At 33.1% G+C, this 107,460-nt stretch overlaps 12 protein-coding genes and 1 long non-coding RNA gene across 23 annotated transcripts; 5 read left to right on the forward strand and 8 right to left on the reverse strand.

Annotated features, from left to right (window-relative positions):
- Nucleotides 1-1,752: 1,752 nt before the first annotated feature.
- Nucleotides 1,753-6,510, reverse strand: LOC105332083 (zinc finger protein 616). The gene is made up of 4 exons (XM_011434525.4): nucleotides 6,376-6,510; nucleotides 5,666-5,845; nucleotides 5,495-5,559; nucleotides 1,753-4,882 (listed from the first exon to the last, which is right to left on the reverse strand). The coding sequence occupies exons 2-4, from the start codon at nucleotides 5,827-5,829 to the stop codon at nucleotides 1,890-1,892; spliced, it is 3,222 nt and encodes a 1,073-aa protein (XP_011432827.3). The 5' UTR covers nucleotides 5,830-5,845; nucleotides 6,376-6,510; the 3' UTR covers nucleotides 1,753-1,889.
- A 766-nt stretch (nucleotides 6,511-7,276) lies between these two features.
- Nucleotides 7,277-13,260, forward strand: LOC105332100 (uncharacterized). The gene is made up of 5 exons (XM_020068812.3): nucleotides 7,277-7,316; nucleotides 9,472-9,758; nucleotides 10,299-10,534; nucleotides 12,033-12,146; nucleotides 12,236-13,260. The coding sequence occupies exons 1-5, from the start codon at nucleotides 7,292-7,294 to the stop codon at nucleotides 12,333-12,335; spliced, it is 762 nt and encodes a 253-aa protein (XP_019924371.3). The 5' UTR covers nucleotides 7,277-7,291; the 3' UTR covers nucleotides 12,336-13,260.
- A 2,185-nt stretch (nucleotides 13,261-15,445) lies between these two features.
- Nucleotides 15,446-18,663, forward strand: LOC105332109 (B-cell CLL/lymphoma 7 protein family member A). Its single transcript, XM_011434554.3, has 7 exons — nucleotides 15,446-15,616; nucleotides 16,744-16,802; nucleotides 17,190-17,212; nucleotides 17,316-17,442; nucleotides 17,607-17,777; nucleotides 18,286-18,336; nucleotides 18,432-18,663. The coding sequence occupies exons 1-7, from the start codon at nucleotides 15,525-15,527 to the stop codon at nucleotides 18,506-18,508; spliced, it is 600 nt and encodes a 199-aa protein (XP_011432856.1). The 5' UTR covers nucleotides 15,446-15,524; the 3' UTR covers nucleotides 18,509-18,663.
- Nucleotides 18,664-20,335: 1,672 nt separating this feature from the next.
- LOC105332118 (nucleoside hydrolase) lies at nucleotides 20,336-30,587 on the forward strand. 6 transcript variants are annotated; one of them, XM_066080094.1, is made up of 7 exons: nucleotides 20,336-20,353; nucleotides 24,249-24,454; nucleotides 25,033-25,207; nucleotides 25,687-25,803; nucleotides 26,504-26,646; nucleotides 26,920-27,560; nucleotides 27,747-30,587. In XM_066080094.1, the coding sequence occupies exons 2-6, from the start codon at nucleotides 24,272-24,274 to the stop codon at nucleotides 27,247-27,249; spliced, it is 948 nt and encodes a 315-aa protein (XP_065936166.1). In that variant the 5' UTR covers nucleotides 20,336-20,353; nucleotides 24,249-24,271; the 3' UTR covers nucleotides 27,250-27,560; nucleotides 27,747-30,587. The 6 variants fall into 6 exon arrangements, with proteins under 6 accessions (XP_065936166.1, XP_065936165.1, XP_065936162.1 ...); XM_066080093.1 differs by having other exon boundaries at nucleotides 20,341-20,361; XM_066080090.1 differs by lacking the exon at nucleotides 20,336-20,353 and adding an exon at nucleotides 21,951-22,050.
- A 1,487-nt stretch (nucleotides 30,588-32,074) lies between these two features.
- LOC105332137 (neuroligin-2) lies at nucleotides 32,075-41,527 on the forward strand. Of its 2 annotated transcripts, XM_011434592.4 has the most exons (9): nucleotides 32,075-33,056; nucleotides 36,169-36,238; nucleotides 38,694-38,847; nucleotides 39,430-39,615; nucleotides 40,004-40,197; nucleotides 40,315-40,629; nucleotides 40,718-40,847; nucleotides 40,957-41,140; nucleotides 41,229-41,527. In XM_011434592.4, exons 1-9 carry the CDS (start codon nucleotides 32,782-32,784, stop codon nucleotides 41,440-41,442), a joined length of 1,722 nt encoding a protein of 573 aa, XP_011432894.4. In that variant the 5' UTR covers nucleotides 32,075-32,781; the 3' UTR covers nucleotides 41,443-41,527. The 2 variants fall into 2 exon arrangements, 1 of the variants encoding a protein (XP_011432894.4); XR_004604288.2 differs by lacking the exon at nucleotides 40,718-40,847 and having other exon boundaries at nucleotides 41,229-41,369.
- A 4,406-nt stretch (nucleotides 41,528-45,933) lies between these two features.
- LOC105332148 (uncharacterized) lies at nucleotides 45,934-47,649 on the reverse strand. Its single transcript, XR_010712315.1, has 3 exons — nucleotides 47,481-47,649; nucleotides 47,332-47,404; nucleotides 45,934-46,078 (listed from the first exon to the last, which is right to left on the reverse strand). It is a non-coding gene; the product is annotated as an uncharacterized lncRNA (long non-coding RNA).
- A 3,144-nt stretch (nucleotides 47,650-50,793) lies between these two features.
- LOC105332236 (uncharacterized) lies at nucleotides 50,794-54,617 on the reverse strand. Its single transcript, XM_034480227.2, has 4 exons — nucleotides 54,276-54,617; nucleotides 53,881-54,062; nucleotides 53,340-53,430; nucleotides 50,794-51,722 (listed from the first exon to the last, which is right to left on the reverse strand). Exons 1-4 carry the CDS (start codon nucleotides 54,337-54,339, stop codon nucleotides 51,676-51,678), a joined length of 384 nt encoding a protein of 127 aa, XP_034336118.2. The 5' UTR covers nucleotides 54,340-54,617; the 3' UTR covers nucleotides 50,794-51,675.
- A 583-nt stretch (nucleotides 54,618-55,200) lies between these two features.
- LOC105332160 (uncharacterized) lies at nucleotides 55,201-56,867 on the reverse strand. Of its 2 annotated transcripts, XM_011434617.4 has the most exons (5): nucleotides 56,795-56,867; nucleotides 56,600-56,675; nucleotides 56,021-56,193; nucleotides 55,695-55,770; nucleotides 55,201-55,578 (listed from the first exon to the last, which is right to left on the reverse strand). In XM_011434617.4, the coding sequence occupies exons 2-5, from the start codon at nucleotides 56,664-56,666 to the stop codon at nucleotides 55,370-55,372; spliced, it is 525 nt and encodes a 174-aa protein (XP_011432919.1). In that variant the 5' UTR covers nucleotides 56,667-56,675; nucleotides 56,795-56,867; the 3' UTR covers nucleotides 55,201-55,369. The 2 variants fall into 2 exon arrangements, with proteins under 2 accessions (XP_011432919.1, XP_011432929.1); XM_011434627.4 differs by lacking the exon at nucleotides 56,795-56,867 and having other exon boundaries at nucleotides 56,600-56,754.
- Nucleotides 56,868-64,876: 8,009 nt separating this feature from the next.
- On the reverse strand, nucleotides 64,877-69,202 carry LOC105345674 (toll-like receptor 6). 2 transcript variants are annotated; one of them, XM_011453894.4, is made up of 2 exons: nucleotides 68,839-69,201; nucleotides 64,877-68,643 (listed from the first exon to the last, which is right to left on the reverse strand). In XM_011453894.4, exon 2 carries the CDS (start codon nucleotides 68,638-68,640, stop codon nucleotides 66,526-66,528), a length of 2,115 nt encoding a protein of 704 aa, XP_011452196.3. In that variant the 5' UTR covers nucleotides 68,641-68,643; nucleotides 68,839-69,201; the 3' UTR covers nucleotides 64,877-66,525. The 2 variants fall into 2 exon arrangements, with proteins under 2 accessions (XP_011452196.3, XP_034338880.2); XM_034482989.2 differs by having other exon boundaries at nucleotides 64,878-68,643; nucleotides 68,951-69,202.
- A 2,461-nt stretch (nucleotides 69,203-71,663) lies between these two features.
- LOC105345720 (toll-like receptor 7) lies at nucleotides 71,664-74,713 on the reverse strand. Its single transcript, XM_066080097.1, has 2 exons — nucleotides 74,424-74,713; nucleotides 71,664-74,248 (listed from the first exon to the last, which is right to left on the reverse strand). The coding sequence occupies exon 2, from the start codon at nucleotides 74,243-74,245 to the stop codon at nucleotides 72,128-72,130; it is 2,118 nt and encodes a 705-aa protein (XP_065936169.1). The 5' UTR covers nucleotides 74,246-74,248; nucleotides 74,424-74,713; the 3' UTR covers nucleotides 71,664-72,127.
- Nucleotides 74,714-81,417: 6,704 nt separating this feature from the next.
- Nucleotides 81,418-85,501, reverse strand: LOC105345673 (toll-like receptor 7). Of its 2 annotated transcripts, none has more exons than XM_034482992.2 (2): nucleotides 84,983-85,501; nucleotides 81,418-83,973 (listed from the first exon to the last, which is right to left on the reverse strand). In XM_034482992.2, exon 2 carries the CDS (start codon nucleotides 83,968-83,970, stop codon nucleotides 81,859-81,861), a length of 2,112 nt encoding a protein of 703 aa, XP_034338883.2. In that variant the 5' UTR covers nucleotides 83,971-83,973; nucleotides 84,983-85,501; the 3' UTR covers nucleotides 81,418-81,858. The 2 variants fall into 2 exon arrangements, with proteins under 2 accessions (XP_034338883.2, XP_034338881.2); XM_034482990.2 differs by lacking the exon at nucleotides 84,983-85,501 and adding an exon at nucleotides 84,299-84,940.
- A 1,724-nt stretch (nucleotides 85,502-87,225) lies between these two features.
- On the reverse strand, nucleotides 87,226-96,103 carry LOC105332261 (ubiquitin-conjugating enzyme E2 Q2). Its single transcript, XM_011434802.3, has 9 exons — nucleotides 95,832-96,103; nucleotides 94,152-94,298; nucleotides 93,445-93,584; nucleotides 92,680-92,750; nucleotides 91,297-91,373; nucleotides 91,051-91,128; nucleotides 88,554-88,647; nucleotides 88,262-88,338; nucleotides 87,226-88,114 (listed from the first exon to the last, which is right to left on the reverse strand). The coding sequence occupies exons 1-9, from the start codon at nucleotides 95,994-95,996 to the stop codon at nucleotides 87,968-87,970; spliced, it is 996 nt and encodes a 331-aa protein (XP_011433104.3). The 5' UTR covers nucleotides 95,997-96,103; the 3' UTR covers nucleotides 87,226-87,967.
- Nucleotides 96,104-96,309: 206 nt separating this feature from the next.
- On the forward strand, nucleotides 96,310-105,185 carry LOC105332271 (uncharacterized). Of its 2 annotated transcripts, XM_034482993.2 has the most exons (11): nucleotides 96,310-96,399; nucleotides 100,099-101,448; nucleotides 101,563-101,623; nucleotides 101,832-102,007; nucleotides 102,136-102,250; nucleotides 102,358-102,513; nucleotides 102,804-102,999; nucleotides 103,200-103,327; nucleotides 103,587-103,762; nucleotides 104,964-105,023; nucleotides 105,103-105,185. In XM_034482993.2, the coding sequence occupies exons 1-10, from the start codon at nucleotides 96,339-96,341 to the stop codon at nucleotides 104,993-104,995; spliced, it is 2,451 nt and encodes an 816-aa protein (XP_034338884.2). In that variant the 5' UTR covers nucleotides 96,310-96,338; the 3' UTR covers nucleotides 104,996-105,023; nucleotides 105,103-105,185. The 2 variants fall into 2 exon arrangements, with proteins under 2 accessions (XP_034338884.2, XP_011433116.3); XM_011434814.4 differs by having other exon boundaries at nucleotides 104,964-105,185.
- The last annotated feature ends 2,275 nt before the right edge of the window (nucleotides 105,186-107,460 follow it).

Here is a 107,460-nt window from a genome sequence, read left to right on the forward strand (position 1 = left end):
TCAAGAATTAGAAATTAATTTATAGAGACCCCCCCCCCCCCCCCCAGAAAAAAAGAAAAAGAAAAAAAGAATCTAAATATGTTAATCTAAGAGCAATATTAATGCACAAGTCAACATGTTCGAGAACTGCCCAACTGTCATAGCCCCGCAGTGAAAGTACATCTCTATGCGATTGTATTTTATGTAAAACATCCCAATTTTTGGAATTTTGAGATTCTTTATTTCAAAAAGTAGCAAAATTCTGTATTAATTCTGGAATATCATTCAGGGTTAAGATTCCATGCAAAACTTAAAAGAAACTAATTTTTGATTTGCTCGATTATTTCTATATTATTAAGAACATCATTTTGCCTCGATCTAATACAATATGAAACAAAATGATCTGCACAATCATCATTGTTCTGTGTGGCATATGAAGACGAGGGCTGATTAAGATGCGTTTGGCTTGATTGTCGACAAGTTCATGCTCATGCGCGGACCTACATTGTAAAGGGGGGGGGGGGGAGGGGGGGTCGGATTTACGTAATAAAAAAATTGCCTCGGACCAAAAAATTTTTTTGGGGGATCCGCGCATGCTTTGCTTATCATTTTAAAACACGGTAGTGTTAAACTCATTCAGCTTGTCGTCATTAATTGTGAGCTGGATATAGTATAGGTATATTGAACCGATTCGAAATTCCCTATTGCACCCTTGTCCTAATGTCTGCATTGAGTATCTTATTAGATCATCATGATACAATAAATCTATCTTTTTTTTCAAGAATCTTGCAGAATTTTTCCAAAAATTATACTCAAAACTACGAGAGTTGTTAGAAAACTTCGCGGACAATTTCAATTGTGAGTAAACTATTCTATTCGCATAATACCAGTGAAACTTTTCAGATTTAAGCTTGACGTATTTTCTAAGAAATATGTAGTAAAGATTTGTATGTATTAAATGCACCATAAAAAATATACAGCATAATTATTTTGATAAGATAGGCTTCATGGAGCATGTCAGATTTTTTATTTTTGTATTTTGTACGCATTTGTACCGTTTAAGCGCACCTTATGAAGGTCATTTTGTGAAAGTTTCAAATAAATTGACGAATTCCTAACCATTTTATCCCCGGATTTGGCAAATAACTCAGAATCACACTTAGAATAAGGAAGAACTGATATTTTGAGTCTTGCGGCAGACCCCCCCCCCTTACAACCCGGGTCTTGCACCTATGGATTTCGCTTTTTTTCCCTTATACATCTAAAGTCGAAACTGCGTGGACAGAAAGACATTGTTAAAAAAACTGACAAATAATAATATGAACGTGCATTTTAAAAATAGGTTAAATGACTTGTGGAACTGAAAGGTGTTTACTTTGATAGAGTAACAGGTTTGATTTTCAGTGGTTTGACGTCACCTGACGTTGTCACTGGAAATATGAAATGATGCGCCGTAAATCTAATTCATGCAAAGTAACAATCGCTGCATCTTTTTTTAAAATTCAAATTCTATTGTTTTTTGCATACTTATTTTCAGTTGACAGTCATTTAATAAGTAAATTTATTTAAATTTGCTTAGTTATATAGAGAAAAAAATCGGGACCGTGATGTCACTTCGAGAGATCAAGAACTTCGAGAGATCGAAGTTCGAGCCATCGAGTGTCACCTGTAGTACCAACTGTATGAAATTCACACAGCGAAGATGGGCAGTATATTGTATTTCATTAGTTGAATGTAATTTATAACCACCGATTTTCATTATGATGAACTTAATTTGTAAAAACTTCTAAATTTTTATTGAATTAAATTAACATCAACACAGACGGAAATACAATGAAAACTAAAAAATAAACTCTACTGATACATGTATGGCACTAATAATTATCCGAAAAATTCTAACAGCAGCACGACTAAAAGTGTTTCAGATATTGGTCGCAATGTTTCTGGTGCGATCCCAGCGAACTCCGCCACTTGAACTTCATTCCACACGAGCACGAGTAGCGCGTAGCACTATGTTTCCCTAGTGTGTGTTCCCGTAGCGACGCCTTCCCGCGCAATTTCATCCCACAAATAGAGCACGTGTACACGGCCATGGACCGATTCTTGCATTTTAAGACATGCATTTCCAAGGACATCTTGTCCGAGAAAGACATCTTGCACGCGGGACAGAAGAGAGGTCCCCCAGTATGGGCTGCTGAGGATGGAGAGGGCTTTTTCTGTGAGCTGCCTAAGAACTCGATGTCACGTGGCTTGTTCGGAGCTTTATTTACATACTGTCCCGGAAAGTTTTCACGCGATGGTTTTTCTACATTCCTGTTCAAGCCTTTTTCATTGGTGTCACCCTTAATATTCTCTGAGGAAAATATCTTGGACAGTGACGCCGACATTTGATGATACAGCTGTTGCATGTTGAGAGCGTTAAATCCGAAATTCTGATATGGTATATACTGACTCAAATTGGCCATCGAATCTCCTACAGGGAAAACCATACCATACGGATTGCCAGAAGTGTGCATAAAGGCATTGTTCTCAGTTTGTGTAGAATTTAATGAATGATGACTTTTAGAGAAATTAGTTGCTGCTGAGGAAACTGCCATAGGTTTGGATGGATCATTTGCTGTTGTCACCGGCTGTGGAGTGTGCTGGTTAATCGTCTTAGGCTCAGGTTTTAAACTGCTTGATGGACTATTCTTATTAGCTGGCCATTTCACATTGGCTCGCTGTTTCAAGCTTTCGATTATTTTTTGGGTCGCTGGCGAGTTGAGATCTGTCTTTAGGGAATTAGATAAAGGCTTATTGTTCATTTTCTGTACAGTTAAATCTGCATGCGCTCTTGGGGGCAAAGGGGAAGGTTCTTTTGTTTTGAAATGTGAGACTGTGTCAGCAGCAGAAGGTTTGGGGTACCTGACTTTTAAGTCATTCAGTATGGTATGAACACCAGGAATTTTTCCAGTGCCATTGTCATTGGAGAATTGCTTTGGTTGCAATGGCTGTTCTCTCTCTTGTTTAGCCACTATAGGTGGTGGTACTATGTTACCACTGTTTGATGCCAGACTACCACTGTGGTTCAGCCCATGTCGCTTCCTGGTGTACCTACACATGGTGGTTGGATATGGTTTGTTGATGCACGATATTGTTCCACTACAGTTCCGTCTGTGTCCACTGAAAGAGCTCCTCCATTTGAAGGTCTTTCCACAAGTGCAAGCATACCGCCTTACACTGCTGTGCTTACCTTGAACATGTTCTCGAAGATAGGCTTCAGAAAGGAACTTCTGACCACATATCTTGCATGGTTTCACTTGTGAACTCTGTTTCAAATTGTAAATACCCTGAATTCCATGTCTCTCATACAAATGCTGGATGAAAGAGTAAAAGTTTTTCAAAGTTATATTGCATATTCGACATACTCTGTGCTGTGTGCCTTTTGCATTAGCTAAATCAAATACAAATCTACACTGAGAGTTCTGGATATGCTGAAGGAGGTCCTGTGATGACTTGTACGAGCCCAAACAATTAGGGCACTGTGAAAACATTTCAAAATTGTCTCCATATCTTTGCTCATAATGCCTCTGCATTTCAAGACTCTCCTCTCTGTAATCTGGTTTATTGCTGAGATTCAAAACCTTTTGTTCTTCTTTTTGACTTTCACTTTCTTCAGTCCTTAATGAATGAAGCTGATTTTCTTGTCTTACATTGCTAGACATGATAGGAGCCAACGTTTCTCCCTGCAAACTAGAGCAATTCATGGCTACATTCATTTTTGACAAATCGACAACTGCTACCTCATCCTCCATGTAGAAGGTCTCATGTTCTGAATTTTTATCTTTTTCCTGTGAAACCATATTCTTTCCCTCTGATATATTTTGCAATTCCATAACATCTTGCAAGGAACATCGCTCTTCCTTCACTTTGGTGCTATTCTCTTCTGCATAGTTTTCAGAAATGGCCATACTTTTGATTTTAGTGTGGTCTTCTCCAGATTTGGATATTGCTGCTGCAAGATTTTCAATATTTTCCATGGTTGACATGTTACTTTGACAATCTTTAGGATGCTCTTTTTCTTGAATATTACCTTCATTTTCCAAACTTTCCTTTTTTATTTTAAAATTCAAAGGCACAATATCATTTTTCTCAAGAATTGAAGTGTGATTACCCTTTGCAACTCTGTGATCAGTATTCTCGGATGATAAATTGTGCACATCATTAAGTTCTTGGGTCTCCTCTGAATGTGAAATTCCTTCCTTGATAAGATTCTCACGTAGTTTTGCCTCCATGCTGTTGTCTTTTAGTAAAGCTGTTGATTCAGTATCTATTGTTTTCTTTTCCTGTTCTTTTTTATGATTTTGATGGCTTTTCAGTTTTCTTATCTTCTTTAAACTGACTGATTCTTTCTGTGTCTTGCAGACTTTTTTGTGCTGAAAATAAAGGCTTTTCCAATGGAAGTATTGTCCACAAGTACAGCCATTCCCCAAAAAATTTTTCTTGATTTCATTCTGATGCAAGTTTCTCAAGGGATTGATGTGCAACCTATGACAATGATGATTATTGAATTTTCTCCATCTTGGTTTCAATTTTAGTAGTTTTGGAAAGCAGATATGTGTATGGAATTTTAAGGTCTTTGTGTTAAAAAACATTTTCCCACAAACAGGACATGAGGTTTCCACAGAATGACCAATTTCTTTTCCTGGTGGTGTTTTCCTTGAAGAGATCTGGTGCTTTATTGCAAGATGAAAGTGCAACTTTAATGTAGAATGAAACTGAGAAGTACATTTGGGACATTTGAACACTTTGGTAATAATGTCAGTGGAACCTGTAGGAGAAGTTGGCAAATCCTCAGGTTCGTCAAATTCTATTGGTTTAATTGTCCTGCTTTCACCACATTCCTGCTTACAACCTTCCAAATCTGCAAATAAAAAAAAATACATTTGTGGCTAAAATGCAAATTGAGAACTACGGTATGTAATCTATACTGAAAATGATCTAGTGTTACTAAATTAAACATGACAAAAGTGTTCTATTGTAAACAGTCATTTAATATATATTTACATCCACTAAGTATGATTCTCTCTATTTGTTACGGAAATTGAATGTAATTCATAGCTTTATTGAGACTAAAAAGACTGAAATATACACAATCTAGTTCTAACCAGTTTATCAATGGGTCGAAACCTTCAGCAACCTAAGGAAAATCACAGAGTGCAAGAAGTATAAATCTCAAATTCTAATGTAAGATGACTTGGAAACGTATAGGTAAAATGACTTGGGTCTATCTCAACGAGGTTTATATATTTTTTCTGCAATGTTGCTACCTTCATATCCAGCATACATTATCAAAGAAAGCATTTTATTGTATAGATTAATGTACAAATGCAAAATTCCAATGAAAAATAAACTCAAAAAGAATTTCTGTGCAAATTTCTAAATCACACTGTCAAATGTCAACATATCATGTTGGACAGCTTCTTATCAACATCTGCAACCATTATTGTTGTACATACACAATCCTAAATATTACCTGAAAATGAAATGGTGTCTGCTTCCGTGTCCAAACCAGCCTGTATGTCTTTAGCATCTTTGTACCTTAATAAAATAACAATATTAATAAAGAAGCAATCCAATTTCAAGATCATTTTTGTGTTCAAAAGAACAAAACATATTTGATTTTTGAATTATATAATGCATGTACCTATCATGAAGATCAAGAAGGTACTCCATCACTTGACAAGCTTGTGAGAAGTTGTTTTCCAAAGAGACAGCTTCCATACGCTGGAAGATACCAGGACAGACCATGAGAGGGCACAGATCTCCTTCTTCATGTCTATGACTACTGCCTATAAAATCCGCCATCATCAAAGGCTGCACTCACCTGAAAAAGAATATACCTTTGAATCACATCAGTTTACTATGATTTGAAAAGTAAAGTAATCCTTCACAAATTAGATTATATTTAAAATTTAATGCAGCAAAGACCCCTGAATTATGATGATTTTAAAAAAAAAATACTCCGCTACATAAATCGGACAGCAAAGCATTTCCATTTAAAATGTCATTATAACTTTTGGGCATAACTATACCCCTTGCAACTATATAAACAATATGCCATTTCATAAATTTTAAGTAAGAACGAATTATAATTTTGAATTCCCTCTCTGTGTTTGGCAATTATTACAAAAAACACAAATAAAGACATGCGCTCTTTTTGTATTCGGTTTTCTGTGTATGGAACCGAGATTACATGCATGTTGTACAACAAAGAATGTACATTTATTCAACATGGCGTACACGCTGCTTTCTGTACGCAAAACAAAACATTGCTGTGATTTTAAATTTTTTGCTCATGGCATATATTTTAGCATTTTGCTATTTATTAAACATAAGCTAAAATAACAGTCTTACCTTTTGTCGACATCTTTTGAGATCATGTTGCCATAAAATAAAACATTACCAGCAAAGTTCAGCAGCGCGTACAATTTCATGGGAAGCAACTCGTGATATAATAATATCTACAGGGTGTGCCGATAGTTCTATACCACAGAGTTGGAGTCTTCAACTGCTGATAATATTTTATACGTCAACAGTTGGAATTAGCTTTGACAGTGGCAGTTGTTGAAATAACTGAAATGGAGAGGACATCCACGGATGAACCAGAAATTTATCGGAGGGGGGAGGATAATTTTGTTGGCGGCAGGGGGTTGGGGGGGGGGGGGGTTTCCAACGCCTAGTTTAGGTAAGTTTACGTGCAGTTATTTTACAATGTGGATTTAACTGTTTAATAAGTCTGAATTTTCCAGGAAGAGGTATTTGCACTAAATAGATTGAAATTTCTGAGGAGGTCCGAGGGATAATTTTGTTCACGGGCAGCAGGGGGTTGGGGGGGGGGGGGTCCAACGCCCAGTTTAGGTAAGTTTACGTGCAGTTATTTTACAATGTGAATTTAACTGTTTAATAAGTCTGAATTTTCCAGGAAGGGGTATTTGCACTGAATAGACTGAAATTACTGAGGAGATATTATATTGACCAATTATTGGCATATACTGCTAGGATCCAGAAAATTTTTAAGGGGCGGGTGATTTTTCAAGAGGGCGGGGGGGGGGGGGGGGGGGTGTCTGAGAGCTATTTATTTGAATTTATTAAGGTTGTTTTTTGCATATTTGAAACCGGACGGAATTTAATAAACAAAAACAGAATCCAGTTTGAGGTGTAGAGTTATTTTGTGCGCGGCATCAAAACCCCCATAACAGTGACCACCCCCATCCTCACACGGGACGGCCGGACGGCCACGAGTGGACTCAGGACCCATGACATTGTGAGGATGGACCCTTTCATGAGGTGCGAAGGTCAGACTTCTAGAATGATAGTGTTGATTTGGTGGGATATGGGATTTCTGATATGTACACTTCAAAAATATAAAACGTCAAACTGGAAAATCATTACTATAAAAATATAGTATAGACAATGTCAGCATATGTCTGTCCACTCTGCATGACGACCAGTTCCAAAATCATGAACAAGAGCCTTTCTAACAAAAGAAATTTATACCTCTTAAACAAATCACATGACCAGACTCTATAAAAAAAACTATAAATAGGATAGTGACCACAGGTTAATACCTGAGTACTTGAGCAACGTTATTCCTCCTGTAACAAAAAATGACTCGATATATTACACTAGAAATAGCGAGATTTGTATTGTCCCAATCAGCAGATTAGAACTTTATAAAAAATCTTTTGTACCTGACACCATTTGGAAATGGAAATCTCAAATTAGAAGTTAGGGAAGCAACGTCTCTCAACATATTCAAGAAAAAAATAATAACTGAGGTATTCCTCAACCCCCGAAATATTTTTCATTTGGTAAACGCACTATTAATATTTTACATACGAAATATTGAGACACAGCACTAGCTGTATTTTGAATAATGATCTGTACCGATGAAACATTATTGAATCACCTATTAGATTTGTGGTCAAAAGGAGGATGTTTATCACTTCTTCTTTGTGTCCAAGAATTATGTAAATGCAAGAAACAATTTATTTGAATTACTTTTAATAGGCTTGAAGAAACAGTTTTAATTAATTCACATTTTCTTGTTTGGGGTAGTGACAATTTATCTTATAATACAAATGAACTGCTTATTTTTTTCAGCAGTTCAAAACTTTATTAAAGAGTGGAAGATTAAATAATTATTTTTTTGTTTTGTTTATTGCTATTTTTATACTGTATATCAACACTATTTACTATATATTCGCAAATATTTTGTAAATGCTAGAAGTAACATTTAATATCACTATGACAATTGACTTCAATATAACTACCAGGTATTATTAAATAATAATTCAAATCTGAATTATGATAAAATCTACTATATACACCTGATATAAGCACATTGATCTCACAAATGTGGCAACAAGATCATAATACCATGATAAGACGGGTTCAGTAACATAACACAGTCATACTCAAACACACCTGCCGACGCCTGCCTGTCGTTTACCTGATGGATAATTTTAATTTTTTTCTTTTAAATTTTATTTTACTTCACTAAATTAATGATCATAGAAATAAAAAGTTGACTCTTTATTCATTGATTAACACAAAACTACTAAAAATCAGGTATGTAGATAGCGCTTAACATAACATGCGGTGAATAAAAGAAATGGCTCTTCGAGAATATATATATAATCAAATATGACCCCTCATCACCACCCTGCACCCCCAAACATTATTATATATATTTAAATTTTTTGACACGATACAGTGCATGCGTCGGAAGCAAATTGAAAGTGGTGGGGGAAGGCTTGACTAATCATCAGAAATCTTGACAAACAAAAAAGAAAAAATCCGGGGGGGGGGGGGGTAGTTTACCTATAACTGCAATTTTCAATATCACTCCTTACATTCTACCGAAAATGTGAGGGCGCCAGCTTCAAATTCCTGATACTTCATTTTTTTGTATGCAAAATTAGGAAAAATTATGTTTGTTGCGAGAAAAGTGTGTGTGTGGGGGGGGGGGGGGGGGGGCTGGCGCCATTAACAACTCCTGATGCTATATGCTTGATGGTCATCTCTAATTAAGTTTGCAAAAAACTTAGCCCCCCCCCCCCCCCTGTTCCGACGCCTATGCGATATATTGTAATATGTATATATTTATTCACAAACCAAGGCTCATGGGGGAATATGCATTAAAACAATAAAACAACATGATTATAACAAAAAATGGATTGAATTTATATATAACTATTTTACTATAAGCTACGATGGGAGGTACATATCTGCCAAGTTGTCATACACATATGCAAGGGTAAAGATTTATTTGCTAGAAGTACAGAAATAAATTGAACACGATTTTATAATACGTATTGTGTAGATTTTTATCGTTTTATTTAGCCATCAATCCACAAATCGTGATGATTTATCAATTCTTTTCTCATCGGTGTAATTTTCCCCAAACAAACCATTGTCCGTTTTTATGCGTACTTCATTATTTTCCAGAGCTTCCGGTTCAACGTGGCCTTGACCTAATAGGGAAGTCGTACACTGCTGGCGGTTTGTTTGAATCGGGCGCAATGGAAACGTTAAAAAAGCTGCACCTTCCGTGGAATTTAGGGAAACGATATAATGTTATAAAGGGTAAAGAAAATTCATATTATAATACACCAAATCCCAAGATAGATGATACAATAGACGACTGTGTTCAAGAAGACATTCCTCCCAGAAGGCTTCGGCGCAACACAAGCCTAACTCGATCGGTTCGAGACGTAGTGGGGACATTACGACAGGTTTGTCACGACAAGTGTTTACGTACTTTATTAAACATTTTTCCTTAGTAAAGTTAAACTCCCTCTAAGTTAATTGTGTGTTTAATAAAAATTCAATCTATTTTTACTCACCATGCTCAGATATTCAGATATTTAATCTGAATAGCCATCTGGCAGTAATATTTTGATTAATCAAGTTATGTTACAATCTGAATCATCTCTTGATGAATTAAAAATTCAATGAAGATAAAGCCATCATTATGCGCTGATATAGAAATCATTTTTCCCAAGGACCCCCTTTCTACACATGGTCTTAGATGTGATTCAATCACTGATTGTAGTGATTTACAATATGGATTGTTTTTAGTGTTAAATCTGACCTATGATTCAATAAATGAATAACCCCTCTCCTCAGTAAGTGTCGTACTGTTGTAATACACGTAACAGAAATATAAAATGTATTTGTTTATAATAGATGTAAAATGTATAAAAATGTATATTCATTTATACATTTATATTGCAATTTTTGCAATCTGAATATTTAACCTATCATATCCACAGAAAATAAAATCATCTACAAAAAGACGAATGCGATTTAATGACCATGACGAGATTACTTCACCAACCCATTCAACTATAACAAAACAAAGAAAGAGCAAAAGGAAACCAACAACACCGAAACAGACGAAGAATTCAATTGCCTACAGAGAAGTCAAGTTGTACTCACCCTTCCAAATTGAAACACCACCAACAAAAACGCCACCTGGAATCAGAACATCAACCCGTTCGCGGATGCAGTAAGTGTTATTATGATCATTGTTGGAAACCCATTGCCAGTTTTTTTTAGGTTTACTCATTGTCATTGATATTGACTTAAGGTCAATCTCATTGTTGAACTTTTCTCATTTTTATGAATATATTTAATTCTCACTTCACCATTGAGAAAGCAACTTCTTTTCAAAGTTGTTGGGGATGTGAAAAAACAATCATAGTATGAATTTTAAAAACCTGCTGATGCTGTTTTTAATAATGGCATTTGTAAGCATTCAGATTAACATACTGGTAGTCTTATAAAAATCAAACCTCAATTTTGATTGGATTGTTTGGACATTTAAAATAACAGGAGCTTGCAAAGGTTTGAATTTAATCAGAATTGCCATCACTGACATTAACATCTTTCACAAATGTGTGAAGGAGCCAATCAAAATATAGCATGAATTAATACATCTTCGCTAGCCACTTTGCTCCCCATAAACCCTTGGCGGATTTCATTACGAAAACTCGGTGATGTGGTGGATCTATCTAGCGAGCAACTTGAGTTGTGCCCCTTGCATATTTACATTGTAATCGAATTAAACAATGGGTTATATACACACTACAGCATTAATACAACTTGAAAACATATTGATAACCGATATCGGAACATAATTAACAATGTTATTAAATATGAATAACGGTAAGTTATAACCCAGGGAAAGCATGGCATGTTTTATTCATAGTGTTTTGTAGGGACCTGTACTGGGAGTGAAAAAGTTGCCGATTTATATGAAAGCTTTCATGCCATAAAACCAGGTATCTTTGTCGTGAATATTGTGGACCAAAGAAATTAAACAAAACACAGCTCATTGAACCCTTAAAAGCAATAACCATAAGCAGGAACGTATATACTAACGGGATAGACAACTTTTACATTCGCCATGTTTACTTCCCATGCTATCATGCAAGCTTTGACAAGTTTGTAGAACTATGTGCATTCCCAGTAAAACATACAGGTTTTTTAAATCAATCTGGTTAGACCATCGTTGGGGAAGCACAGTACTCAAGAACTTGTGTCTCAACTTGTTAAAAGCACTGAATGTTTGACCAAAGATCACACTTGTGTTTTCTTTTAAAGTTTATATTTACCAGCACTGCGATTGGATCTGTTACTCGCAGCTGCAGCCAATCATAAAACGGAGCTTGTCACAGAGTTTTCGTAATGAAATCCGCCAAGGGTTTATGGGGAGCAAAGTGGACCAAAAACCCTTGGCTATCGAATGAATGAATAATTATTATTCATGAAAATGAGAAAAGTTCAAGGAGTTGACTAACATCCCACAATGACTTTTGATTTAGTGATAGGATTTTCACAAGATTGATTTATACTGGTTCTTTGCATGATTTTTATTAATTCCATGAATATTATATTACGCTTATGAGAGTGAGTTAAATCTATGAAAAAAAACAACAGCGTGGAATATTATACACATTTAAAAATTGTATAAATATTTTACATGACTGACATTGATACTGTAGGTTTCATCAAATGGAGACGCCAACTCGTTTAAGAAGGGAAGTAGAATCCTTAACAGCTAATATGCAGGCGCTGGCAACCCTGAGTCCCAATGATCTGAAGCAAAGAACAACCAGGTATAAAACTACTTTCACAGACTGAACCGGAAAAAAATTTATTATGAAATACAGAAATGCAATCAAAGTTGATTATTTATTGTTTTCAGACAGCGAGGTAAATCTCCCTTGACCAATGGTAGTTTTCAGAGAATGGGAATTAGAACAAGTCTGAGACTACAGCACAAGATAGAAACAAATCTCTTGTAATTGGCCTCGTTTTATACTTTGGAGGACAAAATCTCAATTACGAAGATCATATGCATGCTCTTTTAATATTATATTTATAATATTTTACTGTATTAAACAGTATTACATAATCATGATTATGCATGAGTTTTTGTATACATTGTATATATGTACTCTTATAAATTTTGTGATACAATGTACCATTTAAGCATACCAATACACATACCAAAGTCATATTTGTAATGTGAACATCAGTTTAAATTAAGTAAATCCTCATATTTGTTATCAAATACCTGGTACATGAATGTTGGCTGTGTAGTTTATCCTGGCATTGGTTTGTTTGCCATAATCACGTGTCCCTCTTGCTGGTGAGAATTAAAGAATTTCCAAACCCTGAAGTAAGTTTTGTTGCAGTGTAGTTTGAAATTGTAAATAGAAACAATTTTTAATTATTATGTTGAGATTTTTTTAACTTTTTACATCATTTTATGTTGAGATTTTTTTTCCTTTTTGTTAGTTTTGTAATAGTTGTAGCTGGGTTGTTTTAAATATTTCTAAAGCAGTGCTTTGCAATTGAGCTTTTAACTGGGTTATATATAGAATGACTCTTCTAGACAAATTTCCTTTTGCTCATTAGGAGTTAACAGTGTGTTCAACCTATAGATAAATGATTTGTCCTTGTCACATGTGGGCATTGTTATTTTTTGGTGCTTTTCATGTAAAACTGATGTTTGCATTTTAGCTGAACAGGTCTGTCCCATTCCTGTTTTTACTTTGTTTTGTTTTTTATTAGCAAATATTTGATTAGTCGTAAGTCCTACCTCAGGTAAATGATATACATGTACAAGTACATGCTGCTTATGGCATAGATTTCTGTTTGATTTTCTAAGTTTTTGCTGTCTTCTCTCACACTCTTTTTGTCGAATAAATGCAATGCAATATTGTATTTTCTGTTGTTGATTCTGTGTTGTTCTACGCATATTCAAGTATATCTCTATATTATAGAGGAAATAAAGTATGTTACAGAAGATCCCCAGGAAGTTTAACTTTTAAGAATGTTTGGAATATGTTTTATATTTAATCAATGTAGACTTTTCTTTTTAATATGGTCCAAGATAATGTTTTTTGTTCCTAACGGTTATGATTAATTGCTTGTGAAATGAAGGAGATCTTCATGTATGTTGGAAGTCCTTGGTTTTGACCGTTTCAGGCTACCAATCTAAATATTTTACGCATTTCCTCACTCGGACACCGGTTACCTGGTGAGTGTGCTACAGAGGACATAGCACCTCAAATCAGAGACATAGCGGCTAAACTAGCGGTCCGTTCAATTGACCTAGATATCTTCTACCTAGCGGCTACGATCTTAAATTTGAACGCAGCCAAATCATCAATGAGGATGACAACAACGAACAAAATTACACCACTAGTCTGAGACAGATCTCTCAATCTAATTAAAATTATACTTTTCACGTCCTCGTATAATATTGATTTGCAAATCTCTAGAAACAATTTCTTTGGTTTAACGTTGTATTATCATTCAAGACGCTGAAAGTTTTTGATTATATACACCATGCATTCTAGACTGACGTTATAAAATTGTTTAAAATTATAAAAATCAACAAATTTGTTTTTAACATTTCATGTAACAAATCTTCATTATAGTTTCCATAGTATGTCCCAGGTTTCCATCTCAATGACCTTAAAGGCAATGTTCCAATATTTCTACTTTCATATTTTCCCCTCTTTTTACCAATGAAAGAGAAATTTACACAGGTGGAAAAAATAATTGTGTGTGTGTTCCTTTTAAAACCTCCATACTGTGACCTACTTCCTATCGAAATAATAAAATCAAGTATACCCCCCCTAGTTGTCTAACATCGTGGACTAGTGCAATGGCTTTGAGCGTTAACTACGAATCTGCAAGTCAAGAGTTCGAGTTCGAATCTCGCTGGAGGTTTTGTTATTTTTACATATCAAAAAAATGTTAAAACATATTTTTTAGTCAAATCTTATAGGATTTGAAAATTCTAAACCGCTGAAACTATTATGATTTTAATGTACTTTTATCGACATGAATATCAACAGGTGTCCCATGCACTGTACCACCTTAATTAACTGTCTTGTTGCTCGGATTAAGAGGGGATCCGTCACTCCCATTGGAAAATCAAAAATTAAATTCACACAGCCAGTAAAGTTACCGAAAAAAGGCGATGGACTCCCTGGTAAACTCAATTATCTCCATCGGACCACCCTACCCTTTGGGGAAAAATCTGGATTGATCCACGTCGAGCATGTTTCCTATTTAATGTATAGAAAATAAATATGATCACAAATGAAAAGAAATATTTCAGTTAATTAAAAGCAAATTTCCAAAATTTCTAGCTTTAGATAATGAACAAAAATTTTTTTGGTTACTCAATATTGAATACAGGGAAATTCCTAATCCTGTGGGCAAATTTATAAATGATAACATGCTATAGTACTCCTTTTAAGTGAAATATGGTTGGAATGCTATAATTGTTATAATTTAATAGGCTAGTACGTCTTTCTCTTGTATTTATGATAATATGTCATGTACTTGTCTGTCCTGGACTCTGAATTGAAAATTAATGATCTGTTTCTGTATACCCTTATCCGCCCTGTGCAATAAACATGAAAACCAAAATTTCGCCTAACCACGTGTTAGGAAATTTGCTTTTGAATGACAGAAGTTACGAAGGAAAAACTAGCTACTAGATAATCTATTTTAACTTTTTGCGTATTCAATTAGATTTAATTTTAATTTAGCCATTTAACTAAACTGTGTCTTGCAACTCAGTAGTTTATTAAACATGGTAAAAAAAATTGAATCTTTTTACTTTTATAGTAATCTCTGATTAATTGTGCATCAAAGGAGCCAGTTTAAAAATTGGTTTAAAAAGAGGCTTTTGGTGGCGTTTCCCCAATTATAGCGGCTAAGGGACATTACTTTTGTAAAGTGTGGTCTATTTAAAAAATATTTACATATATTTTATACAAAAATCTTCTCTTAATAAATGAGATTAATATAGGCTAAAAATGACTAAGATCATTTAGCCCTTAATTCGGGATTTTTTATGTTGTTCGTGTTAGAGTTTCGTTTCGGAACGAAAAGTTACTTCCGGCTTTATTTTTGCCAGTTGTTTTGCTTTGTTCAGAGACTGATTTTACTCAAGGCCTTGTTTAATTATGCTGTCCAGGTCAGTTAGAGCAGAGACTCGCAGTAGGGCTAAAGAGGACATTAAAAGAGTTATAACTGCAATAGATAAAGTCAGAAAATGGTAAGTAAAGTAAGTCAAACATCTATGGCCTCACATGATCATGATTATTGAACTGTTGAAAAATACCAGTACATAGAATTATTGAAACTCTCCTAAATATAAGGATTTAAAAATGTATCAAACATGCATGTGGTTAAACTGATTATTGGCGAAAAAATTGAAAAAAGAAGAAGATTTACTAGCTGAATGATTCAAATATAATGCCTTATTCACCTTAAACGCTGTACATTTTTACAGGGTAGTAGAACCATTTTAATAAGACCTTGGACTTTCAGTAGGATGTAACGACATATGGGTTTTTTTTTCCGTCAAAACAAGTTAAAATGACGCTGGTTTCAAATGAAATATACACCGATTGCATAGTCTTTGCTCAAAAGCCAGATAAATCCTGTTGATTTCAAAGAGCCATGGCTGAGTGGCCTACAATGAAATAGACAGGCCTACGTCACATTGCCATTTGACTCAACTACCCAAAGTCAAAGCTCTTGCTAAAATGGTTCTATATCTCAGGTGAGGGTGGGGCCTAATTTCTCGAGGTGTTAAAGCCTCCAGAGATTGCAGTCTACCTGCAGTTGTGAACACAGCTTATCTCTATTAATATACAGACATCAGCAAATTTTACACAGGAAATCTTATTGTTCTAAATGTCTATATGAAACAATTGTATATAGAAATGACTCCAATTTAACAGTTGAATTGTTAAAAATCTGATTTCTATTTTCCCCTTTTACTTTGTCACAGAAGATATCAAAGATTATACACGTTGTTAATAGCTAGTAAGCAGAATTTGTCTTACCAGGTTAGATCATGCTTGGACTATACATCAATTAAACTGGGTGCTATTGTTTCACATTTGATTGCCAAGCAGCATCATTTTTAAGTTTGTTCAGGTAAAAAAGAGGTTTGCCCTGTAAAATGTTTTGCCTATAAGGTGCTTCTATATATATAAAAAAAAAGGCCTTAGAGTGAGAGTATGAACGAAACAGATGTTTATCTTTTCTAAATTTCTTTTGACTTTGGCTTTTGTAACAAGATCTACATGCATAGCCCCTGCTCTTCTTATAATAGAACAAACAAGTCAATGTAAAATGGCATAAGATTGTTTTTTTTTTCTCACAATTTAACAGGGAGAAAAGATGGGTTACAATTGGCGACACTACTATGAGAATATACAAATGGGTTCCAGGTAAAATCAGAATAATCACAAATTATTGAAAAAAACAAAATACTTGATTATTCCAGCAGCATAAACCCTTTTATTTGAAATATTGTATATCAATGGATTATTTTTGCTCACTGTTATTATGGACACAGATCTATCTGATCTCATTTGGAGTTGACCTTTATACAACATGTATATATGTAATGTAAATTTCCTTAAAGTAAGCTCCATTTTGAATATGTGCATTGACAGTGTGGAACAAAGGTTGAAATTAAAATGTATACAAAATTTTTATTAAGTTCTATATATATCATTTATGCTCTGTGCTTGTAACATTAAATAATTATATGCTTAAAGTTTGATATAATTAATATTTTAAATTTCATTTGCTTTAAAAATTTTATTTTACAGTTTCTGCATCAGAACCATTACCTGTAAGTTATTGACCAAAATATAACTAGTATTTCTTAATTTTTTCAAAAATTCAAATTCCACTTTTTTTGAAGAGATTGAACTAAGTGAATTTCCATTTCATAGCCAAATGCTGTCCGCAAAAGTTTAAAAGTGAGATCACATATCAAAAAGAAAACTCGTTCAAATCCTGACAATGAAGCATCTCAGGGAACAGATGTCAGTAAAGTCAATGTGAATGAAAATAGTTCCTGTAAGTATCATGCTTCTCAATGTGTATTCTTTATTTTGAGTATTGCTTACAATTAAGTTAAAAAAGAAAGGAACAGTTTGTTGTTTAGCCCACTAGTACGTTTAAAAGTGATACTCTTTCATTGTCATATTTGTACCTGATTATTTTGTTGTGACACTTTGTAGCCCAGCATGTCTACACAGATGAAAACACACAGCAGTCACAACCAGACTCGCTCTGCAGTGATCAAGTCAGCAACATGAACGAGGACTCGTACCAGTCCTATCCTGAAAACAGCAACACAGCCTTCTCCCAGTCACAGGACACGGACAGCAACCAGACAGACATGAGAATCGGTGAGCAATGATGGACCCACCACATCACCAAGGAATAGTTTGATTAGGCCAACATAAAAAAAATGACAATAATTTTTAAAACACCTTTTTATATCTGTACATGTAATTTTTTACCGAAAAGAGAGACAATTGTTGCAAGATTTTTTTTTTTTTGCTTTATGTACCAAATAATTGGGAACTGTTTTAATTGTCAAAAGGAGGGTTTAAAATGCAGTTTTAAAGTTCTCATATCAAGTACAAAACACACTACAACATGTACAAAAAATAAATTTCGATCTTTTTCTTTAGGTTTAGTCAAGTGAAATTTTTGCAGTAAAACTTCACGAGATTTGTTATGCAATTCATTACACAACAATAAATAGTAAAATTACTACAAGAAGCATGTCTTTAGGTTCATAAACTATATGATATACTTGTATTTGGTCACACTTTATCTGATGTAGAACCACTGTGGTGTTAATCCCCTCTCAATCAATTTTATTTTTAATAATTGTAATTTATTTTTTAGCCATGAGAATGATCAAAGATGATAGAAAAAAGATTTCAGAGGATACAAATGGTATGTCCATGACATTTTTTAAAGACAAAAAAAAAAATTATGGCAGCAACATAAAAAAACCAGACAGTTAATGTTTTGATGGATTTCTATTTTAGATTCAGAGCCACCCATGTTGGAGAGAGAACAAGAGGATCCACCCACCAAAAAATTAAAATCAGACACCAGTAACTGATTTTATATGAGAACAGATTCATTGTGAAATATTCAGTTCTTGTGTCTAACATAGTATGTTGTCTGCATTTTAGGTCAAGATTAGGAAGTAAAAAGCATTTCAGTCATACTTATTTGCATATAAAGATGTGTTCATAATAAATTGTGTCAAGTAAACTCTCTATTTGTTATTTTCTACACATAAAATACACTCCTAATTCATCATACAGAAATATGTTGCATAATTTGTGTATTCCAATGCAACACTATCAAAAATGGAAGGGTTATAAAGAAGATGGGGGAATAAGATGGCTCAAATGCCCATTCGGTTTAGTAGTGAAATACAATTTTGAACTTATTTTTTCCAATGAAATCTATTTAAATATATTATTATACGTATGCAAAAGCACAATTTCTAACTATATTCAGTTTATAATATTTTTAACAAAAGATAAGAACAAAAATGTTGCCAGAAATTGTTGTGGTATCGAACCTATAACATAAAAACCCTAGATATATAAGGTTAGCTTATATCAGGTACTCTAAACACTGAGCCATCTTTTATAGAGTGGGTCTGTGCTCCATACACAACCCACTTTAATGTGTCTAAAATGGCTCGGTGGTTAGAGTACCACTGTGCTTTTGGAAACTTTTATCATAATATATTTGAATAGATTTAATTGGGGAAAAAAATTCAAAATTGTATTTCACTACAAAACCGAATGGGCATTTGCACCATCTTATTCCCCCATCTTTTTAAATTCTGTTACTTTAAATTTTCATTATGCATGTACATACGTGTATCTGCAACAATTTTAGGGAAAATAGCGTGGGAACTGCATCACAATTTTCTTTTATTCAATCTAGAGTTGAATACATTAATCAGAGACATAAATAACATGTTATTTATGTCTCTGCATTAATCTTGAATTTTAAAACATACTGTGGCGATTTTAAGATGCAAATTATTTACATTTAGACATTCTCATTTATATAATACATTCCAAATGTATGATCTTCAATTTTCTGTTGGGCGAGAGAAAGATACAGCGAACTACGTAACTCCAAAAAAGTTTTTACGTAATGTTTTGACTGACGTACCTTTGTCCAATCAAATCGTAGTAGGCGGAATGGAGACATTACCGCTCATGACTATATATAGATAATGGATAATGGGATGAAGTAATGTCAAACATCGGTAACGAATATTTAAGCATCTAATTCATAACTGATCATTCGTTCGCATTTCAAAATATTTAATGCCAATATTATCGGACTCCATGTCAAGAAATTTAGTTGGTTAGTTACGTCATTCTTATACATGTACATGTATGAAGACACTGTTGTCGACGGCCAAAGAAATTTTCACAATCGTTATTTAAAACGCTAAAAAGTTTCACCAATGAAGGATATACATGTAATATATAAATCTTAATTAATTTGTTTGCCAGTTTATAACTAATGATGATTTCTTCTTCGGTATCGCCTATAATGTATGATCTCTCGATCTCTCTCTCTCTCTCTCTCTCTCTCATTCAAGTCACGAGCGGTAATGTCTTAACTCCGCCCAGCTATGATCTGATTGGACAAAGATGTCAGTTAAAACATTACGTAAAAACTTTTCTGGAGTTAACGCCTATTGAACGCTTCTACGTAGTTCGCTTTTAGAGAAAACAAATGACTTTGACATGTAACGTTAACAAATGCAAATACACGATGAGAGTGTGTACGTGAATTTCTTTTTTGTAATCTAGATGGTCACGTTACATGTAGTTTCCTAAACCGTGTAGATATCGCATGGCCTTGCATAAAGAAGAAAACTGTATTCTTTCTTTTTATGAGGATATTTAAGCTCGGCATAAATAAGGTTAAAAGGTATGTATTGCGCCAAACAAAAACAAAAACGTGCGCTAGTTTTGAACTGATTAACCTTATTTATACACAAATTCTGTGCAAACAATTAGTACCATTATATTCTTCATGCAATTTACTACTGATACAAATATATGTATGGTACGCCAAATTCACAAAATTGAGCTAATCATAGTTTCACAGTCGATAAACTAGGTTTAACGGTTGGAAACTATAGTTTACGGGCCAAAAACTATAGTTAACGACGATAATCTATATTTAACAATCTGACAACCATAGCCAATGCGATCATCCATGTTTCAGAAGTGTGAAACTATAACTAACACTGAAAACGACCATTTGCGATTGCAAAACATAGTATATCTGATAAATGTAGTTTTTTCAAGAGTGCGAGACTATGATTATCAACTCTTAACCATGATAGTTAACAAATGTAAATTATAGTTTACAGATGTGAATCTATATTAATCGGCAAAATCCATCGTTAACGTTTTTTGCAGTCAGATAAACTTAGATTATCATTCGTTAACTATAGTTTACAACCGTTAAATATGGTTTTGCAGATAAAAACTGTAGTAAACGGATCATTTATAATAGTCAATATCGTAGTTTCACAATCCTGAAACTATATTTATCGAATAAATCATGTTTTGCAATCGCAAATGGTTGTTTTCAATGTTAATTATAGTTTTACACATCTGAACAATAGATGATCGCGTTAACTATGGTTTACAGATGTGAAATATAGATTAAAGGCGTTAAATAAAGTTTCACAGATGATAAACTAGGTTTCACAGATGATAAACTAGGTTTATCAACTGTTAACTATAGTTTTTGGACGCTAAACTATAGTAAACAAAAGTTTATTAGTTAACTATAATTAACAATCCGTTTACCATAGTTTTCATCTGTAAAACTGTAATAAAAATTCCTTTGATTATGTAAATAAGGCAATCAGGGTCAATCAAATGTATTCAATCATAAGCTATTTATTGGGTGTGGTAAACTGTCTCTTGAAAAAATGTTTTAATGGATCTGCGATGAGTCAGCAGAATTGACGAAGGGTATAATTATTTGGCACGCCAAATTCACAGAAATGAGCTAAACATAGTTTCACAGTCGATAAACTAGGTTTATCGACTGTTAACTATAGTTTACGGATCGTAAACTATAGTTACCGACGTTAATCTATATTTCACATCTGTAAACTATAGTTAAAGCGATAATCTATTTTTCACATCTGTATACTATAGTTAACACTGAAAACAATCATTTGCGGTTGTTAAACATAGTTTATCTGATAAATAGGGTTTTATGATCAGTAAACTACGGTTTACAAATCTAAAGCACGCCAAATTCACATGAATTAGCAAAACATAGTTTCACAGTCGATAAACTAGGTTTATCGGCTGTTAACTATAGTTTACGGATCCTAAACTATAGTTACCGATTTTAATCTATATTTCACATCTGTAAACTGTAGTTTACGAATTCAAATCTATGTTTTTCTGTCTGGAAATACACGTTAACAATAGATTTTGCTGATAAATATAGATTCACATCTGTTAACTATAGTTTACATTCGTAAACTATAGTTGGCGTGCCATATAAATAGGAAGCGCGTCTGCGCATAGTTGTTAGTCTGCTAGTAGACGCAGAGGAGGACAGATCGCAAGGAAAGTAATACAACAGGTAGGGTTAATGTTTCATTTGCGGGACCCCAAAATACTGCGGGTGGACCATTGGAGACTTTAAATCACTTTATATAGTCCGGGAGCATATGCTCACAAATGAAAGAGTTCGGACTAGGTTTAGAACAGGGTCTGAAATGATGGTTTTAGACTAAGGACCGAGACTTGTTCAAGGATATACAGCTTGAGGAAAATTTTATTTCAAATCATCGTGTTTGATTCAATCTGATTATTAGTGTTTAAGAGTTAATTTCATTCCAATCATTAAGAAACGTAGGAAACGTGTAGAGAAAATTAATATCTGTGGATTGAACCGACATTACACGTTACACGTTACAAAACTATATTTAACGGTTGTAAACTATAGTAAACGAATGATAATATAAGTTTATCTTTCTGTGAGAAAAATAGATTCACATCTGTGAACTATAATTTACATTTGTTAACTATAATTTAGAGTTGTTAACGGTTGTAAACTATAGTTATCGAATGATAATATAAGTTTATCTTTCTGCAAATAACGTTAACAATAGAGTTTTTTGATAAAAGTAGATTCACATCTGTAAACTATAATTTACATTTGTTAACTATAATTTAGAGTTGTTAATCATAGTTTCATAATCGTGATATCATATTTATCGGATAAAGCGTGTTTTGTAATCGCAAGTGGTTGTTTGCTGTGTTAATTATAGTTTTACACTTCTGAAACATAGATGATCGCGTTAACTATGGTTTACGGATGTAAAATATAGATTATCGTTGTTAACTATAGTTTGAAGTCCGTAAACTATAGTTTCTAACCGTTAAACCTAGTTTATCGACTGTGAAACTATCTTTAGCTCATTTTTGTCAATTTGGCGTGCCATAGATATCGTCTCTTTACTTGGCGCGGACAATCTGCGGAACACGCTACCGACCTCGGAAATCAAGTACTAGTATATGTTAAATTTACATCGAGATCGAGAGTCGCCATTTTTACATGATAACAAACTGCACCACTAGGACTGGTGCCAGTGGTGGTGTTTAAACGACTCTCAAAGGCAAGTAAAAAGACGACATCAGAAGTAAATAAGAATTTAATGGTACTAATTGTTTTCATAGAATTGCTTATAAATAAGGTTAATCAGTCCATAACTAGCGCACGATTTGTGCGCAATAAATACACATTTTTTTTTACTGCATGTAGCACCTATAGGCCGTCCATCCGATTTTTTTTTCAGGCCGTGAGCAACAGACCTTCCAGCTAATATGAAAAAAAAAAACGCCTGCCACCGCCATATTTTTTAGAGGTCCGTGTTGCTCTGCTCTTAATTTGTATTTCAATTTATGGATTTTTGAGACACTTCAAGTTGTTATTTTCATATTTGTTTTTTCTTGCAACTTATAGAATTGACCCTGACTTTTGATAAATATAGAAATTCAACTGACGAATAAGCGTCCATCCCAAAAGAATGCATGAAAATATAGTGTTTACGAAACCACAGGCGCCTGGGTTCTTGTAATGAAAAAAAAATGTATTTTTTTTCCATTTCAAATCCCGTCAGATGCCTGTTGGTACAATTTTATTTTATTTTTTAAATATTCTTTTTGGGTTTTATCTTAAAAGAGGTATTCATTTCTGTATTGTAATTATCTAGTAATACTGGGATTTTTAAAACCTGAACTTCGCATTTCTCCAATAATTTTTCTAAAATTTATTCGATATTGGCGAATTATTCGCTACCGGTAAAACGATTGTACATCTATTTTACCCCCTTCTTTCTTACTTTTCCCTACATGACTGTCAGTATGCATTTGGCAATTTGTATCCATGTTTATTCTGTATATTTGTTGTTTTTGTATTGAAGTATTTGGTTCGAGCAAATAAATGAGTTGCAGTTTGAAGGGTTTTTTTTCTTTTACAACGGGGCGAAATGGTCATAAAATCATTTTACCATTTAATGGCTGTGAACATTAGAAAAGATGCATCAATATTTAGTTTGAATTGTTTGAATTCCTGAAAATATAGGTTGTGATGTCCAAATATAAAGTGTGTACTGTATATAACGTGACTTGTCTTGCGTACAACGTCTTTAATCGTAAAAACAGAGATTCTTGGCTTCAGCTATACTGTCCCTAATGCATGGAAGGAAAACACTGAATATAGAACAATGGATCATACCATGTCCGCAATGTTTTCAGCCATATTTTATTTTGCAGGCAGGAATACAGAATTTTGAATAATGACAAAACAGAAAATAATAATTGACTGCGATACTGGGGTGGACGACGCTCAAGCCATCATGATGGCGCTTTCCAGACCAGACACTGACGTCATCGGTATCACGTGTGTAAACGGAAACGTGGATATTGAAAACGTCTGCAGAAACACCCTGCGTGTTCTCAAGATATGCGACGCCCTACATGTATGTTAATGGTCCGAAATATCTGACGTTTTCCTGACTTTTTTTTTAACGATTTTGATATATTACTTGCCAGGAAATTTAACTTGCAAATATTTAAAATCGAGCCGGGAATGCCGCCTCCTGTTGAAAGCGGCGATTTTCCAGTTTTTTCGTAATGGCGCCGGTTCTGACGTTTTCCTGGTAAGTAAAATATCAAAATAGTTAACAAAAGTCAGGAAAACGTCAGATATTTCGGACTAAAGTGTGAATACAAAACTATAAATTGTTGATATTAATGAGTTACAAAGAGAGACCTTGTACAAGGTTTTTTAGCTTTATTTGAGAGAATCAGATTTTTTTAAAGTGCGTTTTACACTGAGACTTAAGATTTTCGACCAAATTTATTCATAAGCTATCAAATTTTTCACTGACATGCTGGTAAAAAATACTTCTAGCAACGAAACAAGATTGCCTTTTGCCTGAGGATTATTCTACCAGACTGTTAAGATTTACGACTTAGAAAGAAGCAACCCTGGTTTTCAAGCACATTTTAAATAACAGATTCCTACCCAGTGAAAGTGTTCCATCTTCTCCTTTAGATTCCTGTGTTTCGAGGATGTGGAAGACCCATCATACACCATGAAGAAAATGCTTCTTTTTACCACGGCGTGGACGGCATGGGAGACCACCCACACCCACCGGAAGTTGATTTATCTTGCATTCAAGAGGAACATGCCGTGAATGCATTGATCAGACTCACTAAAAAGTTTAACGGTAAAAATTAATGGTTTCTTTTGTAGATTTACAATATAAATACAAAAGTATGTACAGTAGCATCATTTCTTTGGCGACCAATGTTCAGAGATACTGAATATATACTACTCAGTACCAATATAATAAACATAGCATGGACTATTTGTAAAGAAAACTGTTACTACAACAGAAATTGTCTTTTCGAATATGTTCTAATAATATGTCTTAGACTATAATTTTTTTTTTAAGACCACATATATATGATAAAATTTTAAAAATGAGTTCCAATCTTTGTACGTATATAGCCTGGGTTCGTACAAACATGTAGCATAAAACGTTCTCGAGTCACAGAACGTGCTTCACGGAATGAAAGTGTTTAGTTTACCTATGATAATTTATTTTGTTATGCAGCAATGGTTTCCTACATTGAGAACAGTTTGGAAAAGTAATGTTTTGATAAATTTTGTTTCCTATGATAACGTTTCCTGTTTTGACATCAGGAGAGGTGAAGTTAGTGGCCATGGCTCCTTTGACAAATCTTGCCGTAGCTCTGCGCATGGACCCTGGGTTTGGGGCTCGCCTAAAGAGCTTGGTGGTCATGGGAGGAAACATGCACGGTATGTTTCTTGTTGAGGCATGCGCGTTTTGAGAAATAACTAAATACCGTTCGTAGACTTGGACGTTTCGGAACATGGCGTGTTAGTATTTTACCTGTAGTTAAGACCAAAAATACAGTTTAATTAACAAAACCTGTAGGTTTTGGGAAAATTTTGAAATAAGTTACAAATGTAAGTATAAAATTCAATTCAGGGCGATTAATTCAAAGATCGACCATCTCATATGTCGAGTCTATTATCCTAGAATTCACACAACAAATAATTGACTTTTGTACATCGAAACTTTCGTGGGAGTTATTTTGCGGAAATAAAAAAACCACACACTACATCATTTTTTATCGTTCATTAGGTCAAAGTGGTGCAAAGTTTTATTTATTGTAAAATTAAGAAATAGTTCCATAATATGGACATTTCCACATTTACATAAAAAGGAGCTTCCTTTCAGAATTTATTCTAGTCAAATTATTAAAAATTAATGTCTTCATTGAACTGAAAGTGTACAAGTGTTTCTATCGCAATATGCTAAACATCTTAATCAAAATTCCAAAACGCCTTTATGCTGAAACGATTTGGCAGATGCCATATGAGTAAAGATGCCATTATGGTAGGTACTAAATCGTATTCATTCCAAAATCATTGGAGTTTACCTATCCACTATTTTTAAGTAAGTCTGTTCTTCAATGTCATTGACGTATTTCAGGTAAGGGAAACAGATCTGCATCCATTGCTTCGGAGTTTAACTTTGGCACCGACCCGGAATCAGCATACATTGTTTTGCATGAAGTGACATGTCCAATTGTCATAGTTTCCTGGGAGCTGTGCGTAGATTATCTGTATCCTTGGGTAAATAAAAACATTATATGAACAATAGGAATTACAGTGTATACAAATGAGTTTATTTTGTTCAGTTAGACCTTCTTATTTCAATATGATCCCATCTACACGCGAATAAAATTTTATTTTTTTATATAACAATCGTAATTTAATCGATCGTTATTCATACCCCCCCCCCCCCCCCAAAAAAAAAAAACAACCGCTACGATGAAATTACATGTGTAAATACTAGAGAAGTTTTCTTCGGAAGTACGTTATTTCAATGGAAATGTTTTATTTCAGGAAATGGTCCATAAGTGTATTAATACAAATACACCAAAGGCAAATTTTCTTCAGTTTATAACTAAAGCATCAATAGAGGTACAGAAATCATCGGAACAGCCAGGATACCGCTCATGTGACGCCTTTGCAATGGCAGTAGCCATTGATAGTTCTATAGTGTTGGATAAAGTGGACATATATGCGTCCGTTGAACTAAATGGGACGTTGACTCGTGGAATGCTCGTCCCTGACTGGAGGAACAAGCTGCAAAAATCACCAAATGTTACCATAGTAACGAAAACTGACACCCAGAAATCATTGGGCCTTTGGATGAATATGGTTCATGTATAAGAAAAGCAGATCGATGTACTGTATCATAACGCATTGTATATTTCAAGAAGTTGATGTAAACAAATTACAATTTAAATACAAGAAATAGGGTGTCTTGAATATTGAGAAAGAAATAGAAGATCGATATTAATTCTAATGTTAATGTTAATTATTCAGTCTAACTTTGGTATTTATTATTCAGATAATTTATTATTCAGATACGTATTTTATTATGGTTTGCTCTCGGGATTCTTATAATTTTTATATTAGACATCATCGAGGATCAATTTCCCACACTTGATTTAGATGTACTGATTGTTTTGAAATAGCAGGTATTTCCTTTATACCCCAATTCGAAATTTAAAAAAAAACCATTTAATTTGCTCGTTGCATTAAGATTAATTCAAATGCTTCCGCGAACTATCAGTCCTTGTTAAACCCGAAATGGCGTTTTCTTCCTGTTTCGTGCAGTGTTGTAATTGAAGTCTTAATTTAGTCGCTTTATATTTGCGGTTTAGATAGCAAAATGGCGTCGAATGTGAGGTAAGTGTGAACCTGGTAGGATTGTACCACATTTCATTTGATATCCATCCATTTTTCGGAAATGAAATGAGTTTAAATTTGTTAGATTACTGATGGATAGGTCACAGACATATAATTAAGTCCCGATAAGATAGGAAATAGGCTGAGATTAACATTGTTTTAGTATGTTTGATAAAATTTTACTCGTAATAATGATGAATAAATAAATTCTATTAGGGTTAGTGTATGGTCCTTTGGAGAAAGGTTCTGATATGTTGTAATATTCGGGTTTTTCCACCTGCTTATTATGCTATATATTCCTTCAAACCCTATTTCACTTCGAACAGACGCATTTTTTCCAATAATAATCATATTTGGTCAATAATTTAACTTTTTAAAAGAAACATTTAAGTCTCAGAACTCTTGTTAACCCCGAGCAGGATATACCTTTTTCTATTAGTACTCCTGTGCAGAAAACCTAAACAAAATTAAATCATTACTTAGCCTACTTCCTTTAATTGGTAATTGATCTGAACATTTTCAATTTTTAAGTTAATGGGTGAATTACTTGCGGGATTATCATTTCTATCGACATTTATTTACAATTATAATTATCATATTTTTTTTATTTAGTTACACAATTTAACATTCTAAATATAGACCTACATATACTATTATCATAGAAAACCTTACAATCGCGCATGTACGTATAGTTTGCAATATGTAAAAGCTACTACTTTCTTTTTTTTTAAATTGGGACGTTGATATTTAAGAATGTACGATGTAATTTCTGTATGGGTTTTTACGTTTCAAACACTTACTTTATGGATGATACGTAATGAGCAAATTTATTTACGATCACGCGCTTGCACCATAATCGTTTTAATGACAGACATTGAAAATAGCTTTGTGGACATATGAAATATAAGTGCATGTAAACATGTCTTAGCCAAAGAATCGATAAAATCATTTTGGTCAAGCATTTCAAAGCTAAAAAATACTAGTATTCAGGTTGATGTTAACATGATTTTGATATGATGGCCCTTTATGCGTTATTTTTCTTTACACATCTGTATCATTTCAGCTAGTTCGTTTTAAAACATGGTGGCCTTAAAGGAACTCGTAAAAGCCCTCATCCTGCAACCTCTTTCTGTGGGGAATACCCGGCAGTCAGGTGGACGCAGGATAACTGATGCCAATGTGTCGTCTGCTGTTCTCTTTGCTTGTCTATTGGCCATTATATTAGTCATGGTAGGCGTCTTCGGACCACTGTCTACCACCTACAATTTTGCAAAACATTTAATGTGGGGCCTAGCAATTGGTCTAATATTACTGAGCCTTATTTGCATAGTGTTTCTGACTGTGATGATTTTTCGAAATAAGGAGGATTGGGTTGACATCCGCTCTGAAAGCCCCGATCCGGCAACAAAAGTGAAGACAAAATTTCTCTGGTTATTTGGTTGTGGGATGATATTGCAAACTTCTCTTGTTTTCGCTATCAATATAGAGTGTCTAAGCGATGACACTTTGGTTGCTTATCATGGATTTAGTTTGATATCGTCATTGCTGAAAGTGATATATGTAGTATGGCAAATGGGATTTGTGACATACCTTCAGAACTCGGTATTTGTCAGCAGGAAGATGGTGAACTATTCGGTAGCTGTGATGATTATCTGTAATTTGTCATTATGGGGCACTATCGTATCTCATGAAATCACCCATATAGTGTATAATGACACCAAACCGCAGACTTTTAACGATTCACTTGATCAGACGTGTTATTTGAATTCGGCAATTAACAAGTTCTCGGATAAAATCCAGCCATACCTGATTCCTGTTAGAATTGAATATCTGCTCCTATCATCCTTATTTGTGTTCAGAATGTGGCCAACATTTCGGGTTGCTGAGCCGCTCAATTCGGATGTTGCTTCATCTTTGTCCTACAATCACGAGAGAGAACGAATGACTTTCATTGGCGCGGCTGTGTCCGGATCAGTAACGAATCTTCCATTTTTTATTCAAACGTTGTTGTTGGCCACCGTATATCGGGGACAGCAGAGCTTCGGATTTGAAGTTTGGCAGATCATTGTCTCCATTCATAACATTATCAATCTGATTCTTATTTTCGTATGCTTTTATCTATTACGGAAAACAGCGCACGTGAAGACTTACATATGGCAACCGGGTGCTTCCGAATACATATTGCTTCTGACTAATACAGGTCAGGTTGCTGACGATGCCTTCGGTGTAATTGCTGCTAGCGGTTGCTACTGTAGCCCAGACAGAACTGTTCAAATGGCTGAAGTTTCATCCATTCTTCAAGCCTTCTTTCAGACAATTTTCATCTTGAATTCACTACGTTACGAACAAATAACAGTGAACTTGTCCTCACGGATCTTGCGATTTATTTTGATCTACCTCTTTATATCTAACCTTAGTTTCTGGTTCACAGCAACATTTATCGGGCTTGATGGAAAAGTCATTTCAGAGGGCCAAAATGTAATGTTCAAGGATAAAAAGACTTGGGGAGTTCTGCAAGTCATAGTGCATCCCCTGTTTATGTTCTTCCGTTTCCATTCAGCGATGTATTTATACACCCTTTTTCATAGATTTTCATAGATGAGTATCAAGTAATTTGAAAGAATTTTACCAAACCGATTTTCGTACAAGTACATGTAATTACTATCATGATGGGTTTTTTTTCAGGGAACAAATGAACAAAGATTTTTTCTATATCAAGGTATTGGGAAACTTGTTATTGTAGAGCTTAATATTAGTGTTTTATATCACTTTAAAACAATTAAAATGGATTTTCAATAAACTGCTTACTACTTATATATACGTGTATTTCATTTTCCTTTTGGTGTTTATATTCTGTACATTTCCTTGTGTAGACGAAAATTAATATGCGATCACATGGTCACATCCCGAACTACTACAAGAAGGAAATAAATAATTGATTCGAAAATATGTTATGAATGGCTTTTGGAAAGTCGGGGGTGTGCAGAAAAACATGTGTTATTGTATATTATCTTGTACTGTACGGGGATTTTGATAATGCAGTAAAACATTGAGAATATACCGACATTACTAGGAATATCACCAAAGAGGGTTTGTAAAACTTTTTTTAAATTATGTTACTATACTTTGTCCCAAGATAACTTGATATTTATAAAGACCTTAGGGTTCAAATGATGCTCATATTCTAAAGTTCAATTCAATTCAATGTCTACGGGGATTTTGTATCGCGGCAAGCCCGGATGATAACGTTGAAAAGTTAAGCGAGGTATTCCGAATGGAGAAAAGATGTAAACATTCCCCATTATAAATGTCCTGCATAAATGTCTTGGTACAGACTATAACAGATGTATTGGACAACAGGCAGAGGCCATGTTAGCCATCTCCCTACATGCAGTGTACGATGTCATATTAATTAGAAATACTTTTAATGACACTCTCTAATGAAGATATAATTAGGAGGCTGTTTAATTTTACTACATAGTATTTTTTGTTAAAAAGTCCGATTTGTTTTTTGTTTTTTTTTTGCGTAAAAACTACAATACCAAAACTCTTTGATTTTTTAAGAATATGTAATTTACACTAACTCTACTGCATTAGTATATTTGCGTAGTTTCAAGAAAATCTACCATCTGGTTCTTTTTAGGGGCTATCTCAAAATATAGGCACATTTACTATAGGGATTTATAGATAATCGACATTTTTGGCACTTCGAAGCAAGTTAAAAAATATTACAATAGCGATTTTACTCAAATTGTAATACATGTATGTGAATAGTAATATCATTTTACCGGTATGTAAAAAATACTAAATTTTATTGTCTGGTAAAGGGGGTCATATCAAAATATCAAAATACACGAAATGTTGACCTATTTTTGGAGTTTAACAAGTGAAGATTGAAATAATGGAATCATGTTAAAAATTTAAAAAAATGTTCTGAGGATATTATTTTGTGTGCAAAATTTTAAAGGCGTAATTTTTTTTACTTATTTTTATTTTATTTCTTATAACGTAAACTTACAAAGCTTCTTTTGAATATCATAACGTCATAAAAGCACAATGGCAACGCTCACCTACCAAACAATGAAAAAAATCCTTTAAAATCAAAATGTTCCTTTAAAAATGTACATATATGTATTTGTATTTTGTTTATTGTGATAATTTAATAATGGAATCAAAACAAGTCATGCTCTGTATTTTACCAGAATGCGCAAAAACATGCCTAATGACTACTAAAGTCGGTCTCTTTAAGTGTTTTCAAAGTTTGAACCTTCTGAATAAAGGGGGTGGGGGTGGGGGGGGGGGGGGGGGGGTTACCCACTTTTCTTAAAATTTGAAAAGCGTCCTGTTTCTTAATGTATAAGAATTGCTTGATTAGTCCTGTACACCATTGATATACCATTCACGTTTTGAATCATAAAAGTTTATCTATTTTTTACAATCTTCTTGGAGGTTCCATTAGGCTAGCCTTGAAAATTATATCATGCGCAGTTCCCCTATAAAGGGAACACTTTGATGCTTATTTTAGTGATGTGGAACACGTACACACACTATGTACTTGTTTTATTTATTTATTCATTTATCTATTATTTGTTTTCATTAGTTAATTCTTTAAGGGTAATTTAACGATAAGTTAATGAGACATATATAGCAATAATATAAATTTTTTTCGAGATAAATGCGATTTGTTGATGTTGGAATGATTTTTATTTTGACATTGTACACCAATAATTTGATAAATTGTTTTAATTTCAAAAAATGTCGTGATGATGCATGTCTAAAATCATTATCCCTCAAGGTGTTTGAAGTTATTTGGTGTCCTTTGTTTGAAATGGTTTTACCGAGTTCCTCAAATGAATGACCTCCAGACTATACGTAGATCGTTCATTTCAGTTCGGTTGTGTGAGTTTGATAAGAGGGATAAAAATAGACAGTTAACATATTTTATTAAGTCATATTGTACGCTTTATTTATTTATTTTTTGTTGTTGATAGTGTTGATAAACAAAGAATAATGATTGTGTATTTTGTGTTTATGTTACTTGCAATTTGCTTTTCGAACGGGACTTTTGTGACAACCGACATTGAAACCGGTCAAGTCCGTGGATACCGCATCCCTACAAGTTCTGGAGGTGACCTGGACATCTTTATTGGCATTCCTTTTGCTGAACCTCCGCTTGGGAATTTGCGTTTTGCCCCACCCCAGGAGAAAAAGAGTTGGAGAGGAAGTGTTTTTAATGCTACAACATATGGACCTGCTTGTCAGCAACCTTTACATTTCTTGCAAAAGTAAGTCATGATTTCATTCAAAATCTTTGTTACAAACTACATTAAATTTTCATTCAATTTCCCGGCTTTGTGTAGATCCTTTTTATTCATCTTTTTTTAAAATAAAAGAAAAATGTGAAAGAGGAGATAAAAACACCATTTATGCTATTAGAAGGTTGTTTTGTATGGTGGCATTTCTCTGCCCCTTGTGTGCATGTTATTTTTCTATCAAATAAGTCAACATGCAAGATAAATATGTTGACATGCAAGATAGTTATGTCGACATGCAACATAACTATGCTGATATGCAAGAAAATTGCAATCAGATAAGAATTATAAAAAATCATAACTATCTTGCATGTCAACATATTTATCTTGCATGTCGACTTATTTGATAGAAAAATAACTTGCACACAAGGGGCAGAGATATGCCACCATAGTTTAGACCTAAATCGAATTACTGTATTATTTGACGTTAGAAAACGTTAAGCGGGAAACCTTGAGATTTCTCCTTTATGACGTCATAAACAAATGTGCACAAAACAGCCAGTCGAGTTGTCTAAATTGAGTACAGAATTTGATAGCGAAAGCAAACTCGCAACTCACAGAGATCAAACTTAACGTAGCTCGCGGGTTTGCTGACGTCACAATAGGAATCGACGTAAAGAGTTGACCGTCATAGTAAACTCATTATTTTATTTCAATATGACAAATGAGATATTTAGAAGTATAAAAGAAAATATTTCAAAAAGCTTATATATATGCGGTTTATGACTGTTTATACAAAGATTTATAATATCAAGTGCTGAAAATTTAAAGATGTCACATACATTATCACATTTTGTTCTATAAAGATAAAGAATGAGTGTGCGTTGGAACTCTTCCATTTAAAGTCATGTTTTAAAATAGAATGTATGCATTAACTTCGCTTTTTTTTTACAATTATAACTTCCGTAATCTGTACTACCGATTAAATTCTTAAATTTCTTTTGGCTTTATTCGATTACTTACTTATAATGTCAGTAGTTGCCTGGCATTTTATTTTTGCATTGATTGACTCAGAGTTTCATAAAAACAAAAATAGCAATTTTCTGTATCTTTACAGCCTTACATTAATTGCATTTTTAAATAACATTCACAATAATGCCTAATAAGCATTACCATGTTCTAAAATGAGTTAAACAGCTAGTGTTGTCAATAAATGCATTTCAATTTTGGTGTTCTAAGAAGTAAGGAAAAGATGACGTCAGGCTAACGTCGTAATGAAAATATAAGGTTTTGAGAAATCTTTTAAATCTTTAAAGTTTTTTTGCCAAAAATTGGCCGAGAACACATACTGATATTTTTTTATGAATTGATTCATAATTATCTCCTCTGTTTTTGTGTTGAGTATGATTAATTTCGTCTGAATCGTTTAAAAGTTTGGAGCATAGTTTTGTAATGCGTTTCTCGGATAAAATGTGCATTTTACTATATATTTCATTGAAATAGCGTTGCTTGATTTTATTAATGACACTGTATTTGAAACACGATAACATTATTACCGCGCAGACGAATCTTAAATAAATTTCAGAAATAAAACTATGTAACCTATGGACCACGTGGACAAATTTTCAAGGTAGGTTTTCTCACAAGCAGGTAAACCCGCGAGCTACCTTAAGGGTGTTATTTACTCAGGGTTTGAGTTCTCAAATTCCGATTGTTAAAAAGTTCAATGTAATGAGTGAAATTTGTTCTAAACACAAAAAATGTTTATGAAATGAATTATTATTGACAAAAAATTCAACAGTTATACTTTATTATAGAATTATGCTCAAACAAAAATTGACTTTTAGCCAAACAGAGGAAATTCGGACTAAATTTTGCAGATTTTGTTTTCTGCTAAAAGTTTTTTGGCAGTAGTCTAATATTAAAAGTTAGGAGTTTATATTTAAGTCTACGTAATTTTGCATATTTTCCGTTGGTTTTACCTAACTTAGTCATTAAAATAATCTTATGGCACAAATAATAAAAATATTGAAAATAACTTAAAAACGATAAAAGACATCGTATCTCAAAATTTTGATCATTGACCTCATATAAATTTTATGCCAACAGAATAAGGTCAATATAAGTAGTTCAATATCATAAATGTTTTCGTATTATCATCATTCAATTTTTTGTAAAATTGAATCAAAAATGGGTAGAGATTTGAAAATTCATAGAGGAAATTCGAGCTGAATTATTTTTTAAAATTGATGCTGAAATCTTAATGTTGTGTACTTATTTAGTGCCACTACCATTCATAAACTATATCTTATTTTTTAAAGTGTTTAATTATTTGTAATATTTTTATAATTAAGAAAATCTCAATCGTAGTGTTAAATTTTACGGGATTTTTCTTGATTTTTCAATAAATATTCAATGGCCATTAACTCAAAAAGTAGGTCATTGACCTACTTTTCTGAAAGTGAAAAATAACAATACAAGCAAAGGTCTATAACACACAATAGATGGTTTTTCATTATCATCAGTGGATTTTCTTTTCATTCTGAGTAAACGTCATCCTTAAGACTTAATAATTTGTTTACAGTAATATATATATATATATATATATATATATATATATATATATATATATATATATATATATATATATATATATATATATATATATATATAAATACAAAAATACAACTTACATTAAGACTCCTAACATAAGAGTGTCTGTTACAATCTGCTGAATAGATCTCACAAATCACAAGTCCCAGTAAGTAGGTAACTGTTCACAGTTTTGAAATTTCTTCGAACAAAAGTCAAATGAGAGTATACCTTTTTTATGAGCACTGTTTACAGGTTTTTTTATGCTAATATAAAAATCTAGCAAATTCTAGAAATTGTGTATACAAGAAGTTACGAATAGCATGGACACTCAAGAATGTTCTAGAAAGAATAACTGACCACCTTAGAATATTCTATTATACATACCTACAACATATACATGTATAACAATCAGCATCAAATGTTGCAAACCGATTATGGTTCATATTTTTTAAAGAACTGACATCACTGAAATATATACGACCCAGTTCTAACTAGTTTATCAATTACTACTGATAAAGTAAGCAGGATTTTTATTATTTCATTATTTTAGGTACAGTTTCGGGAAATCTTTCTCGGGTGTGAGCGAGGATTGTCTTTATCTCAATGTTTATGCCCCAAAGGTATTTACACAGAAGTTTGTACGTACAGTCCCAAGTCTTTTATCCTTGTCTTCTAATTGTTTGTTTCAAAGTTCTATTCGAATGTTCGCCACCATTTTTAACGTTTGAATTGCACTCAAAGATCAAGTTTGTCACACTAACGAACGCACTGTTTGTGACAATGATGACGAACGGTAAACAGATTTAAAAAAAAACACCATAACGCAATCCGATGTTTGGACTTAAGTTATCCCCACCTGTAGTTTGGTTTCTTGAAACAAATCGAAAACAAACGGCCGGTTATAGTAAATATTCTGTACAAACATCGTACTGCAACTGTTGTCAATACACTATCACCTTCATTTATAGCTAAGAATCGAGGTACAGCGTATTTTGACTATCACGAAACCTACATTTGTTTGTCAAATATGATGACATATTTTAGGATATTTATCAGTTTTTACCTTTATCAAATATTTTAAACCCCCATCTAAAACCCACGGTCACATTTTTCAACAATTTGATATAGATAATTATAGGGCCATGATAGTCATACTGTTAAATTTTATTCTAATTTGAATTGTACAATTTCTTTCAAGAGACCTCTAAGTATAGGAAAAGATAATTTAAAAGCGCTACTATAGTATTCGTACATACTGTTAGAACTTATACATACTAAACTAAATAATATTATTATTATCAAATCCCTCGCCCGCCCCTACTTTTTTTAGGTCATTTGTCCGAAGAACAAGAAATCATATTCGTGTGGCCCAACTCAATATTTTCATAAATACTAGTATCAACAAAAGAAAGAGACATTTGATTGAAACTTAAACCAATACTAAACATATGTAAAAATGACAATATTCGAGCTTTGTTTACATAACAAAGAATAATGAACTCTGTATCTTGCTTATAACTGGATATTTGAGTTTCAAATTGACATAGCATTATAAACTTCTATATTTATCATTATTAATAAACATTGAAAATGGAAAATAAAATTTGAAAAATTTAAGTCAAATCGTCTCTATGTCCCTTTAAAGCTACCAAACAAAATTATTTATGTGTCCTTAAGTAACTAAAACGTCTCTTGTGTAAATAGAAGTACAAGCATTTATAATGCATGAAACAGTAACTAACTGACAGTGCAAGTGCTAAAAATTACTATTTCATTTTACACTCCCCTGACAGGAAATTGACTGGTTAGGTTTGAGGCAATGTCATGTTGTAAATTTTGAATTTACCGAGTGGCAGTAAATACAAAATTTACACCCGGTAAATTCAAAATTTACAACATGAAATGTAAATTATTTACTGCCACCCGGTAAATTGAAAATTTACAACATAACAGCAATGTGATGCAAAAATTGTAAGTCAGATTTCTCTCATATTTTAAATGTACTACTTTAGCTAACCTACGACTCTATTTAGTGCTTTCTTATCAAATAAATATTGAGCATTTATTATGTCAAGTTTGTGTCTTTAGGGAGGGCGTAATTTTTGAAATGAGGTCAGTGGGAATTAACGATAGACTTGGGAAATGAGGATGGACATGCATATGTCGAGTATTTCATTGTAAAGTATTTCACCCACTTTTGTTTATGTTTCATATTTGAAAGAAAATAGTAGAACCCAAGACACGGTTTTAAGAAATTATCAATTTTTATTAAGGTCTTCCGTTTCCAACGGAAGACCTTATTGTTTTCGTACTGTTTCTTCTTATTATTTTTTTCCACAAATTTTGTGCACGCAATTTCTCAGAAACTATTCGGCCGATTTTGACCAATTTTTCACAGATGATTGCCAGAGGTCATAATTTTAGATGTTTTCTAAAATTTTAAAATCGTCACTTCCGGTACAGAGTTACGGCGGATTTTCTATTTTTTTACGACCTATTTTGTGCAGAGCTGATCTCAGAAACTATAAGAGATATGAATACGAAATTTTCAGGATAGGTAGTCTATAGTTTGAAATTATGCACTATTATATTGTTTTACGCCAGTGGCGCCATTTCTTGGAGCTTGCCTAGGCATGAAAATTGGGTCCGAATTTTCGTTCCAAATTTTCGTACGTTTTGATTTGTATCCTTTTATTAGTTGATATTTTGTTAAATAATATATAACAAAAGTGGTAAAAAATCAAAAGTTCTTTCCAATAAAATCAAGAAAAAGGGGCTGGCCCCTTGAATTAGTCTACTACGAATAACTTGAAAACGATAAATATTTTGTTATGCATTATAGAATCAAAGTTGTTGAACACTACATTATCGGTTTGAAAAAAGTCATCGTCAGGCCAATGTTAGACGTAATTAGGGATTTTTATTCATTATCTTAAAATTTAAGGGGGGTGTTTTATTTTTAAAATTGTATCGATATTTCATGGTATAATTGAAAATAAATTAAAAATTGGACGGAAGACCTACTCGTTACTCGTAACGAGGTCGTATCTAGTTATTAATATTATTTTATAACAGAACGTGAGCTCTCCGGATCAACGTCTTCCCGTCATGGTGTGGATTCATGGTGGATCTTTTCGGTATGGGTCGGGATCGGAATACGATGGTAGAATTTTGGCTGCAAAGGGAGAAGTCGTTGTAGTTACCATTAACTACAGACTAGGAGCATTAGGTATAACGTTGATTAAATAAGATCGAGTCTAATTTTTATACTTTTTAAAAAGAAAACACATTTTATCTGAAAACGACACAATGAAAGAATATCAAATATAAGTATTTATGAAGTTATCAACCTATGTGATTTTCAATAAATGCACTCTTTTCAATATTGGCATTCATATTATATTAAGGAATCAATAGCTTTGTGCTAAAAAAATGACATAAGACGAATCAAAACAATTGATTTTTTGTTTTGTTTCTTTTTTTTCCCCTTTTTTTGAGGTATATCATATTTGCAATCTGTAATTCTGGCGTGATTTCTCAATTTTAACGTGCTGAAAATAGATCCGTGCAATGATTTTATTAAGCTGATATTAAGGGATTTTACTGTTTATGCATAAATCAACCAATTGTTGAAAAAATTGCATTTGCACTTTGACAAAAAAAATTAAACAAATTAAAGTAGATTCGAACTCATGATTTAGAAATTTTCAATAAAATAACCATAAACCGTTTATCTGTATATTTGATTTATTTATAGCATTTTATTTATAAGTCACATACCAGAAGTATCTAACTTTTTTGATAACGAAAGGATTTCTTTCAACGGACGATTCTGTAACTAGTGGCAACCAGGGACTTTTAGATCAAGTGATGGCTCTAAAATGGGTCAATAGGAACATCCAGCATTTTGGCGGGAACCCTAGCCAGGTGACCTTGTTCGGTCAGAGTGCAGGGGGGTCGGCTGTGTCACTACACATTTTCTCTCGTCTCTCTGAAGGTAAGAAAAGTCTTTGTATTTCAATTATTAAACTTTAGTTCTAATTTACCAACGATGTGCTTGATAAAGAAATACCGAAAATATGAAATACCGGTATTATATGAATATCAATTCATTTCAAAGATATTTAGTGTAATTAGAACGCACAATATTTTACTGTTGACATTACCTTTACAACAATTCGATTTTAACAGCTCAAGCAACGAGAAAACATACATATAAGAAGAAAAATTGAAAAACGGACTTCTTGTTGCCAGCAACAAGTCATATGTTTTGTATATGAATTTATCATTTTAAACATAAGCATTCTTTGATTATTTAAACGTTCGAGCGGTGCAAATGGTAGGCTATCCCAATTTACTAAATCTAACGACCCACCTTATTTTAGGTCTATTTCAGGCTGTAGTAGCACAGAGTGGTTGTGCACTCAGTCCGTTCTCTGTGTATAGACCTCCACATTCTATTAGGACGACGACCAGAAATTTAGCTCTCATGTTACAGTGTCCCGTCAATTCGTCCCAATCAATCATTGATTGTCTGCGACAAAAATCTGCAACAGAAATATCTATAACATATCCACAGGTAATGTATAAGGAGTTATTTGCTTTTTCCTAATGGTGAAGATTTAAATCATCTTTATAGTAAATTACCAGTTTATATAATTTACCTTTGACATTGAAGAAAAGACTTATCATTTAGCATCCAGATATGATCGCTGCATTTGCACCTCGAGTGGATGGCTATTTCCTACACGACACACCCGAAAAGCTGCTGCAGAGAGGTGAATTCAACCACAACGTTAATGTTATGACAGGGTTCGTTCCAAACGAGTCGGCAGATGAGATTCCAGATGATTTTAATGCAAAGGGTGGATATGACGTCACCCAGTACAACTCCTTAGTAACTTCCTGGAGCAGACGATTTCTCAATAGCGATCACGTTAGATCTGCAGTCACGTGCTTCTACACACCGTCCGAGAGTGACGACCAAAAGAATGTGCAGACTTATATGCAAGTAATACACCTACACTTATATCTTAAAGAAGATGCGTACTTTTGAAAAATAGAAATCAATTTGTATATAAGAAAGTTACAACTTGTAGTTGAAATCCGATTACGGGTACATCATACCTCACATACAAATGGCCACTCAACTTAATCACAGAGGGACAAATACATGGCTTTACGCTTTCAATTACCACTCTCAAAATTATCCCGAACCTAGTTGGATGGGTAAGAATGTCGTAGTGACTATTTATTTATTCTATGCAAATTATAATGCAATGAAGTTACATTTTGTATCATATATAGAACAATAAATGTTTGTATGTTGTGGTTCTAGGTATCATTCATGCATCTGAGCTCTACTACTTGTTCGGGACACCTCTGTTTCATTCGGAAGCATGCCCCGGCGATCAAAATGTCACCTGCCCCCAAATCTGGACGTCATATCAACACTGGGACGACCTAGATAGGGAGATCAGCGAAAAAGTTATCCTGCTCTGGAGTAGCTTTGCCAAGATGGCGTAAGTTCTCAGTTTTAAACTTATCTTTCGTGTTACTTAAACTGCTTAACACATATTCTTTCTGCACACTACTGTTCTCTTTACACAGGGGCAGCAACCAGACTACAATATCACTACCTATTTGTGACCATTGGAACGTTTTTGGTTCAAACAAACAATATTTAGAAATCGGGAATCGTGTGAAGATACAAAATTACCCAAAGCATCGGGAGCTATCTCTTTGGAACAGATTTGATTATCTAGACTTTTATGCTAATCCCAGCGGTAACTGCCATACATCGCAAGAACCGGTAGTCGGGTAGAAAGAGCTAGGTCACAAAACAAATTTGACATATATCTTTATCATGGTCTTCAACAAACTTTGATTTTCATTAGGTATTGTTGTCTATATATATATATATATATATATATATATATATATATATATATATATATATATATATATATATTCGAGTGAGAAAATGCACATAAAAAAATTAATAAATTACTTAAACTTTGATTTGTTTTGATAATTACATGTACCAAAAACATCAACAACAAAACTTTTTTAAAAAGCCCTTTTTGTGTTTTGATATTAAAAAAGATTAAGATACTTTGTAATTTTACAGTAATCAAAACCAGTTTAGATTTTTCATTCCTGCCTGCTCCTCTTAATATCCATTCAATTGCCTTTTGATTCCAATTTTTAAAAATAGGTGAGAAAAACAATTCAGAAAAAATTCGAGCACAGTATATATATAAAAAAAGAACAGACAAAAAAATCTGGTTCATATACAGAGCCCAGTAACGTGTCACGTGTAATTCCCCACGCTTCATCAAATAGTTATAATTACACGCCAAAGCGCGTTTACCACCATACTCCCATTTTTGCTATTCAGGGCTGGTTTTTCGAAAAAGAAAGTGAGTTTTTAATTAATTTCACAGTAATTACTAATCAAGTAAAATCAACTACAGTTTAAGGAAATCATCTCCCATGTTTTGAAATACCAAAGAAGTAAGCAGTTAATTTGGTTAATTTCGTATGTGCAGATCTAGAGGGGGTGGGGAAGGGTCCGGAAAGGTTTCCTTAAATAATTAAAATATTTTTAATTAACATAGTAAATTTACATAGTAAGATTACCGCATATATGCCTCGGACCGCCTTTTTGAAAATTTAGATATCCCTGGGAACACCACCCCTCCCCAATGGATCCGCAAAATCTTGTGGCGACAACATCTCTTTTATTTTAGATCAAGACATGGAATACTCACTACTAGTAGTTAGTATTTATAGTCTTATTTCACTTTAAATGTCCGTTCTACAAATTTGAATGCCTTTCAACCCATCGACCCCCTCGAATTCACACCATTAGTGGTGCTGGCGGATGGGGGTGTTTTGGTTATGAATGAGACGTAAGCTATATAAAAGAAGAACCATAACATGTGGGAGTTATAGCTTGTAATTATTTGCATTGAAATTCTTTAACTTTTTTTCCAGGATAATATTTATCATAATTTAATATACATTGGGTTGTTCCGTATTTAAAAAAAAATAAAGATAGGCATAACAGGTATTTTCTCTGACTAGCAGCAGGGTTGGTTTGATTCTACTTTTGTATTTTAAAAGATGACAGATTTAGCTTAATTATCAAATGAATGACAGGCTTTGATAAAAATAATGTTTCCCTCTCAATATTTTTGATGCCTTTTGGACATTACCTTGTATTCTTATATCAAATTATAAATTGTCCAATGCAGAAAAAGAAAGGAACTCGAGGTCACAATAGATTGATTATGACAGAAAGAATGACAAATATGAAATAGAAAATATGCAAACTTAACGACGTCAAAAACTCGTTCTCACTCCATTATGATGAGACAAGGAGATAAAACGGTCTAAAACACCATATAAACAGAGTAAATGTAGAATCGACTTTTTACAGCCTGTGTATGAACCATTATTGACATGTTTGAGTGTAATGGGTAAGATACTTGTTTGTCTTACAATAAAAGTGAAAACTTACCTAAAAACGGAAGGACGAGCTATGAACATAACTATCTTAGTCGACTACTGACTAGAGACGTGCTATGACGTAATGTGACAATGCGTCAATTTGGTCTACTTGTACATACCTACTGATTTCAGGAAACATCAGCTACATGTATCTACAAACAAAACGAATTGTATGTAATCTGGTCAGTAAAAACGCGTTTTTACACTTTTCTTATGGTTTGCAGTTTGTTTTCAGTCCTAGGTTTGGTTTTTGCGTTATAAACTTTAATACTGATACATTTTATGCATGCAATACCTTGATAAGATAAAACAAAACCCAAAACAATTCTACCGTTTTAAATAAAAAAAAAAGTAATACATTAAAAATAAGCAACTATTTTCAATTCGCAATATAACACTTTTAAAAAATGATACTATACTAGATACAAGTATGTTTGTATAGTTTGTATAACTCACCCTTTGGATTCAGTAAAAAGCCCACCGAAACCGATTGGATAGACTCTGAATGAACGTTTTGTACATTCTGGTCTGACTGAGTTTATTCTTTTCTTTTTGCTCGAAAAGCAGTTGTATCTCTTTCTCTTCTCTTATATTTTATGACAGCATATTGATTCATTTAAAGTTTGTGTTATCAAAAAATAAAGGGTTATACGCACGTCCGCCTCTTATTTTTTAAAGAAGAATGGAGAAAAAGGAATGGTCTCTCAAAAATCAAAAGCAATTGTTTTTTAAACACCCTTAAGCTTGCATTAAAGATTGTATGAAATATAAAAAAGGTAAATAAAATCAATTTTAGCAAAATCTTTTTTAATATTTGGTGATTTCGTCTCAAAAGTGTCGTTCTGCTTTAAATACATATAATGAATGCTAATTATGTACAGAATACAATATGAAATAACCAAAAACATTATATTTACATATATAAACTTTAAATTAGGATCAACAAGCCAAGCTTACATGTTAGAAAACCATCGCAAGTTTTTTTCATAGCGCATGCGTAAACAGCCGATAGCAGAATGCGTAACGTCGATGTTGTAATGAGGTGATAGTGAACTAAAGAAACTAAATATTGAATAAAAGAACACTTGTCAAGACGATGAAGCATGTTTAGGTTAATAATTTTTATTATAATCCCCGCAAACAAAGTTTGGGGGGGGGGGGGTATATAGGAATCACTTTGTCCGTCCGTCTGTCTGTGCAATCGTGTCCGGTCCATATCTTTCTTATGGAGAAACATTGGAAGTTCTTACTTCACACAATGATTGCTTATGACATAAGGAAGTGTCATGACCTTGACCCAAGGTCATTCGGGCAAGGTCAAGGTCACTGGCAGAAAAAATACAAAAATCGTGTCCGGTCCATATCTTTCTTATAAAGAATTATTTGAAGTTCTAACTTCACACAAAGATTGCTTATGACCTAAGGGTGTGTCATGATCTTGACCCAAGGTCATTCAGGCAAGGTCAAGGTCACTGGTAGAAAAAATACAAAATTCGTGTCCGGTCCATATCTTTGTTATGGAGAAACATTGGAAGTTCTTAATTCACACAAAGATTGCTTATGACCGAAGTGTGTGTCATGACCTTGATCCAAAGTCATTTGGGCAAGGTCAAGGTCGTTGGGAAAAAATAATGCAAAATTCGTGTCCGGTCCATATCTTTCTTATGGAGAAGCATTGAATGTTCTTACTTCACACAAATATAGCTTATGACCAACAGTTTTAAAAAAAATAGAGCAGTTGTTATTTATAGAAAAATGGACGGTGAAATTGATTCATCCAATATTTTCTATAATTGGAAAAATACACGCATTATGATTTTTATCTTAGCGGGGGGTATCAATTGTGAGCTTGCTCACAGTACCTCTAGTTTTGCATTGGTCCTTTTAGTCCACATTACGACAAAAAAGCATGCGCAAAGACATAGTTCGAAATCCCCGCACATTTGCCGTTTTGCACAAACAACAGTAGAAGATGGTGTTATTCTGTAGGATTGAACTTAAATTAAACTCTGTTTAGAATACTACCTGTACGTTGTAATCGCGGCATATTGGTTCGCTTTGTTCTATTTTGGTAAAAAGCAACTCTATGGTTGTAACAAAATTGTTGATTTTAGTTCTGTTATTAAAAAAGGTGCATTTTAAATTTTTCAAAACAAAACCTTTAAAATTCTAATTATTGAATTGTTCCGGAATTTTTTTCTAATAAAAAAGGTTCTGTCGCCGGGAAAGACTCAATCTTACACCGACAACGCTTCCCTATCTATACTACTATATTAAAATACTAGTAATAGACTCGAATTTTTGGGCTTTAATACCGAGAAATCGGAAGAGTACTGTCTTTTGTTTTATATATATTTTAATATCATTGGTATTTGGAGATTACCAATTAGTTTTTATTTTTTCTCAATCAGGCTACGCTAATCAATAATCAACAAAATACCTGTAAAAAATCCGAAAATCGTCTTAATGTTTTGGATTTTACAATCTTGCGCATGCGCATTACATTCACACGTCATCACGGGATGCTCTTTAGTTTAATATGTTTTCACAATATCACATTTGCATGGATAAACTAAAATCCATAATACAAATTCGTGAAAATTTTCATTACAAATTTGCTATATATTCTGTTTATGAAAGAAAATACGGGAGATTACTCTAACTCAGTGCGTTTAATATGAAAAATTCCGAGAGTTCTGAATGTCAACATGGTGTGCAAATTTGATGTATCTATTTCGTAAATCCCCGACATAATATGCAATGTCAACCCGTGCACGCACGGGTCAAAGTCTAGTTATTTTAAATAAAGTATTCAAGATGTGGAATATGCATAATTAGTGTATTTAGATTTTAATTTCACTTTTGAAAGGCCGTTTTATCTTGATTTTTGTCCATCCACTTCCCCCATTCTGACTCTTCAGTGGTGCTGGTAGGTGCGGCGTAAACTGTATAAAAGAAGAAACATACTACATTGTATGTGGGAGTCGTAGCTTGAAATCACTTTCATTATTTGTTAAATTTCTTTAATATTCTTCTTTAAAAAATTGTTTTATTTTTCTCCTTAAAAAATAGAAGATATACGTAATAGGGAAAATTTGACTTGAAGCAGGTTGATTTGGTTACTCCTATTGCACATTAAAGATGACGGATTTTCCTTTATCATTAAAACGACGATATGCTTTGATATAAATATGTTTCCCCCAGGATATGTTGAAACCCGTTGGGCATATCTTTGTATTCTCAAATCAGATAATGAATTGTCCAATGAAGAACTTGTGAGATGAAATTAACTGAGACAGCAATAGGTTTATTGTGACAGAAAGAAGGACAACTATGAAACAGATAATATGCAAACTTTACCTCATATGTCAAGATATCGTTCAAAATTCATTCTGATGAGACAATGAAATAAAACGGTCTAAAACACCATATAAACAGAGAAGATGTCGAATCAACCTTCTACATTCTGTGTGTGTATTAACCATTATATTTGAAAGTAAACAATGCTTCAGTTTCCGAAATTGGTGGGAGACTTATTTGTTCTGCACTTGTCTTAAACAAGAAGGACGAGCTATGAACATAACCATCTTACTCAACTTCTGACTAGAAACGTTCTATGACGTAATGTGATCACGTTTCAATGCGATGTACTTGTACATACCGACTGATTTCAGTATATATCAGCTATCTAGCAGCACACCCGATCTTTATGAGATCTGGTCAGAGCACTTTTGCACTGTTCCTATGCTTTTCAGCAAAATGAAATAAGATAATGGTCTTTGGAATGTTGGTTGTAATCTGGTCTTGATATACAAAGACTACAGACGCGACAAAGACGAGATTGACAAATCGAGAACTTTTTTGAAACTGATTTACATAAAGGAATAGAGGCCGGCCAAAGGAGACTTGGCGAAGAACTGCCCTGAAAGACCTTGAAAGCAGAGGCCTGACCATTGAGACAGCACCTGGAGTAGCTGCAGACCGAGCCAGGTGGAAATCCCTTGTAGATGCCTCAAGCACCTGACGGCGCAGAGAGGATTGAACATGAACATGAACACTTGACATGAAGCTTACACCATGATAGACGATGCCGATCTTAGCTACATATATATTATTTGACCCATGACGTTTTACATTGATTGAAAAAGGTACTAATTTCTAAGTTCGCATGGTGTATATACATCGAAATAAAACTCACAGTTGCTTCGATAATACTGTGAACCATCGTCTTCACGAAACGATTCAATTGTGCTGGAGATTTCAGAATAACCCTACAATATATTCATTACATTTATGTTAACATAATATGAGAGAGAGAGAGAGAGAGTGAGAGAGTAAGAGTAATACCTGACAGTTTCCCGAGATCCAGTTATATGTAAACGACAGACAGGAGAAGGCTGTACACTCTTTAGCACACTCTCCAAGATCAGCCAGTCTTTCGTCAAACAAAACGTCGTCAGTGCCGTTATTTGTTATCACGGAAAGTCCTACGTATTCAGGGGATGACGAGAAATGCAACATTGAGTATTCAGTTATACTTTATACTTGTGATCTACCCGAAAATGGCCTTCAGTATTAATACTACGCCATTGATTGAGGTCAGGAAACGAAGGTAGCCATATATTTGGTTGAAATATCAAGGCATAAATATTTTTAACCATAAAAAATGAATACCCTTTCCTTGAGATTTTTAAAAGTTTACTTCATTGATAAAAGTAAATCATTAATTGTCAGACTCATGATAAATGACTGCCGTAGGTTGTTGATACTTAAACAATAAATAAAGGAAAAGCAAGAGTGAAAGGAATCTTAATTGACATTATTTTTCTAATTATACAGACAGTAAATTATACATAATTGTCAAAAGTATTTCTCGAGATACTGTTCATTTATTCATTCTTTATTTCTTAAAAGAGGCATGGTCACAATTTTGGTCAAGAATTATTTTTCCGAATTTAATGTTACAAGCGAGTTACAGAGCTCACATTTCTTTACTGTGTAAACAATGCTTTTGTTTACATTTTGAATGTGGAAGTGAAAAGTCCAATTTTAGACCTTAAATGTTTATTTATGTTCAAGATAATAAGAAGATAGACAAATCAGCTTGAAAAAGATTTTTTACTGGTATATTGAACCTAGGGCACGAGCCTTGTTACATAACAAAAAATTGTGAGCTCTGTATCTTGCATATAAATTAATGACTGACTCTCAAATTTCATTCATTAGAAATTTATAACTAATGCATTGTAAATGATAAAAACAGAAAAATAGAATTTGACCAAAATCGTGACCATGCCGTTTTAAGCTTTGCGGCTCATCAGATTATACAAATTAAACATAGTTAAGTACAAGTGAGTGTTTTACAGGAGACCATAGTACATACATAAATATGAAAAATGACATTAGTAAAGAGAAAAAGAATCAAAGGAAGCTCATTTTTGATGAGAACTTATAAATCAATGGTACGTATATAAATCAAAGCTTTTTCGACAGAGGATGCTTTTATCATCATTTTAAAAAAAAATTCATCAAATTTTATTATTAATTGTATTAATTAAAGGCCCTTTGATATAAAATCCTTATGTTAACAATACATTTGAGTCTGTAAAAGACGAATTATAAGCATGATTTTCTTACAAAACATAAACAAAAAAAAATATAATTCTTTAAAACCAAGAGAATTTACATTAATACTTTCAAATATTTAAGTATGGATTTTTGAAATTCAATGTGAATTCAATTTTGGCAAATGAGAAGAGAAATATTATTTAGAAACATATTACTTTAATGTTTATTCTATTGAAAGTTAAAATCAGATTAATTTGATTTTTTTTACAGCTTATCACAAAATCGGCATACCGCAAACACTCGATTTTAACAATAATGATGAGAAAATATGCAAAAATTTGGCATAAAATTCCTAGATTAAAATTGTTGGTAATTCATTTCGTTTTATGGTAAGAAATAATCATGTTCAAGTATAAACCATCTCCAATAGTCATGCTAATGGTTTTCCAACCAAAATATATCTGAAAACCTAAGAATTTACCTGGGTGTTTATAAAAAGAGAAGAAACAATATAGGAAAGAATGTTTGTCTGTAAGTGAAATTGAAAAAAAACCTGAAATTGCTTACTTGTGTCATATAAGCAGCTAATTTAATTCTTAAATAAAAAGGGGCGTGCGATGTTTACTACATCTCTTTATAATGTTGTTCTATCGCAAACTAAATAACAAAAGTACAGAAAAGTAGATCGTGTTTGATATCTAATTTAAATTAGATAAAAAAATATTTCAAAATATTAGAATAAAGATAAAACAATACATTTGAGAATATGTACTTACTTTGTTTAAACAAGAATTTAAGACTATTTCAACGAATTGGAAAGGAAATTTTTAAAAAGATTCTGCTATTCTTAAATCATAATTTTACAAATCTCAGTGAAACCTGTTTATATAGTTTGTATAGCTCACCAGTCGGATCAAGTAAGATCCCCAACAAAACCAACATGAATGGACTATGGAGGAACATTTTGTACACCGTAGTCAACCTGTAGTTTATCCTTTTCTTTGCTCGAAAGGCAGTTGTATCTCTTTATTTATATGACAGCATAGTGATTCATCAAAAGTTTAAGTATTGAAAAAATAAAGGGTTACGCAAGCCTGCCTCTTAGTTTTAAAGAAGAATAGACAAGAAAGAGTGGCCGTACTGTGATCAAATGTATTTGCTCATTAAACACCCTAGCTTAAATGTTCGTGCAAAGATGGTCGATTACATATTATGAAACAATAATAGGGTTAAAATCCATTTTAACTAAAGCTACTTTTATATTTGATGATTAAGTTCAGAAGCATCGTTTTGACTTAAATACATTTGATGAATGCTAATCATGCACAGAATAAAAATAAAATCACCCAAACCTTATACGTTCATAAGCCCAAACTTGCTTGTTAGAAAACTTGGGGTTTCAGAAAATATGAGAGAAAACAATAAGTATGAGGATACAGGAAATCATCAAATTCTCCATCTTATTATCAACTTTCTTAAATTTGAGTAGTGTATGGGAGATTTCAATTAACTGTATATTACTGAATATTCATAATTATTATCCTTGCAAAGTTGAGGAACTTATGGTATTTTATTCACAGACAGATGACATTTCCATGAGCATAATGGTATTTCATTCAAATTGATTGACGTATAAAACATATTTTAAAAAAAACCAGTTGGTTTTGTAGTCGTTCTTTTGATTGTTTTTTACTATAAAAAGCTTAATAGCAGATTATTGATTTTAGATATTAAAAAAACTTGATATTTGAAAATTGTGGAATCAATAAATCCATGATTTAGTTGATCAAGTTCAAATACTTATATAAATGTAAAGAAAATATATAGTAAACATGATCGAGAACTTCAAGAATAATAATTAGTCTCAATATAGAATTAGAGGTACAGACAAAATCAATTTTACAATAAACAAAAATCAATTTTACAGGTACCAACCCACCTGACAATTTTCACAGAGAATAAATGTACACAATCATTATGTACAACCATCTTTCAATCTAACAGCATATATAGATTATCAATAAATACGTACATACATTCACTATCAAAGATTTTATTTATAGACAATACGAAAAAATATAATAAAGTCATGTCATGTAAATAAATAAATATATTAAAACTATATTCTTTACGGAGTGAATGTGATTTACTTAGAAAAGAGTAAAGCAGTACAATAAAAAAGATTTCAATAACTATTATATACAACACTTAAAGTGGCAATTTTATAATTTGAGAAGTACAATTCGGATTCTAATTATCACATGAATTTCAATTCACATAAATATAAATGTTACGTAAATTTCACGTTAATTCAGAAGGATTACATGCGTACAAGTCTGTTATTTATTATATCTTTTAAAAATATAGTTTTGAACCTTTGTTGAATGGACCGAATAAATGTGCCCCTTTTTATATTGATCAAGTTTAGACAAAATGGTTCTTAAAAAAAAAAAAGATTCAATGTCGTGCTATTATGATCTATAAAAAAATCAGTTCTTTTACATAGAGTATATACATGTAATTAATATAAACTTAGATTTAATCATAATGTGCAAATGTAAGGTTAGCCATTATGCGTACTATAACTGCCAGTATTGTTGATTATGCTACGTAGAAAATCATGCATTTTAAAAATCTATTGGTTGTTCTCTACATGTAATTTGTTTCTCAAAATAATCATCTAATTGGTATATATTTTATAAACATTGATTATGGTAAACAATTTTCGTATTGTGGCAATTAATAGTATATGAATCAAGGAGTGTATCGATGTGAAAAAGAATAATTATAGCCGAAATATCATATTTTTAAAAATTAAAGTATTTTTTCACCATCTATTGAATTTTATCCAGGTGCTGTTCAGAGTTCCTAGTAAAATTTTCCGTTTACGTATTTATTTCTAATCAGAATTAAATGAACAATCCTGTAAAAATGAGACGCTTGCAAGTTTTTCACCATTGCTGCAAAGAAGTGGTTAACGATCTTTCAATCTTTTCGATCTCTTTGTGGTAGCGGGTGTAGCTAAAAGTGAAGAAAAAAAGAAGAAATTATTATTTTAAAAATATGAAAAAAAAATGAAATGGTCTTTTGCCTGCAAATTTAATAAAAGTATTTTGATCGTAATATTTCAGCATTCGATTTTATGTGCCTTGGATATGGAAAGTGTTATAAAGTAAACGTAGGTACCTTGGACTACATTTTATTACGAGAAGAAAATACGACTACAATCTCTTCACAAAAATAGGAACGGTTATACCTTTCTGTACATCGGTTAATTCAACGTCCCCAAAAAACGGAGAGTTAACTCAATAAATTCAACACAGTGTGACACAACTTTTAATAGGTTGTGAGGTAAAGGTGAGGTATTTTTCCCTTTTTGATGCCGAATATAAGTATAATATCCGTAATTTATTGATTGTGCGCATTAAGAACGACAAAATTTCAATAAATGAACATTATAGATAACACTCTGAATAAATATATATTTCTCCCTTAACCTTTTTAGCAAGACTCATTGCATAAACAATGGTCAGGTTATGGTTACCATGTTAAATCAACAACCGTTAAAATCGTTCTCCGCACAAAAATGTAGTTCCAATTTGAAAGAAAACGTAGAATGTGCATTATGCCATTTGGTCATTTTGAGTTTACATCTGCTATATTTAAACATTACACATTCTTCTCTTCCGACGTATTCTTAATACTTCGAGAGTGCCGCTATGTAAAGTTGCTGAGCGGAAAAGGTTGTTAACAATTGTAGCCAATCCAATAAATTGTTGCGGGAGTTGTTTTAGAAGCGTTACTTTACAAAAGCTAAGCTTAGCTGACCCTCGCACGATTTTTTAAATTTACGATTAAATTAAATTAAATTCATTATAGTGTCTCAATGTGACTATCCAGTTTGTAATAATGCCAGTCTATATCATGAATACGTTTTCAATACATATCAAATGAGCACGGATATTTTTGCTTTATGTTCTTTGATTTATGATATTGATAATGACGATTACGGTAATATTAAATGAGTGAAAGAGCTTCTGTTAAGAGTTGTTTAAGAGAATGATTAAGTTATACTGTGTGCAGTTTGTAATGAGAGAGAATTATTAAAATAGAGTACATGTCAAGTGTTAGTTTATGGCCTTTGTTTCAATGACGTTCATACATGTATCTCCCCACCCGCCGTCAAACATACAAAACTCTCACAATTTTTTGAGATTGTTATAATTGTTGTGATCAAAACTCCGCAGCCTAATAAATCGTCACCATATGCCCAAGTAAAGCTTAGATAAATGGAAGAGAGAATTTAAATCTATTGGGTCATATTTGGAGTAAATGCTCAAAGTATTATAGAACACCATTTTAAGTAAAATAAAAAAAATAATGAAATTAATAATCAAAGGTGATATGTCACTAGTATTTAACCCCGCAGTTTAATTCTGAACTTTGTAGCATTCTCCCTCTCTCTCGTATCACTGAAATTACATCTTATCAAAAAGACCATCAATTAATTTTCTAAGAATATCAATAGAATATCACTAATTTAAACTGAGGTCTATAATTTGAATATAGTTTATATTAAATTTCAGATTTCCTTGACTCCGCCTTATCTAGTTTCGTGGTTGTGTAAAAAAAACTTACTAGTCACGGGCGGGCGAGGTTTATAAAAATACTGAGCTCCAATAACGTCCTCCAGATTAGGGTCATGTTTATCCAATATTAAAATGTGTCCCTAAAGAATACAAAATATAAATATTGTTATACAACTGTTAACACTTTGCTTTATTCATAATTAAATTATTTATCATACTAACCAATAATTTTTCAATTGTAGTTTGGGCAATAATCTCCTTTTATTTACATTTTCAAAAATAGTTACAGGCTATTTATATACATTTTTTTTTTCAAATAAAAGATTTGGAAAGCCTACACATTCCAGTACATGTACATATATATTCATTAAAAAAAATTATATAAATACATGTAGTCCTCTCTCTCTCTCTCTCTCTCTCTCTCTCTCTCTCTCTCTCTCTCTCTCTCTCTCTCTCTCTCTCTCTCTCTCTCTCTCTCTCGTCACACAGAAGTTTATCGAGCCCATTCCAAAATATTTCAGAAGAAAATAAATGTATTATTATCATGACGACAAACTTTTATTTAGAATTGTTATTGCAGATGTACCTACCGTGCACTGATTTAGGTCCAGATTAATCGTAAAGGATAAACAGTCGGGCTCTAGATGACACAGTTTCGCACACTCTCCCACATTTTCTGCATATTTTGGAGCAACCCAGGTGTTCAGCGATGACTCTGTAACCCCGCGGCCTACCAGATCTTCAGAGGATTCGAACACGTCTCTAGCAAAAACTACTCACCCAACGAATGGTGAAATTAATACAATGTTTATTTATTTATGATATTGCATTTAAAACGATATATTTAAGACTTAATCTGCTGAATTTCGGGGTTTATTTTGTGGCTTTTTGTTTTGTTTTTGTTATTTTGGGTATTTTAATAAAAAAAATACCAATGATGAAGAAATGCTCAAAAGGGAATAGGAATACTTTTAACTTGAATTACCATTGGCGTACAAGATAAAAAAGGAGAAAGAAATCCTAATCCAGAGATTCATTGTAACTCCCATGAACACTGAGAATCTTATGACTCAATTCAAAGGCCTATCGTTCTTTTGCACTTATTATTTTAGTTTCCGTTTACACATGCGTACATAGAGATATTAACAATTTATAGTTGCACATAACTTATGTCAAAGAATTGTTTGCTTATATCGATGCATTATTTAAAACTGTTTACAAGATTTACAAATAAAAGTAATTATTGCATAGATTTTCCTTGTCTCGGAAATTGATTATCCTTTATCAAACAAACCTTTTATTATTCCTTTTAATTAATTTTTTTTTCTTCAAACACCAAGTGGGATTGGGATGATGTATCCACAGAGAGAGAGAGAGAGAGAGAGAGAGAGAGAGAGAGAGAGAGAGAGAGAGAGAGAGATTTACAATAAAATTAATATATTTATTCGAGTTAATTTGACGCTACCTTTAATGTTATTGGCGATAATTAAGACATTTTTCATGTTGTTGTTTTGATGTCAAATAAAGTATTTTTCCTTATTAATATATCAAATAAATCCATTCACAAGGTATCAAACCCTTTATTCATACTGCTATATTTATTTTTGTGATAATTATTTGTGTTAATTATGATGTTATCAAAATCCGTTTAAAGATCAGTATTACTGCTAGCATATCAATATAACTCCTAAATATCCTAAGCAATCAAATGCTGAAACAACTGTTTTTCAAGTCTCTTTATTCTAAAATACCTCTATTGTCTTGTTTATCTTCAAAATACACTTCTGATGAAGCAATATGCCATTTCAAAGTATTTGCTATTCTTTTAATCCCTCTTATTGATAGTAATAATGTACATAGTGATATACAAGTAAATAACAATAAGTTAAATACCTTGAATAACGAGAAAGCGTTTTGCTTGGTGATTTATTCATTATAATGTTTTGACACACTCTCTTATAAACAAAAGCTGAGACAGGTAATTCAAATATATCATTATATGTTTGCTTCAAAATAGGATTATTTAATTCATCATGGAGTGACCTGTCCGCCACTAGTGGTAGTGGTTTCTTGGGTGACCTATCCGCCACCGGTGGTAGTGGTTTCCAGGGTAACCTGGCCGCCAACAGTGGTAGTAGTGGTTTCTTGGGTGACCTGTCCGCCACCAATGGTAGAAGTGGTTTCCTGAGTAACTTGTTCGCCGCCACGAGCCTCTTTTTGAGGACCCCCTCCTTTCTTTGTCGTTGTGGTGGATGGTATGGGTGTTGTTGGCGGTGTTGGACTGTACGCTGAATGACACGATTGTAATCAATAATCATATGTTTGATAAAAATGATTGCTTACGGGTCAAAGTGACTTGTATATAATAAAAATGTTAATTGAACTTCTTTTGACTTAAACCTACTTATGCTGTAGTAATACTGTGATCCTAAATCTTCGTTGAAAGATCCTGTTTGACGGTCGAAAATCTCAGGATGGCCCTGCATATAAACCAAAAGACATCATCGTTAACCAACATTAATTCAAAGTTTAAAGTTTTACCATGAATAATTTTTATTGTGATTTGTACGAATAATTCGTCTCATTTTCTGTTAGCAGTCTAAATTCAGTTTATACTTGTATGACGTTAGTTATTTAGTTATTTCTATAGTAACGCATTATTAATTCATAGGGAAACTGTAGTAAAACTTTGGTAATGAGTAGAGGATAAGAGAGACGATCAATAGATACCCGGCAATTCCTGGTTATCCAGTTGTAAGTGAATGACAAACAGTCTTTGTTCAGTTTACACGTTTTGGCACACATTCCCATGTCATCAGCGGTGACCACAGACCACAGGTCATTTTTACGGACAGACAAACCGTGAAAGTCAAGAGAGGACTCGTAAACATCCCAGCAGTCAACTGCAATTGTGAACATAGATCAAGTGTGAAACCACTCAACAACACAAATGATTTCAACATAACTGTTTTGCTGCTATTTTGTAGAGTAAAATCAATTTGATGAGATGGATAAAATGCAATTAATCTTTGGTAAAGAATTATGTTAAAACATGATATATTTTAATGTATTATACTCAGAATTGATATTATAATTCAAACATATTTCTCTTTTATAAGCAAAATCTAAGTATATGCTCAATAACTAAAATATGCAACATTGATTGAATCCTTCCAAGGTCTTTAACCTAGCCATTTTGACTGCTTGCACTTTTAACATAGGTATATATAAATTGACATCTATTTGTAAAAGAAAATCAAAATTTAAACATACAATGCAAAACTGTGCTAAAACGTTTTTTATGCTTACCAGACGGATTGCATAAAATCAACAGAAAAAAGCCCAGATAAGTGGACATGTGCAGCATCTTCTTCATGGCACAAGACTGAAAAATCGACTCTACTTTCGATACATGCTAGTTAAACAAACATATTTTAGAAATCATTAAGTTAATACACTTACAGCTACCATATTGATTTAAAATAAAAGCATCATCATACATACAACAATAACTTGTATCAATGCCGACAGAATCCAAGTGTTTAAAATTCAATAGCTTTGACTATGCCTTGGTTCGACAAATACTTTTATCTTCGGCTGATGTATGTTTTAATCGATGTACACATAGTTTTTTTTTATGGTAAACTATTTTGTTTAGAATCACAATCATCAGATTGGCGTACATTTAATATGGTTTAGTTCCTTAAAATACTCCATTTTGTTCATGTTTCTTTTATTCGCCATTCCGAATTGTTAACAGTACTGTTTGGCTAATTTCATGTCATTTTTAGTTGTTGTTAATATCTTTTGATACCTTTTTTTAAAACAACATCGATATCTTTTAGAATTAAATACAAATACCTTCCTTCTGCATTTCTTAATAACATTATGAGTGGATATATTGATCTGTGTGTATTTTTAACAATTATGCCTTTTGGCAATCTTGGGTTTTTTTCGTAACGAATAATACTTGATAATTCACTGCACAGATGCTTGTGAAATTGCAGCTAGTTTGATTGTCACATTTATGTTGCGTCGTAATTTTTATTATCAGATAATACTTTGTCGTATGTATGCCAATATTTCGTAATGTGATACTTCTTTCAATATATGCTAATATATTATTGCAGGATGACATTTCGCCATTTTATACTAAAAATTTAATATTTTATTTCCTTATGCTTTCATGTTAAATACTGAAATCTGATTGGTTTAGACGCAGTTAATAATCCGTTTTATTACCCTCAGCGGTAGCAGCTTACTTGGCAACAGGTAACATAACGAATTGTTATATGCGCGTAAATTATGCGCCTTCGGTTCGACGTAGAAGTCATTTCTATAAAAAAAAAACCAGTATTTTTTTTAAATCAAGACATTCAGTTTAATAAAATAAATAGTACCTGTTTGGGAGGATAACAGTTGAAATGGACACTCTTCGAAAACCGTTGTCAACCTCCGATTCGCGTCGGTTGACAGTGGTGTTCTCGGGGTGTCAATTTCAACTGTTTCCCTCGAAAACAAGCACTATTTATATAATACAACATTATATGACTATACGTTTTTGTGACTATTTGTTAATCATTCATTATGATGGTACTTTGACTTATATGACGATTCTTCATTATTCGATGATACTTTAGCATTATATGCTAAGAGTATGTCTTCGTACGCTGATACTTCATTCTGTGATAGCATTTTGGCATTTTGTGATGATACATTAATTAAGTATAATGGTTTTTTGTGAAACTTTTACGCCATATACTAATAATTTTTTTAATTTTTAAAACCAACAAATTCATATTGTAGGACACAGGCTCCCTTTCTTAACGAGACCAAGTGTAATCATTTTTATCTTAGATATATTGATAAAATACCTTGCATGAAATTTACTACTTTATCAATTACTTATGGATTGAAAGACTACGGGTTTGATAATGAAGTGCTAATTGGGATAAGTATTTATTCTTGAATAATATTCCAAAGTTTTAAAACGCATTTGTCGTTTCACTACATTGACATAATCATTTTCTGATTTATCAGGAATATATAAAGGTATATGGATTTTTTTTTCATATGATACATGAGACATTATTTAAACGACTCTTCAGTGATTACGTTCGGTGTTTTCCATCAGTTCTGGGCTTGTATAATTGATTCTTAATTGATTATTGCATAAACGTCATAATTATTATTTATCCATAGCAAATAAATCCATCAACTCTCAAATAAAAGGACCGGGGTTCAGGGGTTTCTAAGGGGTGCGCTAAATATATCTTCGACTTTATTGAACATGATTCCGGTAGATTGCACGAACTTTTTGTTTTCTGTTACCCATGGCGACCACAAATGAAAGTTTTATGATCGTTTGATATGCTGTTGTATTACTGATACTTTTTAGGCCGAGACTAATTATTTTTATCAAACATATTTTGAAAAACATTTTGATAAAACTTTTTTAATACTACATCAATTATTTAAAGATATGAAAAGCTATGTATTGACCATACCGATTTTAAGGAATCGTCTTAAAGATTATGCATTCTAATGAATTTGTTGGAGAACACCTCATTTTAAAAAATGTTTCCGTACTTTTTCGTTTTTCTGCTATTTGGATTTCGTTTTCTTTCGAATTAATGAAAACTCTTGCGAAATGTCACTGAATGAAATTGGTCCAAGAGAATCATATTAAAGATATTGGAGAAGGAAAACTAATTAGAGAAATTATATACAATTCTTTATATAAAATTCGTTTGATGCAAGGTGGAAACTGTATTAGGAAATAATTCGTGACATTCCCATGTGTGCTAGGTAGTCATATTTTCTCTTTAGTATGCGCAAAGTGATGCACAAAAATGCACTAAATCATGATGTGTAGCCATTTGTGCAGAAATCGATTGATAAGAGAATTGAGCACAATAGTTTTTAACAAATTCATATGACAAATCAGTCGACTTTTTATATGATGATAACATGCCATTATTGTACAATTTTTGTTGCCAGCTCACATGCACGTGTGTTACGTAAACATTAAATAAAATATTAGGTAAAACAAAAAGAGAGATTCTAACACTCTTCATTTTAATTCAGGTGTCGCTCCCAACTTTGCATTTATAGTGTCTGCGTGTCTGAAGATACATGTGATAACTGTGAGAAGAGGTATATTTATCAAACGTAAAATGCAATGCGCACAAAAATCATGGTTGTGGTTTTAACGATATTTATTGATATTTTACAATAGCAGGTACATGTATTTGGCATTAAGTACAATAAGATTGGGAAACAAGCCAAAAGGCTTTTACAAATCCCTCTCTTAGATAAGAAAAAATATGAGAGGTGCAAATTACATATAAGTGTTACGAAATTTATTTCTCACATCCCAATACACATTCCCTATTGCAACAAAAGTCCACATACACCATATCAAGAAGTGAATTTCCGTTTAATACATCGCATGATGATCATTCGCTGTGTACTAAGATATTTTATTCATGTATTCTTTGTTTACAATTACCAATCAATGTCGAAATTATCGGCGAGAAATTATCCCGAGTTTCCTCGACGATTCATTTGGTTTTATTTATATTTCCATGCATCATTTAAACCCTTTCGTTTCATTAATTCCTCAATCACAACTCCCTCTATTGCCTTTCGATAATACATATCGTCAAAACGCCGTTATTCACGTGTTTCAGTTCTCCCATCTTGTTTACTGCTTTCCCCATAACGGCGGGTTTGTATAGCATGCGGTATGACGTCATAAAGGCCGAGCCCGATGCCTTAAATAACGAGCTCAGCTGTTTGCACGGCAGTTGGTTTGATCTGCCACGGCAGATCAGACGGTCGAGTCCACATCTGGACAACATCCACACACTGGAAATGACCGTGGAAATTTCCCGTTGGGTAAATGCTCAATAATTTAGCAGTGGGAGCTGATGCAATAACCTTTTATTAATCAATTTATTATATTTAAGTATATAGGCTACAGGGGAAAGATTGTATAGGAACGGGACTCCCGCACGGTTAAGTGGGATATTTAGAGCTATATTTATTAAGGGTTTTGGCTATTTGTAATATTTGTATTTTAATCCCATCAAGTTGGGAATTAATTTATGTTATATTTACACTCCCAGAGTCTTGGGACTATCCTCGTTTAATAAACTGAAATATCTATATTTTATTTGAATCCTGACTTTGAGTTTTCTTTGGTACCAATATACAGATTTGGGAGACCCACAAGTTGCGTTTCACAACATCCCGGGTTATATATAAAACCCAAGTTCAATAAATTATAATTTATAAGCGGGACAGTTTTAAAAACGCAACATTGGTGTCAGAAGTGGGATAGTTTAAAAACGCAACATTGGTGTCAGAAGTGGGATAGTTTAAAAACGCAACATAAGTATGATTAAATAAAGAATCAGAAAGCTCATATAAAAGAGGAGAAAAAGACATCCAATATATATATATATATATCAATCACAAGTAGACATTTTGACATATGCATTAGTTTGAGAGTTGGAATTACAAGTGCATTTATTTTTAAACTAGTGAGCTTCCCAACCCACGAACGTATAACTACATGTTACACTATAAGGAAAACTATACAATTATGTTCAGAACAATTTGAAGTAAAACACCAAAGGAAATACATGTATGAAATACATCCCTGTATAAATATATCCTAGATGCTTTTACATATTTAGAGAATATAATTAAGTAGAAATAGTGTCGAGGTTACACTAGGTACCCTGAAATCGTTTACTGTCGATGATAAATTTTTGAACCATATAAAAAATGTATTTATTATCATTATCGCTAAGATTGGGAGACCCAAAGAGTAATAGGTTGCCATTTGTTGAATATCGAAGTTTGTTAATCTTGGTTGTGTTTAGAATGATCTCTTTAATTGTTTCCTATATTTTTAGATCGTGTCAGCTAAATGATTTTAGAAATAGAAAACTGGCTAGTGGTTACAAGAGTGGTCAAGACGTAGAGAGACCTACCAGTAAATTGAAGTTTTAACACATCCATGCATATAGAACTTCAAAATTGGTTAAAATCGTAACATCTGTTTCTTCTAGCCACAATCTTAAGTATATAACATTTTTTGTTTTTCGCAGATTAAGTGGATGTTTGTTAACCAAAAGTAATGATAAGCTTTGAATTGTCAAAGATTTTCTTTCTTACCATAATCCCCAGAAATGGTGAGAAAAAAAAACCCTAATTCCCAAAATCATGAAAATGGTGAGATAAAAAAACCTAATTCCCAAAATCATGAAAATCCTATTCCGTGGGGGGGGGGGGGGGGGGGGGATCTCCTACTCTTCCAAACCAAAAAATCTTTCCGGCCATAACATTTTTTTCCCCAAGTCATGAACATCCTAATCCGTCGGGAGGGGGGGGGGGGGAGTATACCTATAGTTCCAATAAACCAAAAAATCTTTCCTACCAAATTCTCTTTCTTTCATAAATAACGAAATTCCTAATCCGTGGAAGGGGGGGGGGGGGGGGGGAGCTAGTATGCCTTGACTCCAACTTCTCAATATTTCAAACGTACATTAAGGAACAATTTTGTTTCCTGCGAAAAAAAGTTTGCGGGGGGGGGGGGGGGGGGGGGGGGCTGAACCCTCTATTCTGCTATGTGCCAAATGGTTAGGTCTAAATTAGCAAAAAAAGTGGGGGGGGGGGCTAAGCCCCCTAGCCCCCAAGGTTCCTGACGCCTATGATAATAGTTCCCTGAACAAAAAATAAATCACAAACACGTCTACTCGAAAAAGAAGTTGGTACTTATAAAGCTTTCAAAGTATTGCATTTCCTCGTATAAACTATATACATTTAAAGGCCGAACATTTTTACCGGGTGGTAAATCTCAGGTGAGGGCGGGGCTTAATTATTAGAGAGGTGAAAGCCTCCGGGGCTTGCAGTCTACCGTGGTCGTAAACGCTGCTAATCGCTATACACAGGAAGCAAATTAATACACAGGAAATAAAGAATTAGTCAGAATTGGTCTTAGTTTAAATATCTTATTGTTCTAATGACCATACGAAGCGATTTTATACGGAAATGGTATGTGTTGTCCGAATTTTCTCTAAGCACACGTGTGTAATGCACAATTGAAAAAATGCAGTAAATTAATTCTGCTATAAAAGCATAACTCAGTACATTGTGTTTAGCGCTTGACATTGTTTAAAAACTTAATTTTAACAATTATAATAGTATAAGAAAACCATACGATCAGTATTAAAGAATGTGGAATATAAAGACAGCCATTATACGATCGACAATTAATGGAGTTCGTTTTCCATGGAGTGACGTTTACATGCACCAACTTCCAACTGAGTGAATTACCAGTAAATATAGCTTTAGTAGCACTAGCACAGTGTACGTTTGTTGTAAAAAGAAAATTTTATGTTTTGGAGCTGTCCATGCATTTTCGCGGAATTTATTCGGTCACACACATTCATTGACAAAATAATTCAAATATAAATTGTGCGTATTTTCAATCACTGAATAATTATTTTTCATAATCAGTTTTAATACTGGTAATGTTTAAAAATCAATTTTCAATTTTAATACATGACGGAAGATATCAAAGATAACGTTGTTAATTGCTAGTCAACAGAAATCAGCGGACCTGGCAAGATCACGCTCGGACGATCACGTCAATCAATTTGGGTGCTATTGTTTCAAACTTGATTGACAAGCGGCATCATTTTGAAGTTTGTACAGGTAAAAAAGGGGGCGTTTGTAAAATGTTCGGCCTTTAACCTTTCTGTAACCCAGCGACTGTCAGTCCGAACACCAAAGTAAAAATTCATGACAACTTTTCTTTTCTCAAATTTGGTAAAAATATCAATAGAATGAAGTAGCAAAATATATGTATAATTTACAGGAAACACCCGGTTGGAAATAAGTTCATTAGATATACTTAATTAGATAGCACAGAACACCGGGGGTTCTGTACACAAGGCTGAAGCTACCAACCACTAACAGCAGCCACTAACCCCGTAGAACCTAGCAGCCAATAAGGAAATTCATCAAGGTACTGAGAATTCTCGAACAGAAAATTATATTTTACTTTATTATGAATTAATATCGAGACGATTTATTCATGAATAATTTCTCTGAGCATTGACAGCTTCGGAGGCAGTAGAGCTAACCTAGATAAAATCAACAATGCGTTTGTGTCTAATGATTTCTGTTCAATATCGGTATTTGTCTATACATTGATCTAAATTTTGTCTAAAAATTGATCCCCATGTCTGATCACTCTTCTCCAAAATTAACATGCATCGATAATCATAAAACTCCTCGTATTGTTACGAAAATGGGAGAGTCAGACATCTTTCATTGTGATTTTATTCTCATCCAAAAATCAGCATCAATCGCACAGAAAAAGGTTAGAAATCTGAAGATGAATTAAGGAATATTTTGTGTCAGCCATATTTTGAAGTGAACCTTCAAGAAAATTTACAAGAGACTAACTAGCTCACCCGAACATTGACATTTTTTAGCACTACACAATGATATAGGGGTGAAAAGTCGTTCCAGGGCAGTGTAGGGGACCTATTGGGCACTATTTCCCGCTCTCATTTGGGCTGAAGAAGTACCACCAAGTGGTTTCCAGGGGTTCGGGCTCATTTCAGGGCTTCATATCTGACTTGAGTTTGATCACAAGAACTTGGAAACACTAGGATTAGGTAGAGGACCTCAGGAGGTGGTCATAATATGCGTTAGAGGGCATGAAATGCTCATTTTTTCATAACAAGAGGCCAATTGGCCTTAACGGTCACCAGAGTAGCATATATCCAATACACAAACTTGTCATGGAGTCTCATATATGCATCTAATTAATTAGGTTTCATACTGGAGTAGAAAAATTATAAATTTGTAATGACAACCACATTTAATTCAAAAAGAACTGTGAAACCTATAATTTTGGTGAAAAACTAAAAGATCTGGTCTACAAAATAATGAATTTAGTTTTCCTTTCAGGTGTGTGGGGGTAAAGAAGATAATGTTTTAACGTTATATGCAATAGCATCTATACATCCATTTTGGCCCTGCCCTATAGTCAAAACCCATACCCCAGGGGACATGAAAATTAAAATTTCAGTAGAGGACTTCCTGGTAAACATAATTATTAGTCGGTTTTTTTATACAGATGTGTGAGAATAGAGAAGAAGATTTTTAAACATTATATGCATTAACACTTTATTGCCATATTGCCCCCCCCCCCTCATGTCCTGAACCCCTGACCCAGGGGCCATGAATTTCACAATTTAGGTAAAGGAGATTGTGGATATCATAACCATGTATTCAGTTTTTTGCCCACATGTGTGGGAGTAGAGAAGAAGATTTTTTAAGATTTAAATCATTTTTACTATATGGCCATATTGGCCCCACCCTAGAGCATGAACACCTAACAAAGGGGTCATGAATTTCACAATTTTAGTAGAGAGCCTCATGGACATCATAATCATGCATTTAGTTTTTAACAAATATATATGGGAGTAGAGAAGAAGATTTTCCAAGATTTAATACATTTTGACTATTTGGACATTTCGACCCCACCCTAGAGCCTGAACCCCTGACCGAGGGGTCATGAATTTCACAATTAAAGTAGAGGGCTTCATGGACATCATAACCATGCATTTAGTTTTTAACAAATATATATGGGAGTAGAGAAGAAGATTTTCTGAGATTTAATACATTTTTACTATTTGGCCATATTGGCCCCACCCTAAAGCCTGAACCCCTGACCCAGTGGTCATGAATTTCACAATTTAGGTAGAGGGCTTCATGGACATCATAATCATGCATTTAGTATTTAACAAATATATATGAGAGTAGAGAAGAAGATTTTCTAAGATTTAATACATTTTTACTACATGGCCATATTGGCCCCACCCTAAAGCCTGAACCCCTGACCGAGGGGTCATGAATTTCACAATTAAGGTAGAGGGCTTCATGGACATCATAACCATGCATTTAGTTTTTAACAAATATATATGGGAGTAGAGAAGAAGATTTTCTAAGATTTAATACATTTTTACTATATGGCCATATTGGCCCCACCCTAGAGCCAGAACCCCTGACCCAGGGGCCATAAATTTCACAATTTTGGTAGAGGGCTTCATGGACATCATAACCATGCATTCAGTTTTTTCCTCACTTGTGTGGAAGTAGAGAAGAAGATTTTTGAAAATTTGGCTTTTTTTGTATATTGGGCCCCGCCCGTGGCACCCCAGGGGTGGTAGAGCCATAAATTTCACAATTTAGATTCTTCTTACCATAGAGATGCTTCACACCAAAAATGGTAACGATTGGCCTGGTAGTTTTCAAGAAGAAGTTAAAAATGTAAAATTGTTAACGCACGACGCACGACGCACGACGACGGACGAAGACCAATTGCAATAGGTCACCTGAGTGACTCAGGTGACCTAAAAACGAGTCAGTGTGCAAAGAAGGATATCTACTATATGATCTTATAACATCAAAATATTTAACTTAAAAAACTATTTCCTTGTAATTGTGTCTTGTGTCAATGGCAGAAATCTTCCTATCGACACGGAAATGTACATACAATGTAAATGGTTTGACATATATGTTATATACCACAGAGAATTTTCTTTTTTCTAAGATTGAAACATTTAGGGAATTTTGCTGAATTTTAATTCTACCAATATTTCTCATGCTCAAAACTAACAGTTATACAAAAGATAAACCAAAATATGTTAATGTTGGCATCAATTGACGCCCGATAAATATATAAATCAAATAGAAATCTGTTCATTTTATTAGAATAGAATGTACATAAATGTTGAAATTGATATGATTGTAAAATGATTGATAAAATACGGGTATTGTGTGACAATACTGGATGCGAAAAGAGGTGACATTTTTTGAATAGTTTTAATTCATAGAAGAGACATTCATTATCTTAAAAATAAGATTGTGATTTCCAAAGTTCTAATTTGACCCAACAATCAAGAAACTAAACAAATGGGCATCATTGGCAATAAAGCTGCTAAGATCAACCTTATTCGACTGACGATCTATAGTAATTTGCTCAGAACCTATCTGGTAAAGAAAAGTTCATGATCTCTTAAATCATTTTTGGTCACGTGTACCAAGAGTTCAAAAATCAGCAACAAACAAAAAACAAAACCTACATTCTAAAAATTCTTCTGAAAAGTAAAAGTATTTGGTATACAACATTCGTCAAAACCTATTCATTTACGCATGAATAATACCAGTCTCTTCCAAAATAATTTGTTCCCGTTAGCATTTGTAGTCCATTCGACACTTTCAGCTTCTTTTAACAATGTTTTAAGAGCTATTGTGAAATGTTTGGAATCTATATCATTCAAAAGAATGAGAAGAATGTTGTCTTTATTTCCATCGGCTAATTGGTGGTTTGCTATTATAGTTTCAAATTGACACCACTGATCTTCCATGAAATTATTCGAAAGAACTAAAATAAGCTTACGACTAGATTCTATGTTGTCAAAAATATTATCCACATGAGAACCTATCGGTAGAAAGTTTCTTTCGTGAAGACACAACTTGTAGTTTTCTTTTTTCTCCAAAATGTCGACGAGCTCTGACATTATCCACTTCCGGTCATGCGTATTATATGCAACAAAACCATCATATTCTTTAGTACCTCTGTCCACAAGTCTCTGATATCCCCTTCGTCTTCCATGGGTACAGTTATGTATATAATATAATATGTCCCATCGGAATTTTCTAATAAGTACGAAAATAAACAAGAAAACAAACACAAATGACCCAATCGTCGCGCCTATAACAATAGTACGATTCAACACATGACATTTCATTTCTAGGGAATGCAAATTATCTCCAATAAATCTACTTTTCCATTCTTTTGGTGAATCGCATTGGTTATCTTTGTACTTTTGAACGTGTTTTCTATTTCTTTTTGACCACTTAATGAACCATTCAAGGTCGCAATCGCAGGCAAAAGGGTTAAACGAGACGTCTATGGAAAGATTTGGGTTATTCCAGATTTCATCTGTAAATGATTCCTCTCGCAAAGAGGTGAGTTGATTTTTACGAAGAATTATTTCACTGATGACTGAATTGTTTTCAAACAAATCCTGATGAATATGACGTATAAAATTTCCATTTAAATTCAGAGACTTGAGATGGGGAAGATGCGAAATAAAAGGAGCAAAGTTTAAGGAACAATGCCGTAACATAAGTTCTCGAAGATCTTGCAGAGGTAGTAACATTCTATAAAAATCCTCCTTGTCAAAATTTGAAAAGTCAAAATTCGACATATCTAATGTTCGAAGATTTGGACAATTTTTGAAAATAGTTTCATATCGCAGCAATTCTTTTGTAACTCGTTTTGGACTGCCAAAGAACAATGCAGTGAGAGACATTGACCGAAAAGCCTCCTCTTCAATCAACAGATCGTAAGTTAACATATTTTCTAATCGTAATTTCTCCAGACTTCTTATTGTTGAAAAAGCATTACTTTTAATGATACTGATGGCATTGAAAGATAAATTTAGATATTTTAACTCTGGTAAACAATGACCTTGGCGATAGAATTCAAGCGAGTCTGAAATGTGATTTATTGCTAGCCACATTTTCTTTAGTCTTGGAACTAACGATTTGTTTTTTGCATCACACATATTTGGAATGCCGGAAAGTTCGTTTAACGTTAGGTTCAAACGGGAGATGTTGTGAAGTCCCTCCATATTCATTGCAAGTATCTTGTTATTACTTAAATCTAAAGTACGTAAATTGTTGAGATTCTGGAAAGAGAATCCACTAACATTGACCAAGTTCCAGTTTTGGAGTTGGAGAGAATTGAGAGAACTGTTTCTTTCTAAACTCTCGAACGCATTTACAGGAAGTGTAGACGGTGCTTGTTTGACGTCCGATATGTTTAGGGCTTCTATACATGAGCTGTTCAACTTCTCTAAAACCAGACGAGTATTTTTGTAAGAAATGTTATTTTTAGAGAGATCAAGCTGTCTGATATTTTGGACAGAAAGGAAAGCCTCAGGTGATATATATTTCACTTGGCATCTGCTAAGACTTAACCTCTCTATTTTCAGTGACTCGATGGGTTTTAAAAAGGCTGTCCTGATATTCATAAAAGTGTTTCCCGACAGGATTAAATTTGTAGTTGTTATTGGAAGCTGATTTTCGAGACGATGCAAAGACTCCAAGTTCCTGTCAGAACAGTCGGTAGTTGTATTTGTGCACAAACAAGGTGTATTGGGACAAAGGTTGACTGAGGAACATTTGGTGTGGAAAACGACGACAATCACTGCTAGTATCCATGACGCATTTGCATTATTTAAAGCCATAACCTGAAAGAGGATGTAAATTTCTCTAAAATAATTTTGTATAAGAAATACAATCTTAGTCAAACGTACTAGAAACTTGATTTTGGTTACTTATCAACTAAAAGCACAATGGAAAATAGTACATGACAGAAACGTGTATTTTCGAAGGAATTGTAAAAGTAATGAAATTTTCTAGAACAAAAATCAATAACTTTGTACTTATTGTTGTAGAAGTCCTCTTTTGAATGTTATTATTGTAATCTCCAATAAAAGCTGACACACTATAAATGTTTTACACGTATTAGAACATGGACCCTAATCGAGTTTATACCATCATTTCCGCCTATTCATTCGAGTAAAGCGACAAAACAATCCGATCATATTCTTTTCGTGACTTCCATGAGGTTGGTCACACCAAGATCCTTCCTAACCTCACATTGCCTTGTTTGCTTCACCTAGCGAATGAATGATTTTGTGTCCTCCTTACATCTACTTGTTCATGTTGCAACATAAAAGGAAGGAAGAAACTAATTAAAATATTTACCAGCTCTTCGAAAGCCAGTCAATGAGTCAATATATTTCCCATGTTGCTAGGAAAAAATAAAATTTATCATGATTCTAAAGGCTGATTAGACATATCATATCTACAAGATTGAATCCAGCCGTGGCAAAATGTGCGGTTTTTTTCCCTTTCTCTGCGACTAAGAATTACCTTCTATACAAATTAAGTTATTTTTAACATAATAATTATGCACGTATATTTCTAAATGCAAGCTTTTTTAGAGTATGGCAATTTGACTAACATTCGTCAAAACTGAATATGTTCACTCAAGTTTACACAAGTGTGTAAATGGACATACTTATGTGCTAACTTTTATGAGAACATTAAAATAGATATATATATATATATATATATATATATATATATATATATATATATATATATATATGTAAACGGAAATTTGATTTACAGTCAACTCCGTTTCTCTCGATTAAAGCATTAACAAATAATTATAGGATCATGTTGTGTTCTGATATGCTAACAATTATCTTCCGGGTAACTTTTTATATCAGCCTTTCAGTCTCCACATTATCTGTGATTTTTCCTGCTCGATCAACGACAATTTAGATGAAATTTGCACACGTAGGAACAACAGGCCATCAGGCAAAATAAATATTTGCAACATCCGAACACTGTCATTGATTAACAGATAATATGGACTGTAGATAGTGTTGAATAAATTATTTTTAAAAACAGATAGACGGCCGACGATTTTTAAGGCAAAATTTGGCGACAGTCGGCAGTTCATTGGGTGTTGTATTGGCCAATATCGACTTCTATTTTCAGTGGCCGACCATTTTTTCGTTCGTTGGGCCAAGTTATATTTTTTTCTGCGCCGGTGGCCGATTTTTCAGTTTTAGTAGACGCAGACACCGAATGACGACCGAATATCGACAAGTCGACTAATCTTTCGATAACTAAATGAGTATATCCATACTTGTTTAGCATTAGCAGGCGGACAACGCTATGCTTTTTTTGGACTATTGTAGCGATATTTACGTGGTTACACATTCAGCAGTAGGGGACCTGTTTATGTAACTGGCTGACTGTGACAATCCCACTGTGGACTAGCGCTCGATTATCGACTCTATTGAACGGTGTTCATAGAAATTGACTGCTCCGCTCTCAGCGATCATGTTTCTTCAACCGACGATACGAGAAAAACTTGTTCGTCTTCCTACCGAAAAAAATGTCCTAAACATACCTTTACATCATCTCAAATAGTATTTGTAATTTTAAAAATCTTTTAAAAACTCGTTTTTGTAAAAACATGCTTATTTGATTCCTGAAAGATACCAAAAATCTGCATGGACCTAAATGTTTGTATTGACCTGCTCTACAAATTTCTTTTTTCATATTTGGTGAAAAATTTAATGCTTTGAAATCCTTGCATTGAGCTTCTAGTGGCTGTTTGTTTTATACAGTTATAGTTCTAGTTTTCACAAGACTATTCCATAATTATCATGTACGAAATGGGGTCAGATAATCAGTAAAGTTATACACTTATATTGTATTCAATCTTCTGAAACGGGGGGCTAAATGGTAAAAAGTTTTTAACCATTTCGCAATCAAGAGCCAGGGTGTAAAGGCCTTTTCCTTTCTTTCGATTGCAACAGAAGTTCAGTGTATCATGATATGAAAAGACAAATAACAAAAAACAACCATTATTGCAATTAATAATTATAACGATCAAAGTAAGTATATTACCTGAATCAGAGTAGTTTAACAAAACAAAATAATGCTTTGATTACATGATAAAAAGCTAGTTGCATCTCGATTAAGGGTTTTCTTCAATGTATTTAAAGGGGCATGATCACGATTTGGTCAAATTCTTTTTTTCTTTTTTAATAAGTTACAATGCTTTAGAAATGCATTTTAATGATAAAATGAAATTTGAGTGTCAGTCGTAGATTTAATAGCAAGATACAGGATTCACAATTCACAAGTCTCGTGCCCTGTGTTTGTTTACATAGGTTCAATATACCAGAAAAAATCTTTTTCAAACTGATTTGTCCATCTTCTTACTCATTTTAAAGCATAAAAAGAGTTTCTAATTAATGTTAAGCACATTCATTTTAAGTCAAAAAGCAGATTTTTCATTTCGACATTTAAAATGTAAACAAAAGCTTTGTTTACATAGCAAAGAATTGTAAGCTCTGTAACTCGCATATAACTCAACGAACGACACTCCATTTTTGGTTGCCTATTTCAAATGCCTTAGTGAAGCAATGTAAACATTTAAATCGGAAAATAAATTTTGACCTAAATCGTGACCATGCCCCTTTAATCGAAAAAGTTGTTTTTATCTGTTTAAGTTAAAAGAACAACCTTCTTCGTTGCTGCAAAAAGATATTTAAAGCATGATGTGTAGGTTATATTTAAAAAAATTTAAACGAAAAGGTTGAGGAACTGATGAGTTTCGATTCAGGTGCATAACATGAGAGCTAAATTTACGAAACCATTTAATAGAATAAAGTTTTAATTTTTATTTTGTTTTACTTCTGTTTACTTCAATTGTAAGCTAAATGAAAAATTACAGAACATATATACATTCTACAAAAAAATATTATGTAACAGCAATCAAATGAATAGGATTTTTTAAATAGCTCCTCTACGATACAGTATACAAAATACATCTTTGTATAATACAGCATCGACTTAAAAAAAAACAACTTGCTGGTGTCAATTGCAAATGAAACAAAATAGGATTTTTCAGTATGTACTATCAATCATGTTACAGCATCCCAGATTTATTTTCAAAATGTCTTCAAGAAACAAAAGCATAAGCATTATTTACAATTTAGAGGGTAAAATACACACATGCCATAGTTATCCTCTTTCTTTTTTTTAAATCACTTAATTTTTAGAATTGCCTTTCGTATCAAAACGTTACTTATAAATTTAAAAAACCGATGAAAAAAAAAACGAGGATATTGGCAGCAAAAGTTAATATTTCTGCATAAAAGAATTTATTTTTTTCCAAAATAATTTGATCCCATTATCGTTTGTTGTCCATTCGACACTTTTAGCTTCTTTTAATAACGTTTTCAAAGCGATGGTGAAATGTTCGGAATCTATATCATTCAAAAGAATAAGTAAAATTTTGTCTTTATTTCCGTCGGCTAATTGGTGGTTTGCAATTACAGTTTCAAACTGACACCACTGATCTTCCATGAAATTATTCGAAAGAACTAATATAAACTTACGACTAGATTCTATGTTGTCAAAAATATTATCCACATGAGAACCTATCGGTAAAAAGTTTCTTTCGTGAAGACACAACTTGTAGTTTTCTTTTTTCTCCAAAATGTCGACAAGTTCCGACATAATCCATTTTCGGTCATGCGTATTATATGCAACAAAACCGTCATATTCTTTAGTATTTGTGTCCAAAAGTCTCTGATATCCCCTTCGTCTTCCATGAGTAAAGTTATGTAAATAATATAATATATCCCATCGGAATTTTCTGATAAGTACAAAAGCAAATAAGAAAATAAACACAAATGACCCCGTCATCAAGCCTATTACAATGGCACGATTCAAAACATGGCACGTCATTTTAAGAGAATTCAGATGACCCCCTATGTGGCTAGTTTTCCATTCCTTTGGTGAATCACACTGGTTTTCTTCGTATTTATTCACGTGATTGATATTTTTGCTTGACCACTGAATGAACCATTCGAGATCACAGTCGCATGCAAATGGATTATATGAAACATCTATGGATAGATTTGGGTTGTTCCAGATGGTCTCTGTAAACGAGTCCTGTTTAATAGTTGTGAGATGGTTTTTTCGAAGAATTATTTCACCAAGTTCAGAATTGTTTTGAAACAAATCCCGGTCGATGTAACGTATGAAATTTCCTTTTAAATTAATAGACTTCAGATTGGAAAGGTGCGAAGTGGGAGGAACAAAATTCAAAGAACAGTGACGCAACATAAGATTTTCCAGATTCTTCAATGGTAGTAACATGTTATAAAAATCATCCCTGTCAAAACTTAAGAAATCAAAATGCGATACATCTAAAGTTTTGAGCTTTGGGCAATTGTTGAAAATGGTCTTATGTTTCAGCAACTGCTTTGTATCTCTTTTGGGCATGCTTATAAAAAGTTCAATCAAAGATATCGACCGAAAAGCATCTTCCTCAATCAACAAATCGTAAGTTAACATATTTTCCAGTCCTAATTTCTCCAGTTTTGATATGGTAGAAAAAGCGTTATTTTTTATAATACTTATTGCATTAAAGGATAGATTAAGATATCTTAATTCTGGTAAACAATGGCCTTGGCGACAGAATTCTGACGAGTCCGATATATGATTAATTGCGAGCCACAAATACATCAGTTTCGGAACCAACGATTCATTGTTTGCATTACACATTTTTGGTAGCCAGGGTAGTTCGTTTAAAGTTAGATTAAGATGAGTAACTTTATCAAGTCCGTTCATGTTTAAGGCAAGTATCTTGTTATTACTCAGATCCAACGTATTTAAGTTGGTCAGATTTTGAAATGCCGCTCCATCAACTTGCACCAAATTCCAGTTTTGGAGTTGAAGAGATTTGAGAGAACTGTTCCCTTCAAAACTCTCGAACGCATTTACAGGAAGTGTAGACGGTGCGTGTTTGACGTCCGATATGTTTAAGGCTTGTATACATGAACTATTCAACATCTCCAAAACCAAAAATATGTTACTGTAATTCAGATTATTTCTTGAGAGGTCCAACTGTTTTATATGTGGGAAGAAACGAAATGCTTTAGGTGATATATATTTCACTTGACATCTACAGAGACTTATCTTCTCTATTTTCAATGACTCAATGGGTTTGAAAAAGAATTGACTGACATTCATAAAAACGTTTCCTGACAGGATTATATTTGTAGTTGTTTTCGGAAGTTGATTTTCGAGAAGTTGCAACGACTCCAAGTTCCTGTCAGAACAGTCGGTAGTTGTATTTGTGCACAAACATGGTGTGTTGGGACAAAAGTTGATTGAAGAGCATTTGGTATTGAAAACGACGGCGGTCAGCGCTATTATCCATGACACATTTGCGTTATTTAAAGCCATGACCTAAGGATGAGGAAATATTCTTACAAATGATTCGTAATAAAAAAAAAACAATCTTAGCCAAAAGTTACTTGATTTTGGTTACTTGTTAATTAAAGTACAGTCGAAAATGGTAAATGACAGAAAACATGTTTTTCAAAGGAATTGTAAAAGTAATGAAATCGTATTAAGATGCTACCTTTTAAAATTTCCTGAAAAACAATTCAAACTTGTACTTAATGTTGTAGAAGCCCACGTTTTAGATGTTCCACCTTTTTGTAAACTCCAATAAAAGATTATACACTCCAACTTTTATTACACGTTGCGTATTAAAACATGGGGCACAGTCAAGTTTAAATTAACATTTCCGTCTTTTCATTCAAATAAAGCGATAAAACCATTTGCTTATATAAATACTTTTCATGACTTTCATAAGATTGGGCACACCAATCTCCTTCCTACCTATAAGTCATTTTGTTTGATTTACAAAGCGAATGAATGCTTTTATATCCCTCAAGTACCTACTTGTTCATGTTACAATATAAAAGGAAGGAAGAAAGTAATGGAATATTTAGAAGCTTTTCGAAAGCCAGTCAATGAGTCAAATTTTTTCACGTCGTTGCTAGGAAAATTTAAATTCATCATAATTCGTAAGGCTGATTAGTTATATCACATCTACAAGATTGAATCAAGCCATGCCAAAATGTATGTTCCTGCCTTTCTTTGCGAGTAAGGAATTTTATTTAAAGTGCATTCAGGTTTTTAATATGATACCGATTATCCATTTTCTATACAGTGGGTCATTTTCGCTCCCTCTTATTTTCGCCCTTCTACACTTGCAAACGGTTTCACTCCGTTAATTTGTAACATTGGAAATCGCACAGTCTTAAATTCGCCTACAGACAACGAGAGTGAAAGGGGTGAAAATAAAATGGAGGAGTATACCTTTCTGAAAACAGAATATTTTCATATGCATAGCTAAGCTTTTTCAAGTCTCGTGATTACGATAAATAGTATTTACAATTAAAAGACATAAAAGCACTTTTGCAAAATTAAGGCCCGAGGTGGTTCAATTTGCCCACCTCCAGTTTGAAATGATCAACATCTGGAAGTGCGACAACATCCGGCAGTACTCTTCTCTCATATTCTTACCGGTTCATGTTTACGTATGTATTGTAGTTTAACATATTAAACTCATCCATTACTTACATGCATCAAGAATCAGACAGAAGAGTAAAAGACGTATAATCTTCAGCATTTCTCAACATAGCCGTATAAGCACTTGTTTATGACGTCATGTAAGACGTCATTTTGTTTTATTGGCATACCTACCCCGAGCTTATTATAGAAGAATAACAAAACACAACACTGTTTTTCAACAGCACTAGAATTGAATTGAATCTGACAGTCATTTTGTTTTGTTGGAATACCGATCCTGAGCCTATTATAGAAAAATTATAAAATACCGTGTTTCCACAGCATTAGAATTTGACAGAGAAATGTTTTTGTATTGACCGAAATACCTGGCAGTGACCAGACACGAATTCAGTCCCATAGTACTTTCGCATGTAACAAAGGTTTGTTTCCCATGGGAACAAAATTTTAAATGTCTTTTATGAAGTAAAACAGCATAAACATGAGTGTTGATATAGAGAATGTCAAGTTATAAAGCCGTGAGATTATATCAAATCGGGGAAAAATCCTACATGTTTACAAAAAACACTATTTTGATAGGTATTATTGCTTCTAAATTCAATTTAAAACTTCATCACTTTAAAAATGGAATCTTTATTATCCTAAAACAAGAGGCCAATACGCCTTAACGGTCCCCTGAGTACCATAGCCATGCATAACAAAAGTTTTCGATTAGTCTCATATATGCATTTAATTAAGTTTCATTCTGGAGTAGAAAATATATAATATTGTAATGACGACCTCTTTCTATGAAACGTATAATTTTAGCTAAGATCATATTATTGTTCATGACCTGACATTGAAAAGGTGCAGGGTTCTGATTGAAAATAATTTACCCTTATTTGTTAATATCAAGATAGGTTTTACGTGTATATGTTTTCATAGATTAACTAAAACAAGGTGGCTAGTATACCAGTAAATACTTTACTATTAACAAGTTTACTTGTCAATATAAAAAATTTAAAAGCTATTTTTGTTTCAAATAATAAATATATTTGCATAACTCTTTTGATCATACAATTTCTTAATTACATTATATTCAACGATTAATTACTTAATATGAACAAGCAAAGGAAGATAACTCCATTATGAAAAAGCAAGGAAAGATAACTCCATTAACTGATACATCCTCCCCAAAACTCTTTCCATATGCTTCCGAAATATCTTAACTTTGATAGACAGCTTCATTCTTTCTCTTTTCAAAATATGTGAATTAACTCAATTTTTTTTCATTGAAATTCCTGAGCAGAATAAAATAATAAGAAAAATATATACCCCCACCCCTCCCAGCCACATATTCCTTGCATTACATGTAGGCGACATGAAATATTATTAAAGATGACAGCTTCATGTTTTTTTTTTCTAAATATGCAGTTAGTTTTTATTCCGTGTTAGTAGACGTTTTTAAACATTTTATATACATTAACACTGGCCACACCTTGCGTTAAGAAGCCCTACCCAATACACTATATCAGTGTTTTGGCCCCGCCCTAGATTCAAATCCTTACATTGGGAAACATGAAATTTAAAGATTTGATAGATGGCTTTATTTTCTTTCTTTTTATGCAGTCAGTTTATATTCAGTTTCAGCAGATGTTAAGAAGACAGTTTTTTAAACATTAAATGCATTAACATTATATGACTATTTTTGCCCCGCCCTAGAGTTAGAACATATGAAATTAGAGATATGAAATTAATAATCTTTGTAAAGGGATTCTTGATCTACAAAATTATGAATTCAGTTTTCCTTCGAGGTGTGTGGGAGTAGAGAAGATAATTCTAAACATTATATAAACACTATATACATCCATTTTGGCCCCGCCCTAGACTCAAAAATCATACCCCAGGGGACATGAAATTTACAATTTTAAAGGACTTTCTGGTTAACATAATTATGAAGTCAGATTTTCTTACGGATGTGTGAAAGTAGAGAAGAAGATTTTAAACACTATATGCATTAACACTATATGACCATATTGTCCCCCTCCTCCCATGGACAGAACCCCTGACCCAGGGGCCAAGAATTTTACAATTTAGGTAGAGAAGTTCATGGAAATCATAACCATACATTTAGTTTCTTCCCCATATGAGTGGGAGTCAAATATAAGATTTTTCTAAGATTTAATATATGTTCACTATATGGTTATAATGACCCCACCTATTAGGACCTGAAACCCTGTCCCAGCAGTCATGAATTTCACAATTTAGGTAGAACTCTTCATGGACATCATAACCATGCATTTAGGTTTTTTTTAAATATGTATGGGAGTAGAGAAAAAGATTTTTTAAAGATTTAATACATTTTTATTATATGCCCGCTCGAGAGCCTGAACCCCTGACGCACAATTTTGGTAGAGGGCTTCATGGACAGCATAACCATGTGATCAGTTTTTTCCTCACATGTGTGGGGGTAGAGAAGCTTTTATTTTACATTTTTTTTTTTTTTACATATTTTTCTGTTTTACTTTGGAGACCCGGGGTGGCAGAGCCATGAACTTCACAAATTAGATTCCTCTTATCATAGAGATACTTCACATTAAAATGCTATGTAGTTTTCAAGAAGAGGTTAAAAATGTAAAATTGTTAACGCACGACGGACAATGGACGATGGACGACGGAAGACGACGGACGAAGAACAATTGCAATAAGTGACCTAAAAATCTGTTATGAAAGAGCATCGCCATCGAATTCGTAAACGTTAATGAGACACCCCTGCGAATGTGTTCGGAATGGTTTTTTTATCGTTGCTAAGTATGTAATAAATCCAGAGGTGCTCGAATGAAAGTTCACGAGACTTCACCGAGATTTGTTCAGTTCTTGTGAAATTTCGAGCGGAAGTATAAGTGTTCGGATTATATTCTCAAAATACGTAAGTACTGGTCGTTTTTCATATCATATCCTACTTGGATTTATATTAAAACATGAAAACCTTTTAAGATGTAAGTCTTTTTTCACCATCTAGCGGTTATTTACAGTAAACGATAATATTCAGAACAGAATTATCGTTCGTGTTCAACCACGTGTAGAGTGGTTGAAAATATAAACATTGGGTTGCTTAATAAAATCATAGCCATGTTTGATGCTTGTGGTGTGCAATACCATGTTTTTAGAAAAATAATGAGTGTCTGTTTTGCATAAAAACTTAGTATATCGAGCCATTTCAAGGAACATTCTGCATAAAATAGTATAGTCTGTTTCACTATTGATGCTATTACTAGGTCAGGCGCGGATCAAAAATTAATCCTCAGGGGGATCTCTACAAGAATGTTAATTGTTGCAACAGCAGACAAAAACTATTTTTGTATTGTCACATTTTATCCACCAATTAATAAAGATAAAGTTTAAAATCAATAAACCTCTACATTTAATATTTGATTCGTTGATTCTATGAAATACACTATAAACACGAGGCATGATTTTTACTGCGAAACTGAAAGGGTCAAATAAAATCACGTGGTCTAAAGTTTAAATGACAATAACATTCGCAGGGGTGTGAGAGAGCATATGAAATGTTTGTTTGGTTGAGCTTTATGACTTAAAGGGGCATGGTTACGATTTTGGTCAAATTTTATTTTTATGTTTTTATTATTTACAATGCTTTAGAAATGCATTTCTACTGATCAAATTAAATTTGAGAGTCATTCGTAGAGTAATAAGCAAGAAACAGGGCTTAAAATTCTTTGTTATGTAAACAAGGCTCGTGCCCTGTTTTTGTTTACATAGATTCCATATACCAGTATACAATCTTTTTCCAGCTTATTTGTCTATCTTTTTATTTATTTTAAGCATAGATATACAGATCCTAACGTTTAGCACATTCGTTTTAGGTTTTACTTCAAAGTTCAAAATGTAAACAAACGCTTTGTTTACATAGCGAATAATTTCAAGCTCTGTAATTCAACAAATGAGACTCAAATTTCGGTTGCTTATTAAAAATGCCTTTCTGAAGCATTTTAAATATTTAAATCGGAAAAATAACTTTTGACCAAAATCGTGACCATGCCCCTTTAAAAGCATTATTCGAGTTTTCGAACGCCGACGTCCTATTCATTTTAAACCTGCGCAAATATCTGGAGAAGTATTAGGGACGCTGTAAGCTGTAGAAAGTGTGAGGACAGGTATATCTTGTTGTGAGAATGGTTAGGCTGACAGTTATTGGAAATCTTGAGATTGTCTTTATAACGATTTTTAAAAGATCGTGACAAAATATGGTTTTGATGAACAAAGGAGCCTCTACTATATTCACGACCTCAGAATCAGAGGGTTCTGATGTTAGACAGGGCTCTATTTGTCTTATAGTGACTTGTTATGAATTGCTTTAAACATATCTTCAGTTATGGTGGACAAACATTTGTCAGACATGGTCATCACCATTAAATTTGTTTTAATGAGTGGCTCCTGGTTATGACTATTGGTGAAAGTGTAAGGCTCTATATATTAACCTATTGCATTTGGGAACTCCAAAAATGCACAAACTTATGCCGAGTGTCCCATTTTACGTTTTTCTTACAAGCTTTGTATGGGTGAAATCTTTCCTTATTAAATATAAAGGGAATTTGCAGCTGAATTCAAAATTAACAATTTCCAAATATTGTATGTATGGGGGAAAATTTGGCGAGGTGTACTATGAGATTAACTTATAACTCTATCACATAGGATTGAGAAACTTTATTAAGCCAGTCCTATCCCGAAAATTTGATTAAGTATATGTTTTTCTGCCATGCTCTAATCATTTCTTATTTTCTTTAATTAGACTAACCTGTCGCATTTGTGGAAGTGTTCAGGAAATAAGTAAAGGTAGACATATATCTACTCATCTTCTTTTCATCTTCAAAGAATTGGAAGTGTCTTGTGGTCAAGTTTAAAATACCGTTGGGTAAACATTGCGCATGCAGTATTTCTGTTAAGACCCCTGAATTTCTATGTAAGGGGGGGGGCCTAAAGATTTGTCAATGGCATGTAGCAATTAAAAGGCAGGTTGTATAAGATATGCAGATTGCATTCTTAGCCACCATGCTTGTCAGGTATAGAGTCACATGGTTTCCGCATCTTTACTTGCTATATAATAATTATGTGATACATTGTGTAAATTTTAGATCGAAATTGATTAGTTGCATAAGGTAAAAATGGTGTTTTCTTTTTCGAGTGCCCGGTGTAGTGATATGATTTAAAAAGAAAATAACTAGAGCAACCATTAGTTGTGATTAGTTATAATTTAATTTACACATAGCTAAATCAATATAAACGATGCCTAAATTACACTACAAAATAAGCAGTTCCTTTCATTGGGAAACTGTCTTCAATATGTTAAAACCTATGAGATGTGTCTTAAATTGTTGCAACTGCAATTATAAAAATCAATTATATATTTTATTGAGTATGTGTATATACTACAAGGACACTATACAGTAATGATGAATTATGTATAATGCCTATGATATGTATATTACACTTTAAAAAACCTTTTTATAAACGAAATATAAATAAAGAGGGTATGACGAGTTCAATGTAGAGAAATCGTAAACTTGATGTTCTTTGAATATGAGTTATTGTGTCCTGGGTCTCGTTTCTCAAAAGGATTTACATCCAGGGGTACGCTTAGACCGAACTAAATCAGGGACAAAACCTCCAAACCCGACTTAGTTGCGTTTCACAAAAAGGCAAAAACTTATTTTGGACTAATTTAGGGTTTAAATCTACGCCTGTTCATAGGTAGGCGTATGTCCATTAAAATTTGTACACAAAATTTGCGAAAATGTGTTAATTTTAAAGTAGTTTGCTGGTAAAGTTAATAGATAATACTAAATTAAATTGTATGTCAGTATGTTTAAGAAAAAAAGCATTACAATATATTTGAATATACATGTATATATATATATATATATATATATATATATATATATATATATATATATATATATATATATATATATATTTATTTTTCCTATTTCTAGATACATTTGAAAAAATCAATTTAATAAAAATGAAATAAAGGCTTAACTCCATAAACGTTGATGGTATACATTAGTACTCGTAAATGAAGATTAAATGAAGTATTTAATATAAACTTATTGATTATAGAGATGCTATATTCAAAAATGTACATCATTACAACACCGAGTACATACAATGTGCATCATATAAATGTTTATAGGTACTTATTATTCGATTTTGAATTCAACAAAACAATTGCTATGGTGACATTGTTAAATAAGCCATTATTTATATTCATATTTGAAGATTTTCTTGAATTAGTACTAAATGTATATGGAACATGTTAAACGGAGACTGAGATTGATACAATGTGTCGATACTAAATGTGATCCTCTATTTTAATTATTTAAATTATTTAATTATATGGATCGACTTTAAAACAACGAGTACATGTTAATAAAATAAAACAAAAATAAGTAATCCCATGCTAATGGAAACAAAAGTAACTATTTCCGCATAAATGAGATTATTTTCTTCCGGAATAATTTGATTCCGTTAGCATTTGTTGTCCATTCGACACTTTCGGCCTCTTTTAACAATGTTTTCAATGCTATAGTGAAATGTTTGGAATCTACGTCATTCAAAATAATGAGTAAAATTTTGTCTTTATTACCGTCGGCTAATTGGTGGTTTGCTATTACAGTTTCAAACTGACACCACTGATCTTTCATGAAATTGTTCGAAAGAACTAAAATAAGCTTACGACTAGATTCTATGTTGTCAAAAATATTATCCACATGAGAACCTATTGGTAGAAAGTTTCTTTCGTGAAGACACAACTTGTAGTTTTCTTTTTTCTCCAAAATGTCGACGAGCTCTGACATAATCCACTTCCGGTCATGCGTATCATAAGCAACAAAACCATCGTATTCTGTAGCTCTGTCTACAAGTCTCTGGTATCCCTTTTGTCTTCCATGAGTACAGTTATGTAAATAATACAATATGTCCCATCGGAATTTTCTGATAAGTACAAAAGCAAATAAGAAAATGAACACAAATGATCCTGTTATCAAGCCTATAACAATACCACGATTCAAAACATGGCATGTCATTTTAAGAGAATTCAGATGACCTCCTATGTGGCTAGTTTTCCATTCCTTTGGTGAATCACACTGGTTTTCTTCGTATTTGTTCACGTGTTTGATATTTTTGTTTGACCACTGAATGAACCATTCAAGATCACAGTCGCATGCAAATGGATTATATGAAACATCTATGGATAGATTTGGGTTGTTCCAGATGGTCTCTGTAAACGAGTCCTGTTTAATAGTTGTGAGATGGTTTTTCCGAAGAATTATTTCACCGAGTACAGAATTGTTTTGAAACAAATCCCCGTGAATGTGACGTATGAAATTTCCTTGCAGATTGATTGACTTGAGATTGGAAAGGTGCGAAGTGGGAGGAACAAAATTCAAGGAACAGTGACGCAACATTAGAATTTCCAAATTCTTCAATGGTAGTAACATGTTATAAAAATCATCCCTGTCAAAACTTAAAAAATCAAAATGCGACACATCTAAAGTTTTGAGCTTTGGACAATTGTTGAAAATAGTTTTATGTTTCAGCAACTGCTTTGTATCTCTTTTAGGCATGCTTATAAAAAGTTCAATCAAAAGTTTCGATCGAAAAGCATCTTCCTCAATCAACAAATCGTAAGTTAACATATTTTCCAGTCCTAATTTCTCCAGTTTTGATATGGTAGAAAAAGCGTTATTTTTTAGGATACTTATTGCATTAAAGGATAGATTAAGATATCTTAATTGTGGTAAATAATGGCCTTGGCGATAAAATTCTGACGAGTCCGATATATGATTAATTGCGAGCCACAAATACATCAGTTTCGGAACCAACGATTCATTGTTTGCATTACACATTTTTGGAAGCCCGGGAAGTTCGTTTAAAGTTAGATTAAGATGAGTAACTTTATCAAGTCCCGTCATGTTTAAGGCAAGTATCTTGTTATTACTCAGATCCAACGTATTTAAGTTGGTCAGATTTTGAAATGCTGCTCCATTAACCTGCACCAAATTCCAGTTTTGGAGTTGAAGAGAATTGAGAGAACTGTTTCCTTCAAAACTCTCGAACGCATCTTCAGGAAGTGTAGACGGTGCCTGTTTGACATCGGATATTTTAAGGGTTTCTATACGTGAACTGTTCAAATTCTCCAAAACCAAAAGTATGTTTCTGTAAGTGAGATTATTTCTGGAGAGGTCCAACTGTTTTATATATGGGAGGGAAACAAATGCTTCTGCTGAAATATTTTTAACTTGACAATTTCTCAGACTTAGGTTCTCTATTTTCAATGACTTAATTGGATCAAAGAAGAGAGTACCAATGTACCCGAAGTTGTTTCCAAACAAATTAAGATTTATTATTGTCTCTGGAAGTTGATTTGCAAGAATTTGCAGGGACTCCAGAGTCCTATTGGAACAATCAGCTGTTATATTTGTGCACAAGCAAGGTGTATAAGGACAAAAGTTCAAGGATGACTTTTTCTTTTCGAAAATTGCTATGGTCAGCGCTAACATCCGTATCACAAGAATTTGTTTTAAAACCATGACCTGAAAGATGTATCTAGCATCAAAATGCCTGGCGTAAGAACGTCATATCTAAATAATCATTATCATATTCATTCATTGGATCAACTATTCCAATTGAAAATTCAAACATGCCAAAGAAAACATTATATAACTTCTTAAAAGTGATTTTCGATCCACATGAAGTCGAATGAAATTACTCAAGTGTAAAATTTTATCCAAACAAAATAAAATGGAACAAATAATAACTTCGTTGATGTTCAGGTTTTGGAAGATTAAGTAACAACAGTTGACTACTACATTATGATAATTCAATAAAAAGTTTTATCTAAAAAGCATGCTATATTACCATTCAGGTTTCATTTAAATTGGCTGTTTTGTAGTTACTTGATATTTCCGCAAATGACAACACTTTTTTTCTCCTTTAAATAAAAATGTCCTACTAGTGTTGTGAATTGACAGTAAGGCAATAATTGGAGAACGCTATGATGTGTAAAATAAAATCAATAAAATGTTTTTTCCTCATTATTAAAGCTGAATGCAGTTTGTAAGAGGAACAATTTTTCATGATGTATTTTAAATTGAATCTGTATTTCCCGTGTAGCTGATCTCTCTGAAATTTTTTTAGACCGTTCAAAACGTATCGGTTTCAAGATTTCACCTGTTTGGATGTATGTACTAGTACATGAGAAAAACGCTTATTTCGGTATACAGGAACAGATCGCTTTAAAACTGTTTCTAAATGAATCATAATTGATTTCAATTGAGAGAGAGAGAGAGAGAGAGAGAGAGAGAGAGAGAGAGAGAGAGAGAATGTATAGTGGATGTAAATTTTTGTCAATGATCTTGGAACGGCGTGTTTGATGTAAAAGAATGAATAAGAGTATGTCAAAAATCAAGTGAACTTAAATCTTCCGTAGTTCTTCTTGTTTGTTGAATCACTTTGTCTTTTTTACCCATCTATTTTATATATTGTTCATCCTCGTTATATAAAATACAAATTATCATGATAAATTCAAGGAAAATAACTTACTTTCTTAACTTCCGAGAATTGTCACTTGCTAACTTTTCATCCTTGGACCACACAGTTACCGAGTGCGCTTAACATTTTACACAAGCACTTGTATCCCCATCACTTCTTTAGGAAGCTTTCATGTCACAAGAAGGAAGGGAGTTGATAAATTTAAAGGTTTTTCAACAACTCATTGAGTTCTACTTTGTTGCTAGGACCAACAAAAATCTGCTCAGGATAGTAAGGGCAACTATGCCAAGTATATTTTCAACATTTATATTTATAGGGATTTGTATTATATTTACCTAATGCAGATATGGGCGGGTTTCACTGATGTTTCGCTTTTTTTTCATAACAAATGGAAGATTTAAAAAAAACCTGTAGATATATATTTTACTTCACCAGAAATAATTTTATTTACAGCGAAGCTTTTTGTGAAAAGTAACTTCAAAATTGTTAAAACCACAATTAACTCCCACCAACAGTGGGTCCCGATGAATTTTGCATTAAAGGAATATTTGAGGAGTTAGAAAACGCCTTTAGCGTTTTCTCGAGGGCAACTGTTAATGTAGACACATTCACATAAAAATGAGCTAAACATAGTTTTGTTGTTTATAACCTAGGTTTATCGACCGTTAACTATAGTTTACGAACCGTAATCTATAGTAAACGATTCGTTTACTGTAGTTTTCATATGTAAAATCATACTCAATAGTTAACGATTCTAAACTATAGTTGACAAATGCTAAGTTTTTGTGCTTTAAATAAACAAGCACTAGTTTTCTGTCGTAAACTAATGTTTACAACCGATAAACATAGTTTATCACTATGAAACTCTGTTTAGCTAATTTTTGTAAATTTGGCGTGCCATAAATTTATTCTTATATATCACAGACTCTTGACTTTTTCAACTGTGACCCATTCCTACAAGTTCACCAAAAGTAAAGAGGGGATTTAGATGTCAGTAAAGGAAATAAAAAATATATAGTCCTTATTTGATTCTGAAGGCTTTAGTTTCCTGACATCTAGATTTAATGAACATTGAATCAATGTATTTTTTTAACATGTCAAAAACCAGACATCAGAAACCAGAAAACAATACTATTTCCTTAAAGTAGAGATTTTTTTATGCCCCCTCCCCAATAACTACCAATAAGATTCTACTAAATATTTCACTTGGGTCACTGAGACATATATAAAAGTATTAAGCCCTCCCTAGGTGGGATGGGTGGTTTTTTTGTTTTGTTTTTTTGGTTTGTTTTTTGGGGTTTTTTTTATAGCTAGAGTTTTTAGGCAAGATAATTCTCACAGTAATAGAATTCATGACCAATTATGCCCAAAAATCTACAGAGAATTCGTAGTTATTGATATAGATAAATTTTGCCAATAAATGCATTACTAAGTACATGTGTATGCGACAAATATTGCTGGTATAATACACTTCCTGTATTTTGATGTCCGGGAGAACGGAAACGCACCTCGAGTTACTCAACTGAGCAGCTGTTTTTCCAATTATAAATGTACATCTCTCTGTCAAATGTTAATATTTGAATTTTTAAAAATGTCGTAAATCTCCATTCTCTATGTAAAGAGGTTTTTTTTTTTTTACCTAGACAGTTCTTCTAAATTAATGGCCTTTTAAAATGAAATTCTGTTGAGAACGATGAACAAATAAAAATTGTTTTTTTTAAATATTGAAACCTCTGGATGCATTTGAATTTATCGCATAATGCAGGTGTTCTGTAGTTCTGTTGGATTGGACCGAGAAAAATAACCTGGAGGTTTTTGAGATATGGCCCAAAAAATAATGTGTTCTTGACTAAGCTGTAATATCTAGAACACTAAAATATCCTTACATTTTGGAATAATAAATCAGTTTCAATGAATCTGAAAAACTAAAACTGGTGATATCAAATGCGGCCCCCATTACATGAATTGGAATCAATATCAATTTTGAGAATTTGTTTCAGTGCAAAGCCATACAAAGATATATGGAATAAAAAAGAGCCAAGAAACCTTGTAAACCATGGCAAACGCCGCAATGTAAAGCCTTGCAGTAAAACATTATGTGAACTTCGTTTATTTTACAACGATTGACAAAGAAGTCCTACAACTTATATTAATATTTCTCATTGGCACGGATGTTATCGCGTGGGGTCATTGATGTGAGAGGAAGCCGGAGGGCCCGTAATAGTAGATACTTGCAATATAAACACGTAGTACTACAGTCTTCAAATAAAACAAAATATATCAATGAATTCTCATACATACAAAAGAGATAATTTTATTGCTTGAAATTGTTCTTTTCATGTAGTTAGTTATGAAATATACAAAAATAATAGTCTAATATCCAAAGTATTTACAAATTTACATGTGCCCTTTCTTCCCAAATTTAACATTGAAAAAAAAATTGCAAAAATTTATTACATCTTGAATCAAACAATACAAAGGGCTAGTGCAGTGAATAAGATGAATTATCTACAATTTACAATAACATCAATGGATTTTTTAGCTGCTTCAAGATGCTATAAACCTTACAGAAGTCATACAGACTCACACTATATATATATACATCCATCAAAATAGTACAGAATTTTTTAAGGTGGTATGGGGCACCTGCCAATATTAACATGGACGATAGAAAATTATAATCGAAATACTTTAACCTTTTTCAAATTTTCAAATTTTACAATATTTGACCAAAAAATAAATAGAAAAAGTAGAAATTGTAAAATCCCTAATGGGATTCGAACTCATGACATACAGATTAGTAGATCACACTTTCATCCATTGCGCTATGCTGATAGATAACAATTTTGGTGTAGAAAACATTTATAAAATCATACTTTATTTTATTGTTTATTTTGATGGGAAGTATGTCACAATGTGGAGGTGTCCCATACCAGCTTAAGAAATGTCAGTGATAGAAAAACCCTCCATACTGCATGACTGTCCAATCCCTGTCTTTTGTGATACGTTGACTGCAGCACATAATATAACTGGTTCCTAGGACTTGTCCCAGCCATATCTCTGGACCATCCTTTGAAATGCTGCTCGGGCTTCAGACTGGGTGTATGCTGTGTTTGCATTGTTCAGGTCCAGCTGAGCGTTGGGGTCACTAAGAATCTCACATCTGATCTGTACTAAAATGTTCTGTACAAAAAAAAATGCACTGCCTGAGTTACTCCAAAAACAGCATATTCCAATGAAAATAGCAGAGAATTATAAATCCCTTTAATATTAATAAAAAGACAATTGCAATCTATAGACCTATAGTTGAATATTTAAACATGGAATTACTTCTATATCGTTTGTTGGCGTCCATCCAGATTTTGTCAGCATTTCCATACAGATGGAACCTCCAATAGTCACATGACCTAATAGGTACAGAAGACGTAAATACTATTAACGTGTAAATTTCAATTGTTTCAAACAAATATACAATATGCCAAGAAAAATGTTTTCTGATACTAGCATATATTTGTTTTCTACACTACGTTTTACACAGTTTTTATGTGTTAATTTAGTTAAAAAGTTACCCAATGTATGGAGATTAATAAAAAACTTAAACTACTAATGAAAGACAATTTACCTGTAAGAAATTTAAATCGTGGAGTTGTAACCCTCACAAATGGTGGAGACATCGGATAATCTGGTGGAAACATCATCTCTAAGTTAATGCAGGGCTGTAACAGACAGACAACATATCTATCAAACTGTAGTTTTAAAAGTTCTCGGTAATAACAGAAAACAGGGCTGTAATAGACCATCATTAGTTAATACAGGGCTGTAATAGACCATCATTAGTTAATGCAGGGCTGTAACAGACAGATAACATATCTACTTGTAGGTAAGTACCCAGTCATAACAGAGAACAGGGCTGTAATAGACCATCATTAGTTAATACAGGGCTGTAATAGACCATCATTAGTTAATGCAGAGCTGTAACAGACAAACAACATATCTATTTGTAGGTAAGTACCCAGTAATAACAGAGAACAGGGCTGTAATAGACCATCATTAGTTAATACAGGGCTGTAATAGACCATCATTAGTTAATAAGGGCTGTAACAGACAGCAAACACATCTACATATAGCTAAGTACTCGGTAATAAGAGAGAAAAAGGCTGATATAGACCATCATCAGTAAATATAGGGCCGTAATAGACCATCATTAGTTAATACAGGGCTGTAACAGACAGACAACTTATCTACATGTAGGTAAGTATCCGGTCATAACAGAGAACAAGGCTTTAAATGACCATCATTAGTTAATACAGGGCTGTAATAGACCATCATTAGTTAATACAGGGCTGTTATAGACCATCATTAGTTAAAACAGGGCTGTAACAGACAGACAACATATCTACTTGTAGGTAAGTACCCAGTCATAACAGAGAACAGGGCTGTAATAGACTATCATTAGTTAATACAGGGCTGTAATAGACCATCATTAGTTAATGCAGGGCTGTAACAGACAGACAACATATCTACTTGTAGGTAAGTATCCAGTCATAACAGAGAACAGAGCTGTAATAGACCATCATTAGTTAATGCAGGGCTGTAACAGACAGAAAATATATCTATTTGTAGGTAAGTACCCAGTCATAACAAAGAACAGGGCTGTAATAGACCATCATTAGTTAATACAGGGCTGTTATAGACCATCATTAGTTAATGCAGGGCTGTAACAGACAGAAAATATATCTATTTGTAGGTAAGTACCCAGTCATAACAGAGAACAGGGCTGTAATAGACTATCATTAGTTAATACAGGGCTGTAATAGACCATCATTAGTTAAAGCAGGGCTGTAACAGACAGACAACATATCTACTTGTAGGTAAGTACCCAGTCATAACAGAGAACAGGGCTGTAATAGACTATCATTAGTTAATACAGGGCTGTAATAGACCATCATTAGTTAATGCAGGGCTGTAACAGACAGATAACATATCTATTTGTAGGTAAGTATCCGGTCATTGCAGAGAACAAGGCTGTAAAAGACCATCATTAGTTAATACATGGCTGTAACAAGTAGAATAACATGTTCTCTTATAGAACAACATTTTCTAAGTAAAAAGTAATAGAAAGCTGTAACATATAGTATTACAACTGAATGTTATTATGTTCCACACTGTATCAGGCAGCACATGTAATTTCACTGTAGCCATAAATGAATCATGTAACGAAAGGCTGTAATGAACATTAAATCAGTGCTAGATTTTCACAGATCTTGCATCATCTTATTTAATCTTATAGGACAACAACAAACACCAATATACCTAAAGATTTCTCTAGTTTTAAAACGCTGTAACTGACTGTACAACATCCTAAAGTACAGCTGTAACTGACTGTACAACACCCTAAAGTACAGCTGTAACTGACTGTACAACATTCTAAAGTACAGGTGTAACTGACTGTACAACATCCTAAAGTACAGCTGTAACTGACTGTACAACATTCTAAAGTACAGGTGTAACTGACTGTACAACATCCTAAAGTACAGGTGTAACTGACTGTACAACATCCTAAAGTACAGGTGTAACTGACTGTACAACATCTTAAAGTACAGCTGTAACTGACTATACAACATCCTAAAGTACATGTCTGTATTAGAGAGAAAAATTCTCTAGAGACAACATGCATACATGTATCTAGGTACAACATGTCAAGTTCTGTACTAGAAAGAAACAACATACATGTATTTATATATTTATGATTATGCGTATCAGAAAGAACAACATTTCAAGATTCATACAAGGCTATGGCACAGTGCCTCATCTTAGTACAATAACAGCAAGAACAATGTATGTTGGTTGGTACAGGCCTCATACAGACAGATTTGTATCACCTTATTAATATGAAGCAAAAATACAAAATAATAGAGAACATTTCTGACACAAGCTATCAATGCTTAAAAAACACTCAGAAATTTTTTTTTATGCCTGGTACTCTAATTATTTAAAAAGAAATGAGAGAGGAAGTTCTTTACTGTTAAACCACAATATCAACATAAATAAAGTTTAACATTAATTATGTGGAAAATTATATCCATTATTTATCATAACATGATAAATCCTAAATTTACCTCTGTGTTATGTCTCTTTGCAAATGTTTCAAGATCTTTTGAGAGTTTTGATTCTGGAATGTCTATAAGTTTTATATCCTGCAAGAAAAAAAAGTATTTTATAAATAATATTACACTTCTGCTATGTAGCAATGGTTCATATTCCCTGGTAATAAAGTTACTTCAATATTTCCCCAATATTATACAACTTCTTATATATCTACTAAAGTCATTAATGGTGGAAATAATTATGGTCTCATAACATACCCAGAGAAATAAATTATCATTTCTAGGTCCTCCATCTAATCCAAACTTTTTCCCATCTTTTCTGAATGCTTTCAAATCTGCAATAAGTCACACCAAATTGTAACATTATTGGTTATATATTTAGAATTAATGGACATATCTTGCATGTTATGAAAGTATACATGTATAGTATGGTTATTTAAGCACTAAACTCTTTTGTGTTGAAGGTACGTGTTCATCATACAAGAACATATATTAAAATGAGTACCGGGTACATTCGTACTTGTATTTTAATTCTTTTGATGACTGATGCTACTGTAGTGTGTATATACATATATGAAGAATCTCTAATTACGTCTGCAACATTTTATGCTGCTTTATTGATGTCTGTAGTAACGAGATTTGTTAAAAAAAATAAAATATCCACAGGACCTATGCCTTGAACTTCCAAAAAACATATCCAATTAACAAAAATTCTAACACAAGTGAATTAATAAGGAATCAAATGTGATTATTTGATTGAAAAAAAACAAAACATCAGTGTCTAGGGCTATCAGGTTATTTATCTTTTATAAGGTTTGAATTTGATTGTCTTGATAAAGAATCTAAGGGCCCTAAGTGTTTGTAACACAATGTTTTTCTTTCACTAATAATTATTACCACAATTTTAAAATATACATGAAATGGATGTCATATTGAATTATCATGTCCCTACCATTAATGATCAAGGCAAGAGAAGACCAATGTGCATTGATAAACTGCTTAATAAAACTCAGAAATAGCACACACTGATAGAGCAACTAACGGTTTGAAAAACTACTTTGTAATTCCCTCGAACACTATTTCTATATTCAATGATACTAGCGTTTGTAACAAACACTGATAAAATTCATATAAGGCTAAGGGAAAAAATATAAGGAAATTAATGCAATGGCCAATTAACACTGGTGATAAGTTTTCAAATACTGAAAGAAATATCTTATGAAAGTATTTCTCCATATATAGGTTTGGTGGCCCAAGTTCACACATAAGAATGCAATTTACTCTTGTATACAAATATCTGTTCGAAAGAAAACCATATACATGTAGCATATCTTTCTTTTGTTAGTTTTGTAAATAGAAATGATTTTTTGTTGCATCACAATTTATCTATAAATGATTGTAAAGTTTTCTACATTTACAAATAGGGAAATTCATTAAAAGCATTTTTTCCTTTCTAGGATACTCAGAAATTTGTTGCTGTATTTACTGTATAATTTGGTATGGAAGTAAAGTAAACATTGCAGCTAGAAAGCAGCATACACTATGCATAACCAAATATGAGGATTAACAGGCACAACTAATGAAATACGTAATTTTCTGTAAAAGATTTTTTATCTTTAATCAATAAGTTTATGCACCTACCTTTCATTAATCGTTGGACAGCAACACTACTTGAATCAGATCCAAAAAAGTTTCCTCCTTCATCATCGTCTCTATTTTATAAGAACAAAAGTAAACCAAGTCAATCCTATGAATAATTTTAAGTTAACTTTATAATACATGTATATAGGTGTGCAGATGCAATTGGAAGCAAAGGCTTAATTATTTATTCTTTTTGATTTTGTGGTCGCTGGATCGACTCCACTAAGTAGTACTGTAACAAAAATTTCACTTAAATTGAAACATGAACAGAATAGAGAGGTTAAGTTACATGTATCTATTCTTCTGGGGTTTTTTTTAAAATTATCTTGTTTAATTCAGTCTGAGTATGAGCATACCCAATATAAACAGATCTCTTCATTAACACTATACATGTACTCTATTTACACTTAGATCCATTGCATTTTGCTTGAACTTATCACGGTTCAGAGTATCAACTACTGTTATATACACAGAGTTTCCCGAATTTATGACAAATCAGTTGTTACAGACAACATTATAAAATCAGTACAGTGTATCCAGGTTTCGAAAATCATATTGCAACAGCTAGGTACCTGAAGCTATTTTTAGTAACAGGTACTTTCCTTCCAAGCACAGGTGTAGGCAAAATAAAGGGAAAAGGTGCTGTATCTCTTTGTTCACTTTTCTTTTAAGGATTTGATTTGAGAAGTGAACTAGGGCCTAAGGGGGCCAACCCCTAAATTCATAACTGTATTAATGCACCATATAAATATCGATTTAACCTACTCCTCATCTTCTTTTGTCTTTGGTCCTCTTTCTGTAGTTTCGCCCTCTATATCATCATCATCATCTTGATCGTAGTAGTCATCAAAATCTCCATCCTCAGAGATACCATCATCTGAGTTGTTTTCGTTGTCATCACCTGACTGTAGAAGATTCAAAAGAAATTTAGGAACAGGAAATCCCACAAATGTTGGGTAAAAATGGTAATAGATTACGTAATTCAAATTTTTCTATAAATGCAAGCACTAGAGGAGAAAAAATAAAATTTGGTCTGATAGAAGCTTTGAATCTTAAAGATAATACCACTTTTTTTTAACAATGATGCATTGAAAGAAATATTTATTAATGGAACGTAAATATAAGTTACCATGAAAGCCTTTAATTTTAAATTCCAACTTACCTTTTTTCAAGAATTATGCAAGGAAATGACATTTACCAATAATGGCTGTTAATATTACACAGTTACTGACTAGGTATGAGGGCAGCATATGATTTGGACCTGAAGGCTGATTTTTTGCTCAAGGGCAAAGGCCGAGGGCAACATTACTGTCTAAGGTACGTCCAACAAATTATATGTTGCCTGAATCCATGTCTATAACTGGTGACTATTGTGTAACATGAACTAGTATTTACGTGGTCTGTTCAAAATATAGTTAATATATAACAACTACCACAAAACAATTCAATATATTCATAGCAGCTGTTATTACCTTAATACAACCTGCCTTTACTTTGTCCAAAATCTTTGCCTTTACATTATCTAAAATCTCTGTAACAGTTCTTTTTCTTGAGCTTGCCAAAAAATCTTGAATATCTTGAAGCAAGGGTAGAATTTTTTCACTCTCACTCCATACCAACTGGAAAAATAGAGAAAAGAAACAAATACATGTACTATATTTATGTAATGGTACTCTTGTAATAATATTATGATTTGGTTTTTTTTTTATCTATACAGTTTAATAATCGTTCTTCATTTGAAATAATACACTCAGACACTACATCTGAATTAATTTCTAAAGAGAAAAAGATAATCATCAAAGACACCAAAATGTCCAAATTTAGTAATAGGATTATACACTGAATTTTATGACCGGTATCTTAGTATCCAGCTTATCATAGCAATTTTAGGGATTTACAGTTATTTCTCTCCTGTAAAGACAACTCTTGGCTGAATTAAATTTGGGAGGATTCAATGCTTAGATATTAAAATAATTAAAGGTTATTTGCTTTATAATTATTATTAATTTTTTTGGTAATTTAGCTCAATTTGTACTATGCAGATGCAGATCTGTACCTCACTGGTCTTAAAAGAATTTGGATAGAAAACCAGGGAGCTACAGTGCCACCCATCGCAGTGTATAACATCCAATGTGCTTCCTGCATTACAGACTTAATGCATGGTTCCACTCTAATGATCAGTAAGTTCCACTTCATTGCCCATATGGTGCATGTGTATTACACTGATGCCTGCAGGGGTCTTTTTGAATGGAAAGTATTAACTGATTAATCATAGGACCAAGCAATGTTTATTTTACATCAGTCCATTCAGGTCAACTTTATGACATTCATTTTCATATGATACATGTATATCACAGGCCCACTGGTCCCAGGTAGCAATATTCCACCTGGTGTTCTTTTTCATATTTTTTGAAGTTGTGTTAGTAATCATAATCACACATCATCTATTTCAGCAATGTCTATGAAAGAAAACTTTTTCTCTGCCATTTTTGCTATCACTTAAAATTTTAACCAGAGTGAATGTATTTGTTTATGTAATTACAGTCCCTACCAATCAAACCCTGATAAGTTTTATTATTCAACCAAGAAAGAAAGACCATGCAACAAAATGATTGTTACACTGTTGCCTTGGGCACACATAGAGCACCCTCATCATGCAGTGTATAACAACCTCACTTGTACATTCATTTAGTTGTGGAAGTAGTGAAAGAATAAATTAGGAAACAGTAATATTTTAAAATATACCGAAATGAATCGAAAAACAGCACCTGTTTTAGCGCATAGTAAAAATACACTTTTTTAAATGGATGGCACTGAATCTCTCTGGTCACCCATCCAAAAATGTTCAGACCAGTAAGCTACAGAGATACATATATGAAGAATGAATTTGTAAGCCAAAGGACCAGTAACTTGATAATAAACTTTTGTTTCTAATAGCATTCTTGTGTTTTCAGGAGACATTTCCATGTGATAATACCTTCTTTCCAACTACAGTAATGCTTAAAGTCTTAAACAGCTGTTCCTGTTCAGCTTGATTAATAACCATGACCCCCCCCCCCTTTACACAAACTTTTTACTCATTTTCTGCTTTCACCATGCCTTTACCATGTTTACGTGGTTTAACAATGCCTTTACGATAACCCCATATTTACCCAACTTTCATTGTCGTCTGCTGGTACAGTAATAGACAACAATATGTCAGTATTTGATATTCTCAAATTCAACTTTCGTTCTTTTTCATCCAAGGATTCAACACAAAAGTCTCTCTCTCCATCTGCCCATTTTGTCATTAATTCGCACTGTTCCTCATAATTCATGTCGAGTCCTCTGTATTCTTGATATTTCACAACATTACTTATATTTTCACGAAACAACGACACAAACAAAGGGAGGCCGGAGGGCAAGCAACGAAAACGAAAGTAGCGTTCTGTCTAAAAACAGGAAAGAGAAAATTATAAAAAGTCACATTTTACTTTAAAAATAAAATAAAATTGCAAATACCAATAAAAGCTTACAATTTTTATCAAAACAATAAAATGGATCAACTGGTTTATTTCATCACATAATTTCTTATGATTATGGAGATTATTAGTTTAATTTAGAAAGATTTCAGGCGAATACTTTATTGGACGCGTTGTTTCATTCGGAACGCGACGAATATGTCAACTGATGTCGAGAAAACCAGACAAAATTTAATCCGTAAAATTAATGATTTGAAAGGTAACTATAGTTAATATTAAGTGTGGTTTTGTATCGAGATCAAAACGTTAATAATTTGAAATACTGTATGGTATCAGGTATGTCATAATAAGAATTTAAGAGTCTGAGTGAGTTAAGCATGTAACCAGCTGGCATAGTATTGATATAGCAGCTGTATAGTTTACCTACCTACGTTTACCTACGTTCATTATGAACGCAGGAGCTGCTGCTCCTCTATGTTCATCTCGGTAGTCTCATAATCATCAGACTGTGTGATAGCCTGGTCATTTCCTTTAAATGTTCCATAATCAACAGTGTAGTCATATTTCATTGGATGGTTTTCGAATATATATCTAGTCTGTTTTCGAATGTCTTGACTTTGGTGGCAGATACAACATGCTCAGGAAGGCTGTTCCATGTGTCAGCTACCCGGTTAGTGAAGAAGTATTTCCGAACATCTAGTTTACATCTCTGCTTTGCCACTTTCATATTATGTCCCCTGGTGTTACTTGTATTCAAGATAAACATTCCTTTTGTTGTTCTGTTATCATATATTCCAGCTATTATTTTATATGCTTCTATCATATCTCCACGTAAACATCTAAATTTAAGTGTTGGTAATTTCAGTATTTCCAGTCTTTTCTGATAACTTTTCTCTGACAGATGAGGTAGCATTTTTGTGGCTCTTCTTTGTACATTCTCAATAGATTCAGTGTCTTTACATTTATAGAGGTTCCATATACTGTTTGCATATTCTAGATGAGGTCTCACTAATGCCTTGAATAATAAACAGAATGATTTATAATCTAGTGAGCAGAATGTTTGTCGGATAATGCCAACTATTTGCCTTGTTAATCTGTGTTTGAATATGTTTATCAAAACATAAGTGACTATCAATGTTGACCCCAATATCCTTTTCTGATTCCACTGATTCTAGAGTTGTTGTGGTTCCATCATACTTCTTCATGATGTATCTGTAGTTGTCTTTTTCTTTCCATTTGTTGTGAACCTTCAGCACCTTGCATTTGTCTGGGTGGAATCGTAACATCCATTCAGTACTCCAGTCAAAAAGATTGTTCAAGTCATGTTGTAAGGTTTCAACGTCATTTTCAGTTCTAATGTCACTAAACAGTTTGGTGTCATCAGCAAATAGAAACACTTCTGATTTTACGCATTCAGGTAAGTCATTGATAAAAATGACGAATAAGATAGGACCTAGGACGGCATGTCATTAAGCTTATACCATATTGCTTTAGTTTCAACAAAAGGCGCCTGTGGGGGACTTTATCAAATGCTTTCATAAAGTCCATGTATATGGAGTGAACAGTCCCTCCTTTATCTAGGATTTGTGTCCATCTGTCAAGAACCTTTAAAAGTTGTAATGAGGTGGATCTGCCTCCAATAAATCCAAACTATTTGTCGCTGAATAGATTTTGAGTGTTCATGTGTTCTATCTTCTTCCGGATTAGTTTCTCCATAACCTTGCATAGAACACTGGTGAGACTAACTGGTCGGTAATTGGACGGTGAAGTTTTGTCTCCTTTTTTGAATAATGCTGATATCTGACCAATTTTCCATTGATGTGGCACAATTCTGCTACTAAAACTTTCGTTGAAAATCAGGCAAAGCGGGGCATCAATAACATCTGCCAATTCAAACAACACTTTCGGATGTACTTGGTCCGGACCAGGTGATTTGGTCGTGTTTAGTTCTTTCAATATCTTATTTATGTCTTCTTTGGTGATGGGCGCATCAGATGATGTTTCATTACAGTAACTCTTTCCAGAATCAACTGGGTTTTCTGTTTCTGATGTGAATACACTGCTGAAGAATTCTGCAAGAATTTCTGCTTTCTCAGAGTCTGTTGTAGCAACGAAGGGAGTTCCGTCGACTTCAGTGTGTAGCTCTGATATGCCAGATACGGATTTGCGTTTTGAGTTCACATATTTCCAAAAGTTTTTACAGTTAGTACAGGTTCAGCTTCAATCTCCAAAATGGATTATAATGGCCCATTGGGGATATATTATCCAAAACTGGATATAAAATTGCAGAATAAAATATATTTTTTTGTTCAAATATTGTAAAACTGCATTAAGGTAGTCCTATATTCTGCACTAAATGGACTCAATTATTAAAAGCTTAGCTTTAAATGATATGTATACCTTCTACCAATACATATACATTAAAAAAAGATATGTTAACTTGTGTGGTTTTTTATCACCTAAATGACCTTTCAAACAGGTGTACCCCTTTGCGAAATTACTGATAATGATGAAATTTGCCAGACATCCATTTTTCCTAAAAAATAATAACCAATTTCAATGAGATTAGAACTAGATATAGTATAAACTTTTATTTAAACCATATCACATCAAGATTTCTGCACAAATTGTAAGTATGCTTTATGGGCCTGACATATCAAAATAGAATGCAAAAAAAATGTGATGCATTATCATCTTTCACTTCGAAAAATTCACAGGAACAAAAACAGATTCCTTACGGAGATTTATAATGGGGAATGTTTACATACTTCTCCATTCGAAATACTCTCGGAATACATCGCACAATTTTTTAATGTTATCATCCTGGCTTGCTGCAATGCAAAATCCCCTAACAGGGACGTTGCGATTGAGAAATCTTGGAAAATTTTTATACTTTTGAATAAACATCATTTGAACCCTGAGGTTTTATAAATATCAAGCAATTAAGCTAAATCTGAATTCAGGATATCTTGGGACAGACTATAGTCATATTTGACTATATTATGGACTCAAACCTAAATTCATGGTGTTTGATATATAGATCAAATCTTGGCGTTGGCGAATTACTTTTCATTCACACTATAAGCTCTATAGTCTGTTCCAAGATATTTATGCTGCACATTTGGACGATTTTTAATAAAAATACACATACCTGTGTAAGAAGTGCAATTGAATTTATGAAAGGGAAAATTACCAAGATAACTTCATTCACACATTATCATTATTTCCGCCTAAAAATTCACAGGAATGAAAACAGATTTCCTACGTGAATTTATAATGAGGAATGTTGACACCTTTTCTCCATTCTGATGTTACTCGGAATACCTCGCATGATTTTTTAACATTATCATCTGGGTACCTTCATCTCTTTAGCAATGAAAAATCCCAGTAGACTTTTTATTTTTAGCCGTGTATTGAAAGCTGACAAGCTAGAGGAGGCATTTTAAAGCGGAAATCTTGGTGTGGTTTTTTTTCATACTATTGAATGAACATCTTCTGAACCAAGAGATATTTGTAAATTTTGAATAATTTAAGAAAATATGCGACAAAAATATCATGGGACAGACTATAAACCAAGTAGACTATGAAGAAAAATTCCGAAAAAATCACATTTTACTACAATTGTCTGCTTAGATCTGTCAACAATGTTGAATATCATTTAAACATTAATTAATTAAGCTACTGATTTAAGTAATTTTTATATTGTGACCTGAGTTATTAGCTACGTGTTTACAAGCCTTCGAAGAACATTTCTGCTTTTTGTATTTAAAAGGGTAATGCCTTTACGGTTTACCGTAATGATGTATTTAATACATGTATTTGACAAATGTGATTGTACATGAAAAGAGGGACCTTTTTCAGCATAATTGATTTTACAAGAAACAGAATGTACTGTAAAAATACATTGTACATGTACTGGTAGTTGAACTAAAGAAATTAATTTTTGAAATTTTTATAGCTATAATTGAGAATGCATCCAAGGAGAAGTCAAGAACTAATTTTTCTGATGGCACCATCTACACCCAGAAAGTCACTAAATCTGGCACACAGTCACCAGAAAACCAAAGCAATTCATTCAGAAGCAATAACAAAGGGCCCAATTGTAAGGGAGAGTGTAAAGAAATAAGGGAAGTTCCATTGAATATTCAGAATCAAAAATTTAAGTGCATGCGCAATCCAGTGAGTATTAAAAATGGTCAGAGAGAGTCATTCAGAGACAAAGACCTTCACTATATTGAAGCAAGTGAACAAAGGACAGAAAAAGAGGCACTGAAGAACAGGTTGAAGGAGACTGAAGAAAATATCAAAAAGCTGAAAATGTGCATTGCTGAGAAAAGAGCTGTACAGAAGGAAAAAATCAAAATTCTCGATTCCAAATGTGTATCCAAAATTGTTGTAGATAACAATATGCACAAAGGAAAATTACCATCAAATAAAAATGGTCCATCAAAAATAGAGTTCAAATCAGCCACACCTATTTCAGACCTCATTTCTTCCAATATGCAAAGACTGGGTAAAAGGGAGAACACTCTTGACTCAGTTGATGACAGGGACTATAGCAACCCTGAATCTTCCAAAGTACAGCATGTTTATAAACCTCATTGGCAGCAATCTAAACCTCAGTGGAAGCAAACTAATACTCAATGGCAGCAACCTAAACCTCATTGGCAGCAACCTAAACCTCACTGGCAGAAACCTGAAACTCAGTGGCAATCTACAAGTTTTCTAAAGGTCAAGTCAGTAACTCCTATATCAGACCTCATTACAAAGAATTTACAACAACAGACAGGAAAACAATTTGAGATGAAGCAGTCATTTACTAAAAGTTATCCTGGGGAAAGGCATGATCTCTCAGATAAAGAACTATTCAAAGCCAAAACCAGTGCGTCTTTTAAGAAAAGTCCAAAGAGGTTGACTATCAAAACTATTACTCCTATCAGTGATCAGATATCCAGGAATCTTGCCAAGAAGACATCCTTAAAGTATCCTAAATTCCCCAAAGACAAAAAATGGTCTAAAAAGAGTGCATCAGTTAGGTCCAGTGCAATATCATCTAGTCAATACAGCTGGAATTTGAAACCAAAACCAGACAGTCAATATAGATGGCATTCCAAATCACAAAAAGCTGCAAATGTCATAAAATCAAAATACAAAATTTCATACAGTATAAATAAAAATAATTTCTGGAAATCGAAGCCAGCACATAGCCCCGGAAATGTATGGAAAAATTATCTTGGATTTCACAAAGCAATGTCAAAGCATGAAAAATATTCAACCCGTTTCAATTACACTACATGGAAAAGTGGAGGTTTGTTTTTCTAATTATTTTATCAAATTTCTGAGCTCTTTGAAGAATTCAAAAAATAAATGTATGGTATGTTAACAACTATTTAATATATATGGACAATTTCTTTCTAATTAGCAACAGCATGGAGGGGATACAGACATAAATCAAAAATCAACTCATCAACTAGGAAATCAAGGTAAAAACTAGCAGTGCAGATTTAGTGAACTAAGTGTCATTAGAACTAAAAACTTATGTGTGCATACAGGTTTGATCTCTCAAAGTTTTAATCATACTGTAATATAATGCAATAAATTATGGGCATTATTAAAAACAATATAAAAAGTTCAATTGTTTTCCCTATTATTAATTGGCACACCTGTTTAGTGTTGCCTTCTCTGTCGCAGGTATCAGCTTGACAAGCGAGTGAAGGTGCCCTCGGTGAGGACTGGCCAGGTGACCCGTGCCATGGCCTCCGTCCTTCAGGGTCAGTGTCTAGTGATGATAGACGGCCGAGTGTACAGAACCAGTCAGTCTCAACTAGCTGGGGGACATACCTCATCCCCAGGCCAAGCCAGAAAAGGTATACACTGAATTTTAAATTGGTCTCTTAGTCTTCAGAAACTATATGGTGTAGAGATCTTGACTAATTTTTGTATTGTCCAAATTTATATCTATCTATCAATTATTGTGTCATTTTTTATATTTCAGTCTCTGCAACAAGAAGGTCACTTTCTCTTGCTCCATTTGCAAACAGAAAATGGAAGTCCCAGTTTCTTACAAAGTCTGCCAATTCCCAAGTAGCTAATGCAAGAATACTGGCAAGGTAACCGTGATCTCTAGCACTGATATTGTTACTTTGTTGTAATTTGATTCATTGATGAAAATTTTTCATTTGAAATTTTCTTACATCTATTCATCTATTCTTTGCAGCCGAGTCTTACAGAGAAGTATTCATACAGTAGCCACAAAATCAAAGAAAAAGAGAGCGGAGCAATATTGCATGTTTTACAACAGGTTTGGTAAATGCAATCGAGGAGATAAGTGTAAATATAGACATGACCCTGAAAAAGTGGCAGTATGTACAAGGTAACTTTTGATAATCATTATGCAAACTACTTGCGTTTATGTTTTATGATGTATGTACATGTGTGATGAATTTGCTGAATAAATTTAGTGCAGTATGGCAGCAGTACTGTTTAAAGCCTCTTTCAAAAAGTTATAAGTGGTACTAGATATCATATAATGTTTTAAAATGGATTTACATTTGTTCTGCTTTGTTTATTGGTACATTAACAAATATATATCTAAGACTTTATACGGAATTCTTACAGCTATGTGTTTGTTGATAATGTAAACTCTATGTGTTTCCGCTCCAGGTTTCTGCGTGGAACATGCTCCATTGTTGACTGCCCATTTTCTCACAAAGTGGACAAGGAGAAAATGCCTGTCTGCTCATATTTCTTGAGAGGTGTCTGTAGCAGAGAGAACTGCCCGTACCTTCATGTTAAGGTCAACAAAAATGCTAAAGTTTGTCAGGATTTCCTACAGGGTTTTTGTTCAAAGGGGGCAAAGGTACAGTGTGATATGGTATGGTATGCATGCACGCGATATTAATAATGGATTAAAAATGTATCCATTTCAATGTTTGACATTTTATGTTCAAATGAAAATCCATGTAAAGGTGTTGATTCAATACATGTAGTTTAAATTTACTAGTATGTATTTAAAAAGAAGAAAATACAAATTGACCAATATGAAATGTATAATTCCAGTGCACAAAGAGCCATACATTAGTTTGCCAAATGTTTGCTGCCACTGGATCTTGTCCAGCTGGAGCTAAGTGTAAACTCCAGCACCGCAAACAGAAAACTAGGAAAAGGAAATCTGAGGCCATTGCCAGGTATACATGTACCCCAGTAAAACTAGGACTGTTATTGTCCATGCCAAATATGGGATTTATTTGGTCAAATATTCTTTTTTATCTTAATTTTTATCTCTCTCTCTCTCTCTCTCTCTCTCTCTCTCTCTCTCTCTCTCGTCTAGGGTAGAAGATAAATCATCTACAATAATCTTCGAAATCTATATTGCTATATGTTTTTAAAAAAAAGTATGCAGGTACTTCAATGAATTTGTTTATTAGATATTATATTTTTTTACAGTAGTTCAGTGGTGGAAGAACTGCTTGATGAACAAGAACCAGACTCGGAAAACTTAACTGTACCTGTGAAAGCCAAGAAACTACCAGCCTTTATTTCTATCAACAAGCCAACAAGAGGGGACCAAAATGTTGATGCTAGCATGCAAATGACCATAGAAAATTCAGGACAAACCAAAAGTAAATTATTTCGTTAAAAAAATGAGTACAGCATTTTATTTAATTTTTTTTTACAGTATATGAATACTGTAGGAAGAAATATGTATATTATACAAGGTCAATTTAATTATTTCTACCTTATGTATATTAAATACATTTACCTTCTCAATTTCGTTTGAAGTCGTCTCAAAAGAAACTAATTTTTACAATTTGTCCTATGGAAATTGGTTGGAAAAGCATCTAAATTACACATTTTTGACTGGGTTTTCCAAGGAAAAATCCGGATATTAAAAAGGTGAAAATGGTGGGCGGGCGGGCAGCTGCCAAAAGGATACCCTCATTGTACAGATAACTCCTCCTACAGTTTTCAAGATAGGAAGTTGTTCCTTTGCAGATCAATTGTACATATATCAGAGGTGTGCATATTGCTAGGATTTTGATTTCTGATTATTTATGAAAAAAATACCAGCTTTTGAACTTAGTCATTTTTTGGCAAAATATTGCATATAGGGTACACTTATTGTTCGGATAACTCCTCCTACAGTTTTCAAGATAGGAAGTTGTTCTTTTGCAGATCAATTGTATATATATCAGAGGTGTGCAGGATTTTGATTTCTGATAATTTATGAAAAAAATACTAGCTTTTGTACCTAGTCATTTTTTGGCAAAATATTGCATATAGGGTACTCCATTTCACTGGATACGGTTGGTAGTGTTTATCAATTCAGGGTTGACATGGATTTTGGATACAGTCCACATAAAAGAAAACCAGGTTTGCTGTCACATTGACAGCTTTTCACTTGTTTGTATTTTCACTCTACAGGTTTCTCTAATTAAAACCATTCCCCTTCTTCTTACACTCATGAGTGTTTTAATCAGACTGCAGATTTTTTTCCTTTTCAATGTATGAAAACTATTGTTAAAAGTAACCAGCTGGTGATATTTAAAAGATACTGACTTCCTGTCCAGGGGTTGTATCAAAGTATATTTCAGTGCTTAATCCCTTTTGAATTGGCATACTGTGGTACATGTATACATATTGGTGTAGAAAAATTGATTTAAAGAAATGTGTACAATTTAGATATTTGATGCACTGTTGGTTATATTAAAGAAAGTAATTGCATCACACCACAAAGTGCATGAAAATAAAAAACTATACAAAGTCGTGTGCACTCAAATGTACTCAGCCTTGTTCATTGTGTAATTCTTTTTTTTCTTTTAGAGCTAAAGATAAAACCTGAGTTTTTATCCTGATGTCCAGTCTGAGAGTAAAATTTGTACAGTAAGTAATCAATTTGTGTATGATCTTGTTGTTTAAATCAAGAAAGAGAAATTTCATTGTTGTTTTATTGGAGTTTTAGGTGTGAAAGACCCCATATCAGATGCCTGTGATTTTAAAATATGTATAGATGAAATAAAGAACCCAATAAAAGAAACAAGTTGATTTAATGTTTGTTTGTTTTTATTTTATCTAAGGGAAGTTTACCAGTATTTAAGGGCATTTTTTGGTGAACAAATAAAAAACATGTAAGTGTTAATTATCTGACATACAATTTCTGAAGTAGGTTTGTGTTCAGGAAGCATAGGCTACTAGCAAATTATTTTGTCACTCTATGGTGCAATATGTTTATGAAATATGACAATTTATAATACATGTAAATGGGTCACATGGTTATTTGTTTATCCCCCCCCCCCTCCCCCAATATTTTAAAGGTAAAGGTCGAGAAATTTTTGAAAACTTTTTTGTAATTTTTTTTTTCATGTGTTATTTGGTATACAGATCAATAAATAATGCATTTAATATTGCAGTTGTTCTTGGTGTTATATTTAAACTTACCTATATGAGCCACGTTGGCCACATTGTTGGCAAAAAATAGTGTGACAAAATATGTTTTGGGTAGTGTTTCTAAAAATTCAAGAACGTCAAACGAAATGTTGCTTTGATAACTCCACATTCAATATTATTGTGATTACGTAAACAGTAAATTCTTTCTTTGGGTATATGAGGCACTACCGTAGTGACATTGCAGAAAAAATACATCATGGTGTTTTCGTTGTGCAGTCCGTGAAAACTCGCCAAATCTAGTACCCCACAGACTCTACCCTTTATGGCGGTAGACGTCTCGCATTATACATGTATAATGTAAGGCAATGATTCAGTTTTATTAATTTACTTGAACACAAGGAATAGCTGGTACGACCGCTGTGAACTACAATAATACTGTAGTTCAATCCATTCGATAATACGTAAACAATTTAACACCCCCTCCCCGCACACACATTATAGACACTCTGGTTGTGAGATATCATGACACAAAATAAAGATTACTTCAAAATTATATATTTCTTTAAAGAATGTCTTAATAAAACCAATGAAAATGCTTCTTAAATTTTTTTAAACGCTTTTACAGCCTCAGTTACAAATTAAATTTGAGTAATGAATACGTAGCATGTTTTTCCAGAGACATAAATAACATGTTATTTATGTCTCTGGTTTTTCTAATGATTTTTTTTTGTATATGCATCGATATCAAGATTGAAACATGCTATATATTTTTGTTTCAATGTACATAAATAAAACCAATTATAATCAAATTAAGTTGTGTCTAGTCTTTGCATGAGCATTTTGTATGGAACATTCTTCTGGGTCCTAGCCCATGATAATTTAATTATTACCATAACATCAAAAGCGTCTTGGATGCACAAATATTACTGCTTTCAAACTCCTTTTCGCTCGTGAATGCGCAACAGCAAGAACACAGTATAAACGGTAAATAAGCAACACAGTCAGCGGTTAGCAGTTGGCAGCTGACAGTTTGGCTATCGTATTCCAGTATGTAGAACTCTTTTTTATCTATTAATCAATTATTTATTTATTTTGGCAAATTCAAAAGTAGTGTCACTTCGCTGATAAATCTAACTAATATTAAAAATTATAGTTGTTGAAAGTGTACTGCAACTGATTTTTTTGCAAATATAACGCATTTAATTTTGGAAAGTTTTTTCCTGTACCTATTTCCTGTGCAGTCTTATAGATGACCAGGAAGGTTTGAACTACGGGAATCGGGAATTTTATCAGTTTAATTAAATTTAAAAGAGATCAACTGAGAAACAGGCAAAATTCCAAGCAGTAGGAGATCGCTGACCTACATTTTTTTCTGTTCATCTGTAAGCTTATTGACTTCTTAATATTACAATTTAATTAGAGTAAAAAATCTATTGCAGAATTTTTAAAATATCAATTTTTATACCACACCCCAGAAAATTCCCATTACTTTCTATTATATCTGAGAATTTTCGTACCCAAACTTTGAAACGCCCCCAGTAAAATAAGGAAGTCGATTATCATGTACTTTTTTTATTGATTTTCACTCACCATTAACTGATCAACATTATATAAAAATTTGAATAAAAAATCTATTGTAGAAATGAATTGGGTCCGCCTTCCTTAAACTAAAAAAAAAAGAAATTTAAATCTGCCGCCTCTAGCTTACAGGGTCTAGGGTCGATTTAAAAAAAATATTTTTCTACTTCCTGCAAACATGAAAAATTAAACACAATATTTCTTGATTAATTACTTTTGATTGAATTTTGTATAATCATTATGAACATGCAAACAAAAGAAATGAAGAACTTTATTGTTTATAAATATTTTTGTAATTTTCCGCAACGAAGGTTCGCACATGTTACCTTGCCATGGCCTAGGGTGTGCCATGACC

This window comes from Magallana gigas, chromosome 3 (genome assembly GCF_963853765.1).
Source record: "Magallana gigas chromosome 3, xbMagGiga1.1, whole genome shotgun sequence".
Lineage (NCBI taxonomy): Eukaryota > Metazoa > Mollusca > Bivalvia > Ostreida > Ostreidae > Magallana > Magallana gigas.

Coding starts and splice junctions, on each gene's coding strand:
- LOC105332083 (XM_011434525.4), bottom strand. CDS start 5,829: ATGATGGCGGATTTTATAGGCAGTAGTCATAGACATGAAGAAGGAGAT. Junction 5,560..5,665: donor CTTCTTGATCTTCATGATAG/GTACATGCATTA, acceptor TATTTTATTAAG/GTACAAAGATGCTAAAGACA. Junction 4,883..5,494: donor AGACACCATTTCATTTTCAG/GTAATATTTAGG, acceptor TTTTATTTGCAG/ATTTGGAAGGTTGTAAGCAG.
- LOC105332100 (XM_020068812.3), top strand. CDS start 7,292: ATGGACCCTTTCATGAGGTGCGAAG. Junction 10,535..12,032: donor TCAACCCGTTCGCGGATGCA/GTAAGTGTTATT, acceptor TTGATACTGTAG/GTTTCATCAAATGGAGACGC. Junction 12,147..12,235: donor CTGAAGCAAAGAACAACCAG/GTATAAAACTAC, acceptor TATTGTTTTCAG/ACAGCGAGGTAAATCTCCCT.
- LOC105332109 (XM_011434554.3), top strand. CDS start 15,525: ATGCTGTCCAGGTCAGTTAGAGCAGAGACTCGCAGTAGGGCTAAAGAG. Junction 15,617..16,743: donor ATAGATAAAGTCAGAAAATG/GTAAGTAAAGTA, acceptor ACAATTTAACAG/GGAGAAAAGATGGGTTACAA. Junction 18,337..18,431: donor GATTTCAGAGGATACAAATG/GTATGTCCATGA, acceptor TTTCTATTTTAG/ATTCAGAGCCACCCATGTTG.
- LOC105332118 (XM_066080094.1), top strand. CDS start 24,272: ATGACAAAACAGAAAATAATAATTGACTGCGATACTGGGGTGGACGAC. Junction 24,455..25,032: donor AGATATGCGACGCCCTACAT/GTATGTTAATGG, acceptor CTTCTCCTTTAG/ATTCCTGTGTTTCGAGGATG. Junction 25,208..25,686: donor ACTCACTAAAAAGTTTAACG/GTAAAAATTAAT, acceptor TTTTGACATCAG/GAGAGGTGAAGTTAGTGGCC.
- LOC105332137 (XM_011434592.4), top strand. CDS start 32,782: ATGATTGTGTATTTTGTGTTTATGTTACTTGCAATTTGCTTTTCGAAC. Junction 40,198..40,314: donor TATCTATAACATATCCACAG/GTAATGTATAAG, acceptor CTTATCATTTAG/CATCCAGATATGATCGCTGC. Junction 40,630..40,717: donor ATGTGCAGACTTATATGCAA/GTAATACACCTA, acceptor TACAACTTGTAG/TTGAAATCCGATTACGGGTA.
- LOC105332236 (XM_034480227.2), bottom strand. CDS start 54,339: ATGGGAGTTACAATGAATCTCTGGATTAGGATTTCTTTCTCCTTTTTT. Junction 53,431..53,880: donor TGGACCTAAATCAGTGCACG/GTAGGTACATCT, acceptor TGTATTCTTTAG/GGACACATTTTAATATTGGA. Junction 51,723..53,339: donor ACCTCGCCCGCCCGTGACTA/GTAAGTTTTTTT, acceptor CTTCACTTTTAG/CTACACCCGCTACCACAAAG.
- LOC105332160 (XM_011434617.4), bottom strand. CDS start 56,666: ATGAAGAAGATGCTGCACATGTCCACTTATCTGGGCTTTTTTCTGTTG. Junction 56,194..56,599: donor GATTTTATGCAATCCGTCTG/GTAAGCATAAAA, acceptor TCACAATTGCAG/TTGACTGCTGGGATGTTTAC. Junction 55,771..56,020: donor GGATAACCAGGAATTGCCGG/GTATCTATTGAT, acceptor GTTTATATGCAG/GGCCATCCTGAGATTTTCGA.
- LOC105345720 (XM_066080097.1), bottom strand. CDS start 74,245: ATGGCTTTAAATAACGCAAATGTGTCATGGATAATAGCGCTGACCGCC.
- LOC105332261 (XM_011434802.3), bottom strand. CDS start 95,996: ATGAATTATGAGGAACAGTGCGAATTAATGACAAAATGGGCAGATGGA. Junction 93,585..94,151: donor TAAAGGCAGGTTGTATTAAG/GTAATAACAGCT, acceptor AATCTTCTACAG/TCAGGTGATGACAACGAAAA. Junction 88,115..88,261: donor CGCCAACAAACGATATAGAA/GTAATTCCATGT, acceptor TTTTTTGTACAG/AACATTTTAGTACAGATCAG.
- LOC105332271 (XM_011434814.4), top strand. CDS start 96,339: ATGTCAACTGATGTCGAGAAAACCAGACAAAATTTAATCCGTAAAATT. Junction 103,000..103,199: donor TTTGTTCAAAGGGGGCAAAG/GTACAGTGTGAT, acceptor GTATAATTCCAG/TGCACAAAGAGCCATACATT. Junction 103,328..103,586: donor AAATCTGAGGCCATTGCCAG/GTATACATGTAC, acceptor ATTTTTTTACAG/TAGTTCAGTGGTGGAAGAAC.